Source organism: Garra rufa, chromosome 5, assembly GCF_049309525.1.
Source record: "Garra rufa chromosome 5, GarRuf1.0, whole genome shotgun sequence".
In the NCBI taxonomy this organism is placed as follows: domain Eukaryota; kingdom Metazoa; phylum Chordata; class Actinopteri; order Cypriniformes; family Cyprinidae; genus Garra; species Garra rufa.
This window is the reverse complement of record NC_133365.1, coordinates 48,724,087-48,868,265: the sequence shown is the minus strand read 5'-3', so window position 1 is coordinate 48,868,265 and position 144,179 is coordinate 48,724,087. Positions and strand designations below refer to the sequence as shown.

At 37.1% G+C, this 144,179-nt stretch overlaps 1 protein-coding gene across 1 annotated transcript; it reads right to left on the bottom strand.

Moving 5' to 3' along the window:
• Nucleotides 1-24,054: 24,054 nt before the first annotated feature.
• Nucleotides 24,055-72,870, bottom strand: cabp7a (calcium binding protein 7a). Its single transcript, XM_073841295.1, has 5 exons — nucleotides 72,038-72,870; nucleotides 36,701-36,844; nucleotides 33,406-33,518; nucleotides 31,389-31,539; nucleotides 24,055-30,016 (listed from the first exon to the last, which is right to left on the bottom strand). Exons 1-5 carry the CDS (start codon nucleotides 72,144-72,146, stop codon nucleotides 29,886-29,888), a joined length of 648 nt encoding a protein of 215 aa, XP_073697396.1. The 5' UTR covers nucleotides 72,147-72,870; the 3' UTR covers nucleotides 24,055-29,885.
• Between the last annotated feature and the right edge of the window lie 71,309 nt (nucleotides 72,871-144,179).

Below are 144,179 nucleotides of genomic sequence, written 5' to 3'. Positions count from 1 at the left end.
GCACCTCGCGCTGAGCGCTCGACCCCCGGGGCAGACCGCCGGAGGGGTGTGCACCGGGGAAAGATCGAGACGCGACAGCGGGTGCCCTTCAGGCAGATGGCTGCAACCCAGCCCTGGAGACGGAAACATACTTGTATGTGCGTCGTCGTGAGCATGTGTGCCGACAGCCTAAGAAGGGATCGGAACAGAGCTCCATCCAGGGCGGATGTTAACCCACCACTCTAACTGGACACGTGAAGTCAGGACTCTTATCAAACCCCGACCTCGTCCCGGCCGGAGAGACAGGCTGGATCGCGTCCTTCGCCAGTAGGAACGCGACCTCCGCAGGCAGAACAGAGGCACGCCTGTTTCCGAATAAAGAATGTAAGGGGTACCTGTGAGTCTGGGCGGACGCCTGGAGCCGGGCCGTACCGTCCGTATCAACCAGTGTAGTGGTATCAAGGGAACGTTGACCGGCGTGACCGTGGTGGGGCAGCCTGGGGAAAGACAGGGAAGGAGACAAAACCCAGAAGGATAAACGTCCTGGAGAAGTGTCTAACTGCGCTAAGCAGTGCTTACCTACTTCCCTGGTTCCCGCGCTGGCGACATCCGGTCCCGAGTCTGGCTCCGAGGAGTGGAAGTGCTGCTCAGGAAGGAAACTCGGGGCCGGGGCCCCAGAGGTGAGAAAGCTGGGTCTTTCTGTGATTTCAAATGACCGGCTAAGTCCCGCTTCCAGCGGGAGTGCCGACAGAGTAGCTCTCTCCACCTCCGGGGGTGCTCGCATCAGGGACGCTTCGAAGCTCGCCTGCGAGGGTCTTCCGTCGCAGGACCCTGAGAGGCGAGCGGCGTCCCTCTCCCACGGGCGGCTCGACGTCGGCTGCGAGCCTGGATCGTGTGGCTCAGCAGGGGACGGAGCTGCGGGGGGACGCCCTCGGCGACGGGCAGGCGGAGGCGGGGGCCCAGGCGGCGGAATGGTAACTTCGCGGCGGGGCAGGATATGTTGGACGGCCTCCGTCTGCCTCTGGACCGTTGGAGCGCCAGAGGAGACGCCCAGCCCGAACGACGGGGAGGCGTACTGCTCTGGCAACTCGACGGGGTATGCTGATGGGCGGAGGATCGCAGGCTTTTGGGGGCCGGCGATACGTTCGACGCCGCTGAGCAAAAACCCTTCACGGTGTCGCCGAATAGGCCGCTCTGGGGAATGGGAGAGTCGAGAAAGCGAACTTTGTCGGCCTCTGCCATCCGGGCCAGAGTCAGCCATAGGTGGCGTTCCTGGACCACGCAGGTGGACATCACCTGACCAAGGGGACACGCCGCGACCTAGTGGCCCGAAGGGCGAAGTCAGTGGCGGCGCGGAGTTCTTCAAGTACCCCCTGGTCAGGACCACTCTCGTGCAGGCCTTAAGGTGCCTGCACCTGGCACTTTTGCAGTGTTGCAATGGCCTGCAGGGCGGGGCAGCGTGTCGGGGGGCGCAGAAAAGGCCCAGCCGATGAGGGCGGAAGAAATTTCACATGCCCTAAAAGGGAGACGCGGAGGGCCCCACCAGGCGGCCGCGCCCGCGGGCAAAGGTGCACCGCGATGGCGCGCCCGACCTGGGGGACCGCCACGTACCCCTTGGCTGCCCCGCCATGGAGAGTGGCGAGGGGAGAGGAGCTGGAGTGCGCTTCAAATTAATAGGGCGCCATCGATTTTGTCAGCTCCTCATGCACATCCGGTCAGAACGGGACCGGGGGGAGCGCGGCGCTGCCGCCGGTGCCCCCCCCAGGAACCAGTCGTCCAGCCTAGAAGGATCGGCCGGAGGCCCCTGAGGAACCCTCAAACCGATCCCCCCCGGCTGCCCGGAAAAGCATAGCCGACAGTTCGACATCAACCTCCGGGGGGGCAGCGACCACGGGTGGGCGCCGCGCCGCGGGAAGAGATGTGTCACCGTCTGACTCTCCCTCTGATGCTGTGACAGACATCTCATCCTCTGCAGGAGCACCGAAGGAGACGCTCAGCCCGCCAGGCGGGGAAGCGTCTGCTGCGGAAACTCAACGGGACCGCGCTGAGATAGAGAGGTCCGCAGGGCTTTTTGAGCCGGCGGAACGCTGTCTATCGTAAATTGAATGTCCCCCCCCGCGCCCCACCGCGGTGGCCGAAGAGCATAGGCGGCTCAACGGCTGACCACGGGAGGGAGGCGGGGGGAGCCAGCTCGCGAACGAGCGGCAGGACTTCAGCGTGGTCATGGTCATGCTTTCACCGCATGGACCATTCATGAGCACCACCCCAGCGTGCTCAAAGCCTAAACACGTGAGGCAGCGCTCATGTCCGTTTGCTGAGGAGAGGAAACTACCACATCCAGAAACGCACGGCCGAAAAGACATCCTGAAAAGGACGTCTAAAACGGCCGCTAGAAATTGCTCTTTTGTGATCCCGGTTTGCCCAGGGAGGGGCCGCGGGGCAATGCACTCGCCGGGGCTGCTCGCTGGAATGCAAAAAGGCTTTATATGGCCGTGAAAACGGCCGCCCGCGGGACCGCGCTGACGGCTGCCAAACAATGCTCTTTCTGTGAAACACTCTTTTAGTTATGGCAGCGCAGCAGCAGGAGGGAGCATGAACTCTGAAGAACTCTTCTCAGCTGTTTAGAGGCTCGACACATCGGCTCTGAAAGCAAAAGTCTGACTGAGTGGTGCGCGCAGCCATCTTATATACCCGTATGTACGGGGGCGTGGCCAGCGCGCACGTCCACTCGCCAATTTTCAATTGGCCTTTTTAATAAGGCTCAGAGGTGATCGGTCTCTCAAGCGAGATCCCAATGTAACGTCGAAGTGATTCGACTGAAGGGGTAACCAGTCATAACTGTCAATTTTCAAAATTGGGATGTATACATCATCCGTATGCTGAATAAATAAGTTATTGATGTATGGTTTGTTAGGATAGGACAATATTTGGTTAAAATACAACTATTTGAATATCTGGAATCTAAGGGTGCAAAATCTAGATACTGAGAAAATTACCTTTAAAGTTGTCCTTATAGCCATGCATGTTACTAATCAAAAATTAGGTTTTTATATATTTATTTACGGTAGGAAATTTACAAAATATCTTCATGGAACATGATCTTTACTTAATATCATAAAGATTTTTGGCATAAAAGAAAAATCAATAATTTTGACCATTGCTACAAATATACCAGTGCTACTTAAGACTGGTTTTGTGGTCCAGGGCCATATCACAAATATGATACAGTAGGGTTTATAGGGTTAAAATATGAGATTTTCAGTGCACCATTTGTGCATTATAATTAAAAAGTCCTCTAAAGTCAGTCATAAGACAGCTTTGTGTTAGAAACAGACACAAATTTGTTATCCACAGATAATCTTCCCCTCTAGTGAGCTGTCAGCTTGAGAACTGGATCACTGAGTCAATTAGAATTAAAGATCTGATTCTTTTCCATGAACAGTATGATCTGGTTCTCCATTCCAACGCAATGATCCAGTCACAATGGATATGTTATTAACAGCTCACTGAAGGGGAGAATTATTAATGAATAAATCACTTATACATCTGTCTGTTCCTCATCCAAATATGATAAGCCATCATTTCGAAAAGGCATAAAGGTGATTCATTTACAGAACTTTAATTGCTGGGTTAACTATTCCTTTAACATGTGGAACATTTGTCCTTCATTGCACACATTTCTTCTTAAAGGGGTCATGAACTGAGAAACCAAAATTCCCCTGATCTTTTGACATATGAGAGGTTGTTGTACTATAAAAAAAATCATGTAAGTTTCAAAACTAACAAATGTTGTCTTTAGTCTAAAAACAGCTTATATGAAGGTAGTCTGCCAAAACGACTCTATTCGACTACTCTATGATGTAATAGGTAGATTAAGCACCTCCTCCTCCGAAGATGATTGACAAGGCTTTTAGACCCACCCACCAATTTACGCATAATATTTACCAGAGAAGTGAACGTGCAGGTCTATGCAGAAACCAAACGATAAAGATGGCTTTGAAAACAACAGGACACTCTGCAGTGCCAATTTGTGGAAAAACAGTCTTTGCATTCCCTTCCTTCTGATCCCAACGTTAGAAAGAGTGGATAAACTTTATTTTTAACCCTTAAAGACCTAGAACATTTTTGGGGCACCTGACGCACCTGTACTTTTCTTTGTTTTTTCTGATCTATCAAGTGCCATATATCATTATAAACAGGAGAACTTGAAGTTTATGTTTATGAACTTGAAGATTTAATGTCCCAATTGTCCTATTGTTTTCTCCAAATTTTGTGAATTTCCAGAATTTTTGGAAAAATGCAAGCAACAATTGGGTGTTTTTTATTGTGTACTCAAACAAAAACTCCTAAAGTTTGGAGTTTTTTTCTTTAGAAAAGTGTATTTAGGTTTTGTTTACATAACATTTCCCATGCAAGTTATAGCCATTTATCACAATATTATTATTAGGGATAATAAAAGTCAATATAAAAGTCAAAATAAAAGTCAACACTCATAAATGTTAGCATAGTAATTTTACTGTTGTTCTGTTAAATAAAATAAAAAAGTAACACAAAAATAATAACAATCATTACAACAGCTCTATTAATACTATAACATTCTGCATTTATTTGTACATTAAAAAACACATGCCTGATTCAAGAAGGGGGTCTTAAAAATGGCCAAAGAGTATTATTTTACTAACTTATTCATTTTAAGTTAAATTGTGCTTTGTTGGTAAGCTATAATGTCTACTAGAATGTTAAAAATGTTCAATGTTAAGTCACACAGTAAAAAAGGTTTTTTTTTTCAGAAAAACATATTTTTAATCTAAGCATGAACAATAAACAGTGTAGCAAGTAGTGAAAACAATTGCACAAATTGTCTTGTGCAACAAAAATATAATACACAATAATATATACACACACACAACATCAGAGAGAAATATACTAAAAAAGTGCAAATGATCTTAACAAACTATATAAGAATTAGTTACATAATATAACAACCAAATAGATCAATCCGCTGGCTGCAGTCTGCGTCGGAATCGATTTTATCGGGATCATCGCCTTTCGACGCGAAGACCTAAATTTGTACTGCTGTTTCATCCTTGTTTTTGGTTTGTGTTATGTCAAAGGGCTCTGTTGTGTGTACTTCTGCGCTTTTTTAAAGAGTGCTGTCATGCAAATGTGTTATTTTGTGTTTGGTTTCATGCACACACAACGCACTTTACTTTCACTTTCAGGTTTGTTCAAATTTCCAAAGAAACATGCTAATTGGTGGTTCAAAAGACCAAAACCTATGTTAATTGGTTGATGGATAACAGTTTGAACCAATCGCAACACTCGTCTCTTTATCTTAAGGAACCAAGGTTACATCAGGAGCCGGAGCGACACAATTTGACGCTGGACTTTTAAAAAGACTGAAACTAGAAGACGATGCTGTGCCGCCTATATTGCATCTGACAGTGATGTCACAACAAAAAGAGTGAGCAACTATTTTCATTACTTTGTCTCTTTTTATAGATAGTTTGATATGTACTGAGTTCTTGATGCATTTTAAACATATAAATCACAGCGGCATCCCTCTATGAGGAATGAATGTACACTAGGGTTGGGTATCGTTTGAATTTTATCGATTCCGATTCTTTTCGATTCCCAGTTTCGATTCCAATTTAGTAAAAAACAACAACAACAACAACAACAAAAGTCAAACATTAATATATCAAACATGTTTATTTTCAGTGCTTGCTTGCAACATATTATTTTATTACAGGGGTTCTCAACCTTTTCTTATACCGGGGCCCCCCTCCTTCTCGGGTAAATTTTCATTGGCCCCCCTATGCCTGACAAGGTGTTTATTTTTTTTTACCTTTTTTATTAACCAAAACATTTGTTTGGCCTTTTTGTTTTTCTACTTCATGTTATAAAAAAATTCAAACAAACTTTAAATTGAAGCTATACTTTTGAATTTAAAAGGAAACCATTTGCTCTAACATTTTAACATGTATATACATATACAGATTTAAAGCTCCTGAATTATTTAATGCAGATATTTTTTACAACTTCAGAGTACTCTTTCTTAAGTAAGTGAACCTGCCAAACAACAGGGAGATGCCAAAATACCACTCACTAAACCTGTCCTTTTGAACTGGACTGACTGAATATCTACTGTTTGTATTTATTATAAAATAAACATATAAATGAAAAATACAGTAAATACATTCTAAATCTGTTGATGCTGGTGCTCATATGTGCATAAACACCACTGACCCTTACAATATCCACCTCTATGGATGAGCATTCATTATAAAACACTTAAGTTACAGGACATTGATTTTGACAACTATGCAAATATTTTGAAATTTCACGCAAAAATACTATGGATCAGAGCCCTGAAATCATGAATAGTTTGTGAATCAACAGCAGACTTTTATGCGTGCCTAATGTATTACTCTGGTCATCTTTGCCTTTACATTAACGGGAGGGTTTGTTTCATGCAGCCAAGAGATGAAGTAGATACCTGTCTTCCCGCGGGGGTATAAGTTACTTTATGTGGGCTTTTGCGGGCGAGAGTGGGACGAAATAACATACATTTCTGCTGGAGCGTGCGGGCGCGGGAATAAAAAAAATCCGTCCCTTGCAGGTCTCTAAGATAAAGTTTGCGTGCAGCAGTAGCTATGTCTACGGTTTTTACAAAGTGTAGCCACACTTACGAGCGCTTCCCCAGAGCCATAGAGAAAGAGAGTTGCGACACGCTTTGATCTCGCCGCCGCGCGGTCACGTGGTTCATGGAGCTCTCAATAGTTCCAAACAACTCCGCGCTGTCAATGTGTTTGAATGGGTTTAAGTAGGATAGGCAGCCGTTTTACTATTTTTGCAGCAATTTCGAGTAATTATTAACACATAATGTGCATTGATTGTGTATTGATAACTTCTCTGAATACGCTTTACAATCGCATTTTATTCTGGGGAGCGATAAAGAGACATAATTAATATTTTCTCATACTTTTTGGCAGTCAAATGTGACCAAACACCTTAAGTGTAACTTTTATTCAATTAAATAATTGTAATATATAGTTCAGTTCTGTTTAGTTGATATTTTGAGGAGTTTTTTTTTTTTTGTACTAAATGTGCAATAATGATCCTGACCATTTAAAAGATTTTCTAATATAGTATTTATATTATAGTTAGTGTAATATTTAAGGTAAAATACATTTGAATGTGTATTTGGACATGATCAAACACTCTCTTTTTTTATATGTTTCGATTTACCGATTTAATGTTAAATAAAAAAAAGTAATTTACTGGTGTTATTTTATGATATTCAAATATACAACATAACAGAATCTTATAAAAGGCAAGCAAAAATGGCATTTAACATAATAGAAAAGATGAAAATAGTGTTTAAAAAAACACAAGGCAACCAATTGCATTCAGCATACATTTTTATCGTATTTCTTGAATGCAGTCTTTACTGAAACTCATTCAACCTCCTACAGTGAGAGAAAGATTGCAGAAAGACTAAATACGTAAAAATATGACATCTAGTATTTGGTTATGGTCGCTATTACGGTGTTTCTCACGTTATCTAACTGCAATTACAGTATAACTGTTTATTTTTTAACGATAAACATTAACTATAACACGCTTCATAAAATACCACAACTGGCCAGTTGTCCGAGAGGTCAACTGATGCGTTAAAATGTAAATAAATGCAGTAATTTCTTCAATTTACCAGCGACTGTGCTTGAGAAGCGCTGAAATGAATGGGCTTCAATGCTGGAACTATTGGTTGTTTGGAACTATTGGCCGCTCCATGACACGCTTTACGTCCGCATTCCTCAGTTCCTATGGAAGCCTATGGGAGTGTCGCAACTCTGTTTCTCTATGGCTCTGCGCTTCCCTCGAACCATCTTGTAGACTGATGTTTACATTACCACGTAAGGTCCTGGCAGATTGCTAGATGAAAAAAAAATGCACCCAGGAATCGATACAAGGAATCGAAATTTTAATTTTATAAGTATCCGATTCTTTATCTTAAGTATCCAATTCCAGAATCGGAATCGATTTTAGATTCCCAACCCTATTGTACACTGTTAGCCAATCACAGCAGTGGGCGTTAACTTCCGAGTCTGCAATCTGCCACGCCTATTCATAACAAAGAGTTCTGCTGATGGGGGGTTAAAGCAGGACAGAAAATAGCCTATTACTTCTAAATTATGATGTTTTTGATGTTGGCAACATTATAAATGGACCTCAGAGAACAGTACAAAAAAAAGTACCCTTTTAACCCAAATGAGAGAAAGAGAGAGCTAGTATAGACTAAAAAAGACTCCATAGTTGAACTACAGTGAATTATCATATATTAATCTTACTTTCCCATTTCCGTCACAAATGTTATCTACATTCATATCAGGTGAACTCTGTTGAAGACTGTTCAACTGCAAATGATAATTTCTTCATAATTTTACTGCATGCTTGTGATGAGGTGCTGATTGCTGCTTTTTCGCAGACAATGTCACAATGTCCCCTGTTTTATTCCTATAATTAAAAGCCAGTGAAGTGGGTTTGGCAAGGGGGGAAAAGTCAGTATTGGAGAACGGACACAATTCGAGAAGGAGTCAGGACCTCAGTTAATCGAACTGCCATTATAAAGATCAAACTCAAATCCATCACTGATACCGTAGAAACATTTAACACAGGGTGACAGTATGTTTATACAGCATGATCATTGGAACTAATTGAGATTGCCAGTAGTGAGAGTGCACTGACATAATGTTATAATAAATATTAACAATGCATTGTTATAACTCCATAGCTCAATTCATACATTTACCAAAATGTAATTATGAAGATGTCAGATACGAGCCTTTCAGCTGACACCATTTATACCTGCAGTGAATGAACAAAGAGTTCAGGGCTAATTAAAACACTGACAACCATAGCATTATGTTACTAATTCTCAGACTAAACGCAAGTGTCGTTTATTAGGGAACGCTCTCATTTTTCTTAATCTAAAGGCATATCATAAAAAAGGAGGATTTTCCTTGCTCTTTAAAAAAAAAAGTAGAAGTTTAATCAACTATACATAATGCATTTCAACCTACAGCAATGCCTATTCAATATTCAACACTTTGCGGGTGTTGTTGCTCATTTTTTATAGATGCACTGAAAATACTAATTTTCATGTTATGATCAATATTCAAAATTCAACACTATTTTGTTTAAATAAATTCAAATTAAAACACTTTAAACTAAAATCATTCCTTTTAATTGCTGCAAGTGAATTTAGGCATCACAATATAATCGAAATTATCGTTCAAAAGTTAAGGGCTGGTAAGAACTTTTACTATTTTAGAAAGAAGTCTCTTATGCTTACCAAGTCTGCATTATTTGATACATACAGTAAAAACACTAATATTGTGAAATATTATTACAATTTAAAATAACTGTTTTCTATTTTAATATAATTTCAAGTGTAATATATTCCTGTGATGCAAAGCTGAATTGTCAGCATCATTACTCCAGTCTTCAATATGATCTTTCAGAAATCATTTTAATATTTTGTGCAGCTTAATATTTTTGTGTATACATCATACTTTTCCCCCCTGAAAGAACAAGCATTTATTAGAAATGGGAATATTTTTAAAAATTTTTGTCTTAATCTAAATACAATTATTATTTCTTAAAAAAAAAAAAACTGTTCACGAAACATTTATTATTATTATTATCATCATCATCAATATTTAAAACAATTGCAAAAAAAAATGTGATTCTGATGAATATATATTTATTTATTTTATTTATTTTTTTCCCGTTGGGAAATAAATTATAGAAATTAATACTTTTAGTTAGCAAGGATGCTTTAAAATGCAGCAAATCAGAATATTAAAATGATTTCTGAAGGATCATGTGACTGGAGTAATGATCACAGGAATATGTGATGTAATTGTGGTAATGTAATTGTGGTAATGTGGTAATGTAATTGTAAGGGCAAATATGTTAACCAATAAAGAACCGATATATTGTGCATCTCTACATAATCCAATGAATTAAACTCACAAACAAGGTAATTGACATAACACTTTAAAGGTAGAGTAGTAAAAACATTTTTTATATAAAGGAGGCAATGACTATCAATTCACATAAATCCAGGCCATCTAATTTACGACTCTGAAAGCACCAACTCTTGTTGAAAACAAATTAGTTTTTTTTTCCTGAAAATTCTCATTTAGAGCCAAAAAAAGAAGAAAAATGACACTTTTTTTGCGCAAGACATTACATGGAATTTGAGGAGAAATATCACCTTTGACAGAGCAAACCAGCAGAGAATTACAATAGGGAAGAATAAAACACAACATGATTTATCAGCATCCTAAAAGCAGTACGCACAGATAAAATATGATTTGTTTTTCCACCACTGCAATACTGAGAAACTGCAAGTCTCAGATGTCTACATGCTCCTCACACAGCGGTACACCAGAATAAAAGAGCCGTATCCTACTGCAAAGCTCATACGGGATCAGGTGTTAACCCCCAGACGGTCTTACTTCACACATGTTAGCTCAACGGCAGACTAGAGCAAATAACCATTTACAGACCCGTACAGGGAGACCAGTGAGCCTGTTGAGTCCTGAGCATCAGACTCTCAAAATGTGCAGACAAGAACAGCTCAGGTTCTTGTCGACAGGAGTACCATGACAGAACAACCCTAAAGTCAAGCATCAGGGACTGCAGACACTGAGCATCCAGGAGATGGCAAAATTATCCATGAAGGGCTTTACATTCAGGTTCATCTCTCACAATTTAAAGGCAACGTGAGCCTTCGTATGAAGGGGAATACACAAGCATGCTCGACGTTGAAGTGCCTTTACAGTGCCAGGTCAAGAATCCTGATGAAAAATGACATGAGGTACAGTCGACAATTTCCTTTGAACTTTGCTCTTATGCATATGAACAGCATTTACGTCTATGCACAGTATCTTCCCTAATAATTCCCTCTGAGGCCTATTAGTTCTTTGATGAACATATGCCATTGAATAATCCCACAGTTTTCTATATTCCTTGCATACAGTGTATTACTAAGAGCATTGAATATCTAAGAAAGAGATTCAATGGTAAACCAGATCTTTCATCACATTTTGTAAGACACTATGAGCTATTTTAGCAACTTCTTGTTAGTGGATTCATAAAGCACAGCCAGAAAATGTCATAATAGTAAGACGTATCCAGAAGGCTCACTTTTGTCATTGATAGTCAATTGTGTGCCGATTATGCTAATAAATTAACATTTTTTCACATGTACTTAATTAGATTTTTCTTGGGCCACATACCAAGTAGGCCTTCAGGTCCAGATGGAATCTGCAGACATTTTACCCTCATTGATTTGCAAAAATTTGCAAATTTATTTAAATAGGGTTCTTCTCACAAATTACAAGTTTTTCAACTGCATTTTTTACACATTCAATAAATGAATACCTGATAGTAAGTAACAGATGTATAAATTCAAAAAGCAATATATGATGTTGTACATTAACAGAGTGTTTTCATCAATCAGCCATATTTGCGGCACTGAACGTAAACAATGCCACTGAACTGAACTAAATTTGCATTATTTGCTGATTATTGCTGCTGAAAATGGTCAATTATTGTCATGTTTTGGGCTGTACTAATCGGTCAGACTGGGAAAAACATTTGGAGTATTATAGACTAACAAAAGTTATAAAAAATCAAGAAGAAGAGTGCAAGTCTGAGGAACAAAAGGTGTTTGTGGTTGGCCAGACTGAACCAGGATTTTCAGGGCAAGAAATAAGACAACATTCGTGTTCGCAAAATTCGCTAATATCTTAATTAATGCATGTGAAAACTAATACTACAAGATCTACTATACTTGAGCAGTTTATTTAATCTCAAGTCTCAATAAAATACTGACATTTTCACCAAATTTTTCTATCATGATACAGAGCTATCTTCACAACTACACTACACTACAACTACAGGGTATTAAAGCTGCTTTTGAATGCGCGTGCGCGTTTTACTTTTGGTTTCGTTTCTATAGCGCGAAACTCTCTGCAGCGTAGAGCGTGCATTCTAAAATGCAAGAGATTACTTAACAAAACCATTTGGGTGGACACCAACGGGATTTTGAAAAGCGTGTAGAGTACAGTTTGAGAAACTGATTATCTACATTTTAAAGATGCTCATCTGAGAGGAATGTCATTAACTGACATGAAAATAATGCCACAATGCAAAAACATTTAACTCTAAAATATAATTTCATACTAATTTCTGTTGGTTTGCAAGTCAAATTTGACCTGGACATTGGCTTGGCAGATTTTAGGAAGAATTTGTGCTCCAGTGAAGTAGGGAATATAGTACTTACATTTATTTCAGTTAATCATAAAATGGCCCTGACATGTCACTAGACATTAAGAAATCATGTTCATTTCAAATACTTATATCACTGACAACAGTGGTCCGGCCAGGATATTGTCATATAAAAGTGAAAGTTGCAGCCCAGGGGCCTCATTTATAAAACTTTCTTACGCACTGATTTGATCTTAGAGTGTTCGTACGATCAAATCCACGTCAAAGTACAGATTTATAAAAACCGTCTTTGACGTGGAAAAGTACTTATCTCCACGTCAGATTCCAGCTTGGCGTACGACCGTTTCCTTGTGGTAATGCCTGGTATTGCAGATAGTTCAGCCTCACTATAATTTGATTTCTTGCGCTCCTTTTTACTTGCCATTGTCACAGAGTTTTTGCTTTAGGAATAAGCTCATTTTATATGTTAATTAATTAAGCAGGGGCGTTTCGACGGCGGAACATTCAGCTGCACACAATTCCACGATCATTTGTGATTTGTAACCGAATGACTGGCGTACGCATGGATTTCGTGGTACGTTCGTTTCTCTGAATCGCTCTTACGATCAAATCAGAAAAGTTCTTAGATAAAATCTAGGATGGTTTCTACGCAAGTCTTTATAAATGAGGCCCCAGGACTGATGTTATTGTTGTCATTTTGTGTTTTGGTCTGAGGCTCCACCCTCCAGCTATCTACTAATCACGAAGTCAGTAGAGTTTCATCCTCCGGGTTGCCAGCTCTGTTACAGCTGCAGTTATGAATGTGTCGGATAAAACATGTATAACGTTACGAAACCTAAAAGACCTTGTTATGAATCCGAAATACGTCGTGACAAAGTCCAAAATAAAACAAGGATTTGTATAGGAGATGCCTTTGAAAGATGGAGACGGCTGAAAACAGAGAAGAATTTGAAGACAGACGCCAGCGTTGCTAATTTTCTCCTGGACAGGTAAGATTCATCTATGTTTGGCTAACTTTGCTTCCATACACAGTGGATTTTCCACGGTCGGCCGTGCTAAATGCGCTCATAAAAAGCTTTATATCGCACCACTAGCAGGGTATGAAAACAATCTATGTTCCAGCTGAAATGTGGTATTACAGTACATCTTTACAAAATATTTGGCTAATCGCCATTAGTAAATTTTTGCGATACATAATTACTTCGCAAAACATCTCTCGTGAAGCATAAACATAATTAACAGAAGAAAAAAAATTACTGTGTAGGACACGTCACTTGCCATTGGAAGCTCCTTGTAGCAGCCTACGTTCCTGCTGGATCCTGCAGCTTAGCTGGCAACCTCGAGTCAGGGGGGAGGGGGAGGGGATACACGTTCTACAGTATTTTGAAAGTGATTGCAGTACCAGTTTTGGCCACAATTCTACATACAGTTCCTTTAAAATGTAATCTTGTGTCTACCATTTGTCATTGATATGTGTTTGTTGGTGTTAAAACTCTTTGTAATCATTACCTTTGAGCTTTCGTCTTTTCCCCTTTCCTATTTATGGCCCGTTCTCTAATCCATCCATTACAGGTCTCATTTTGTCTCCGTTTCTTCCTTTGCCAAGCGTTCCTCTCGAGAGCTCGGATTTGCTGCTCGGTTTTTCATTCCCACCAGCTTCTGCACATGGGCCCTACCAAATGGATTTGAAGTATTCCCACTTCTCTACACCTGACCTTGAGTTTGTTGTTTACTGCCACGTTTTTGAAGTGGTGGGAAGAGTTCTCCCTCTTGAACAATAGCCTGGAAGAATGGAAAATGATCTAGTTCCTCCAATTTTCTATTAGTGCTTCTGCACGTGTCGCTCTGACCTGGCCTCTTGCAGGGAATGTTATTAACGTTGGTGAGTTTTCCTTTTTAGAAAAAAATTATTTTCAAGTATCTTCCAGCTCATTTCCAATGCATGCAGCTTACTTAGGCAAAAGCTTCCCACCTGTATTTCACAGATATGTCATATATAAATGATTGTATTTTCTGTCTTTCTCGCTTTTCTGTTCTATATGTGGCTGGATCTCTTATTGATTGATGAAGTAAATTCTTAATATAAACGATAAGCTTTTGTCAGATTTGTTCCTCTGTACTACCAACACTGCAGAGACCTGTGCGAAGCTCATTTTTATTCTTCACACTTAGTCTGCTAGCATTTTATTTATTTCCTTTTGAATGATTTCATTTCAAATTATGATTTTTTGATTGCTTTGTTTTTTTGTCTTGCAATCCCTGGCCTAAGAGTGGAGAATATAAACAACCTGCATATTGGTATCTCAACGTTTCCAAAACCATAAATTATTCTAACATTTTCTGACTGAGAGTGCTAAGGAATGTTACCTTTAGAAATGCTTTTAAGCACTGTGTGATAGTGAATTCTAAAAGTTAAGACTTTAAACAGCACATACAACTATTCATCCAGAAAGATCAAGGAACATGCATTTTTATAATATGGCCTTAACAACGTATATATAAAGCCTGGACCTTTATAATGTTTATAGTTAATATAATATTTCAAACACTTTTTAGGCACTAAAACTCTCCTGACTTCTAAATTCTATTTGATACTCAGATGAAACCTGTGTGCTACAAAAAAACCTTTGAATTATGTAAACAAACCCCATATGAGAAAGTACTTTATCTCCCAGATTCCTCCTGCTCTCTGATTTGATTTCTCAGGATGCTTTTGTTTCTGACATTCTGGAGAAATAAAGTGGCAGCTCAGGTGCTTTGTTGAAGAAACACCTGACACTGAGAGAAAACAAACAGACACACTCAAACGGAAATGTTCCAATCAGATATATAACAAGAGACAAATTAGTCAAACACACTATGATATAATATGAGTAGCTTTCACCTACTCTGTTTCCCCATGTTATTCTACTAGGTTTCACTTTGCTGTGCTTTTGAATGTATATAACATTCAAAATATTCATAGAATGAATAAAAAAATAATACAAATTAGCATATTTGTTTGACTTCTAAAGACCGGTAGCCTGGAAAAATCCAGACCCTAATCTATAAGATTAAGGGTCTGGCATCGAGCAATGAAAAGGACCTAACTTGAGGGGCGGCACCAAGCGTGCATTTGAAACTCTCACTGCACGCAATTGGATAACGCCACGACCAATCACAACAATACACGGTGTGAGCGACGGTGAACATATAAGAGTGGATTTCAATGTTATAACATAAACAATCTGACAAGATTAATAACTATTAATTACGACAGCCGAATCAACCTCATAAAACAATTAGGTCCGATCAAACTATTCATTAACTAATATGTGGATGGACGCTAGCGTTTCATTCAGCAGCGAGACATATCATCCTGTTCAAGTTAGGCTACTGTATTACTATTGAAAGTTCCGTTTTTCGTTACAGTAAGTTTACCAAGTGCCTCTTACCATTTGTAAATGAGATGGACCTCATCCACCACAATCCCGCAGGTTGTCCCGGTAGACCTTGTTCGATAACATTTATCGCCACTTCTTTTTTAACAGCCAGGACTCGGGACTGCCGAATGCTATCTGGCATTGCCCGCTTCGGATCTGTTCCTCTTCGTGGTCGCCCCATACGCTTAACTACCAGCGGAGCTAACTGATAGATTAAACTCTTGCCGTATCCAGTCGGCAAAACAGCAAAAACGTCCTTCTTGCAAAGGAAGGATTCGAGCGCGGTTTTCTGTTCCTCTTTTATATGAAAAGCCCAGTTTAACTCGTTCATTGTAGTGGCCAAAGCCGTTTCAAACAACTGGTGTTTATCTGTAGATCTCTTTCAATGTTTACTAAATGATTCCGGACGTCGCAGTGCTGTCGTCATCAGCTTAGCTCGCCTCTGGCCCGCCTACATCAGATACACCGTTTTGATTGGTTCCCAGAACTGCTTACGTATTGCAGTAACATGCATCATTGATGCTAAAATTCAGCTTTGCATCACAGAAATAAATCACATTTTAAAATATATTAAGATACAACAGTTATTTTAAATTGTAATAATATTTCACAATATTTCTGTTTTTACTATATTTTTGATTAAATAAATGCAGCATTGGTGACCATAACATAATTATTTAAAAAGAAAATTTACTGATTACATATTTTTTTTGAAAATGTCATTTATGTTTCAGGGTCAGAAAACTGGCCCATAAATTTAAGACAAAGGGGCAAAAAATGTTCTTGTAATATTAAACAACATGACTAGCATGTTGCTAGCATGTTTACAGCATTATTAACATGTTACTAGCAAGTTGTTAGCAGGTTTTTAGCATAATTAGCATGTTACTAGCATGCTGCGTGTTACTAGCATATTGTTAGCATTATTTGCAAGTTAGTAGCATGTTGTAGCATGATTAGCATGTTACTAGCTTGTTGCTAACATGTTTCTAGCATGCTTAGCATGTTAATTGCATTTTGCTAACATTATTTTATCACGATTAGCATGTTATTAACATGTTGCTAGCATGTTTTTAGCATAATTTTCAAGTTGCGAGCATCAGCATGTTACTAACATGTTGCTAGGATGATTTTATCATGATAAGCATTTTGGTAGCATGTTTTTAACATAATAAGCATGTTGCTAACATGTTGCTAGCATGATTCTAACATAATTAGCATGTTTCTAACATTATTTGTAAGTTACTAGCATGTTGTTAACATGATTAACATAATACTAGCATGTTGTTAGTATGTTTCTAGCATGATGAGCATGATTAACAAATTACTAACATGTTGTTAGCACATTTCTAGCATAATTAGCATGTTACTAACATGCTGCATGTTACTAGCGTATTGTTAGCATCATTTGCAAGTTACTAATATGTTGTAGCATGATTACCATGTTACTAGCATGTTGCTAACATGATTTTTTCACAATTAACATGTTACTAGCATGTTGCTAGCATGTTTTTAACATCATTTGCAAGTTACTAGCATTTTTGTTAGCATGAATAGCATGTTACTAGCATGTTAGCATGTTGACATGTTTCTGGCACGATAAGCATGTTACTAGCATGTTGTTAGCATTGTTAGCAAATTACTAGCATGTTTCTAGCATTTTACTAGCATGGTTAGCAAGTTACTACCATGTTGTTAGCATGATTAGCAAATTACTAGCATGTTTCTAACATTATTAGCATGTTACTAGCATGTTGTTAACATGATTATCTTGTTTCTAACATTATTAGCATGTTACTAGCAATGTTGTTAACATGATTAGCATTTTACTAGCATGTTGTTAGTATGTTTCTAGCATGATGAGCAAGCTGCTAACATGATTCTAGCATGATTAGCATGATTAACAAATTACTAACATGTTGTTAGCACATTTCTAGCATAATTAGCATGGTACTAGCATGCTGCATGTTACTAGCGTATTGTTAACATCATTTGCAAGTTACTTACATGTTGTAGCATTATTACCATGTTACTAGCATGTTGCTAACATGATTTTTTCACGATTAGCATGTTACTAGCATGTTGCTAGCATTGTTAGCAAATTACTAGCATGGTTAGTAAGTTACTAGCATGTTACTAGCATGATAAGCATGTTACTAGCATGTTGTTAGCATGATTAGCATTTTACTAGCATGTTGTTAGTATGTTTCTAGCATGATGAGCAAGCTGCTAACATGATTCTAGCATGATTAGCATGACTAACAAATTACTAACATGTTGTTAGCACATTTCTAGCATAATTAGCTTGTTACTAGCATGTTGCATGTTACTAGCGCATTGTTAGCATTATTTGCAAGTTACTAACATGTTGTAGCATGATTACCATGTTACTAGCATGTTGCTAACATGATTTTTTCACAATTAGCATGTTACTAGCATGTTAGCATGTTTCGCAAGTTACTAGCATGTTGTTATCATGTTAATAGCATGATAAGCATGTTACTAGTATGTTTCTAGCATGATTGGCAAGTTACTTTGAATTGTTGAGTTTGATTGGATTAGAAATATAGTACATGGGAAGTTTGATTGAGTCTCAAGGGATTCTGGGAGTTTTGACAGTTGGAGTTTGAAAAGTCTTGGCTCATTTGAACATTCCGTCAATGTAAGTCTATGGGATTTTCCCCAGTTTTATTTGTCATTTTTAGGAAAACCGCAAGTCCGATCAGTTGGAAAAAATATAGCAACTGGAGTCAGATCAGTCTGAAGATCTGGGCTGAGTTTGGAGTTTGTAGAGTTAAAGCTCAACGTGGAGTATCAGTCACAAATTTTAGTCTCAGAAGAAGAAGAAGAATATTTAGAAGAAGAAGTTTAAATAGCATTTAAGTAAGTCAGCTTTCTCCAGCCAACTTAAATATTGATTGAAATTAAAGACAAGATAGTATGTTTTTTATATTAATAAGTTGATTATAAACAATTGCCCTGACAAATGTAAAAAAAAAAAAAAAAAAAAATGCAAATGGCCCTTAATGGAAAAGTTAATTTCTGACCCTACTATGTTTCAGTGGGATTCACATTACACTCACATTTGTTCATTTTTAAATATTTCTTTGTCTCTAATCGGTGTTGTTTTGCAGCTCAGATTGGAGCGTTTGGGCATTGCGTATGAGAAGACAGATTATGAGCATCATGGGGGCTTTTGATTACTATTTAGCCCCCAAACCATTCAAGATAACATTGATTTATGTGACCTGGGGGAAAATATGTGTGTTCTATGGCCCGTGGGAGAGAAACGAGAAGAGAAACAGGACCCCGTCGAGGATTAATAGGGAGCACTATCATTTGTACACAAGTTTGCCCCAGTCTCCAATCTGGAATCTAACCGTGTGTGGAAAAAGCACCAGAAATAGATGGATCCTCGCTGCCACTTAACAGCCTACAGTTATAATAGCAGGCACCCATGATATCAAATCCCATCGGGTTATTTATCTACAGTACGGTAGGTTCAATAGCTCATGGTTGAAGTCCTGATGGTTTACTTACTTACAGTATAAATGAACATGTATCTGCTTATTTTGTGCCATAGCAGCTGGAAACAAAAAAAATATAGGAATAGTTAATTTACGCAGGGTGTATTGTGGTCTGCAGAGAATATTTCATACAGTATTTTCCATACCAGTACAAGTTCATGAAATGTAGCATTGGGAAGACTGCATGATAAGCAATTTGTTTCAATGGCAATCTTGCACAGCGGTTAGTGCTGTTCCATTGATATTGATTTTTTTTAAACTTTCATATTTCTGAGCTCATGCTCTCTTTTCACAAGCTGAAATGAGAGACGCATTAAAATTCTGTCCATAATGAAGATAGCCCCCCAGTTCTTGTGGGCAGCACCGATCTATACCACCTTTTTTTTCCATTGGAGATCCATACTGAAGCTCTTGGTGACTATATGACGTCAAATAAATATATAATTCATAAATTTGATTTTTGCGTTTACTTTTTCATCTTTTTTTATGGTAAAGATCCTAACAAACATGCATCACAGTTATAAAATAAAATAAAATAAAAAATTAAATTAAATTAAATTAAATTAAATTAAATTAAATTAAATTAAATTAAATTAAATTAAGTTAAAAATAAATAAATAAAATAAAATGAAATGTATAGCACAACTGTTTTCACCATTGATAATAATAATAATAACAATTCAATTCATTTTTTTTATTTATTCATTTTTGTTTTGAGTACCAGATCAGCATATTAGATTGATTAGAAGACTTAAGTAATGATGCTGAAAACACAGGAATAAATTACATGTTAAAATATATTCACATAGAAAACAGTTAAAACAATATTTCACAATATTCATTTTTTTTCTGTATTTTTGATCAAATAAATGGATAACAGTTTTGTCAGGCATATTTACAACAAAATCAATGTATTACATATTAAAAGACAAATTACTTTCACCCCAAATACTAATTAGTTTTAATTCTAAATTTGTAAAATTTGCCACTATCCTAGGTTTTGCCCATTTGTCAGTAAGATTTTTTTTTACTCATTTAAAACACAATGAAATTTAATATGCTCCCTTATTCATTTATATATTTTAATGTGCACAAGTCAGAATAGGCATGTTGTTAGAATTTTGACATAAATATTGTTACACTGAATGACAATGTAACATTAATTCAACCAAATTGTGACGTTTTATTCTCCAAAAACTGAAGCCAGTAGACAATTCACTTACATTTAATTCTATGGACATAAAATCACTTTTGTAAATTTGAAAATTAGCAGTAATTAACCAGCCTATCAAAGTCCTAATAACCAGCATAGTAACAAGTCAGATACAACACAGCAATACCCTGGCAACCACCCACATTTTAGTATTGCGGCTGTGAAGTTTCTCAGAGTTTTAATGAATTTGTAATTAGGATGGAGCTGTTTATAAAGTTCTTGCCCTTGAAAATGAGAAAAATGCTGAAGAAAGAAAGAGAGGAAGAGAAAGATTGCAATTGAGCGGATTTATTTTTACTCTTTGAACTGAGTTTGACATTGAATCAGTGCTCTGCTTCGATTCGTCTCTTGTTTATCACAATGGACTCTATTATGAGATTGATCCAGCCGCTGCAATGGAGCACTAAAGATCTATTTAAAGAGAGTCAAGCTGTTTCTGCTTATTAAAGGAGGAAGCTCCACAGCTACGTAAACAACATATTTGTTGGATGTTAACCTTGTGCATTCATTGAGATTAAAGTCATTGCCTCTCAAAACTCTCATGTCTTCTGTTCTTCCTTTTGGGTTGTCTCTTTGTTCTCTAGTTTACCATCAGACACCCATTAAGTTGGATCCACTTTGTTGCTTTTTCTGGACATGAATTGACCAATTTGTAAAGGAATGAATCATAGTTTTTTTGCTTGATTGCAATGTTAAGGGGGGTTTAAGAAAAAAAAAATAGCCAGTCATATCTTTCCTCATAAGTTCAGACAGGTTTTAAAAGAATAAATCAGCCAAAAATGAAGATTGTCACATTATATTCACTCCCTATGTTGTTTTATAACCACTATGAACTGATATTTTTTCACTGAATCACAAAAGAAGAACTTGGAAGAGTATTTATGGCAAATCTGAGCCATCAAATATTCAGCATAATGACTTCTGTATATACGACTGTCAGTAAGTATTTATAAACAAAAAAAAAATATTACCATAAACTGCACACTGTAAAAAGTTTTAACCAGATTCAACTTAAAAACCTACGTTCAGCAGCTTAAAACTACAAGTCATTTTAACTTATTACAAAAAATGAGTTGATTTAACTTGTGAGTTGAAATTACTTAAGTTGATTTAACTTAAAATTTTAAGTCAGCTGTTAAACTTAAGTTTTTAAGTTGAAACTGGTGAAAACGTTTTAGTGTGTGGAAATTCATAATTGATGTATTAGTTAATTGTCTACAAAACTACTTTGTTACTACTAGTTTTAAAACTAGTTACACATTACTTGCTGTCTATTCTGATAACATGTTATTCTTCTTTCACCAGGCATTCACTCTCCGAATATCAAAACTTCTCTTTGGTGATAGGCTTACCCACCTGTGGCTAAAATTGATCAATCACTGTGCTCGGAAAAGAGAGGGAAATCGAAGAGCATAAAGGGAAAGGATATAGAATCTGCAACTCTTGCTTTGGATTGAAGGTATGACAGTGTATTAGAATAAGGAAACTGATAGCATCGTATATCTAGAACCTGTGATCAGTAAACAGGCAGGTTCTTTACAGAGATAAAGGGATTTTCAACAGGGTGGGAAAAATTTAATGTCAGATTTGCTTTGAGATCAGGATTAGTAATTGTCAGTGCAGTAGGATGTGGCGACATGCGACTGTGATTATGTCAAAGGATTACAACAAACAAATCTAATTCTATTAATGAACTGACAATTAGAATGTAAGTTCCTAATTAAATTTGGCACTTTCCCACAAGCAGGGTGCATTCAGAGCCCTGTGACTTTTTTTTAAAAGCATTGGGGCACAAATCCCATCTGTTTTTTTTTTTTTAGAGTTGAAAACTATTAGATATGTTTTTTTGTTTTTGTTTTCAAATAAATAAATCAGTACACAAACTCAAATCACAAAGGAAGAATTTGTAAGAATCTTTAAATGATAAATATTTAGTATTTACTTTTAATGTAGTCCAATAAAGTGCATAAATTGACATAAAAGGTGTTCAATAAGGCCTTCTAAAGTGAATTGAAGCATATGTGTAGGAAAAATATCTTTAAAGTTATAAGTTTTATATTTAAAACTTTGTAAACTGTAATCTCTCAATTTGCTTCAGAAGGTCTTTATTAACCCACCAGAGCTGTGTGGAGCACTTTAGATAGATGAACTTTATTGGACTTCAAAATCTCAACAGCCATTCACTGCCATTTTAAAGCTCGGAAGTGCCAGGACATTTTTTTTAATATAACTCCAATTCTATTTGTCTGAAAGAAGAAAGTCATATACACCTAGGATGGCTGGAGGGTGAGTAAATAATTGGGTAATTTTCATTTTTGGGTAAACTATCCCTTTAAGGCCTAAAAAAGGTCTTACATCACCTAAGTCAAGTCTTACAGTCATGTATATAACAGTCAAAATATAACATTTTTCTCCATATTTTGTTTTGTTGTTTTCCAATACAAATATCTAAACATCCTTAAATCAAGATACATTTACCTGATATAAAATGACAAAAAATGTAGTTTGTTTAAAACAACACTGTAAAAAATGTTACTGGAATTACTGGAACTTAAATATCCAACTTAAACTAAAGTTACCTACATTTGTTTTAAGATCTTAAGTCAAGCATGAACACTAACTTTTTAAAGTGAAACAACACATTATTGCTTATTACTAATGTGATCACAGCAATTTTTTTACAGTGAAGAAAAAATATTAGTCAATGAGGAATGAACACTTATTTTTTCTTTGAATTAAATAGATTTTTCTGTGTTCGTAACGACAGAGATTTGTTATTTAATCATAAATTCACTTCAGCTTGATCAATTTTTCATAAAACAAGACTTTTATGTCACTTTACATCTCAAAGAAATGGATATTGATTTAACAATCTTTAGAGGTTGCACTAGAAAATAAGACAGACGTACTAAAGAAAGAAGGTTTGCAGTGTTATCAGAAGATATAGTAAAAGTTATTTTCAAATACGAATAGTTTTTGTTGTTGTTGTTAATGGAGATGGGTTGTAAGTTTTGAAAGTGTTGCAAATAAAACTTATAGTATTGTTTGTTAAGATACTTTTTGAAAATCACGAACAGCACACAAGTTTTCAAAATTAAGTTCTTAGCAAAGGATACTACTAAACAAAAATTAAGTTTTGATATATTTGCAGTAGCAAATTTACAAAATATCTTCATGGAACGAGATCTTTACTTAATATCCTAATGATTTTTGGCAAAAAAGAAAAAAGTATAATTTTGACCCATACAATGTATTTCTAACTATTGTTACAAGTATACCTGTGCTACTTAAGATTTTTGGGGTTTTGTGGTTCAGGGTCACATTTTATTTGTTTACTTTCATAAAAAACTGCAGAAACCCAAATAAAATGAACAATAAATAAAACTGATTCTCCTTTCACTCGTTGAAAAAAGCAAAATAATTGAAAAATATTGTAAATATGTTAAAACTGCACATTAACACAGTGTACACTGTATAGGAGCAAGATGATGCAATAAAACTAGAGTTGATCGATCAAGTTTCTAGTTTGGAGCGCAAACGCTGTTTTAAACTATTTGTTTGTAGGAGAGTCTGTATGAAATACTAATTTTTAAGCTTCTTCTCCCAGTGTAGTTTGGTATTATCTTTATTCATTTGGAATACAGTACAATGTCACAGGTGGATACAAACATTTTGTGCACTCAGTAAACACACTTCACAAGGTGAAATGAATGAATAAGGTTACATCGACCCTCCTCGGAGAGCGTAAGTCGCACTAATAAACATATGCATGGCACATTGATTATCCACATTCAAAAATAGTTCATCCCATACAGAAGTATATTCAGACCTGATCGGAATATCATAGAAGTGTCATCACTGTAAACAATATTCTTTATGAGCATTAAAAAAAACAGCATAAGGCAAAGTAAGAAATGTCACAGGACAACATTCAACACGCTCGACGTCTCAAGTATGGAAATACTTGTTTACATAAATTAACGTGAGCTGAATTTTTGCGCATCTCTTTAGAAACACAGAAATGTGGCTCACGTCTCGGATAAAGCCATATATGTCATATATTGCCATCTCTTTAACAAAAATAATGAAGCTCTACATGTATCTTACAAACATAAACATCTTGAGAATTGATGTAATACAAAAAAAATCTGGCTATAATAAAAATGACTTCAATGTGAAATTACTAAAAATCCTGATACTAAAGTGCTCTACAGATAATAAACTACTGGTCTGATTAATGAGAAAATAGATCCATCCTCTTTTGTACAAACCAACATTCTCATTAAAACCCACAGTTATATGTACTGTATGTACTTAACATTTGTCATCCCACATTTCCTATTTGCTTTCATGTATTGCTTAAACATATCCTCCTCAGCAAAGATGACGCAAACCTCATAAAAAAATGTATGTTTTTTAGATACCCTTTTTCATGATGCCAAGTAAACATGAAATACTTATATAATATATGATTTAAATTAAATGTACATTCTAATGAAATATATATTTTGAATGTTTCATTTAAGTTCCAATTAAAATGGAACATAAGGTTCATATACAGGCATCCCCCAGTAACAAGCATAATAATGCTGAAGATAAAGAAGCTTTTAATTAAAATAGTCTTGGCATCAAACTAGGCAACATCAAGAAGGCATCAGTTTGCGTTTCATTAATCTTGGGTCATTTGCAAAGCGTATTCAAGAGATAAGTAAATAAGTCTCGCTTCATTAGGTAATCTGAAAATTTGCTTAATTAACTGGTATAATCCAAATAAAGTATAGAATTTAATTTAATAATAATAATAATAATAATAATAATAATAATAATAATAATAATAATAATAATATATACACTGTAAAAAGTGTTCACCAGTTTCAACTTAAAAACTTAAGTTTAGCAGCTGCCTTAAGATTTTAAGTTAAATCAACTTAAGTCTTTTCGACTCACAAGTTATATCAACTCATTTTTATTGTAATAAGTTAAAATGACTTGTAGTTTTAAGCTGATTTAACTTAAAAACTTCAGGCAGCTGCTGAACTTAGGTTTTAAGTTGAATCTGGTGAAAACCTTTTACATATACATAATTTTATTTATTTTTTAATTCATGGTCAAAAAACAGAATTTAATAATAAATTAAATCATTTTATATCTTACATTAAGTGGTATTCATTATCAAAATTGCAATTGAATTTAATAATACAATACACAATTTTAAACCTTTTTATTCATGGTCAAAATTTTAGTTTAATAATACATTAAATAATTGTAAACCTTAACTGTTTTTATTCATGGTTAAAATTTAAATTTAACAATACATCATAAGCCTTACATTAACAGTTTTTTTTTTTCATGGTCAAAAATTTAACCTAAATATTTTTATGTAAAAAAAAAAAAAAAGTGACTTCATTAAATTTTAGTAACACTTTCCAATAAGGTGGCATTTGTTAACATTAACTAATGTATTAACTATCATGAACGAACAATGAACAATACATGTATTACACTATTTATCTTTGCTAATATTAGTTCATAAAAAAATACAGTAGTTCGTTGTTTGGTAATGTTATTTCACAGTGCATTAACTAATATTAACAAACAAACTTAGTAAATGCCGAAATTAACATTAACTAAGATGAATAAATGTTTTAGAATTAGTTAATTCTTAGTGCATGTTAACTAATGAACCTTATTGTAAAGTGTTACCTAATTTCTAAATCATTTTTATTTTGCATTTTGTTGTTAAAGATAGATCTTATTATGAATGTTTATTCACACAAAAGTGTTTTAAGGGTTAGAGCAAGTAGAAATAGATCCTAAGCATTCAAAACTGCTCTGCTTTTCTTGTATTTCTTTTTTTTTTTTTTTCTTTTAATAAGCAGCTATTGTGAATAATTAATTCTGTTGGATCTGATTTACCAAGCGCAAATAAAACTCTGGGGCAGACGGGGTTACCAGCCAATCCGGTAATGATATAATGAGAAGTCCCTTATCAGGTTTTGCTATTCTGGATGAGTTTTGAATAATAGGCTATTCTCTGGTTCAAGATAATGTGCTATTTAAAGTGATAATATTTTGCTTGCGGCTCGGGAACATTATTAGCTTTCCATTTCTATTAATGAATAAGGAATTGTGCCTGTATAGTGGGGGAAACCTGTACATTGTTGTCCTGTGACTCCTTCTTGGGATCGTAGTGCTCGTGTGTGCGCTGAGACAGGTGTTTCCATCCATTGCATATTTCATTTATACCTGGACATCCAAATATAAGAGTTTCATGGTGCTGTAACTAACAGCTAAGTCAATTCAGGCCCTGGGCAGAGTTGAAAACTAATGTTATACCCTGGAAAATGCCCTTCAACAGACTGTCACAATAACAGCTGATACATATTCAAACCCTGACATTCATATTTGAAACATTATTCACACCTTAGATACTCCGTTTTGCTATCATCAAGTCGACCTCCACACAAACGACTGTGTTTCCCAGGAAAACACTGAACGATGTCACAAATGGCACATTCATATGGACATATGAACGATATATTTTTTGAAATAGAAGTGAAACACTGACATACCACAGTGTTTGCTCCCAGGTTATATTAATACACATAATTCTTACATTGCGAACGAATAAAAACATCATGATCATCCATTTAGGTTTGGCGATAAGCTTAAATGGGCATCGATTTGGTTCGAAAACAACCATTAAATCCTGATATGTCAGAAATCAGATACCCCTCTTATAATGTGTCTTTACGTAATCATTTGGTTTCATTTCACGCCAGTCATGTCTTTTCGATTCAAAAGCTGCTAATTATCAACTCTACGTGATAACTACAGTGCAAATGTTCGCAAAATGTAACAGTTACATTTGCACAGACAAGCGTTGTTTATCATTCAAAACAGTAAGCCTGAAAATGCATAGTATATTTCAGGTGAAAAGAAAATCATTTTGATTCACTTACTTTAAAACACTTAAAGGAATAGTTCACCCAAAATTGAAAATTGACTCAACCTTTGGTTGAGGAGTTTGTTTTTTCATCAGAGCAGTTTAGAAATTTAGCATTACATCACTTGGTCACCAATGGATCCTCTGCAGTGAATGGGTGCCGTCAAAATGAGAGTCCGAACAGCTGATTAAAACATCACAAAAATCCAAAAGTAATCCACATGACTCCAGTCCATCAATTAATGCCTTGTATAGTGAAAAAATGCATGTTTCTAAAACATTTTAACTTTAAAACTGTCACCTCATGGCAAAATATGAGTTCATAATCCATAATAAGGCTTTGCCCAGGGAAGAAGTCCATCCCCTATTGTCCTCTCTCATCAAAATGAACATTTTTGACTGTTTTCACTTATAAACGGTGCTTGATCTGTGCATATTTCTCTCCTGATTCAGACAGGGCAACTTTTTTACTAGAGAAAATAACATTACGGATTATGGAGTTATATATCAGCCAGGAACCAATGGTTTAAACCTACAGCTTTTCCGCTTCGCAAGACGTTAACTAATGAACTAGAGCTACGTGGATTTTTGTGGAATGTGATGTTTTTATCAGGACTCTCATTCTGACGACACCCCATCACTCCAGAGGATCCATTGGTGAGCAAGAGACACAATGGTTAATGAAAAAAATGTATTTGATCCCGATGATTTTGTACATTTGCCCAATGACAACGAAATGATCAGTCTATAATTTTAATGGTGTTTATTTAACAGTGAGAGACAGAATAGCAAAGAAATCCAGAAAAAGTTATAAATTGATTTGCATTTTAATGAGTGAAATAAGTATTTGATCCCTTATCAATCAGTAAGATTTCTGGCTCCCAGGTGTCTTTTATACAGGTAACAAGCTGAGATTAGGAGCACTCTCTTAAAGGGAGAGCTCCTAATCTTAGCTTGTTACCTGTATAAAAGACACCTGTCCACAGAAGCAATCAATCAATCAGATTCCAAACTCTCCACCATGACCAAGATCACAGAGCTGTTCAAGGATGTCAGGGACAAGACTGTAGACCTACATAAGACTGGAATGGTCTACAAGACCATCGCCAAGCAGCTTGGTGAGACGGTGACAACAGTTTGTGTGATTATTCGCAATTAAAAGAAACACAAAATAACTGTCAATCTCCTCTGGTCTGGAGCTCCATGCAAGATCTCACTTGAGGAGTTTCAATGATCATGAGAACGGTAAGGAATCAGATCAGAACTACACATGAGGACCTTGTCGATGATCTCAAGACAGCTGGAACCATAGTCACCAAGAAAACAATTGACTGTGAAAGTTTGAGTTGCCAAACATTAGCCTCAAAACCTTAATGACATGGAGAGGGTCTGCAAAGAGAAGTGGGACAAAATCCCTCCTGAGATGTGTGCAACCCTGATGGCCAACTACAAGAAACATCTGACCTCTGTGATTGCCCACAAGGGTTTTACCACCAAGTACTGTCATGATTTGCGAAGGGGTCACATACTTATTTCACTCATTAAAATGCTAATCAATTTATAACTTTTTTGAAAGTTGCTTTTCTGGATTTTTTTCTGGACTTATTGTTCAAATAAACCTACCAATAAAATTATAGACTGATCATTTCTTTGTCAGTGAGCAAACTTTACCACATTTTATTTTTGGGTGATCTGTTCCTTTAATACTGTACAGATCTGTCACTAGTGGTATAGAATCACTTTTGGGTTGTTTCACGCCCCCTTTGGCCACATGGAATACTACTACAATCATCTCAGGCATGTGCAACAGGTAAAAACCAACAATAGTTACTGGACAAACACAAGACGAACATTGCATGACATGAGCATGCCTTAAACAGCCCTTATTCTCATGCAAGGGATCAGTATACTGGATGTAAAAGATGTCAGAAACGGCTTCCGCTGCATATCCAACTCTTCAAACGTGTAAGACGGGTCTTTCTTCTGAAATTTTGATTTGGGATCTAATATATAGATGAATGGATGCACAGCTGAGCTCTACTTGTACATCCAAGCTATTGTAAATCCATGCATCGTCATGCATTGAAGAGTAGGATCCTCGGTTTGGTGATGTCCATGCGGTTAAACTCACCCAAAACATACTGAAGAGGGAGAGAGAGCAATTGAAGGGGGAAACTTTTTAGAGTCCATTACAGAATAAACTTCTTTCTCTCTTTTCATGTATTTTTTTTTTTAATCAGACCTTTTTGGGTTAGTCACAGTATGTGTGCGTTTATATATCTGTGTGCATTACGTTTGCTGTCAAATATGAAAAATTCAGTCCAGTGGAAGCTGTAGCTTGTCTCAAAAATATTTAAGTCATAACATTTGGATTTCACATAAATAAAATAAACGTTTCAGCTGCTCCAGTTTATGTGTGCATGTTTTTTTTTTTTAATGCCGTTTTTGTCACTGTTACATGTTGAATTGAATCTACGCCGTGATCCATTCGGTTACTTCATGCCACTGCGAAGCACCTGATTGGCTGCGATAAGCATGACACTGATGATGAAAGCGATTGCGAAGGCGCAGATCAGACTCTTCCGTACGCATGTTTGCTTCACCTGCTGGGTTGGACTCTCCGCTGAAGAAGCAGAGAGAAATGAATCAGAAGATCAGGAGATATAAAGTGGTTAGACAAGGAGGTGGAGTTCGAAGGTGATTAATTGAAATGGAAAAAAAAAGTGGGATGTTGTGACCAAAAGGTGTTTGAAAGATAGTGTACATCACTGGATACTTTGCAAAAAAGGTTTACAAATATGTAGGACTGCAAAAAGCCACATCTTCTTGTCAAAACCTAGTGAGATGCATGCTTAGCCTATCTTTATAAGTAAATTCCTATTGTGTTATGCTGCCTTAAATATCTAAAATATCTTGTTTTGGACTAAATTAAAGCTGGCACCACAAATATCCTTCACAGATAACAATGTCGTAGAATGTGTTGCAACCAACTTCATGAAAGCCCATGAAAGTTAATTTTGATTAGTAAAATGCATTGCTAAGAACTTAATTTAGACAACTTTAAAGGCAATTTTCTCAGTAATTAGATTTTCCAAATAATATCCTATCCTAACAAACCATACATCAATGGCAAGCTTATTTATTCAGATGATGTATAAATCTAAAAAAAAAAAAAAAAATTACCATTATGATTGTTTTTGTGGTCTAGGGTCACAAATGTACTGAAAAGTAATGTTAAAAATGCTTTTAACTATATGCTCGTCTTCTTTGTGCTCTTTTGTGCATTTCACCAAGAAGGAGTGCTATTTGATGTAATGTTACATACACTGTTGTTCAAAAGTTTGGATTTGTACAATTTTTAAAATGTTTTTTTTTTTTTAAATCACACAAAATTACGCTAACCAAAGCTACATTTATTTGATCAAAACAGATAAAACTGCAACACTTTGAAATATTATTACAATTTAAAATAACTATTTGAATATATTTTAAAATGTAACTTATTCCTGTGATGCAAAGCTGAATTTTCAGCATCATTACTCTAGTCTTCAGTGTCACATGATCCTTCATAAATCATTCTAATATGCTGATTTGCTGTTTAGGAAAGATTTCTTGTTATTTTGAAAAACTTGTGCAGCTTAATATTTTGTTACTTTTTTCAAGATTTTCATAAATAGAAAGTTTAAAAGAACAACATTTATTTATAATAAAATGTTTTAACTGTTTATTTGGATTTATTGCATCCTTGCTGAATAAATATATATGTATTTTTTTAAATCATACTGACTCCAAACATTTGAACAGTAGTGTATGCATAGATCAAGATATTAAGATTTGTAAGGGTCATCATCCACCAAAACCCTAATTTAGCCCTTCTATACACCTTACAAAATTAAACATGATGATGAAATGATCATTTTGAGAGGAAAGTAATAATAATTCAACTTGTATTTCAGCCAGAGCTGTGCATTGAGAAAGAAAAAAAACATTCTTACTGTCAATGTCAACCTGGCAATCCTCAGGATTTTCAATGTGATTTTCCTCTGTCATGATGATATTCTCAATGTCCTTCATAGTCAGGTGGTCACAGAAGGTGTCATATAAGAGTCTCTTCAGCTCTTCCACAGTCAGCTTCTGCATATCACACTAAAAACAGAGACCAAACTGTATTATTTCACTCTGAAATTTATTATAAAATTTATTTTATCATTCTGAAAATGCCTATTTTGAGTGTAAGCAGAAACACATTGTTTTCATGTATGTCTCTTTAAATGCAAATGAGCTGCTGCTCGGACCCCCTTTTCCAGAATAGGGTTGTACCTTTACAGCTCATACCTAGTACTCGTATACTATCTCGTATCTATTTGGTTTTGATTATCATGTCTGTCGCATTGAAATCATGCGTTTTAAACCATATTAGTTTGAACTTCTGATATGATTTTCTGAGCGCACACAGCTGAAGCACGCACACAGAAAGCGGCTGTCACACGACATGTAAGTACTAAACTAAGTTCTCTTTTATGTCTTATTGCACTTAAACTGTCAAATACACACAAGTTTATGTGAAAAAACCCACAGGAGTTACAAACACAGTTGGTTTTCTCTGTAAAACAGGTAAACAGCTGAGAAAGAAACAGAATGTTTATATTAGATCTGTGTGGCAGCAGTGTAATATACAGTAAATAAATCAATAAATCCACTACTCTCATCTCCTCTGAGGCTGGGACTCTTAATAGTGTTCTGTGCTAGTCTATGCAGCCAACGACAGAACAGTTAGCATGCTTTGCTTCAACTTTTGCCATGGCGTTAGAACTGGTACACTGTTGTCGCTTGCAAAAACAAAATGGCGGCGCAGTGGGTAAAACGTGCAGATTAAGGGGCGGTAATATTATAATAAGATCTCTTTTCTACACTCTTAAAAATAAAGGTGCTTGAAAAGGTTCTTCAAGGGATGCCATAGAAGAACCAATTTTGGCTCCACAAAGAACCATTTAGTCAAAGGTTCCTTTTAAAGAACCATTTCTTGCTTACCTTTTTATAATCTGAAGAACCTTATTTGCCACAAAGAATCTTTTTGTGAAACAGAAAGGTTCTTCAGATGTTAAAGGTTCTTTATGCAACCATTTAGACAAAAAGGTTCTTCTATGACATCGTGAAGCACCTCAAGTTTTAAGAGTGTATGTCACTGGGGGAGCAAAATCTGGGTGGCTCGTTTTTTCACATGCTTGCAAAGTAAAGTTTACCAAAACGAAGTTACTGGGTTTGTCCTTTTTCATGTTTTCTAGGTTGGTAGATACACCAGAGACCCGATTCTATCACTTAAGCAAGTCAGATTTTCATGATACATGCGCTTTAAAAGTGGACTGAAGGACAGATGGGAAGTTATCTTTCCAGAAAGTTGTTTTGTTTTGCACACATTTTGAATACAAAGACATGTCTTTTCTTTGAAACAACATGCATGATGAATTTCTGATTAGGAATGTTTTGTAAAAAAGTAGGAGGGGTTGATTTAGATTTCAGCACACATATATTCATAGCTCTGAACTCATAATTACACAAAGAGACGTTTAAGAGGGAGACCCCCATAGCTATTTGGGGTCAAATGCGCTGCTAAAAAACGTACCAGCAGCGAGCTGTGATTAGAGAAGCAAACCCTTTGGGGGAATCACCATATGGCCCGTACAAATGATATTCTGCTCTTCTTACCCGAAGACATGCAGCGGAAGAGACTTATGAAATCTATTAATGAACCTTGCTTAAAGTCATCATGTCACATCGCAATATATCCGCATTCAAATGGGTTCAGATATGTAAATCTGGCTCATGTTTAAAAGATATGAGGCCCTTTATATGAATCAATTCCCATAAGGTGATTCATGTCTGCTTGTTGGATTTCACAGAAGGCATTGAAAGTGTATCTAATCTGGTTTCTGTGTGTGACAGGGGCAGACAGAAGCAGCAGACTTTGTGCCTGTTGTCACATGGAATAAGAGGGAAGTGGCTAATAATCACCTTCCAGAACACGGAGTCAAAATTGGTTCCGTTGAACTTGTCAGGCATCCCGGCAGCCGAGAGTTTGGGCCCCAGGAGGGTAACGAATTCCTCAAAATCCACCTGGCCATCTCCTAAAAAACAGACCGTGAAGTATTAGATGCATTCTAGCACCACATCAAGTTCCAGTTGTTTCCTGTCAAGATTGTGTGCTGGTAACAATTGAATAGAGAATCCCTGCATCTGAATCGAATTTGCATTGAGGTATTGATGTATTGTAGAAGTGCTATTTAAATGTAATAAAGAATCAAAACGGGATGAAAAAAAAAATCATATTGCTGTAAGGTCTTTTAACAATACATTTAATTTGTAAGTATGAATTACCCATAAAAATGTAATCAAAAAATACGAAAATATCAATATTTAAAAATAAAATAAAGCACTTACTAAAAATGTTAAATGTTTTATTGTTATATTTATTTTACCTGCATGTCATAGCTTAACCAGCATCAGAGAAAATTAATATAGAGAAAATACTAATTTAAAATTTCAGGAGGTAAAAATTAAGTAAACACTGTATTTTGGAGATGTATGTCTAATCAGTTACGAAAAAAATATTTCACGTATGTGAACATGGATCATAAAATCAGCCTTAAATAGCACAGGTATATTTGTAGCAATAGCCCAAAAAAATATTGCATGGGTCAAAATTATTGATTTTTATTTTATGTATATTTTATGTTCCATGAAGATATTTTGTATATTTCCTACAGTAAATATATAAAAACTTAATTTTAGATTAGTAATGTGCATTGCTAAGAACTTCATTTGGACAACTTTAAAGGCGATTTTCTCAATATTTAGATTTTTTGCAGCCTCAGATTCCAGATTTTCAAATAATTGTATCTCCGCCAAATACTGTCCTATCCTAAGCTTATTTATTAAGCTTTCAGATGTTATATAAATCACAATTTTAAAAACAATTGATCCTTATGACTGGTTTTGTGGTCCAGGGTCACATCTCTGGGAGTAAATAGTTGTAATTAAGCAAAATAAATGCTTATTAATGATTTAATAATTAAAATCATTATTTACTTGTTTAATTTTGTTTAATATTTCTGAACTGGAATTCAACAAATTCCTTTTCCTGGCACTATAGTTTGACTTTCTGGACAATTTGTGTTGAAACTCATTAATTAAAATGAAGCAAATTCTAACATTTGCCTGGGTTTCCATGCATGGAATGGTTGGCTAACTAGTCCTTTGTAGTTATTAGTTTATCTATTTTTTTTCCCCTCTCTCTTTTTTGTTAGCTTCAATATTTTTAGTGCCAGATTGGGTGTAATTTTATGGAATGGTTTTATCGAGCTGACATTCTTTAAAGCACTGCTGCTACAGCCATCAAAGCACCGCTTTCGCCTTCAATTAATTTCAAGACAATTACTGTCAAACTTCAAAACGCCTACTGTGAACAGTGTTCTCATTATTAGCCCATGCATAATCCCTATGTCTCCATGCATTGTGAGGAATATGATAGTTTGGAGCAATAAAAGGTTCCAGTTATTTAGCGTCTTTGTTTGTTGAATGTCTGTCAATTGCGCTCGGCATCCCTACAAAGCAGAGAAATGCATCTGATTGGTGTCTGGTGGGCTTCCTTAAAGGATTAGTTCACTTCCAGAATAAAAATTTACACATAATTTACTCACCTCCTTGTCATCTATGTTCATGTCTTTCTTTCTTCAGTCAAAGAGAAATAAGTTTTTTAAAGAAAACATTATAGAAATTTTCTCCATATAGTGGACTTCTAAAATGCAGTTTAAATTCAGCTTTAAAGGGCTCTAAACGATCCTAGCCGAGTATAAAGGGCCTTGTCTAGCAAAACGATCGGTTATTTTCTTAAAAATATATATATACAATGAGATGGGAGTTTTTTTTGACAGACCATAACTGTATTGATTTGTGGTTAAAAAGTGTAGTTTAGAGCCTTTGCAGCTGTGTTTAAACTGCATTTTAGAAGTTCCAACTCGCGGGCACCACAGAAGTCCACTATATGGAGAAAATTCCTAAAATGCTTTCCTCAAGAAACATAATTTCTTGACGTCTGAATCTTTAGATCCCTCCACAGATTCTCAATTGGATTTAAGTCAGGACTCTGTCTGTGCCACTGCAAAATGTTAATGTTTTTGTCTGCTAATTTTGTTTGCCTTGGTGGTGATCCTTGATCCTTGGTGGTGATTCTTTTTTACCTCTCTCACTATCCTCCTGGCCAGCACAGGTGTCACTTTTGGCTTCCGACCACGTCCTCTGAGATTTTTCACAGTGCGGAACGTCTTGTATTTTTACAATACTTTGCACTGTAGCCACTGGAACTTCAAAACAATTAGATATGGTCATATAGCCCTTTCCTGACTTGTGAGCAGCCACAATGCGCAGCTGCAGGTCCTCAGTGAGCTCCTTTGTCTTAGCTATGACTGTCCACAAACCAACAGCAGAGAGCTTCTGTTTTTCACCTGTTGAGTTGATTAAAACAGCTATTCCCAATTAATCAGGGTAATTAGGATGCTTTAGCACAGCTTGGACTATTTGGAATGGTATAGAACTTTGGATTTTCCCATAGACTGTGACAGTTTGCAAAGGGTATGAATAATTTTGGACATGCCACTTTTTGTTCAAATGTAAATAAAAGCTGAGAAATATTTTTTCCACAATGATGCCTCTTGTACATCGTCTTATTATCTTTTTGGAGAAGCCTGTGTCATTTCCGGTCCAAAAAAAAAAAAAACTTGCTGGTTAAATAAAACTAACTTTAAGTCAGAATTTGCCAGGAGTATGAATAATTTCGGGCTTGACTGTATATATATATATTTTTTTTTAGAAAATGACAAATTGTTCGATAAATAAGACCCTTCAACCCACTGATCACCACTGAAGTCCACTATATGGAGAAAAATCCTAGAATGTTTTCCTCAAAATCCTTACTTTTTTTCGACTGAAGAAAGAAAGACATGAACATCTTGGATGACATGGTGGTGAGTAAATGATCAGAAAATTTTTATCCTGGAAGTGATCTAATCCCTTAATGAAATATACATATTTTTACTCAAATTTTAAATTCAATCCATAAAACTTGTAATGTTGCTACTGTATTTGTTCTGGTAACGTTCTGGCAACCACAGCTGCTGTTTTTTTTTTTTTTTACTGTTAATTTCACAGATCTTTTTTCCAGCACATCAGCTCCCATGTCGAGGGCGACTATCTATTCTTGTTTTTTCCAGCATGGCACTCCATTCACAGCATTGTGTATGTGTTTCCTCACCATCCATGTCGAGTCTTTGAATGATGACCTCCAGCTCGACCTCATTGGGCATGTACCCTAGAGAACGCATGGCCATGCCAAGCTCCTGCTTTGAGATGAAGCCATTCCCATCTCGATCAAACACCTTAAACGCCTCCCGGATTTCTGAGGAAGAGAGCAACACAGATCTGTAAGATGGTGCTTTATACATCCAATATTAAAACTATTACTCTGCAACATTGTTCTAAGAGACAGATATTAAAATCATCACACTGAAGTGACTCAAACAAAAAGCGATGATTGCGGTATATTGATTTTTTACACAATAATTCACTTCAGCAGAGCGCAGTCCTTCTTGACTTGATTGATTTAAAGCAAAGGAACGGGATGATTTCCGTTGCATCCGAACAGGCTTGTTAAAATACGTTAAAATGCTGCAATAGATACGGTTGGTTGAGCCAAGTTGTTTCGCTGTATATGCATTATACATCATCATTAAGTCATTTGCAATTTTCCACTTGTCACGCCATGATGCCACATTCATAATTATGAAATATGAGCCACTCTGGCTGCAAGATATTACTATAAATCCAAATAATATATACAATACGGAGCGTGAAAAGAAGTATTCGCTATTTGCTTTGCTGTAGGTTTGATGAATAGCTATTTGGACATGGGGTCCAAACAAAAACAGCGCATAAAATCTATCGCTCCCCTGAGTGAAGGAAATTAGGAAGGAAATATGAGAAAAATACAAGAAATGATGGTACTGCGGTCCAAATATGCCAACAGCAACAGATGGTGAAAGCAACTTTACTCTGCATTATGGTGGAAGTAAGCAGATTTCAAACGGAAGTTAAGTGTGGGCTCTAATTTGCTCATTTCAAAGCAAAACAATTTAGCTGCAAGCAACACATTTGGAGGCCGGAAAAAAGAAATGTTTTAAAGAAAAATAAGACGGTTCTAGTTTGCCCTATCAACCATGAGAGAAAGCACAAACAGGATATTCAGAGTCATTTACATGCTCATTATTCAAGACGCTAAACAATTATTAGCGTACAAAACACATTAACAACAAGAATTAAAAATGACATATCATAAAAATCTGACTTTCTCTGTGTTTAACTGCTATTATCGGGTCCCCAGTGCATCTTCCAACTCAGAAAATGTGAAAAAGGACAACCCAGTAAAGTTGGTAAGTCTTTTCCTGCAAGCATTCGCTCTCCCCGTGATGTAGGAAGAGAATCTTATTATAAACCATTGTGTTTTCCGACAACGGTGTACCCGTACTAATGCCATGGCAAAAGTTCGAGCAAAGCATGCTAACTGTTCTGTCGTTGACTGCACAGACGAGCACAGAACACTATTTAGAGTCCCAGCCTCAGAAAGACATAAGAACAGTGGATTTATTGATTTATTTACGGTATACTACACTGTTGCCACACAGATCTAATCTAAACGTGTGATTTCTTTCCCAGCTGTTTACCTTCACAGACATAACCGACTGTTTTTATAACTCGTGTGTGTTTTCAACATAAAAACATAACATTTGACAGTTTAAGCGCAATAAGACATGAAAGATAATTTAGTACTCACATGCCATGTGACAGCAGCTTTCTGTGTACATGCTACGAATGTGTGTTGTTGACCCAACTATACTGTGTCTGATTAACTAAAAACAACCAGTTGAGAAGAGTTGTTCATTCAGACTACACTCATTGTTTGTTGTTTTTCCCCTTGATTTGCACAAAAAAAACAGATTTATGATGGTAGAAGTGAGGCTTTTTGACATTTTTGTAGACAAGGATGTCTACTGGTTAAATCTACATAAGCACAACAAAATCTGACATATTCTCAAAGAACTACTGCAAGTGTTCTCTTGTGTATAGTAGTCTATAATATCATTCAAATCCAAAATAAATTATCTATATAACATATGAGACTCTGGACCACAAACCCAGTCATAATGCTAAATTTTTTGAAATTGAGATTTACACATCATCTGAAAGTTCTGAATCTGAGGGTGCAAAATACTGAAAAAAAATGTAAAGGTAAAGTTGTTCTTAATCAAAAAGTAAGTGTTGATATATTTATGGTAGGAAATGTGTCTTCATGGAATATGATCTTTAGCTTATATCCTAAATATTTTTGACATAAAAATAGGGCCATCCAAGATGTAAATAAGTTTGTCTCTTCATCAGAACAGATTTGGAGAAATTTAACTTTACTTGCATAATTTGCTCACCAATGGATCCTCTGGAGTGAATGGGTGCCGTCAGAATGAGTCACATCACAATAATCCACAAGTAATCCACACAACTCCAGTCCATCAATTATCTTCACTTGTAAACGGTGCTTGATATGTGCATATTTCTGACAAAGCCACTTTTTCACTGGAGAGAGCAGTTTTCCGAATTATGGAATTTAGTCAGAAACCAATCGTTTGAAGTTTTAACGACTTAAAAAAAATTATAGATTGATTTATTACAAACAGGTATCTTTTCACTTCACAAGACGTTAATTGATGGACTGGAGGGGTGTGGATTGCTTGTGGATTATTGTGATGTTTTTATCAGCTGTTTGGACTCTCATTCTGACGGCACCCATTCACTGCAGAGGCTCCAGCATTTAAAGTAAAAAGTATTTTTACAACAACCAAATTAATTAATGTAATGTTCTGCATTTTGAAAAGAAATGTGTACACTTTTACATGCATTAACTCTTAGCAAGTTCATTATTATTGTGATTGTTTTAATAGACTGACAGCCATACTTGTGAATAACTGAACTGTGACTAAGAAAAAAATAATACAACAAAACACTAAAGATTTAATATTTCAATGCTTATAAAAGTTAAGACAAGATTTTGTGTAGTAGTGTATTAAAACATTGTAAAACACAATTAATAGAAATTACAAGCTGAAATAATGTGCCTCAAATGTCTGAGCACACAACAAAAATGATAATTATTATGAAGAACACTAAAAATAAAGATTGAAGTCTTCAAACTAATAAATAATAATGGCTAATAATAACTTCTAGAGTATAGAAGTAGTCAACAGGCCTCTTGTCTAAATATATTCTGATTGACAGACAGGTAATTAGTATATGCAAAGGTGATAATTTGAGACTTTTTAAAGGACCTCCATCATACAGTGACTCAACCCACATGTGACTGCAAATATACATGACAAACAGAAAACTAACCTGACATTCACACGACTTACCAAATTTTTAGAGAAGTACTTGCTTTTAACCTTTAGCCTTCAATTTAATTTGAGAAATGAGATGAGCATCCTTGGAATGTCCTTGCGTAATGAATGCATGACGTTATGTAGGAGTTGTTTGGAATAGAGAATGAGGTCTCTGTCACAAACACCTCTCAACTCAGTTTCTAAAAACACCATAACGATGTGGGGAAATTTGGGAAACTACCGAGGCTCTATAGTGGACTCAACAATGTTCATTGTGCAACAAAGCTTTTGGGAAACCCACCTCTGTCTGTTGCTAGGCAACTGCACAACTGTTCCAACCCACTATTGAAAGGGTTGTGATTAGACCAGCCCTTCCAGCATGATAGCGCACGCTTGTCACAGTATATCAAAAAGTTGTACCCACTCATAAAAATAGCACTTCCTATAAAAAATAATAATGATATCTATGAAAGTCAAGCATGCACCTAAAAATGATCCAGTGTGGAATGTGTTTTCAACAATGCTATTCAAAAATGTGGTTTTTCAGAATATTTAAAGGAATAGTTCACCCAAAAAGTAAAAATGGATGAAAATGTACTCACCCTCAGGCCATCCAAGATGTAAATGGGATTCTTCATCCGAACAGATTTGGAAAAAATTTGCATTAAATCAGTTGCTCACCGATGGGGTGAATGGGTGCCGTCTGAATAAGAGTCCAAACAACTGATAAAAACATCACAATAATCCACACGTAATCCACACCACTCCAGTCCATCGGTTAATGCGTTGTAAAACAAAAAGATGCATGTTTGTAAGAAACAAATCCTACGAAAGCAGTATTATGGATTATGTTATGTCGGATGCAATAGTTTAAAGTTAAAAATATTTTAATAATGGATTCATTTATTACAAAACCGGTATCTTTTCAGTTCACCAGACGTTAATTCATAGACTAGAGGGGATCATTATGATGTTTTTATTAGTTGTTTGGACTTTCATTCTGACGGCACCCATTCACACAGAGGATCCATTGATGAACAAGTGATGTAAGCTACATTTCTCGAATTCTGTTCTGTTGAAGAAACAAACTCATCTACATTTTGGATGGCCTGAGGGTGAGTAAATTTTGAGCAAATTTAGATTTTTTGCTACATTTTTCCAAATGTCTTTAGTTGAAGAAACAAACTCCACATCTTGGATCACCTGAGGGTGAGTAATTTTCTTTTTTTTTTTTTTTTGGTGGTGGTGGAAATTACATTTCTGTCATCATTTACTCACCCTCATGGTTTTCCAAATTCTTACAACTTTCTTTTTAGCTGGAAAGACGAAAAATGGATTATTGTGTGTTCTATCAGCTGTTTGGACTCAAAGTCTGACTGCACCCATTTACACAGAGGATCCATTGGTGAGCAAGTGATGTAAAGCAAATTTTTTTCTAAATCTCTTCTGTTTAAGAAACAAACTCCACATCTTGGATCACCTGGGTGAGTAATTTTCTTTTTTGGTGGAAATTACATTTCAGTCATCATTTACTCACCCTGATGTTTTCTTACAACTTTCTTTTTAGCTGGAAACATCAAAAGATTTCAAAGAATTTTGAAACTCATTATTGAGAAAGATTATCATCAAAAAAATTCAGCTATCATATTACTTCAAAAGACTTGCAATATAGAGCCCAAATCATAAACTATTATGTTTTTATGCTGCTTTTCATCCTTTTTGGAAAAGGAAAAAGAGTTTTTGATTGTTTTTTTGCAGAAGAAACAAAATCATACAGGTTTGGAACAACATGAGGGTGAGTAAATGAATGAAAAACTGATCATTTCTGTGCACATTGCAAAGCTGCATCATTGACTCTGTTTTCAAATGACTAGGTTTCGGAATATTCATCATTCAACTCCATCAACCAGGTAGATTCGAAAATCTAATGTTTTATTTACTGTTTTGCTCAAAATCAACCAAGAAGCAACGTGCCTTGACCCACACCTGCTGTATAATTTACATAATTACACCTTTCAGCCCATTGCACATGCAATGCTCATAAATAAAATTTCACTTTTTGTCTTTGAAATAACACAGAAGGTGTTTTTCTGCAAATTTAGTGGCACGAGGCAACAACATCAATACAAATCCTCGAGTGAACTCAAATCTCTTATGAGGAACAGATAGCAGTCCGATTAAGGGATTGCCACAGGTTTCCTTGGAGTGAAAAACATTTCGATTGGGGAAGTCCAGGCCAGAGCACAACATGTTGCCAGATGCCGTGCTGCTGGCAATGATTAGATTTGTTGGGAAACCTTAGTTCTTTGCCAATTAAATTCTGACCCACCATATGCATTTGTTTGTAAATGTTTTGGGAATTTTGTTAGTTTGGCTCCTGGAGAAAACTACATTTCTAGAACTCAAGGAATGTTTTTAGTTTAATAAAAGTGAGCTCTATAATTTCACTTTAAGAAGCAATATGTTTCCCACAATTGTAAAAAGCTTTAAAATACTTTAAAATAACTGTAAATCAAACATTTGAGTGTTATTTTAGTATTAGTATTATTATTTAGTATTATTTCGTATTTAGCATTAGTATTTAGTATAGTGTTATTTGTATCTTCATTCTGTTCAAAAGTTTACACCCCTGGCTCTTAATGCATCAGTGAGCATTTGAACCTTCTTTAAAAGTTGCACATGAGTCCCTCAGTTGTCCTCAGTGTCAAAAGATGGTTCTCAAATCATACAGTCATTGTTGGAAAGGGCGCAAATACACCAAAATGTTGAAAAACCAAAGAATTTGTGGAATCTGAAAGATGGATCCCTCTTATTTTGGTAAAATAATTAACATTTAGCAGATTCTGCAAGGTGTATGTAAACTTTCAACCTGAACTGTATTTCAGTTTGTTGCCATTTTTAATATACTTTTTTTTTTTTAGTGGAGCTTTATTTCAGTTACCAAAATTGATTCCCTTCCGGGAACTCTACACTGCGTCCTGAAACGCTGTGGGGAACGCCATTGGCGGGCCGCACTCTGAGTCATGTCCAACGTCCAATGAGAAACGGGAGTGATGTCACAGGCGCGGTGACGTCATCGACCAGGAAGTATAAAAGCACGTGCGTTTGAAGCTGGCGTCAGCTTTTGTCATTCAGCGAGAGCGCTCTGTGTTATTGTCTGTCTGATTCGCATTCTGCTGTTTTTCAGTGCCAATTGCACTACTTTTATTTGAGCAGAAATGCCAGGGGGAAAACGTTCTTTTAAGAACGAACGTTCTTTTAAGAATGAGCGATCTATGGCGGTTCAGCAGCCACATAGACGGTGTGTCCCTCCCTGCCAACGCTTCATTGTTGGTGGGGATACACACGATCTATGTGTAGCCTGCTTGGGAGCGGAGCACGCTAGGTCAGCCCTTGAGGGGGCTGGCTGCCCGCAGTGCGAGCGGATGCCGCTGCGGTTGCTCCGTTCCCGGAAAGCCCTCTTTGAGGAGGGGGCTTTCGCTAGCGTTCCCCGCGGGTCTGGCCCCGCTTCCGTCGAGGCGGAGCGGCAGCTGCACTCGTGGGGTTCGCAGCTAGATCTGCTGGAGGGAGTTGAGACGGGTGATCCCCTATCTCTCTCCTCACCCAGCGGATCGTATGACCTCCTCTTGGATGAGGAAGCCCGCACTGCGGTTCCTTCCCTCCGAGAGGAGGAGTCAACGCTTCTCCTGTCTTCCTCCGAGGAGGTTGACATCGAGAGCGTTGACCTCCCACAACCGCCCCCCCGTTCACCCCAGTATGAGGAGCTGGTGGAGGTGCTGACGAGCACGGTGGCCAAGCTCAACATCAGCTGGTCACCCGCTCCAGATCCAGAGCCCCAGGCGAGCAGGCTTGATGAGCGCTTCCTGCGGGCTAAATCAGCACCTCCCAAACGGAGCCTTCCCTTTTTCCCCGACCTCCATAAAGAAATCGCGAGGTCGTGGGATAAGCCGTATTCCTCTCGTCTCTACTCCCCTGCCTCAGATTACTACGGTAATGTGGGGGGGATGGAGGGATACGGCTACAGGGCGATGCCTCAGGTCGAGCAGACACTAGCGAGCTATCTGTCTCCCGGCCTGGCATCGTCCCTGAAGGCTCCGTCCTTGCCCACCAAGCCGTTAAAAGTAACATCAGGCTTGATGGGCAAGGCTTATGCGGCAGCAGGTCAGGCTGGTGCATGTTTACACACCATGTCTGTGCTCCAGGCGTACCAAGCCGACCTGCTGAAGGAGCTTAGTGATGGCGAGGAGGTGAGCGTGTCAGAGATGCGTAGGACCGCTGATCTGGCGCTTCGGGCCACCAAGGAGACCGCTCGCGCTGTTGGGCGGTCTATGGCAGCCTTGGTGGCCGCGGAGAGGCATCTCTGGCTGACCCTGTCCGACATGAAAGAGAAGGACAGGGTCACGCTCCTGGACGCCCCCCTGCACCCCGCTGGCCTCTTCGGTGACTCTGTTGACACAGTTGTCAACAGGCACCAGGAGGCCCGTAGGCAGGCAGCGGCGTTCCAGCGCTACCTCCCTCGCCGCACTTTCTCCTCTGGGGCTGCCGGACGGGAGCAGCCCCAGCCGCACTCCAGCTCCTCACACAGGGAGACCCAGAAAAGGAGCGTTGCTACCCGTGCCCCTCCGGCGCGGCCTAGAGGGCGGGCTCAGCAACGCTCCAAGCCGGGGTCCTCGAAGACTAGGCCCGACCTGAGGGTCGTCCTACAGTCTAAGAGGGCCGCGGCTAAACGGCCCTGATGGTCGTGGCCCAGGGCCAATGAGGGCAGCCCCTCTCGAAGATTCAGGTGCCTCACCGCCTCTGAGGAGTACGGTGACCACCTCTCTTCGGGGCCCTCAGGAGATTCGTCAGCTAACCCTGCCGGTGTTACAGGGCGCGGCAGTCTCCCGCGAACTTCATTCTCTGGTCCTTCCGCCCGGAAACGTAGCGGAACCAGAGTGTTCGCCACCCCCACGGGGGTCTCGAGAGCGCTCACTTCAGGTGCATCCTGCCAGTTCGCTGCTACAGGTCACAAGTTAGCTCCTCTAATAAATCCAGAGACCAGTCTCGAGAGGCTGGTTCCCTTAGTAGAATTTCTGGCAGCGTGGAAACTACTGCCAAATATTTCTATGTGGGTCCTGCGTACTGTAGAGAAAGGTTATTCCATTCAATTCGGCGCCAGGCCGCCACCTTTCAGCGGGGTATTTCCTACTCTGGTAGGCCCCGAGCAGGCTCTGGTATTGGAACAGGAAGTGAATACTCTCCTGAGGAAGGAGGCCATCGAGGTGGTCCCTCCTCAATGCAGAGAAGCCGGGTTCTACAGCCGGTACTTCATTGTTCCCAAGAAGGATGGGGGCCTGCGGCCCATTTTAGATCTCAGACAGCTAAACCTCTCAGTAAGAAAACTGAAGTTCAAAATGTTGACTGTCAAACAGGTCGTGTCCCAAATCAGGTCCGAGGACTGGTTTGTCACGATAGATCTGAAAGACGCATACTTTCACGTCTCCATCCTTCCTCAACACCGGAAGTTTCTCAGGTTCGCTTTCAGGGGCAAAGCTTACCAATACAGAGTTCTTCCGTTCGGCCTAGCGCTCTCTCCCCGAACTTTTACGAAGTGTGTGGATGCTGCTCTGGCTCCATTGCGACTCCAGGGCATCCGCATACTCAACTACATAGACGACTGGCTCATTCTAACCAGTTCAGAACAGTTAGCGGCTCAACATCGAGATGTTGTTCTTGCTCACATGAAAAAGCTGGGGTTGAGACTCAACGCCAAGAAAAGTGTGCTATCTCCATTACAGAGAACCACTTATCTAGGTGTAATCTGGGATTCGACCACGATGCAGGCACGATTGTCACCTGCTCGGATAGACTCGATCCTTACTGCAGTAAATGCGGTCAAGCTAGGCCTGCTACTCACTGTCAAACAGTTCCAAGTACTGTTAGGTCTTATGGCAGCTGCATCCAACGTGATACCTCTTGGACTGCTGTACATGAGACCACTGCAGTGGTGGCTCAAAACCAAAGGGTTTTCCCCGAGGGGGAACCCATTCCGCAAGATCAAGGTCACGCGGCGCTGCCTACGTGCCTTAGTCATGTGGAAGAAGCCCTGGTTCCTACTACAAGGTCCAGTGCTGGGAGCTCCTTGCCGCCGCGTCACGCTAGCGACAGATGCATCCCTCACCGGGTGGGGAGCGGTCATGAGTGGCCGCTCCGCCCAAGGCCTATGGAACGACCAGCATCACTCCTGGCACATAAATTGCCTAGAGATGTTGGCAGTGTTCCTGGCTCTGAAGCATTTCCTTCCAGACCTGAGAAACCGTCACGTGCTGGTCCGCACGGACAACACGGCGGTGGTCTACTATATAAACCACCAGGGAGGTCTGCGTTCACGCCCCTTATACAAGCTGGCGTACCAGATCATCCTGTGGTCACAAGGGAAGCTTCTCTCATTGAGAGCAGTTCACATTCCTGGACGTCTCAATGTGGGAGCAGACGTCCTGTCGAGGCAGGGGCTGAGGCCCGGGGAATGGATGCTTCACCCTCAGGTGGTGAAGCAGATATGGAGAGTCTTTGGTCAAGCCCAAGTGGACCTCTTTGCGACTCAGGAGACATCGCAATGTCCCCTTTGGTACTCTCTAGTTCCTCCAGCTCCTCTCGGACTGGATGCCATGGTACAGACGTGGCCGAGGCTTCGTCTGTATGCTTTTCCCCCGATCGCTCTGCTCCCGGGAGTTCTGGAAAGAGTGCGCCGGTACGGAGTACGGCTGCTGCTAGTAGCCCCGTACTGGCCGGCCCGAGTATGGTTCTCGGATATAATCGCTCTCCTCGACGGCTCTCCATGGGAGATTCCTGTCAGGAGCGACCTTCTTTCTCAGGCTGGGGGCGCAATACGCCACCCCCACCCAGAGAAATGGAAGTTATGGGTGTGGCCCCTGAGGGGGCACAACTCATAGAAGCTGGTCTCTCAACCGAGGTTGCTGAGACCATCCTTCAATCCAGAGCTCCCTCTACGAGGAAACTTTATGGCCTAAAGTGGAACCTGTTTGCGTCATGGTGTCACGAACGCCACTCAAACCCAGTCCACTGCCCGATCGGTACAGTGCTGGAGTTCCTGCAAACTCGTTTGTCCGCTGGGTTAGCTCACTCCACCCTGAAGGTGTACGTGGCGGCTATATCGGCTTACCACGCCCCTCAGGGCGGCCTTTCAGTGGGCAGAAACCCCCTGGTCTCACGTTTCCTCCGCGGTGCACTCAGGCTGAGGCCTCGTGCAAGACCGAGAGTCCCTACATGGGACCTGGCTGTGGTATTAGAAGCGCTGTGTAAGCCTCCCTTCGAGCCTCTGGAGGAGGCCTCCGATCGGATGCTTACCCTAAAAACAGCACTGCTGTTGGCGCTAACATCTCTTAAGAGAGTCGGTGACCTACAGGCCCTTTCAGTGGCCCCTTCTTATATTGACTTTGCCCCAGGGTTGGCCAAAGCATTCCTCTACCCAAGAGCTGGGTACACACCCAAGGTCCCCTCAGTAACACCACAGCCAATAACGCTGCTAGCGTTTTATCCTCCTCCATTCGTGGAGCATGACCAGAGGAAGTATAACTTAATGTGTCCAGTAAGAGCACTAGACACTTATGTCCACAGAGCTGCCCTGTGGCGTAAATCAGAGCAATTGTTTGTCTGTTACGGCCCCCCTAAGAGGGGGTGCCCGGCTTCCAAGCCTACTATCAGTAAATGGATCGTTGATGCCATCTCTACTGCATACGAGTCCTCTGGTCTCCCATCCCCGATGGGAGTCAAGGCTCACTCAACTCGAGGCGTCGCAGCCTCCAAAGCTCTGATGGCAGGTGTCCCAATCAAGGACATCTGCAGTGCGGCGGGTTGGTCCTCACCTCTTACGTTCGTCAGATTCTACGAACTAGACCTCAGAGCCACTCCGGGCTCAGTCATCTTTCAGCCCTAGCATTAAGGCTAGGCTCAAGAGGTCAAAAAGGCGCTTTCCTTCGAGTAAGGAAAAGAGTTTTTACCCCTTTTTGTTCTGGCAAAATTCCCCAGACAAAGGCGTATGACTCTCTACATTCCTTCCAGCCTCGTGTGCCTGAGGGCCGAGGCCTGTATTCCTCGTGTCTGGTGGTTGATCACAGACAGAGATGAGTTCCAGTGTCCTGGCAGGATCACCAGGCACTTCCTATGTCCCTCTTGTACTGGCTGTACGCAGACAATGGACTGCCATTTCTCCTCGTGTGCCTGAGGGCCGAGGAGCTTTTTCTCCCTCTGCACTGGTCGTGTGACAGGCAGCGGTTGAGAACCCTAGCCTCGTGTGCTTGAGGGCCGAGGCCTATTCTATCCCTCTTGTCTGGTGGCTGATCACAGACAGAGATGAGTTCCAGTGCCCTGGCAAGGTCACCAGGCACTTCTTGCGTCCCTCTTGTACTGGCTGTAATGCAGACAATGGACCACTATCTTTCCTCGCGTGCCCAAGGGCCGAGGAACCCCTTTCTTCTCCCCCTGCGCTGGTCTGTTGACAGGCAGCGGTTGAGAACCCTAGCCTCGTGTGCTTGAGGGCCGAGGCCTATTCTATCCCTCTTGTCTGGTGGCTGATCACAGACAGAGATGAGTTCCAGTGCCCTGGCAAGGTCACCAGGCACTTCTTGCGTCCCTCTTGTACTGGCTGTAACGCAGACAATGGATCGCCACTTCTCCTCGAGTGCCCGAGGGCCGAGGAGCATTTCTCCCCCTGCTCTGGTCGTGTGACAGGCAGCGGTCGAGAACCCTATCCTCGTGTGCCTGAGGGCCGAGGTCTCTTATCCCTCTTGTCTGGTGGTGGATCACAGACAGAGATGAATTCCAGTGCCCTGGCAAGGTCACCAGGCACTTCTCGTGTCCCTCTTGTACTGGCTGTAATGCAGACAAAGGACCACCATCTCTCCTCGTGCGCCCGAGGGCCGAGGAGCTTTTTTCTCCCCCTGCACTGGTCTGATGACAGGCAGCGGTTGAGAACCCTAGCCTCGCGTGCCTAAGGCCGAGGCCTACTCTATCCCTCTTGTCTGGTGGCTGATTACAGACAGAGATGAATTCCAGTGCCCTGGCAAGATCACCAGGCACTTCTCGTGTCCCTCTTGTACTGGCTGTAACGCAGACAAAGGACCACATCTCTCCTCGTGTGCCTGAGGGCCGAGGCTCATTATCCCTCTTGTCTGGTGATGGATCACAGACAGAGGTGGATTACCACTCGCGTCCTGGCAAGATCACCAGGCGGAGTTACTACAGTGTCTCATCAGGTAAGTATTGCTAGACACTGTCCCTTCTCGGTCTTGCGAGACCAGACGAAGGATGTCATGACCTCGTGGGCTCGAGGGCCGAGGTCTCTTTCCCTCTGATCTGGTGGGCTACACAGTCAGAGATGTATTACCGCCCATGTCCTGGCAGGATCCCCAGGCTGAGGTTTGTAATGTACTAACGCTGTCTTTTTCCCCCCTTGTTCTAGCAGACACTAGGCAGGGTGCGGAAATTATGGGGACGTTGATACCTCGTTCCCCACAGCGTTTCAGGACGCAGTGTAGAGTTCCCGGAAGGGAACGTCTCAGTTTACGTATGTAACCCTGGTTCCCTGAGGGAACGAGACACTGCGTCTCGGACCATAATTCCCGCATCCCTGCTGCGCTCGCTTCATGCCTATGAGCTGACGCCAGCTTCAAACGCACGTGCTTTTATACTTCCTGGTCGATGACGTCACCGCGCCTGTGACATCACTCCCGTTTCTCATTGGACGTTGGACATGACTCAGAGTGCGGCCCGCCAATGGCGTTCCCCACAGCGTTTCAGGACGCAGTGTCTCGTTCCCTCAGGGAACCAGGGTTACATACGTAACCTGAGACGTTTTATTAGTTTAAGTTTCACAACAGCACTAATTAACACTTACATTATTTATATTTCTCTGTTACTTCAACCACTCACTTCTCATCTCAAACCACATAAATTCATTGAAGACATCCTAAGGGACCTCCAAAAAAGCTTTTGCTAGCTCTAAATGTGTCCTTCTCTCAAGTTGTTTACTTCTGAGCATGTGCACTGACTTTATTGCCAAATATTAAATAAATAAAACAGTTGATGTTTGCCTGATATTATATAACTGACATCCAATCCTTACACAGAACTAGTCAAAACAGGTTTCTGCACATGAGAATACAGATGGATATTAAGTCCTTGGACAAAGTGTAACTATAGAAGAGAGATGAATAAAGTTTTCTTCAAAGAGAGCTAATTAATCACTTCCGAGTGCTAACTTTCTTATAGAGGGATTAAACTGACATGACAGCCAGTCCAAATCGCTGCTCAGAAAGAGAGAGATAACATATCCATACTTCTCTTTCTGTCCTACAGTGAGATAACGGATTTACAGAGAAGAGCTGAATCCCAACTCCCTCTCACGTGGCAATCATATCTGATAACCATATGCTCAGGGGTTTGCGAATGCATTATGACAGTCAGAAATGAATTCTATACAATTATGGTGTTTAATTTTACAGATTTAATTTTAAAAAATCAAATATTCACCCTTATAATGTCTGCTGCTTATTTAAATGTCTGTTCATTAATGGTCTGTCATTTACTTATTTTGACACTTCTCATTTCCATATAGTTTCAATAAATGTGAACATCATATGTACCAAATTTGTATAGCTTTATCATGAAAATTAAATGTTCATGCTGTTCTAAGTCAATGACTGTATAATAAAATCCTGACATCATGCTACCAACAAATCACAAAGTGTTCAGATCATGTTCTACCATCGTCTTCAAATGCCCTTTGCTGTCCCTTTGTTGTTGTGGGATTTTTTTTACTGATATTGAACCTCTGTGTTTAATCCCTGTGCACCTTCCCTTTAAAAGTCCCGGGAGCTTGAAAGGGCTCGCAGGATCTCTATCATCTGAAGGCAGGGTGCTTCTAATACACGCTGAAGCCCTGTTTGATGTATGAAGGTGCAGTTGCACTTCAAAGCTGTAATGTGTTCTCACAGTTCTCATATAGAGATGCTATTGAAAGAGAAAGACATGAAAGTGCATGTGTGGGGTTAAAGGACTATCGAGCCTTCAACACAAACCGCTTTCGTTCTCTCAAACACACTTGCAAACAAATTATGCAAGGAAGGCTTGAATATAATCCATTATGTATGCAATCGCTCACTCATTAGTTTTTCATTTAAAGTTATTCATCTATTATGAATAGACAGACAGACAGACAGAAAGACAGATAGAATGACAGAACAATAGATACAATGATAGAATGATAGAACAATAGATAGATAGATAAATAGATAGAAATATAGCTGCAAGCAGCGATTAGCACGGTTCAAGAGCATTAAGGCATTTAAGCACATATAAAAAAAGACATTACAGATTATTGAGCAAGCCTGTAACCACCTAAATCGAGGATTTAAAAAAAAAAACATTTTTGGCAATTACAGGTAATTTACTATAGAAATGTTATGTTTTTTTACATTTATGACTGTTATGACTATCAATAGCTGTGGTCCTATCTCCCTGAAACTTTGCGTGCTTGTTTAGAATCACCTGTCGCATGTGCTTACCAGGTTTTGTGAAGTTTTGAGTTTTTGTTTAGGTTTTATAGGCTTTTGGGTATATTTGGACAGACCCCTTTTCTAAACGACTTGCCAAAAGGTAAAATTTCAACATTTTTTGATAATCATTGCCCTAGAGAGTCCAGAGAATTGCACTGCAGTGTTTTTTTGTTGTTGTTTGTTTGTTTGTTTGTTTTTGAACAAAAAAACCTAGGACTAATTTGAATGTGAAAAGTGAAAGTCATGATGTATTGTCAAGTATGGTGACCCATACTCGAAATTGGTGCTCTGCATTTAACCCATCCAAGTGCACATACACAGCAGTGAGAAGTGAACAACACACACTCTGTAAACACACACCCGGAGCAGTGGGCAGCCATTGGGAACAATTTGGGGTTGTTCATTCACAATCCCCACGTTCAATTGCTCCTGGTGCGGGAATCGAACCTGTGAATGAAGAGGTATATCGTGTGATATAAATATTGTGCATACGTGTGAAAAACTGCGTAATATACAATCGTTTACATACTTGAAAAATACGATATAACCCCTCAGTGGCCGATTTCTTCCAAATTTCTCACAAACCTTTAGGTCCACCTCTGTTAACCTGGTCTAATAGGTGCTCAAAGTTCATTGGCCTATGGTGGCCATGTTTTTTGAGATACGCAAATGTCCTTAAAGCCACTTGTGGCACATTGGACCAAGACTGTGTACCTATTTTCATGTCAATAGGACAAACGGGTGTGTAGTTATTGCCGTTTTTTTCTTATAGCGCCACCAAGTAGCCAAGCTCAGTGACTCTTTTATGTGACCTTAGATTCAGCATTTACATATGCATTGCGAGTTTGCCAAAGATATCTGATTCCGTTCAAAAGTTATAGCCGTTTTAGTAAAAGCAGCCCTGCCCCTTGTGAATGTTTTGGCGTCCCTTTGTGACGAAGAGTTGAAAGTTAAACTTTTTTTGATAATTATTGATATTCACTGTCCGGAAAATCTTCCCGCACTGGTTTGGTTCCGATCAGGTGAAAAAACTAGGACTAGTTCGCAAAAGTAGGTTTTTCAAAAAATGCAAAATACCCAAAAATTCTGTTCCTTGCGTGAGCCAAGGATTCCTACAACATAAGATACTTTAGCCTGCAACAAACGGTTTAGGAGTTATGAGCAATTACATACTTTTGATTGCTATACCGCCTCTGTCAGCCCAATTGGGGTGAGCTTTGGTGCGGTTGTAGACGGTGTGAGTACTACCATCCCTCCAAGTTTCAAGTCTTTACGACTTACGGTTTGGTATGCCTGATCAGTTTTATAAGGAGATTGCAGATCTTTGGCTACTGTAACAGTTACAGTAGGTTTTCAGTGCACCTGTGCATGTGCTTGAACGCCTAATAATAGAACGATAGCTAGAACGATAGATAGAACGATAGAACGATAGATACATTGACTTCATAAGAAAAGCATATAAATGCATTCATTCATTCCAGCTATACTTTTAATGACTCCACTCCCACACTTGGCAATTCCCGTCAGCTATATTCCATAATCTCTCATTTCCCCAGTGGAGATCTATCAGCGGCATCCGTCCCCCTTCCACAACAGGCTTCCCTCAAATGAGCTCTTTATGTAAAACTCTTAAAAATCAATTTCTTCAGAGACAATCTTGAACTTTGTGGGTTGACAATGAGAGCGTGTCTTTATACTAGCGTGTCTATGAGCGTCTAGCGTCTGTGTGTTCATGTCCTCCGGACTATTTTTAAACATCTGTGGCAGGCTTAATCCATCTTGTGTGGTGAGAGGGCCCAGCAGATCTGAATATTACAGTAACCATATTTTAACAAGACTCTGGAGTATTCACATAAGCATTAAATACAGCGTCGGGCCGCCTTGTTGGAGGGGGTTACTCTCGTTTTGCATTCTGATCCTGTAAACCTCCAGAGGAGACTAAATCACACATGGTTTCGGGGTTGTGGGAAAGCAGTTGCATTTGCCTCCCGGTCACCTGAATAAAGGCATCTAAAAATGGGAGTTAAACAGTGAAATTCATTCTTATTCTTATCATATTTCACTCTTATGCTTCATCTTTCGAAAACATAAGGTCAGTGATGATAAAACACTATCTAATCAAAGCAATTTTCCAGATTCCACTGTAAAATACAGATAAAAAGATTAAGGGCTGAATTGACTGAGGATGAATTGCGTCTGCTGATGGCTCTGTTTATTTGCAAGCACTGTCTGCATTGTTTTATTGTCCGATTCACTAAAGGAATTATGCAAATCAAGTAACGGCATAACGTGGCACAAAATCCGTGCCAAGCGCAATTTGCATGGCACAATTTCTACATGAAATGGTCCACAGTCAGAGCCAGAGTCCAGAGGTTAACATACATGCTCATGAACATCACAGTCTCTCCAGATTTTCCTGTCACTCTCCAATATATATTTTGAATAAAAAATAGGCAAAATTACAAGTAACACAAGTTACATAATCAGATTACTTTTACCATATTACTTCTTAATGTACAAAAAAAAAAGTTTTTTTTTTTAAATGACAATTACTTTTTGGCAGTTACTTACGTTGTGTCCTGAGGCTTGGTGTGAAAGTGCTTTTACATTAGCCAAAAATAGTACTTTTCTATTAAAAACAATCAATTAAGCCCATCCCATCCTAATTAATGAAAAAGTAACGTAACACATTACTTTCCATAAAAAGTAACTAGTAATGAAGTTAGTTACTTTTTTAGGGACTAAGGCAATATTGTAATGGATTTTTAAACATATCTTTCCCCAACACTGCTAGCATCATAAATCATAAAAAAAAAAAAACTGTACAATATAAATAAAATACAGACTTGAAATGACATAAGAATGAGTAAATAGTTTTCCTATTTGTGCACTTGTAAAAAATGCATGGGTTAAAGGATAACTATTGCCAAAATGCAACCTGAGAACATTGTTTGTGTACACAGAGTTTACTAAAAAGAAAGTTTTTGAACAACTCACTTTCACTGTTTGAGTTTCTGCTCGCGGCCGTCTTGCCAGTCAAGAGGTGTCGATCTCCGAATGCGAGGAGAGTAAAGATGGATAGCTCCTAAAGCATATTTCCATATAAATGCACGGCTAATTTGTTGTCTTGTCGCAAGTGAAAAACAATATTAACCTTCTAGTTGTAAAAAGAGCCTCATATAAGCCTAATATTTCGTCCTATGGAGTCCATTCATTCGCATTCAGAGATCGACACTTCTTGACTGGCAAGACGGCCGTGAGCGGAAACCCAAACAGTGAAAGTGAGTTGTTCAAAACCTTTCTTTTTAGTAAACTCTGTGTACACAAACAATGTTCTCAATGCTCGAGTTCATGTGTAGAGAAACAGGCGATACTTCGAGCAAAGTTTCATGGTGTGTCGAGCCTTCTTAGTGATGTAAAAATATCGATTTTGATGCGCTCAAAGTTATGCCCCTAGTACTCCCATTCACCGGGCATTGACCACAAAACGAAATCACGGTCAACCTCAAAAACAGCTCGTTTGTCGTAATTATGCTTTTAGATTTAAGTTTGTCTCGTTTACAGTAAAAAAAAACAGCCCAGGCTGCATTTTGGCAATAGTTATCCTTTAAAATCAACTTGGGTTATTTGGCAACCCAGCGCTGAGTAAATATTGGACAGAACACATGCTGGGTTATTTTGAGCCAGCTGGTTGGGTTAAATGTTTTTACCCAACATGCTGGGTTGTTTTATTTAAGTCAGTTATTGTTTAAAAAGTATTATATTGCTGCCTTAAAATGGCCTGAAAATTAAACATTACACACAAAATTATAGAGGCAACAGCAATAATCAAAAGATTATTTTTTTAAGCAAGAACACCCATAGACAAAAATATAAGACAAATTTTATTAATTTTGGTGAATACAGCATACACATATATATACAGTATGTGTGTGTGTGTGTGTGTGTGTGTGTGTGTGTGTGTGTGTGTGTGTGTGTGTGTGTGTGTGTGTGTGTGTGTGTGTGTGTGTGTGTGTACCTGCTATTCATCACGTTATGGGGACCAAATGTCCCCACAAGGATAGGAATACCAGTAGATTTTGACCTTGTGGGGACATTTCTCAGGTCCCCATGAGGAAACAGGCTTATAAATCATGCACAATGAGTTTTTTTGAGGAAGTAAAAGTGTGCACAATCTCCTGTGAGGGCTAGGTTTAGGTGTAGGGTAGGTGTAGGGCATTTCATACTGTACGTTTTGTACAGTATGAAAACCATTACGCCTATGGAATGTCCCCATAAAACATGTAAACCCAACATGTGTGTGTGTGTGTGTGTGTGTGTGTGTGTGTGTGTGTGTGTGTGTGTGTGTGTGTGTGTGTGTGTGTGTGTGTGTGTGTGTGTGTGTGTGTGTGTGTGTGTGTGAATTCAGTCAATGAGTGTGCACAACTCTAAACACTGAACAAGCCAGGAGTTGATTCGGTGACAAATCAAAACGCCTCTAGTTGGATACTGCATTTATAAGCTCAACAAAAACATGTGTGATTAGTTATGCTCAGCAGTGCAGACCGCGCTAAAAAAGGATTTGATATGTATTAAGCAAATCTACTATAAATGAAATGCTGTGATCAACACTTTTCATTCATTTTACTTTACACATTTCAAGTGACTGTCGATTCTAGTCAGTTGGATAGAAAAATAACCCAGAATTAAAAATGACCCAGCAGCTTAGTTAAAGAAAAACTACCCCTCACCTGGGTAAAAATGTTAAAAACAACCCAGTAAAATGACCCAACAAGCTGCACCCATTTGGGTTAAATAAACAACCCAGCATTTTTTTGAGTTCCTTTAATTAAAGGTGTGTATATGATTTGGAGCAAATAATATAAAATAAAGTAAATTTTGAAATATAAAATATCTAATTTGCTTTTTTTTTTTTTTTAATTGTCCACTGCCTAGACCTGATGACTCGAGCCACATGGTTTCACAAGAGCATGTGAAATTTGACTTCAGTAAAATGAGATTCTCTTTTGTTGGTTCTTGCCCTGATAATTGCAGGATGACAGAGGTTTGACTCACGGCGGAAGGCAGATGTCTGCACTCATTGTCAAACATTCACAAAGGAACGCTGATCTGCTGTCTGAAAAACTGCTCCTAAAAATCTATCACGAGATTTGAAAAAGAAGAGAGGGAGAGAATGATAAAAGCCCATAGACATCTCATGTGTTACTTTCCCTACTTTGACATCTTCGGATTTGGTGTACTCTGAGCCCTCAGCCTGCTTACATTTTTAGAGCAGGCTCTATAAATCCTGAGCCAAAATTTATATCACAACTTTGTCTCTGCTCCTACTGTGATTTGAGAGCCGCATTTGACCTATATGAACTTACGCCCCCATAACGCCTACCCTCTGAGTGAGCCCTACATTACAAAAGCCAATGTGAATCACAAAGCTCATGCAGACAAACTGCTCCTCTGGATGAGCCCCTAAAGCACCGATCAGGCTGCCAGTCAGGATTTCGGCTGACATAGTAAAATTCTGCTGAAATACTTACAAACATAAAGATTCTTCATGTGTTATTCAGATCGTTGGCATTTCTCAAAGGCTTTTGCAGAATTTTAATCAAAATAGTGATTCAAAGATCAAATCTGGGTTCAATACAAATTAAGCTCAATATCACAGAAAAAAGAAAGAAATTAGAAATGTTTACAGTAATCCATTTACTTCCATTGAAAGTGAATTCACTTCTTGTCTTACAAGCTGAAAATTTTAAGGAATACATACCCAAAAATGAAAATTCCGTCATTAATTGCTCACCCTTGTGTTGTTCTAAAACCATAAGACCTTTGTTCACCTTCAGAACACAAATTAAGATATTTTTGATCAAATCCAAAAGCTTTCTGACCCTGCGTAGACAGCAATGCATCTACCATGTTCAAGGAATGGGTGTTTTTAAACAAACCTGTTAAGTAAATGATTCAGTGACTCACTTGAAGCCATTTACCTTGCTTAAATCTGAATCAGTCACTTGTCGCCATCTACTGGTGTAACAACATAAACTACAGGCAGTCTGGAAAGCAAAACACTAACGCTAATAAAATTCATTTTATCATTTCAAATAAACCAAATAAATAAACCATTTTTAAAGGGAGACACTGGAGGCAAAAACACTGTTTTTTCATGCACCTGTCAATTTTGAGATTTTGGGCTTTTCGGTTTTTCATAAAGTGTTTTTTTTTTTTCAGACTAGTGGAAAGAAAACATCCAAAAAACACTGTTAAGTGTTTCTTTTATAGCACTTTGTCTATTTGTGTCAATGCATTTCAATTACAATATATATATATTTTAAAGACTGTTTTCTCAAAATGAGTTTTTTTCTCCTACACTGAGCCATAAATCTCCACTTCAGTAACACTTACACACACCAAACTTTACATTTTTATTCCTGTCTATATTCTGAAGGTTTTTACCGAGGGATTTGTTCATATATAATTTGCTTGATTTTATACACAATTCTATCCCCCCAAAAATGGTACAAAAAAATTCTGTCTGTTGTAAGTTTTTCTGAATTATGAAGTGACAAAATGAGATACCCAAAATCCCCTAAAAAAACTAAACAAGTATTTTGAAACTGACTAGATTCCAGTGTTTAGATTTCTGTACTAGAAATATATGCAAATTAGCACACATTTCATTAATTAATGCCTCATTTGGATATTTAAACCTAATATTTTAGAAAACTTGTAAAACAAAAAATGTTTACAATTATCAATGTAATCAATTAACTGGGTAAGTAAGGTGATAACTATTAGTTCTTTTTTTACTCTATTCACCTGCAGTGTCTCGCCTTAAATATACTGAAAATAGTACTGGATGTTATCAAAAGCAAGACTGCAATGGTACAGTTCCGCTATTGTTTTTGTAAACAGCTCATTAGCAATTTTATTTTTGTGAGCACATAAACAGCTTCAATCTAAAATTAAAGCAGCAAGTTTGATCTTGACTACAGATGGCTCAAGTGCCTGAACATGTAGGCCCTATTTCACCCCTCCCAAAAGAGCTGAAACACAGCACAAATAAACAAAGCCCCCCATCTATCAACACCAGCCTATTGTCTCTCGAGTTGCTTTACCTTTAAATAACAATCCAAGTGTCCACAGCACAACTTGGTGCCCATCCCGAGGGCCATTTGTTGAAAGTGCAATACCTTCACTTAAATGTCAAGCGTCTTGTTTTGAGGTTGGGTATGATAGAGGATTAATGGTATAGGTCAGTGTCAGGTTTTGTATGCGATTGAACGAACATTCTGTTAAAAAAACTGCATTGCACGCAGATTCACACATGTGCAGTGAGAGTCTAGTCAGAAGATCTTGTGTATTGTAGTCTAAAAACACAATTTTCTTTCCCCACAAAACAAAATGGCATCCTACTTCAAAAAATTGGGATTTGGAGCACCATTTTGGAAAGCCGCTGAAGCAGAACTCTCTTCTAGTTCTCACCAGTGGATATATGCTGGTAATAGAAAATCAGACTGTGTGTAAATTGCCCCTCCTGTCCATGCACCACGAAACAAGCTGCCCTCACAGAGAAATGCATGAGCAGCTTTAAATGCACCACAGATGCTTTATAGACAGTTTTTTAGCAAATACATAATTGTTAAATACTTGTTTGGTTACTCTTATTATACTATTATATTATTGTTCCAAATTGTGGAAAATCATTATTTACATTATTATTTTACAAAACAAACACACACAGAAATGTCACATTTAGGTTACCTAAAACTAAGTCTAACAGTCAAATAAAAGCAGAAACAGTGATAATTGCATGGCTGTCTGGAATCTGTGGAAGGCCGTTTTCACCACTGAATTAAAAAATGATATTGTGACTTTATATCTCACAATTCAGATTTTTTTTTTTCAGAATTGTGTGATCCAAACACATAATTCAGACTTTTTGTCTCAGAAATCAGATATAAAGTCAGAATTGCGAGATATAAACTTGAAATTCTGAGAAATGAAGTCAAAATTGCGAGATATATGTATTGCGACTTTATATCTTACAATTCAGAATTTTTTCTCAGAATTGCATGATATAAACTCAGTTTTAAGTTATGAAGTCTAAATTGTGGAATATGAACAATTCTCAGAAAATTTCAGTCATTATTCCCCCTCACAATTGGACTTTTTTTTCTTGGAAATGTGGAGTTTATATCACACAATTCTGAGAATAAAGTCAGAATTGAGAGATGTGAACTCACATTTCCAAAAAAAAGGCAACAAAAGAATTGTTTTTCTCTCACAATTCTGACTTTATCACAATTGTGAGTTTATATTTTGCAATTATGAGAAAAAAAGTCAGAATTGCGAGTTTATATCACACAATTCTAAGAAGAAAAAGTCAAAATTGTGAGTTCATACCTTGCAAATCAGACTTAATTTCTTAAAATTACAAGTTTATATCTCACAATTCTGACTTTACATCTCTCTATTATCAGTTTATATCACGCAATTCTGAGAAACAATTCAGAATTGTGAGTTTATATCTCGCAATTCTGACTTACTTTTAAGTTTATATCATGCATTTCAGAGAAGAAAAGTCAAAATTGTGAGTTAATATCTCCCAAATCAGTCTTCATTTCTCAGAATTGCAAGTTTATATCTCACAATTCTGACTTTTTAACTCGCAATTGCTAAGTTATATCTCACAATTCTAAGAAAAAATTTCGAGTTATACCTCGCAAATCAGATGCAAATCAGGTTAATTTCTCCAAATTGCAAGTTTATACCTCACAATTCTGACTTTATAACTCTCTATTGTGAGTTTATATCATGCAAATCTGAGAAAAAAAGTCATAATTGTGAGTTTATATCTCACAATTCTGATTTTATAATTCTCTATTTTGAGGTTTTATCTCACAATTAAAAAACTAAAAATCTGAATTGAGAGTTTATAGCTGCTGAATCAGTCCTTATTTCTGAGAATTGCAAGTTTATATCTCGCAATTCTGACTTAACTCACAATTGCAAAGTTATATCTTACAATTCTAAGAAAAAGTCAGATTTGTGAGATAAAATGTCGCAACACACTCCAGTGACGTCATACACCCTTGATTTCCAATTTTATTTTGTAGAAAATATGAAAATACCAAAGATGCTTTAATATGTTATGCGTTTTATTAAACAGGTGACGCACACACAGAATAGACATATTATAGAAAAACTTTCAACACACTCAAATGTATCTAGTATGATAAAACAGTGCTGCTTTACCCCACATATGCATGACCGGAAAGAGCGGAAGCGGTCAACGGTGGCATAATAAAATCTGTGTGGCATATTCATGACACGCAATTATGTTCCAGTGACATTTTACAGTTTTACAGTGACACCATATTGGGTGTTATTATATATCAATAAAACATAAACACTCTCTCTATCTGTCTATATATATAGTACATGCTGTCATGATCGGGGCTGTGGGTCTCCCCTCAGCCTCCCGAGGTCGCTGTTCCTACACTGCACTTCCTGATTGCATTCACCTGTCTTTGTCATCAGCACTGATCACTCACATCTGTTCACAATCATCTGGTCTATAAGAACTCTCACCTTTCACTCCTGTTTCATGGCTGCATTGTCTTCTGTCTTGTGTGTATTTTGTGTTCCTGATTCTGGCTCTTGATCGTGTTCCTGTTCAGTTTATGTTTCAGTTTATGTTTAGTCTGCCGTGTTGGCTTTTTGGTTTTGTTTTGTTTGTTATTATTTTCATTAAATATATCTTCCATGCACCTGGACCCAGATCTCCTCCTTCTCAACGTGACAGATGCACTTAAGAATTATATATTTTGTGTAGCTTCACAACAAATCAAGCAAGCGTTCTATAAACTTAGCCAGAGGATTTAATTTGACTTTACCTCTCTGAATCCCTAATGCACCTTTATAGGAAAAACAAGGGCATTTTTTTTCCATTTCTAACATTTAAAGTATTTTCTGTGTCCTATTTTTTGTGTCCTCAAGCTATTGTTATTTTTAAAAAATGAAACATTTTTTCTTTCTCTGCAAACAAATCAGATCACAGAAAGGAGATGAAAAATGAAGTTACTCTGCATTTGCATCAAATGAAAGATTCAAAAGGAAGATACGCCATTGTCCGTCTGCTTCCTCTCATTTACCCTCCTCGAAACTGGCAGCGTGTGGAAAGAGAAAATACGATGGAGGGAAGAGGAACAGGAAGCAGACCTTGGCTGGTGGAGGGTTTGTTTGCTCTCCTGTTTGTCTGTCAGTGAGATACGTTCAAGTGAATCACTCTTCTGTTTGTGTGTCTATTTCTAAACTAGTCTACCTGCCAAACAGCCATTTGATCTTTCTTTACTTGTACTCTGACAGGAAACGGATTTGTCCCTTCTGCACTGTGTACTGAATTCACCCAAACCGTGATTTTACTCCTACGTTGGCCATTACATTTATAGAAAGAGAAAAGTATAACAGAATTAATGTTTTTTATTGCACTCAGAACATTTATCAATGTGGTCTAATGCAATCACAAAATGCTGGGCTTCCCGAACCATTAAGTAGGATGGCAGTAGCGCATAAGTATTACTTAATATCCAGGGCACGTTTCCAATTACGGATTACTGAGTTACCCAAGTAATACATACACGCATTCTTAAAATGACCACTTGTAAGTCCATTATCTGCAACTCAAAAGGATCTTTACATTTGCTTTCAAAGTTTAAGAGAGACAAATGGCACATTGTTTTTTCATCAGAACAGATTTGGAGAAATCTGCATCACATCACTTGCTCACCAATGGATCCTCTGCAGTGAATGGGTGCCGTCAGAATGAGAGTCTAAACAGCTGATAAAAACACAATAATCAACAAGTAATCCACACAACTCCAGTCAAAGAATAAAACAGTAGTTAAAAACATCTGAATGGTGGATTTGTTTCTTACAAACATGCAGATTTTCTCTCATGAGATGTTAATTGATGGACATGAGTGGTGTGAATTACTTGTGAATTATTGTTTTGTTTTTATCAGCTGTTTGGGCTCTCATTCTGACGGCACCCATTTACTAGAGAGGATCCATTTGTGAGCAAATGATGCAATGCTAAATTTCTCCAAATCTGTAAAAATTTAGTTAAAGATCAATAGCGCAGCTTTAAAATCTTTAAAAAGCTAATGCATCTTAAATGCATCGGAAATTTGGTTACAACTTTTATTTCAGTTCATTCAAGTTTATTAAAAAGGAAGTTAACTTCCATTTGCATTGGGACTGAATGTCACACTGGATTTATGTAAATCCAGACTGACTAAGACACTTCGGAAAATTATGAGTTATTTTTAACGTAAGCCTGACATAATTTGTTCAAAATCATTTAATTTAGCACTCTACTAAATTAAAATAAGCTAATTTCTTTATTTATGCCAGAAAGAAAAATCAATAACCAGTGTTTGGTAAAACGCCAAAACAAAAAAAAAAAAAGTATTCAGATGTCCTTGACATTTTGATTGCATCTAGGGGCATACCTAAATTAACACCAACAAGAACAAATCTGTTCTAAAAAAAAAAAAAAACGCTTAATTTAATTACATGGAAGTTTTCCTCATGTAATTAAATTAAGGTTAGGGTTATTGGACATTCTACATTTTGACTAAGTTCCTGGACACACAAAACAATTTAAATCAATCTAGAAACCATTTTAAAGCTATTGTGTTTAAATAGCTATATTTCTACACATAGCCGCATCCGTAACACTAACATGGTTTTCCTAGTATGCAGATTAATCCAAACTAGCATTAATCAAAGTATAAGTAGTTCTCATTAGTGAGAATGTTAGTTAACATTGTGAGCAATTTTTATGAGCAAAAACTAATTTCCTATACTGTTATGGTAGTAGATCACTGGAAAATTGATTAAATTTTCCCCAGTACGGAAACCATCTGTCGGATTATTCAGTTGGTTATGCTGCTGTCAGCCAAATCAGGCAGATGTGCATCCATCAGGCGACATCACATCAGTACAATCCATTTCCTCTACGATACATCACCCGAATTCAGCATGCATAATGTAGAAACTTCAAAGTTGACACCATTTCCAATGTCTTGATATAGAGTAGTGGCCAAAATGATTAGAACACTAGTATTTTCACCAGCTAAAAATGGTTTTAAGTCAGGTATTTCTATATTTTGCTGTAGTGAGTCAGTAGGCAATATCAGTATATATTTCCAAACATTCATTTTGCCATTAATTGTAATAATCCAGTCAGATTTTTGTTTGCACAAGTAGTCTGACAACAGCCAGAGCTCCACGCAGAGATCTGATCCTATCAACATCCAGTCTGTCTGGAATTACATGAAGAAACAGACGAAATGAGACAGACTAATTACAACTGTGGCAATGTTTCCAAGATGTTTCAAGAGACCTACCTGCAAAGCTACAGTGCTGTTAAGTTTTAGGCACTTGTGTAACAATGCTGTACAATAAGAATGCTGTCAGAATAATGTCATAAATAGATTTTCTTTATCAGCTGACTTCTTTTAACTAAATTAAATCAACATTTGGTGAGACCATCCTTTGCGCATAAAGTAGCTTTTGCCCTAGGTACACTTGTGCCTAGTTTTTCCGGTAGCTTTGCAGGTAGGTCTTTTGAAGCATCTTGGAGACGTTGCCATATTTCTTCTAGATTTAGTCTGTCTCAGTTTGTTGTGTTTCTTCATGTCATTCCAGAAAGACTGGATGAGGATGAAATCAGATCTCTGTGTGGAGCTCTGGTTGAATGTCAGACTCCTTGTGCAAACAAAAATCTCACTGGATTATTACAATTAATGGCAAAATTAATGTTTAGAAATGGAAACTGACTTTTCCTACTGACACACTACAACAAAAAAATAGAAATAAGTGACTTAAAACTACTATAGTGTACTGATAATTTTGACCACCACTGTAAGCAAAACAAAAAAAGAAAAACACTGAACATAGAAGAAAAATTTATTTATAAGTATTTACAGACAAAGTGTAAAAAAAATATATATACATATATATATATATATATATATATATATATATATATATATATACGATAATAAATATTTATTAATAACTACACTACAATTAAATCTTTTTTTGTAAAAAAATAAAAAATAAAATCAAAAATATAAAAACAGTCATATTTTATAGTATTATTACAATTTTAATTAAAATAACTAAACTTTTTAAAATATATTTATAAATTAAATTTATTTCTGTGATAAAAGCTGAATTTTCAGCAACATTACTGTTACTGTTACAATACCCTGATTTTGTGTTTAAGAAACATTTCTTATTATAATTGATGTTAAAAACAGTCAATGGTTACCAAATCTTTAAGAGTAATAAAACATACACAGACAAAACTAAATTAAACTCGGCGGCCTGTGACAATACATTGAGGTCTTAACACAAAAAACAATCAATCTGTGCAAGAAACTGAACAGTATTTATATCATTGTATATCAATGTTCAATTTGGTTTTGTCTGTGTCTGTCTTTTTACTCTCAAAGCTGTAGGTCCCATTAACTGCCATTATATGACTGACACAATGCAACGGTTTGAGTTAAAAGCCTTCGTTTGTGTTCTACTAAAGAAACAAAGTCACCTACATCTTGGATGCCCTGGGGGAAAGCAGATCAACATCAAATTTTCATTTTTGGGTGAACTATCCCCTTAACTATTTACTGTATTTGTTACTCACTAATAATCCTTCCCATCACAAATAGTGATCTTTGTTGTGATTGGTTAGCCCTCTGCATACCAGTGTTGTTCACACTGTCCATCACAGCAGTGTGTGAAGCTCCCGAATACTAAGTAGTTGTTGTGATGTCAAAGATACTGTGATGATTTCTGAAAAACATGTTTTTGCAACCTAGTTTCCATAAATGCTCTTGGTGGACTTAAGAAGGAGCATCATGTTCAAGTATAAGAAGAGCAAGGAAAATCCTGTTTTCTCTGATACGCCCCCTTTAGTTTCATAAATTTTTGACTGAGGAGCATCGGCTTTAACAGTTTTTTGGACCCAGAGGCTGAATTTGACTGTGTGTAAAAACATCAGTACAACAGTCCACCATGTGCTGTCAGTGTTTCCTTGATCAAGAGGGGCTGGCGTGCTCTCAGAGGCGGCAAATGGCACCCTTACCATCCCTGTGACAATGGGTTTTGAGATTGCTTTCTGAAATCCATCCACAGCACCAAATTTAATCACAGCTTTATTTGCTTCCATCACCGCTGCCAACCTCTTTTAATGAAATTCCAAACAAGCTTGATGTCTGATTGTCATGCATTGCCATAGAAAGTCCATGTGGCGCGTGACGTCGGATGCGGTTAACAGCTGGGTAATTCCTGCCGCACAGAGGACCCTGCACATTAACTGAATTTCACTCTCACAAAGCCGTGCGGCTGCCAGTTTGCACTGAACGTGCATTCAGTGAAAGCCATACCGGTAATGGATGTTTATTCAGTTTGTGTGAATCATATGGGTCACTGGTTCATAGTGAATAAAGTCCAACATAAAGCGGCTTTCTAGGTCTTGTGAATCATGATGGGTAAAAGAAGTGCTTATCTTTTATATAAAAACAAACTCTGAACACCAAATGTGAGTTTTAGAGACTTCCGCTACTTTTAAAATATTTGCATTATGAACAAACTGAAATCTAAGCTGTTATCCATTGAAGACCTTGCCATTCGTCCTATTAGGGAAGTAATGCTAAAATATTTGTGACCCTGGACCACAAAACCAGTCATAAGTAGCACAGGTATATTTGTAGCAATAGCCAACAATACATTGTATGAGTCAAAATTATCGATTTTTCCTTTATGCCAAAAATCATTAGGATATTAAGTAAAGATCCTGTTCCATGAAGATATTTAGATATAAATATGTGAAAACGTATTTTTTTATTAGTAATATGCATTGCTTAGAACTTCATTTGGACAACTTTAAAGGCGATTTTTCTTCTTTTTTTTTTTTTTTTTTTTTGCACCCTGAGATTCCAGATTTTCAAATAGTTGTATCTCAGCCAAATATTGTCCTATCCTAACAAACCATGCATCAATGGAAAACCGATTTATATATGAATCTCAATGTATAAATCTCGATTTCAAAAAAATTACCCTTATGACTGGTTTTGTGGTCCAGGGTAACATTTGTATATTTCTCCTCTGATTCAGAGAAGACAAATTAATAAAGAAAGCAATATTAGGGTTATAACTTGTTTTTTAGATGAACGCAAGTTTGAAGTTGATGGATTTGTCTTACAAACATGCAGCTTTTCACTTCACAAGACATTAACTGATGGACTGGAGTGGTGTGGATTACTTACTAGATTATTGTGATGCTTTTATCAGCTGTTTGGACTCTCGTTCTAACGGCACCCATTCACAAGTGACATAGTGCTACATTTCTCCACATTAGTTCTGATGAAGAAATGAACTTAAAGGGATAGTTCACCCAAAAATTTAAATTTGATGTTTATCTGCTTACCCCCAGGGCATCCAAGATGTAGCTGACTTTGTTTCTTCAGAAGAACACAAATGAAGATTTTTAACGAAAACCGGTGCAGTCTGTCAGCCAAATAATGGAAGTGGATGGGCACCAGACCTTTAAAAATAAACAAAAAGAAACTGAACAGTATTTATATCATTTTTTACCTTTGATACACAGCCACGTCCATCTGTCCTGAGCACGAGCTTGTCATCCGGCTCGTTACATGTGAACGTGCTCTGCCGTAGTATACACAAACGCCGTAAGGGGAAATCGGTGAAGTCCCGGATGAGTTTGCACAAGCAAACATAATCTTTTATCTTTAAATTGGTTTGAACAATCAAGATAAGTGCAAATAATTGCCATTTTGAATAGCCGCTATACCCACAATCTATGTGCACTGTGTAAACAATGAGTGTTATATACATGCGACAGATCGCTTCCGGCGTTTGCGTATACTACGCCAGAGCACGTACACATGTACCGTGCCTGATGCTAAACTCGTGCTCATGACAGATGGACGTGGCTGTGTATCAATGGTAAAAAATTATATAAATACTGTTCAGATTCTCGCAAAAAACGATCGTTTCATGTCTTAGGACATCAATTTATCATCACGAGTCGTAGGGTGTAATTTGGATTTGTCTGTGCATGTTTTAGTTTACTTTTAAAGGTCTGGTGCTCATCCGCTTCCATTATTTGGCTGACAGACTGCACCGGTTTGAGTTAAGAATCTTCGTTTGTGTTCTGCTGAGGAAACAAAGTCACCTACATCTTGGATGCCCTGGGGGTAAGCAGATGAACATCAAATTTTCATTTTTGGGTGAACTATCCCTTTAAACATCTTGGATAGCCTAAGGTTAAGTAAATGTTTAGCAAATGAATCATTTAAACCAGTTCACTAAACCAGTCTAAACGATTCATTCACTAATCTGACTCATTTGATTGTTGTTTTCAACTCACTTGATTCAGTCTCAATGGTTAGCAGTCCACTCCAACTGAGGATTATCAGCGAATAATGACATTCATTGCTGTTTGTTCTTCACACAAAGCTTTTGTATGGCCTCGGAAGACTTGGAGTATAGCACATGATTCATCTGAATGAAGTGGAAAGCTTAAAAGCTCCATTCTCAATTCATCTTAGCTCTTCACTGAAGAACAAAATGGTTTGGAATGAGTAAATGATGTCAGAATTTTCATTCTTGTCTGAACTAATCTTTTAAAGGACGTTATCAGTGGGTTAAGATGTCCAGTGTGTGTGAGCATACAGTCAGGAGATAATGTCTTTTAGATGAACCAGACTTTAAGCAATCGTCAGCTGAGAATAATAATGAATTCTTCGAGCTTTAGCTGAGGCTCTTATCCTCATTCTTCATTTTGAATGAGGACGGGTTTATGATGAAATATTGCTAACTAAAATAAAGATGCACGGATCTAGCTCACAAATTACATCTCGGTTTCTGCCCCCAGCGTGTCATACAAGTTCAAAGCAAAATATAAAAATCTGGCTCAAACTTAATATTCACAAATAAACAACTATATATCCTAAGGACGAGAATGAACATGGCCTACTTCATTAGTGTGAGGCAAATGCACCAACAATTTGGTCCATAAGCCACATTTATATTTTCTTGAGTTTAAAAATCTGTGTAAAAGCAAAACTGGAGATGAGTCTCTTCATATACACAAATTACAATATACAGTCAAGCCCGAAATTATTCATACCCCTGGCAAATTCTGACTTAAAGTTACTTTTATTCAACCAGCAAGTTTGTTTTTATTAGAAATGACACAGACCTCTCTCAGAAGATAATTTTTTTTTACTCATCTTTTATTTACATTTGAACAAAAAGTGGCATGTCCAAAATTATGGATAAATTATGGACCCTTCTCAATAATCAATAGAAAAGCCTTTATTGGCTATTACAGCAATCAAACGCTTCCTATAATTGCTGACCAGCTTTTTGCATGTCTCCACTGGTATTTTTGCCCATTCATCTTTAGCGATGAGCTCCAACTCTTTCAGGTTGGAGGGTCTCCTTGCCATCACCCTGATCTTTAGCTCCCTCCACAGATTCTCAATTGGATTTAAGTAAGAACTCTGGCTGGGCCACTGTGAAATGTTAATGTTTTTGTCTGCTAACCATTTCTTTACCACTTTTGCTGTGTGTTTTGGGTCGTTGTCGTGCTGAAATGTCCACTGGTGCCCAAGGCCAAGTTTCTCTGCAGACTGCCTGATGTTGTTGTTGAGAATTTTGATGTATTGCTCCTTTTTCATGATGCTGTTTACTTTGATTACATTTGTAAAGGCCAAGCAGGCTTTTAGTGATGTCCTCCTTGGTCTGCGTCTGTGGAACCCAGCAGTGTGCAGTGTCCGTTGGACTGTCTGCCTTGAGATGTTGCCACCAGCAGAGCCCAGATTCATCAGGATGCCCTTTGTGGTGATCCTTGGATTCTTTTGTACCTCTCTCACTATCCTCCTGGCCAGCACAGGTGTCACTTTCGGCTTCTGGCCACGTCCTCTGAGATTTTTCACAGTGCAGAACATTTTGTATTTTTTAATAATACTTTGCACTGTAGCCACTGGAACTTCAAAACATTTAGATATGGTCTTATAGCCCTTTCCTGACTTGTGAGCAGCCACAATACGCAGCCGCAGGTCCTCAGTGAGCTCCTTTGTCTTAGCCATGACTGTCCACAAACCAATAGCAGAGAGCTGCTGTTTTTCACCTGTTGAGTTGATTAAAACAGCTGTTCGCAATGAATCAGGTTAATTAGGATGTTTTAGAACAGCTTGGACTATTTGGAATGGTATAGAACTTTGGATTTTCCCATAGACTGTGACAGTTTGCAAAGGGTATGAATAATTTCGGACATGCCACTTTTTGTTCAAATGGAAATAAAAGCTGAGAAATATTTTTTTTCCACAATGACGCCTCTTGTACATCATCTTATTATCTTTTAGGAGAAGCCTGTGTCATTTCCGGTCAAAAAAAAAAAAAAACTTGCTGGTTGAATAAAAGTAACTTTAAGTCAGAATTTGCCAGGGGTATGAATAATTTCGGGCTTGACTGTATGTTCTAGGATGACCACATGTAGGCACATTTGCACATAGATTGACTGTTTCATTTACACATGGATATCTGTACAGAACACACACAATCATGTACTTCAGGGAATATCCGTATATGACCTCTCATCTTTTGCATTTGTCTCTTTGTCGCCATTTTAGCTTGTGTTAGTTCAGACCAGCATGTTTTCGAAGGGTTAAGAGCATGAGAAATTAGCCTGGAGATTTTAGGTTATAGCATTTTTATTTAACTAGATGTGCTGATCAAAAACATCCCTTGATGAATGGAATTGCAATGAGGTGCTGGGATACTTAATTAAACCTTAATCACAAAAGATTGATCTGGAAAGGCACTCTGAACTGAGCTGACAATCACACCAGTCAGACATCAATATACAAGGTTTAATGGAAAAACTAATCTTAGTGGATGCATTTGATGGCACAGTTTGACATTACAAACGTTTATATTTTTGCAATAAAATAATACATTTATTTCATTTTGCAACATGCATAGAAGTTAAATGTAAAAGCATGGGGTTTTGATGCAATGTGATGATGCTGAACTGATTATAGTTTGCATTTCACATGTAACACCTGTAAATAAAGCATTGCATGGTGATGAACAAAAGAGTATTTTCTTTTATTTTCTAAATAAAAATACATTTATTTGCTGCTATTGAACATGGTGTGTCTACTTCAAATTACATTTTAATGATTTTATTTAATTGGATACTTATCAAGGTAAACTAGTGGGTTTCCTTGGTCCACAGCACTGCTCATTTTGGATGTCTATCTGATGCACCAGTTCTGGTCTTGGTGCCATTATTAATGAGCTGATGATATAAACCAAGTGTGTTAATTAAGGGAGCTATCCAAAATGTGCAATTTAGAGATATTTAATGATCAGGATTGGAAAACACTGGGGTAAACTGAATAAATAAGCTTTTCATTGGTGAGATTCAACTATTTGAAAATCAGGAATCTGAGGATGCAAAAAATCTAAATACTGACAAAATTGCCTTTAAAGTTGTCCAAATGAAGTTCTTAGCAACGCATGTTACTAAACAAAAATTAAGTTTTGAGGTAAGAACTTCACAAAATATCTTCATGATCTTTACTTAATAACCTAGTGACATAAAAAGAAAAATCGATCATTTTGACCCATACAATGTATTTTGCCTACTGCTATTAAACCTGTGCTACTTATGACTGGTTTTGTGGTCCAGGGTCACATATAGTATAGTGCAATATGATTCAGATTCTAAAAATTAAAGCTGGTTTTATAACATGGTATCAGAAACTAAATTAGAGGTCCACATTAGTGCTGCGTACCACGAACAGGTCTGTTTGCTGGTTTACGAGACACCTACTCTCCAAAAACCATACAAAACATCATTTTACTCAGAAAAGCTAATTATATTGCAGATACTCAGGTATTTTTGTACTATTATATAGTTGGATAGTCATTGGGGTAAAAAAGAAACTGGAAATACTCTGTCAAATTTAATATGCATTTAGAATGTCATGTCAAAGACTTTATATTTACATTCACTTCTGATTTACTTACTCACACAGGCTGAAAAACTGTACATTTCAAACCAAAGACTGCAGCATACCACTCACAGTTCTTTCTGATGGATTGTGATAGACCTACTTTCCATAAATCACACCATCAGATTTATCCACCTTATAGAGAAACACAGGCACAGGTAACGGGATTTTCACGCGTTTTAAGTGAGCTGTGCTGTGCGTGGCGCTGAATCCTTCCAAACTGTTCTACAAAACAGAAAAATCTGTATGTCTCTTCACTTTTCACTTACAACATTTTAAATCGAAATTGGGTCAGTAAGATATGAGAGGAAAAAAATAAAACGCCGAACAGGTGCGCAAAACACTGACCTTCTGTCTAGAAAACAGATTAAAATAGACTAAAGCAATGCAAAAAAAATAAAAAAAATAATAATAATAATTTAGAACGTAGTAGTTTGTATATATAATACAACAGAACATGCGTTTCAAACACTATTAGGACTCTCACACTCACCTTCCACTTCATCCTCAGGCAGGTTGACCGGTGCCCGGTACGATAGGATATCAGGGATGGTGCAGATCCCCCGGTACATCAAAGTGGAAGTCACCGGATGCATAGGCATTTTTGCGCTTTATGTTGACCAGCACGTGTGTATTGATCCTCATATATGTGATTTAATGTGCAGAGGGCAACTTTTTACCCCACATCAGATCGGACCGAAACCCTCACTGGAGATCAAGCGTGGAGTTGATTCCATGGAAAGGTCCTGTAGTACTCTCGCAGCGTGCGCAATTGCGCAGCCCTCTCCAAGAAACCAGGTGTAGGGATTTGCAAGTCTTTACAGGTCACTGGTGGTCTAGATGTAAGGCTTTGGAGTTTGAATCTTCACAATATAAGCAAACCGCCCGCTCTTTAGTTTGATGTTAAAATGACCAAGACAACGAATTACGGCGGCTCCATCGGCGGGGAAACTAGCAGATCCACATAATCCACCAGCTCACACGACGCGCGTCAAACAAACGCGCATTTTTAATCGGTGCGACAAAGTATGTCCGTGTTTGGCGAGGTTGCTCGATTCGATCTCCAGGTCGTTAGGCACTGATCTCCATATGACTGTTTTCTCCTCAATCGCAGTTGAGCTTCGAGCACGCACTTGTTGGACAGCGTGTGCGCACCGACAAGAACAATGAGTTAAAAATGCGCTTTACGCGTGTGTAGCTGTTAAGGTTAAGATCTTTTTCTCTAAAGAAATCCAGTTTTTTTTCCCCTGTGGGAAAAACAGAAAAAGATCTCACCGATATAATCAAACTTTCCAGCTAATCACAACATGCAGATAAACGAGCTGTGCGAGGGGAGGCGGGTGTCCGGGTTCCCTCGCGATGGATCTATATTTAGTGTAAGCCGTTGCTCCACAAGGTATTTCCCGCCGCAGGTGTTTGGGAGGCGTTTACACAGGACGCGTTCTTGCGTTCAACAGCTAGACGGCGCGTATCGGATTGGAACACTCTTGACGCGTTTTGAAAAGTTGATCTGCTTTTTTAACTTTGGAGGTTGTCTAAAAAAAGAGGACGCGATGTTTCCGCGTGTGTATAGACTAACTTTAATTGAACATGAATATCCCTGTCAAAACGTTCATTTAATTTATTAAAATAAATTTAAACCCTTACGAAAATTAACCATGGTTTTATTACAGTGAAAGTGTAGTAACCATGGTTTCTTTGGCGTATTGATTACAGTTTTGTAATCACAAATTGACAGTTTACTAAACTATAAATGTAAGTAGTACGAATAAAATTCGGACGTGCTTCATCCGCCATGTTGTCACTGTCACATGACCTATCAGAATCTCTTTTGTCGCTTAACTTGTATTCACAAATCCCCTCCAATAGTAGTGTCCATCAAGTGCACACTTAAAGGGGTCATCCGATGCCCATTTTCCACAAGTTAATATGATGATTTAGGGTAGAAATGAAAAGTTTGTAATATACTTTGATTAAAAATTCTCTATGGTAGTGTAAAAAAACACTAATTTTACCTGGCAAAAAATGCCTCTGTTCTCAGCAAGCGATATCAGTACCTGGCCCTTTAAATGATATGAACCTCTGCTCACCCGAGAAGCCCCTGTCTGCAGCCTGCAGATCGAGGCGGGGCTGAATCTGGGGCGGGGCTGCACGTGTCGCCCCGCCCACATGCCTTCTCATTGGTTGTAGGTAAATTAATAATGTCGAGATAACGTAACTCCCACAACTCATCTCATTGGTGGCAAAGTAATGACGTTGAATACATTATGAAGTTAAGGGACATGAAATAGCAGATAAAATAGCAAAGGTAGTTACTAAAAATAATCAAATTGATTTTACAGTTATTATTAGAGGAACAAAAATTATTATTAAAAATAAATTAAAGAAACAATGGCAACAACAATGGGAAGAAAATAGGAAAGGACGATGGTTTCATAAGATTCAAAGGAGAGTGGGAGAAATAAGGTGTACAGAGAGGAATAGGCGAGAAGAGACAATAATATCAAGGCTTCGGTTTGGACACACAGGATTAAATGAAACATTACTGAAAATAGGTAAACATAGCACAGGGAAATGTGAATATAGCCGGCATGAAGAAACAGTGGAACACGTCATATTAGAGTGCAGGAAATATGAAACTGAAAGAAGACAATTGACCTTATACACTGAGCATAATATGGAACTACCCAATATAACCAAAAGATGGCAGCACAGGATTATTTATTATGCAGCTGCCTTTTAAACTTCCTACATTTTTCAAGACGTCTTGCTTTTCGATTTATTATAAAATTAATACATTTTAGTACTTTTACCGTCCTTAAGTATATAGTATAGGAAGTGCAGAAAATCCTTAAGCTCACACACAAACAGCCTATAAGGGTAAATTATTTAAATACTAATATATAGTTCACTACAAATACATTAAATAATTATGGTATAATAATTAAATAATGCAGTCAATGTGAATAGATAGGAATATTAAATATTTTATAAAGTTTAATACCATCTTTTAAGTTTTATCTTGAACTCTAAAATCCATTGATCTATTAACCATACTTGTTCCCGCTGTAGTTTTGTTACTCTAAATTTAGTCTGAATCATTTAAGCTCTTTTTTGCCATCAGCTTGTCAGATGTTTGGTCCAGTTATTCCTGTCAATCATAGCAATGAATCGCGCATATTTAGCCGAATTACTCTATTTTTTTAAACTGCCATTTGTCACTCTTGAAACGGTATACATGGACGTTTGATCCTCTTAGACAAACAACACTTTTCTTCGATTGTGAATGGATTATGTAGAGAAAACGAACAAAGTACGCTCATATTACGGCACAGTACAGTTGACCAGAAATGCCTTAGCTGGCTTGACTAAACAAGGAAGTAATCCGATATGGTAAATTAATAGCGAAATTAGAAGAAATTAAAATATGTTTAAATTTAGTAGATATACTTCGGGAAGGGTCAATAGGGTGTTATTTCAATTTCTTAGAGAAATTAATGTATTTGAGCACAGAGGACCCAGACAGCTGTTTCGCGTGTCAAGATCGGGAGTGAGAATCAGAAATAACTGTGAACATTATTATCTGAAATAAATAACAGTGAAATTAATTTATGTGTCGTCAATTCATTCATGTGTCATAAATGTTCGTATTTATAAACAACTCTGATGTTTAACAACACTTTTCTATTAATTAATTTAATAACATAAGGATAGTGGACACTCTTGCTGATAATTTTCCACATTTATGTATCTTAACAATTAAGACAATAATAAAAAAAAAAAGCTGTAAATAAACACCACTGGTTAACATTGCATAACATGCTTGTAAATGTATGTAACCTTGGACCACAAACCAGTCATAAGTGTACGTTTTAATTGAGATTTGTACACATCTGAAAGCTGAATAAATAAGCAAAGGATTCAGCGTTTATATAAAACGTATAATACATAAGTATAGTTTCCAACTGCATTTGGCGTCAATCCATTTCACTAACCAATGAGATGAGTTGTGGGAGGGATGTTGCGTCGACGTCATTAATTTACCTACTACCAATGAGAAGGCATGTGGGCGGGGCGACACGTGCAGCCCCGCCCCAGATTCAGCCCCGCCTCGATCTGCAGGCTGCAGACAGGTGCACTTGGCTCACCCCGCCCTTCAGTTCTGTGGGGCGTGTCATTACATAGCACATGGGGTGTTGCCTAGACAACAGTTGGGGGTATAGTTGTATAGTTTGGGGCAAAATGGCTTTGAAGACACTGTACAACCCTATCCATTGAAAATTGAATTTAAAACCGGAGTTGGAACCGAAACAAGATGACACCCGCAAAGAAGTTCGGCAATTACGGCTTATACTGGACGTGTCTGAATGGTTAGTAAACGCGATGTGTTTACTGTGCTTACTGTGGTAAAGAGACGAGCGCGGTGTGTTTACTGAGGTATAGCTGATTGAACAAGAGCAAAAAAGTGATCGGTTAACATAACCTACCCCGTCCTTATATTGAAATACATAAATGTGAGTGTTGTAGTCTTTACTCATGTGCAGTTGTGGGTTGTAAACACTTTTGCAGGTGTTGCGTTAAGGTTACATCTTAATCATTAACAGACACCGCTTTAAACCATCCAGCCTTACAAAGCTTTATACTGACCCTCGTTTATAAAGTGGTATGGTGAGAAATGATTCATGTAAACATGAACCCATTTAGGTAGATCGGCGCTCACATTCCCTCAGTGCTGTCAGTTTACACTCGGGGCGGGTCTATGCTAAAACACTGCTGTCTATCAACTATCGCAGGAGCGGCCTCTGTCGGTGTTACGCCACAACGACAGGCATCTGAGAACGGCTCGATATAAGAAGAGGCAAATTATTTTACTAAATTAAAAGAAAACTACTAGGTGGATCTTTGTCATTCTAGGGTGGTTGTGTACACACACTCCCAACACACATTTCAGTTCAAACAGCTTGTAAAAGTGCATGTGGCACCGGATGACCCCTTTAAGAATATCACAGAAGTAATACTGTGAATTCATAAATACATACAGTTTTTGGCCTTCTATTGTATATGCACCTTTTTGTTTAATAAGTAAGCCTATGGGTGAGATTTCCTGTTAATTTCCACTATAGGGAAATAAAGAGAAGAATAACAACGTGCAGTAAATGGTAAAACTGTTTACAGTAGCACTACAAACCACTGTGCTCATAATTAAGATAATACATTAAAATAATATGGCAAGACACTTCTTACAAGAAGAAAAAGGTGGATAGTATGCAAGTAGGCATACAGACACGGTGTTATTGCTGATTTAATCAGTTCTTGAAAAGAATCGGTTAAACTAAAGACTCAGTGACTCAGAGACCATCACAATATTTTGTTTCTGAATGAATTATTGTTTTTTGCCCCCTACAGATATGCACAATTCTGTGGAATTTCCAACATTTATGACCCTCACATAGCCTAAACATACAATTAAAAAACATGCAGAAGGAAAACAGGAACACATCCTAAGTGAAAAATAGCACTAAGCGAACACGTCCTCCATATGAACGCCCCCTTACACAGCGCTCTATGCGCAACATCACTATCAAGCACATAACACTCCTCTCATTCATTCTCATTCATTTCTGCGCATGTATTTCTCCACAGCCAACCATGACAGACGTGATTCTCAGACCCCCTCAAACAAGAGGAGATGTAACTAATGTTTTCACAGGGCTGGGATTGTTCCCATCCCCTTTGGCATTTCTTTAATGAAAACTCATCTGTAAAAATTCACATTCAGCTTGACGAGCAGTGAGTTACTGCTGTTCTTAAACTCAAAAGCTGTGTCAGATCTGTCCAAACAAGAGATTGAAAGCATCCCAAACTCTAGCGCAAAACAGCATGCCAGCATCTCAGGAAAAAGATGCTTATTATTTTGCATGTGCAAGAGCATAGTACTTTGCAATGCAAACATATTAATCAAAAGGTGCTTGGCATGGTGTAAGTCATCCACCGCACACTAATCTGTCTCAGTGTGGGTGGGTTATCTTTGCTCTTCTGCCCAGATTTCTGACACATTTGCAAGCAGGTGTTCGAGTCCCTACCAGGGATTTTCCGCAGGCGTTCTTCGTCAAATGCACTTAGTAAAAAACATATGCATTCTTATTAGGGGTTATCTTGGGCTGTGATGGATTTGGGTGGTGTAATGACACCATTGTCTCCTCCAGATGTGGACCGGAGCTCTCGCTACAGGACCCAGGTGCACATATCAGGACCTGATGGCCTATTATGACCGGCGGCCTCTCAAACTCTAACACCCAGATTTTGAGGCATTTTCTAGCCCTCCACATAGTGACAGGTGTCCTGTGTTTTGCACACACACATACTCAACACATCTCGGTGGGAGAGCGTAAACTTTTCACAGTGTCACCCACGTCTAACACTGAGTGACAAGAAGAGAAAGGGGCTTCTTTCCGTCTCTCTTCAGTGCTCCTGAAGCTCTCCTGGGTGCATCACCTGCTTTGACAGAGAAACGCTTCTCCAAGAGATTTTCATTTCTAGATCCGGCCCATTGGCGAGAAGCATCAGCTGTGAGCTGAATGTCAGAGGTTAAGTGGTACCCATAATGCATTGCTCATTTCTAGTGTGATTAAGGCTGATATGCCTGGTGTAAATTATGTATTATGTTATCTTGACAACATAAACCCCCGGTTTGAAAACCTAATAACATATTGAACACTCCAACGCACGCTGTCTTTCCTTTCTCATAAATAAACAAACACTAAAACACCCGACTGGGTTCACAAAGGAGTTCCTTAGAAGATGAATCTCATCAAAACATACTGCCATAAACATTACTGTTGTACAATCTTTTAATTTAATTGAACGAATAGTCAATTTAAAACTGAAAATGTCATTATAGCCTCATGTCTTTCCAAACTTTTTCCTTCCTTGGAACACGAAATGAGCAAGTACACTTGATACTTATTACTGTGTTGTTACCTGAATGATCCACAGCTGTGTGTTTTTTTTATTTTTTATTTTTCTAGTTGATAGTTGTTCATGAGTCCCTTGTTTGCAGTTAAACTGCCCACTGTTCATCAGAAAAATCCTTTTGGTCCCACAAATTCTTTGGTTTTTCAGCATTTTTGTGTATTTGAACCCTTTCCAACAATAACTGTATGATTTTGAAATCCATCTTTTCACACTGAGGACAACTGAGGGACTCATTACAGCTATTACAGAAGGTTCAAACACTCACTGATGCTTCAGAAGGAAAAACGATGCATTAAGAGCCAGGGGTGAAAACTTTTGAACAGAATGAAGATGTGTACATTTTTCTTATTTTGCCTAAGTATCATTGTTTCAATTAGTACTGATCATTAGAAGCTACAGAAGATACTTGTTTCCCAGATGACAAAATCTGTTAAATTTACCCTGATCTCCAAATTCAAAATTTTTGACGCCCACGTAAATGTATTTTATGTGAAATATCTTATTCAGGTCAGTACTAAATTAAAAAAAAATTACATGCTTTTTGTATGATCTCTCTTATTTTAGTAAAAAAGGCTGCAAAAATGTCATGAACGCGATTCATATGAATCATGCATTGAAGTCATACAATAGCTTTGCAGATCAAACTGACATTTAACTGAATATTCACTGCTAATCTTCTGTTTCAGTTCAAGCGGAACCAGTGAATTGAACTCCGGAACCAAATCGGTCTAATCATAAATGAATCACTCAGAATCAAATCAACTGATTTATTTAAAAGAATTATGCATTCTTAATTTGGACATCTCTCACTAACTCATGGAGTTGTATTGGCACTTTTATGATACTTTTATGGTGCTTTTGCATTCTTTTTGAGGTTTGAAATCCCCATTTAATGTAAATATTACTAATATAGTTGTTACATAAAGGAAACAAAGCTATGCATGTTTAAAACATCATGAGGGTGTGTAAATAATATGTTTTCCCTTCAATTTATTATTGTATGTAAAGCTGAAAAAAAAAGAATGTATATACTAGTACTTGAATTAAATTATTAATAATTTCTATTAAAAATAATGTCAAAAATTTGTAATAGCCTAAAAGAGACTTTGTTTCATTAAGCAGAAGTATAACAATATTTTTTCTTTCATTTATTTATTTAGCTTAAGGCTGTTAAGCATACATTACTAAAATATATAAAGTATATAAAGTATAATAAAGTAAATAAAGTATAAATACTTGTCATTTTTAATAATATTTTTTATATATAATCATTGTATCATTTAATAAATTATTGTTATTATTAAAAATAAAAATAACAATAGTAATATTATTTAATTATTATTACTACTCCTTTATGTTTTGTTGTTTAGCATCAAATATAACCCAGACATGTTTGGCTTCCACGAAATTCACCCCATTAAACCATTGTTGCATAAGCCTATAATGAACTTTGTCCAAGTAAACACACAATGCCTTCAGGAGAGCCGGACGAGCCCCTGCATGGGTTTCCTTTCACTCTGGTCTGTATTGATCCCTGTATTGGCAGTGCCCACTAAATACAAAAAGCAAACGGAACCTCTTAGTAAACTCTATTCAGACATCTGCACAAAACCTCCACAGCACGGGGCAGCATCCAAAAGGTCACTCAATAGATTCCACTGGACTTTATTAGGACACACACTGAAGGGTCTATTGTTCATAGAGCATGTTTCATTCATGTATAGCGCACAGAATCGAATGGCCCTCCCGAGGGTCTGTCTGGAAGGCTTTACAGCGCATCACTGCTCTTAGTTTATGTGTCGGTCTCTAGAGGGCAATGTGGAGAGCCTGTGGCTCCTGTCTGCTGGTGGGCTCCTGCAGTGGCAGACATTGGATTTTGGCTTCCGAATATTTCTGTGGACACATTAGACAAATTAGAAAAACAGCATGACGTGCCTGTTCACATATTTTATTCATCACCTCAAGTTTGCAAAAAAATTAAGTAGTTAAAGACTGCATTTAGTGGATGGTTTTCATCTGAAGCCAGTTAGAGTGACACGGTCAATCCCTCCGAGGCAATCTCAAAGCTAATGCTTTCTTAGACATTTCAAAGTAATAAAGATTGTGACCTCTGTGTTTTTCTAGTTCATGAATAGAAGATTCTTCCCCATTATTCTGTTCTATTTTATTCTTAGGCTGTGCTTTGAGTATGTAATTGTTTAATTTTATTAATAATAATTTTGAAAAAATATAATATTTAACTTTGTTTGTATATTATTATTTAATTATTATAATATTATCCATATTTATTATGAATAATATAATTCGTAATTTTTAAAGCACTAATCTATGTTTTAAACTACTTACCCTAAGTATGAACTTCAACTCATTACTTATATTACTCAGTATTTCTTCCTTTCTTATAAAATTTTCATGTGGCAGATGAAAGATGTTGAAAGCCTTTTCAAACTATTTAGACAGAAATATTAGATTTATATCTTTGAGTTGCATTTCAAATTTCCTTCCATTTGTATTTCCTTCTGCAGTTTTAACGATAAACAACTTATAAACTTAAAGTGATGCATATTTGTCATACAGTTTCTGGATTTCAGGTAAGATTATTGGCTATTTTCATCCACTGATTTTATTTAAATAATCAGATTGCTTAGAAGCATCATAAATTTGTTCATTATGAACACAGTTATATTTATTCTGTTAAAATTAAGAAATGATACACTACCAGTCAAAAGTATTTGAACAGTAAGGTTTTTAATATTTTTTTAAAGAAGTCTATTCTGCTCACCATGACTTCATTTATTTGATCCAAAGTACAGCAATAAATAAATAAAAATCAAAAAATATTTTTACTATTTACAATAAATAGTTTTCTTTTTAATATATTTTATAATGCAATTTATTCCTGTGATTTCAAAGCTGAATTTTTATCATCATTACTCCAGTCACATGATCCTTCAGAAACCATTCTAATGTTCTGATTTGCTGTTCAAAAAAACATTTAATATTATTATTATGTTGAAAACAGCTGAATAGATTTTTTTTCAGGTTTCTTCGATGAGTAAAAATTTCAGAAGAACAGCATTCATCTAAAATGGCTATCTTTTATAACATTATAGATGTCCTTATCATCACTTTTAAAGCATTTTGAAGGGATAGTTCACCCAAAAATTTGAATTTGATGTTTATCTGTTGAGTTAAAAATCTTCGGTTGTGTTCTACTGAAGAAACAAAGTCACCTACATCTTGGATGCCCTGGGAGTAAGCAGATAAACATCAAACTTTTCATTTTTGGGTGAACTATCCCTTTAAAGATCAATTGCTACACTGTAAAAAAAAAAGCCGTAAAATTTACAGGAAAACCCTGGCAGCTGTGGTTACCAGAGTTTTACTGTAAACAATACGGTAGCAATGTTTTACATTTTACGGTTTTCACTTACATATACAGGTAAATACCGTAATTTCTGATTTTTTTTAATTGATATAATGGTCATGTACCAACCTTTTGAAGTACTGAAATCTGTTTTGTACCTTTGCAATACACTGATAACCACCAAAAGCAGGTGGTGATGACAACATCACATGATCAACCAAAGCCCATTACAAGGGGATTTTAAATAATGATATATATATAGAAGGTGCACAGTATCATTCACACAAACACTAAACACCATCACGGTAACACACATAAAACTGATTTAAGGCAAAAAACATTAATTTAACAGCATTATATGTAACATATAACCCTAATGTACAAACTGGCAAGAAAAATCTAAGAAGAAAAAGTTATTTCCACAAAAAACATCGAACAAAAAAAAATGAAACACAGGGAATTCTGGGAATGTCAGTTTACGGTTATTCACTGTAAATTTTACCTTCTTTTTCACTTCAAAAAACGGTATACTGCCGTAAAATTACATGCAATGTCCAACACAGTTTTTTACCGTATATAGAAGGGGAACTTACCGTTAACCATATCACAGGTTTTTACCGTAGCATTTTTACAGTTTTTTACCGTTAAATTCACGGTCATTTTTTACAGTGTAAATAAAAGTATTAATTTCTATAATTTCTTTCCCAGTGAAAAAAAAAAGCTTTTGAATGGTATAATGTATAATGTTACGAAAGATAAATGATGATCTTTGAATCTTTCTGTCAAAGAATCCTGAAAATAAAATGTACTCAACTGTTTTAAATATTGATAATACTAATATAATAATGTTTCTTAAACAGCAAATCAGCATATTAGAATGATTTGTAGAATTTATAGAAAACTGTTTTTTTTAAATAGTAAAAACATTTTAAAATTTTACTGTTTTTGCTGTACTTTGGATCAAATAAATGCAGGCTTGGTGAGCAGAAGTAACTTCTTTAAAAAATTTTACAAATCTTACTGTTCAAAAACCTTTGACTAGTAGAGTATATCTATATGTATGTATGCATGTATGCATAAATAAACAATATTATTTTCCAATTTAAATATTTACAATTAAAGCAAGTAACTCCCCAGAATACCATAGCAATCATCTAGGAATGCCCTAGCAACCACGTAGAAACGAGCTAAAAACACTCTGAACATCTCAGTGATCTACTCACAGTACAGGCAAGCAGCACTCCTATTTTCTTCAAAAATGTAAGAAGCTTGTTTGAAGTGCTGTGTGCGGATGGATGGTGTGATGCTCTGGGCTGTTTCTGCCTACAGGCTGCATGCGGGGATCCAGGGAATGTTCAAAGTCAATAATATCACTGATGTCTCTGTAGGGGGAAAGAAAACCTCTCGCCTGCATTTGCCGGCCACTCTTGTAATAGACTGGATAAATGAGAATGAATTAAATGGCAAAGCTGCCATCTTGTTTACATGCATCCTGCCATTGTAGACATCACCAATTAATTGGGAGAAAGAGAGCAGCATTTTGAGCGTAAAGCCGGTAACAGATATTTTTCTACATGCTATATATAGTATATGTGCACACAGGTCTTTACCTCAGCAGATGATGACAGAATATTCTTTGAGGGAAGGGAGAAGATAATCCAAAAAAATTAAAATAAAACAACCAATAGTTCGAACCCTTTCCAACAATGACTGTATGATTTTGAGATCCATCTATTCACACTGAGGACAACTGAGGGACTCATATGCAGCTATTACAGAAGGTTCATGCAATGCAATGCATTAAGAGCCAGGGGTGAAAACTGTTGGAATGTGAAGATCAGGGGAAATTTATCTTATTTTGTTTCTGGGAAACATCTTCTGTAGCTTCTGAAGGGCAGTATTAAATGTTCTGTTCAGAAGTTTACACCCCTGGTTCTTAATGCATCATTTTTCCTTCTGGAGCATCAGTGAGCGTTTGAACCTTCTGTAATAGTTGCATATGAGTCCCTCAGTTGTCCTCAGTGTGAAAAGATGGATCTCAAAATCATACAGTCATTGTTGGAAAGGGTTCAAATGCACAAAAACGCTGAAAAAACAAAAATATTTGTGAGACCTGAAGGATTTTTTTTTTTTAAGGAACAGTGAGCAGTTACTGTTCAGGACAAACGAGGGACTCATGAACAACTATCACTAAACAAACAAAAAAAAGAAAAAAAAAAACAGCTGTGGATCATTCAGGTAACAACACAGTATTAAGAATCAAGTGTATGTAAACTTTTGAACAGGGTCATTTTTATAAATTCAACTATTATTTTCTCTTGTGAACTATATGTAAACATCTTTTATGTGAAATATCTTATTCAGGTCAGTACTAAATAAAAAAATAACATGCATTTTATATGTTCCCTCTTATTTTGATAAAATAATTAACATTTTGCAGACTCTGCAAGGTGTATGTAAACTTTTGACCTCAACTGTAAGTTGCACATTGTTACTTTTGAGTAATGTAACAGTATTCAGCAGCATGAAACAGTTTTTTTGCGTAAATTAAAAATTTTATAAAAACACCTGAATGGAAACACTGCAAATTTATAGGTGTACAAACCTAAATGCGACTTAGCAGCTGTCCTGAGACTGTTGCTGACAGATATGTACAGAAACGCCCTCTCATAAACATCTGGCTGAATCAGACCGCTGTCTGTCTTTCTGACCATAACTCTTGGCATATTCTGTTAGTATAATATAACATAAACATGTTTTAATACATGCTGCAAGACAGAAAGTCACCACATTAGCAGCGGGACAAAAGAAACACTTGTCACTGTAGCGGGACAAAAGTAACAGGAGCTCCTGACAATTAAACCCAATTTACTTTTATACTGAAAAACTCTGAAAAGGCAAACTTCAGGATGTGTTATAGCACTAAATAACCAGTAGATCGATCATTACTGTGAACATGAGAAAAGAGAAACAACTTGTAATTAGAAAAAAGGTACAACTTCATTTACCTACAGTACTCAAAATCTGCTTTCCCAACCTATCCACGGGAAACAACGACAAAATCACATGATATTTGGCAGCTCCAGTGGGAGGAGCCAGGGAGGAAACAGGAGGGACCAGGAGCAGGAGGAACAGAGCGAGACCCAGACCGCAGCCATGATGACGGCCCACGGAGGAGCCGACGGAGGGAGGAGCCATGGTGGAGAACGGGCTGACGACTCCATGGGGCTGACCAACAGAGGTGGAGCAGCTGGCAGGGGAGGAGCCCGAGGTGCAGACGGAGAGCCGAAAATTCAGGGTAACGCCAAGGATCCGGAGGGCCAAGGTGGAACAGGAGGCTCTGGCGGCCGAGGCAGAGGCGGAGATCCGGAGGTCTGCGGCGGAGCCGGAGCGACAGAGGATGGAGGCTGTGCCTGAGAGAGGGAGGAGTCCGAAGGAGCCGGTGGGACGGCGCAACGAGGCACAGCCGGAGGAGCAGAGTCCTGAGGGGACGGAGGTACGACGACTGACCAGGGCGGAGCCGGAGAGACAATGGAGCCCGGTGGAGCTGGTGGACCGACGGGTGACGATGAAGGTGAGGGCGCTGAGAGCCGTGGTGGAACCGCAGGGTCGGAGGGCCGAGGCGGAGTCCTGGACTCGGAGGCTGATGGCGGAGCAGAGGGATCCTCCAGCCGAGACGCCGATGGAAGCTGGCAGCCCTACGGCGAGCCCACTGCACAGGTGTTGGGCTGAGGGTGAGCTGAGGGGCTGTCAGGGGACAGCGGCGGCCAGGCAGACATGGATGTGGATGACAGAGGGTGGGTGGGTGGGAATTCCAGGCAGACAGGAAGATCAGGACAGAAGGATATTTCCGTGACGAAATCAATAAGATCCCCAGAATCTTGCTCAAGCTCACCCCAGTGGTGGTGCAGTGGGCAGGGCTCTCTATCACCCTCTCTTGCTCCACGTCGTAATCCACCTTCACGGATGTTGTAGTCGGCTCTCGCACCTGGTCAGATGGGTCAGGCTCTGGCTCTGTCGCTCTCGGCTCTGGCTCTCCATCTGCGGTGGGCTCGGGCTCAAACTCCGCTTGTCGGGGTGATGGTTGGCTGGGTTCTGGGTCGGGAGTGGGGCTGACGTCCTCCTCAACGATGTTGATAGCACTCGATGTACTCCGGCAGGCTCTCTTGAGGAGCCTCCCCGGATAGCAGCGCCTTGGTGGTGGTATTCAGTCCGATGAAGTAGAACTTGCTGAGGCTGCTATCCGGGAAGTGGGAATGTTCTGCCAGGAAGAGGAACTCACGTGCATGGTCCTGCCCCTGCCTCAGGAGGATGAGGAGAACAGTAGGGTCCATGATACAAAATCAAAAAAACAAAACACTGAGGAAAAGACAGAAAAATAAACGCAGGGAAGGTGCCGGGTAAAACTGTTGTCGGTCAGTCTTTTCTGTTATGGTATGACGTGCGGGACGGATGAGACGAGACGAGAAACGAGATAAACAATAAACACTATATTTAATATATTCTTCAAGAAACAGACAGGAACAGGCAGGAACGGGCAGGAACATCCACACACGTAACGAATAACATCAAATAAAGACCGACAGTAAACTCAAGAAACAGACAGACTTATAAAGGGGAACTAATCATTAAACACAGGTGACGGGGATCAGGACAAACGAGGGCAAAACCAAAGCGGACAGATCGACGGTGAGAGACAAAGGGAGAAACCAAGTACATAAACTGACAGAACTGTGACAATATGCATAAACTATACAAATTAATATTTATTCAAGCTACAAAAGTTAATCAGCGACTAGAGCAGTCGAGTGAAGATTTCTCTTTTTCTTTTGTTCTTTGATTTCCATCAAACGACAGACTTCAGCAGGTTTTTCTTTAAAAGCAACGCGGTCTCTTTTAAATCTGATGCACATGACGCGGATCTTACACATATGCAATTTTCTCGAAACTGTTTATGTTCATTTAAGACTTTATAACTAATTTAAGACTACGTTTACGAGGTAACTCGCCAAAACCACGCATTTTGACATAACTGTGTGTGTTTTCATCTATTGAAGTACTAAGTTACTGGTGTGCTGTCTGAAGCGGCTCAGCATATGCGTAACGTTACAGCCAAACGCACACCTTTCAAACTTTACTTCACGGTTCCGTTTATGCAGCGTAACCCCAGGTATGTATTGTCACATTCTTGGGTTATAAAGAATAAAGAAGGGAAAAGGTAATCTTCCGAAAGCAGCAATATCTTCTCAGGTAAAAGTTTTAGAACCGTGTCTAGGGACAAGCTGGCCATCACACTGGTCTGAACTTATCAGCCCATTTGTATCCTATTATTTAAAGGGGTCATCATCGGGTGCAAAACTAACTTTTACATGTTGTTTGAACATTAATGTGTGTTGGCAGTTTGTGTACACAACCACCCTACAATGATAAAAATCCACCCAGTGGTTTTTATTTAATCATTAAAAGTAATATCCCCTTTTTAAAATCAGGTCATTCTCAGCTTCTTGTCGGTGTGACGGCACACAGACAGAAGCCGCTCCCACAATAGTTGATTGACATGAGCGCCTGACCTGCCCTCACCGAGCTGAAACAGTCCAACTCCGATCGCCATTGTGTGACTCAGGTGCAGGAGAAGACAAGAATGTCTCAGATTGGGCGATTGAGGTGTTCTGTTGGATGTAATAATGAACATAGCAGTCGTCATTTACTCCCGACATCTGAGCCGCTAAGACGATAACGTTACTTACGTTTTTAAAAGGAAAACGCCAATCCCGATCTACATATGAGTCTAGTTTGTGCGAATCGTTCCTGATGCAGCTTCACCCACAGCAGAAGTGAATATAAGCTTTTTTTTATGCATCTTTGCAAATGGCTTTTCTTAATAATGTGCTTGTTGGCAAGTTTCACGGCTAAATGCAGTTAAACACGGCTAAAGTAAACATCACATCTCATCATCTCACGGCAGAGTGGGGCGGGGTGAGCAGAGCTCATTTGCATTTAAAGGGACCGTGCAATAAAATGAGTTGGTATTTTGCAGAGCTGATTTTGACAAGGTAAAAGGGTGTTTTTTTACACTACTATTTAAAATTTTCAACCAAAGTATATTTTAGACTTTTCACTAAGACCCTAAAGAATCATATGAAAATGGGCATCCGATGACCCCTTTAATTCGCTCTTGTCGCTTATGACAGAATAGCTAATTACGATGACCTTGTCCTCCGAAAAGATTCTTTATTTGCTTACGTCAAAAAACACTGAATCTCTTTAAAAATTGGCTGTTGTTTTCACTACATTGCACTGTTATATTTCGGAAAAGTTTTACCTGCCAACTGGCGACTGACACTGTTACATGTACTCGCCAACGCTGATTTTTTTAATTGCATTTGGCGCTTGACGAGTGTTAATTTTAGGCCCTGGTTCCAGGTATCCCTAAGAACAGAAATTAGACACTAAAACATTTTCATACAATAAACAGCCACTCAAAAGTGAACAAAGTCCTTAAAAAAGAACAAGAATGACTTGTATTATCACTTAAAAAAACTGTTAGAACAACAAAAAAGGGCATCATTTACAAAAACCCATTTTAAAAATAGGTCCAAAAGCAGTGACCTGCTCAACAAGATTTAGATTACGCCGCCAAACCTCTTAGATGTATGATGTTTACAGAGGGAGAAGTACCCTTGGTGTGTTAAAAAAGACTTTTTATTTTCTGAGATCAATAACCAGTAGAACAAGGCAGGTCCAGGGGCGAGGTTGTGTCCTTGAGGCTTTCTTTACAAACTTTCTAAGCTTGTTTGTAAGCATCTCTGCTTCCTACATTCTGGCCTCGCCACCAGCTGAGATGGCCATGCGCTCAGGAGGACACGGGGAGATAAAACACATGAAAGCACGGCCTACAGAAGATGCTTGGAGCTGCCAAACAGTGCCAGACTGGGCTGAGAGCCTGCACAATCCACTGGCATCCACGCATCTCCTCCCAAACACTTCCAAACTTCCGTTTTTTTTTTTTTTAATCTTAACGTGGTCCTCCTGTCCCAGAGAGAATGAGTGTGCTGTTGGCTGGTGTTAAGCTCTTTTTGAAGTGCTGCTCGGCTGTTATGGGACCTCCGCAGAAAGAGGAAGCAAGTAAGAGACGGTAGGAAGGGACCAGCGAGATAAAGACAGAAGGTTGTGCAAACGAGAGAGATCTGGTGCGGAAGGAGAATGGCCTCTTTTCAGGATGTACGGCGAACAGAAACGGCAATGATCAAAAGGAAATTCCCTTATGAAGAAGACTTCAGCTGCTCTTCTAAGATAAAGCTACCTTTGAGATATTTATGCTTAGCAAATAGGAACCTGTGTGCCAGTTTTGTCATTCATCATGGCTTAGTCATTTAAAGTAAGACTTCAAAATCTGTTCTGATGAAGAACAGCTCTAGCATTTATATTGTTTAATGCCCACTGTATAATTAAAGGAGCTCAGTAATGTTTAGCTCATTTAAAAAAAAAAGTACTTTTAATAGTAAGATGTGTTTAAAATAATGTCAGCTCGCATGAGACGTGACTCAAGTCATATCAATGGCCTAGAAAACGCTGTTTTATGCTACATGGTGTAGGTGGGCTCATGAGGACCGACCGAGGAGATCTATAATACCTGGAGAAAGCATTAGCATTCATATTCATCTCACTGGCAGTTGCTTGGCAGGCGCAGGACCTTTGTTAATGGGAGCAGAATGTTTTGAGCCGATCATCAGCTATAAATGCCATCTTGAAAAAAGTTAACCTTAAGAAGGGATTTGTGCAGTATAACTTCTACTATGATACTGCAAAAAAGATTCTTTGGAACATTTTGTTGAAATAAACTGTTATTTTATGCATTTTTTATTAAAAGGAAAGATCTGTTAAATGCACAAAAGCAATCAATGGCAATTTTCCAGGGTTCTCCCTTCTATCAGGACTCCTTTGCATTGAATTTGTGTCTCAAGACTGGTTAAAAAACTTAATTACTGACCACCAGGGGTGCCAGGTCTAAGAAACAAAACCCAAACCTGCCCAAAACTAGTTAAATAGTTTTTTCCATGATTGTCCCTTTGGGGTCCTTTGCATTGAATTTGCATTTCAAGATCGGTTAGTAAAAAATACTGACCATCAGGGTTGCCAAGTCTAAGAAACAAAAAACAACCCCAAAACTAGTTGCAAGAAAACCAGGGATTTGGTAACACTGCTGACCCCAGCCTTTAGAGTGCTAGTATATGTCAAATTAAGCTGATAATTCAGCTTTGCATCATAGGAATGCATTCTATACTGCTATATATTCAAATGGAAAACAGTTATTTTAAATTATAATAATATATGATATGTAAAAAAATATATGTAATAATATTTCACAATACTAATGTTAAAACAAAAATACTGACCACCAGGGTTGCAAGCTCTAAGAAACAAGAGAAACATAATTAAAACTTGCCCAAAACTAGTTCAATAGCATTTTTTCCATGGTTCTGCCCTCCATCAGAAAAACATTACTGACCACCAGGGTTGCCAGGTCTAAGAAACAAAACCAGCCCAATTGCTAATTAAAACTTGTCCAAAACTACTTTAGTAGCAACTTTTCCATGGTTCTGCTCTCCATCAGGGGTCCTTTGCATTGAATTTGCATTTCGGTTTAAAAAAATTTCAAAATACTGACCACCAGGGTTACCAGGTCTAAAAAAACAAAATCAGCTCAATTGCTAATTAAAACTTGCCCAAAACTAGTTAAATAGTATTTTTTTCCATAGTTCTCCCCTCCATTAGGGGTTCTTTGTATTGAATTTGTGTCTCAAGATCGGTTTAACCTGTTAACTAAAAAATAACCTGCGGGAACAATTTAAAAGTAGACCTAGTCCTTGAGAAAACTAGGGATTTGCTGACCTCAACCTTTAGAATGCTAGTATATGTAAAACGAAGCTGATAATTCAGCTTTGCATCACAGAATTTAATTAAACTTTATTTTATATTCAAATGGAAAACACTTAGTTGAATTTATAATAATATATGATAGGTAAAAATACAAGTAATAATATTTCACAATAATGAAGTTTTGTAAAAAAAAAAAAAAAAAAAAAAAAAAATTCTGACCACCAGGGTTGCCAGCTCTAAGAAATAAAACCAGCCCAATTGCTAATTAAAACTTGCCCAAAAATAGCCCAATGGCTTTTTTCAGTGGTGCAGATTTTTAAATTTTTTTTTTTTTTTTTTTTTGTCTATGGGTTAAACTGATCTCCCCTCTCCGGAGCATGATTTTGATGAAGGAAAACCTGAAAGTAGTGGAAGGGGACACCTTCAGGAGTCCTTTGCATTGAAATTGTGTTGCCAGGTCTGCAAAAAAACCAATCATGTTTTTTTCCCATACAGTTTTCCACTACTTTCAGGTTTTCCTTCATCGAAATCATGCTCCGGAGAGGGGAGATCAGTTTAACCCATAGACAAAAAAAAAAAAAAAAAATTTTAAAATCTGCACCACCAGTGTAAAAGTAGCATATTTTAACTGGTGATTTGGCAACACTGCTACCCAGAAAAATTTGAATGCTAGTATTATGTAGCATTATTTTAAATAAATTAAATAGATGTGATACTAGCTTTACTGTGATAAAGATCCAACTAAACATAGTGCTGCATTCTCAGCATCGCCACAAGGGGCACTATAGCGGGCAGTAATGTGAACTGTTTTTTTATACCACTGCTTTCTCCTTCAGGTCAACTACTGTCACCACTAATGATGAATGATCACAAAACTTTACTTTCTAAAGATGTGATTATCCATATCAGTTAAACTTTTAACATAATTGTTTGTTGACGGCAAATAAAGGCCAATTTAAAGTCTAAATAATAACTTTTACTACTCTGTAAAGTGGTTCTAAAACTTGCAGCAAAATAATCAGGGCGAATATGATGCTTTGCAGAGTTCTCATTAGCAACAACTGGCTACGAATCCGAGTTTTATCCTCATCATAAATCTGCGCACAGTCCATCAAGCCATAAACCTGTCACTGAGCCAATGACCAATAATTGAGAGCGAACTCAAGGCTTTGCAGCTCTAATGGGATTCTGATACTAGAGATCAATCTCTCTCTCTCTCTTCCCACAGCTCATTAATGCTCATCTCCCCACATTTGGAATGCAGTAAGTGTTTGCTCTCCGCTCTCCTCTCACCTGCAGGCCATTTCCAGCCCTGCCTCCGCATCTATCAGCCCACCGTCGAGATACTACGTGCAGCACGTTTGCTGCGCTCTCGCTGCGTAATGATGTAGACAAGCTGTGCGCTTTTAAAAATATATTAACCATCTGCCCTGGGGATCTCACCCCTCCGGCAGGGAATGGCAGAATGACCGTTATGCACGGCAGCTGGTTCACGAGGCTCGGATGCAGTGCCAGGCTGCGGTAATAGGATGGCAGCGATACGATGCCGTTTAGATACAACAGGGGTAGAGAGAGATCAAGAAAGCGTCAAACATAGAGCAATCTGTGTGTTTGTAAATATAACCTGTGTATCTGCACTCCTGGGCATCGGCAGCAGAACGCTGCACTTGTTCCAGAATATTAATCGAGCAAGAAAAAAAAGGCCTCCTTCACATCAAAGTGGGAGAAAAAAGGACAAGACAGGATGGCTGTGTCATGCACTCATACACCCTCACTCTCTCTCCATCTCCCTGCATCTCTGCTTTCATCCATCCACCCGCTTCAGTCTGTTTTTGGATGTTTTTATTGCAAGCGCTTATGACACATCGAAATTGGAAACTGATTTTTTTTCTCATTTTTTCTTATCCAGAAAATGAAAATCAAGTGGTGCACTGAAATAAAAATAAAAATCTTTACATTTATTCATTTAGTAAATCTTTATTTAAAAATGGAAACTACATACAGCAGGGTTCAAAAACTGAGACTGTCAGTCCAAATGCTTCTGTTTTGCATTCTTTATTTAGTATTTATCATCCGAGAGAAATTTTGTAATATAAAATTTATTATAAGAATTATAGAATGTATTTATTAAAAAAAATGGAAACTACATACAGTAAGGTTTAGAAATTAACAAAAATCGAAATAATTATTCTGCAATATTTCTAGTTTCTAATCGAACACATTAGACGATAATCAAGTGATTATTGCAATCAAAACGTTCTCAAATTATGCAAAATTTATAATATGTTACCCTGGAACACAAAACCAGTCATAAAGGGTCAATTTTGTGATATTGTGATTTATGCATAACCTGAAAGCTGGATAAATAAGCTTTTCATCGCATGGTATGCATGTTAGGATAGGACAATATTTGGCCGAGATACAACTATTTAAAAATATGGAATCTGAGGGTGCAAAAAAATCTAAATACTGTGAAAATTGCCCTTAAAAGTCGTCCAAATGAAGTTCTTAGCAACGCATATGACTAATCAAAAATTACGTTTTAAAATATTCACGGTAAGAAATTTACAAATTCATAACTTCATGGAAGATCTTTACTTAATATCCTAATGATTTTTGGCATAAAAGAAAAAACAATAATTTTGACCCATACAATGTATTTTTGTCTTTCTGTACTGTTACAAAGAAAAAAGCATTTGCACTCATACCTTTGTACTCCAGCTGTGTATATAACTACACTGTAAAAAAGTGTAAATGTGCAGTTGTTATAATTTTAAGAGCTAAGTGTACATGATATCACTCTTAAAATGACTTTCCTTTCTGTATTCTAACATAAAATCAATGGGCAAGCTTTCAAAACTGGGTTTCTCAGGAACAAATTGTGGCTTCCATGAAAATACCAATACAATACAGATTTGATTTGTTTTCTAAGGACAAAACTCTACAAAACAGTTTTCTCATTTTATCACTTGAGCTTTATAAGGCAGCTTTGAGCAAGCCATTGATTTAAATCTGTTTTCTTCACGTGTTCAGAGCATGAATAGACTTTCTTTTAATCTATGTGAAGGAAAAAGTTAATGTGCTCCAGACAAACATCTTGTAGGATTTCAGCGCGAATCAGACAATTTAAGAGAGTCGATTAGAAGTTAGAACACTTCTACAGACGTACATTCCACAAGAGGCCCGTCATAAATCTGACGTTTGATAGCCTGGCGCCAGAACGCCAGCCTGAAGCAGACCTAACTAACCAAGAACTTGCAACATTAACACAAAAGGACACTTTCCAAGGAAGGAGATTGTCAAATTTGGAGCAAGTAACCAAGATTAATTGTCAAAGAGATGCACATCTTGAACATCACATGATTAAAGTCATTAGCGATATGGTTGGTTTTCCCCCACACACAGGACACAACGGAAATTCCTTCCCTAACCTTTTGACTCCCAGCCAGAGAACAGACCCTCACAGAACACACCCTTACGTCCACAGAAGGGCACAGAAAACTGTCTATTGATGTACATATGCGCCTAAAATGTGCTAAAGAACTAAGGAGCAACTCCTCATTTCTATGTATAACTTCCTATCATATATGTAACCCACACATTTGTCTATTATGTTTTAATCACTCATTGTGTATGTCCCTTTTGATAACTATTGAATAGTTTAATGGTTTATATTGATGTTTGATATGTCTGAGTTGGAAATCGCATTCTCAAAATGTTCCTGTAATTCAATTCTTTGCGAAATGTATTATAGTCTTGTTATAGAAATCATGTCCAAATTTATCTCTGCAAAGAGCGGGAATTTGGGATCACGGGACTAATAAGATAACATTGTGATTTATGGTTTGGAAGGTGGAACCAGCAGCCCACCGGAGTTCAGCCAATGTTCTAATTGGTCAAGACATCATTTTGGGAGGTGTCCAAAAGCTGAGTTTAAATACCCAGGACACCCTAAAATCTCTCTCTTATCTCTTGCAACTCTTCTTACTCCTTACAACGCTCTTCACGTGTTTCGCGCCGCCGCGTCTCGACGCCGCCTGGCCTGCATGCCAGCCTCCTCATCTAAAGGAAACATGAGGAGATCATTCCACTTCTGTTTTTTTTCTTTAATCCTTTTTATTTCTTTCCGTTGAGAGTTTCGTTTCTAGTTAAGTTTGTGCAAGCCGCGACCGACCTAAACGTCTTCGCTGACCTCAACTTCAACAGCACGCAACTCTCATATCCAGCCAACGCCCAAGCACACAAAGGACCACAGAACCAACCAATCAGCAACCTCGGGAAAGCCCCTTTCTGAAACGACGCTACCAAAGGAATTCCCAAAGGAAACGCGCAAGTAACCTCCAGAATCTTACTGAACTGGTGCATTTTGATATAAAGTTTAATAACCTCTTTGAGAGACTCAATACGAGGGTTAATTAAGTGATTGATGGTTGTTCAGGTCTAAGCAATTGCACATATTGCTATAACTTGGGACTTCATATTTTCATTCCTTTAAACTAATTCTTTCCTCACTTTCTCTTTCTGCAACCTGTGTGAATGCGTGTGTTTATGTTAGTTTAGTTTGTATGTGTTAGGTTTATCCAATAAATTCATATTTTTATTAAGTATCTTGTGTTTTGTGCTTACAAGTTAATGTCTTAAACTGCTGATTTTGCTACTGTGCTTATATATATATAGTGTTTTCACTATATTCTGGATAGTAATATCCATTGCAGAGTTTCTGTTAGACGACTTGTGAATGAATCGCGCGTCGACTCTGAAACAGCCGTAAAACAGCGATTCTGTTCAAATTCCCTATTGAATCATATTCGATTCCCTTTGAGCTAAATTATAAATTATTATGTAATTAATCCCTTTTACAATCTTACAATCTGTAACAATAGTACCCAATCATTTAAAAAGGAAATATGATGTTATGTGAAGTATTATGAATGAAGGACAGAAAGCTACAGCAATTCGAAATACACATCATTCTCCCACTGCACTCTTAAAAATAAAGGTACTTCACAATGCCATAGAAGAACCATTTTTGTCTAAATAGTTCCATAAAGAACCTTTAACAAAAGGTTCTTTGATTAAGTGATATAATGCTAAATTTCTTTAAATATGTTCTGATTAAGAAACAAACTCATTCAATTGCATTAACACTTCTAAAATTAGCCAGTTAAGATTTTATTCTTTGCTGCTTTAAAACAGTGATTCACAACCAGGTGATCTCTGAAAAACTTTTACTTTGTTAAAACTGTAAGTCTTTGTATCTTAATTTTGTAACTGCTCATTAAAATCAGTAGTGATTCCTTCGTGGCATATTTCATTGTTGAGTTTGCTTGCTGTGTATATGAATAAAAATGACTTTTGTTAACTGAAGCCTCACCTGGATTTCATTTTTAAATAAATTCACCATTAGGCCTTCCTCAGAGAAAGTTGCTCTATGATTGCAGCCAGAACTGTCAAGATGTGTGACAGACAAACAAGCTCAGGTGTCTCATTAAAATGAGAAGAAGACATGTCAGTGTTTTGCAGTAACAATAGTTTTTTTTTTAACAGCTGCTCTAATAATATTAATGATATTGCTAAATTAGTCAAAAACGGGGGGAGGGTAGCTTCAGCTGTGTGGACTCTCATTCTGACAGCACCCATCCACTACAAAGGATGCATTGGTGAGTAAGCGATGTAATGCTAAATTTCTCCAAATCTGTTCTGATAAAGAAACCAACTTGGATGGCTTGACGATGAGTAAATTTTCAGCAAACTATTTCTGGGTAAACTGTTTCTTTAAAACAGCTTATAGATGGCATCCATCCATACACATTTCTATAGCACTATGCTGGTCAGACGGACTCAGGTTTAGTAGCCACAAGGGTTTTTAGGATATAGCTAGACCATTCAATCAACCAGGACACAATGCCATCTAATATCACATCACTCTGCCAATGACTGAGTGTGATAGACTTCTATTGTGCCACATCCGGACACTCACATCTGAAGAATGTCTGTTCAGGCAGGAATTTGAGCTTGTGCTCTCAATAGTGAGTAATAAGGACGAGATGTACTACAGGAGCTAGCATTGGGGAAACACATAATAGTATCTTCAGGTCAAGATCCATCTGGTTTTTGACGCATTTGGCACCTACAGGGAACAAGCAAAGCTCTAAGCGAGAAATATCAGTGAAAGAAATGCTCTGCGACTGGAGGTCTGGAATTGGATCTCTGTTCTGTGACAAGGATGTTTTGGCTCGGTAGGGTTTGGTTTGGTTCGAATGGAGCTCATCAGCAGCAATTACGTAAACCGTAATAAGCTAAATTTAAAAAATATCCTTTCCCAAATTAATTAGCTGTCATCAAGTTCTCCTAATGTGGTCTTCTGAGAAAGTGGTCGGAATCAGGTCAGGCTCTGAATATTATTTTCACAAGACAATTCAACAGGTTCACTAGAGGAACTAGGTAACTTAAAACACAACCACAACTACAACAGAGGTCAAAACCCTGATTTCTAAACCTATAAAAAGTATTACGCCACTTGTGCTGGGTCGGTTTGACCAAAAATCTGTATCACTTTTGTTTTTTAGGATTGGTTTAAATCATGATTTATCCATGTAGCATGAGCAGTTTTTAATGTAAATTAGATTGTATCATTTAAAATTTTGAAGCAAAAATAGAATAGTCTGACCTTAGCTTTGTGAAATTATAATACAAAATATCTGCACAAAACTGAAATAGCAGACAGGCTGAATGAGACGCAAAATCCCTCACTGACGGCAGGTGGCGCTTAAGGAACAGCAGCAGTACAGCGTTTCCTTGGCTGTAAACACAAAAGAAGCTGCACTTTTGAAGATCCACTGAAGTGCTTTCAAACACACAGCATTATTCTATGTGTTGACGTAATTTCAACTGAAACAGGAAGACAGGGTGGGACATTTTAAGCAGTTCAACCCCCTTTCTTTTTAAATAGCTAATAGCGTTTAGTTTATATCAGCTTGGGCCAGAGCCATTAAGCTGCATTTGACACCATTTGGCAGCCACAAATGCATCCTTTAGCATTTATTTATAGTGTAGGGGCAGGACACTTCGGATTCTAGAGAGCATTTGATTGCACAGAAACTTTGGTGAGAATCTGAAGTGCAGGGTGATGTCATCAAAATTGTTGATCCATATTGGCGGAAGTTACAGACTGTGAAATTTTTTAGGCAAGATGAATAGAAAATACCATCTAAACTTTTCTGAAGACAGTCAGTTCCCCCTCAGAGGTTCATAATAAACTCCCACCCCAGTTCAGTTTTTAAGATTTTCTTCCAATATATTGCACATTGTAACATTAAAAAAAAAATCATACCGTGTGTGTAATTCAAATTCAGCACAATCAAAAAAAAGTCTGAGTTAAGTAAGATTTTGTAATGTATTTGACAGAAGTATCTTCTGCTCAACATTTATAGAATTAAAAATATTAAAACAGTAGGGATGGGATTTATCATCGCATCCCTAAAAAACAGTAATATTGTGAAATATTATTACAATTTAAAGTAACTGTTTCTATTTGAATATATTTTTAAATGTTAATTATTCCTGTGATGGAAGAGCTGGATTTGCAGTTTTAAGTAACTTTTATGTAGCCTACTATGTTGCTACCTGATCTCATGATGAAAATGTACCTGTGGGAACTTCTTCCTAAAATACGTACTAATACGTACATATCACTGCACTTTTCAACAGAAGTTAACACTTGCAATTGCGTTTTTATGTCACATTCTCTTTTGTTCCTATTATCGGTTAGGTTTAGGTGTAGTGCAGATAATACGTTATTTTAAAACATCACAGAGCATTAGAGTTATACGCCACTCAAAGGAAAGTTCAAGACAGAATTTGTAGGTGCAGTGACACCTACAAAACCAACGTCACATAAAACGTACCATATGTACGTTCATCTGTTCCGGAGAAAAAACAAACTCTCAGCACCACGATGTGCACATTTCACATCGAAAATGTCACAAAATGTGCATGGCGCTAAATATTTCACATCTTGCAAAAAATTGTCACAGGTAGGTGTTTGTCATGAGATAAGGTTGCTATTTTACCATTGAAAAGTCAAGAGTAAAACGTCAAGAGTGAATTTAAAAAGCAATTATTATGACATGGCAAACTGTACCAAAAGAATAACAATTTGAAATCTGTTGTTTTAATAGAAATCAAGCCCAGGAACCAAACAGTGCAAACATTGGAAAACAGCACACACTGGAGCTTGAGTACATGTGTATAATTAGCCATCATACTGGTGTTCAGTGGATGTGATGGGACTTGCTGGAGTTTTTCTAATCAATGTTCTGTTTATGTTTGCATATAAAGCCCTTCGGGCCCTGACCTCAGCCAATGATCTGTAATGGAGCCAGCTGGAGAGAAACCGCGCTTCATTATCCAATCATTCCTGTACGCATGAATCCAGTAAAAGTATGTTTTAGAAACTTTTTACCATGTTTTAATCATTTACTCATAACTTTTTTGTAAAGATTTTTATTAAATCTTCCTCTTCCTTAGTTGACTTTCAATATTAGGACTTTGCATTCAAAATTATAACCTAAAGATTGTATATAACCATTTCAGTATGTTTTATAAGAAACTGATGCTAATTATATTATATTATATTATATTATATTATATTATATTATATTATATTATATTATATTATATTATATTATATTATATTATATTATATTATATTATATTATATTTGACACTGGACCTCAAAACCAGTTATAAGGGTTGAGAAAAGTGAAATAAATAAGCTTTCCATTGATGTATGGTTTGCTATGATAGGACAATATTTGGCTGAGATACAACTATTTGAAAATCTGGAATCTGAGGGTGCAAAAAAATCTAAATACAGAGAAAATCGCCTCTAAAGTTGTCCAAATGAAGTTCTTAGCAATGCCTATTACTAACCAAAAGTTACATTTTGGTATATTTATGGTAGGGAATTTACAAAATATCTTCATGAAACATTTATATCCTAATGATTTTGCGCATAAAAGAAAAATCTATAATTTTGACTCATACAATGTATTTTTGGCTATTGCTACAAAATATACCTGTGTTAGTTAAGACTGCTTTTTGTGGTCCAGGGTCACATATTACATTATATTAGATTATATTGATTAGATTAATCCATTTTTCAAACCGTTTGTCATTTGATTATATATATATTTTTATCATTTATTTGATATGTAAAAAGGTGTAGAGGATATATATATATATATATATATATATATATATATATATATATATATATATATATATATATATATATATATGTAAAGGCTGTGTATATATACACATAACTATCCATCATATAGGTGTAGAGGCTGTGTCTATATACATCATTTTATAAATGTTGTATTTTGTTCTTGCTGAACATCTCTCCTCTACACCTTCACCTTTCCAGCAGTGCAGTGGGATGTTTTCAGAAAATGATGCATGTATATACACCACTCAGTTTGCTCTTCAATCAGTTGCCCATCACACTGGAACACCCTCGAAAGGATGTGGCTGTGCTTTTGGGTGCAGTTAGGCTTGAATTAAGCTCAGCGAAGCATGAAAAGAGAGGAAAGACGTGCATCGCTGAAAGAGAGAGAGAGACCCACAGTTGTTATGCCTTAGCCTGTGGCTGCATGGAAATAGATCTAAACACACCCTGTTCTCTGCTGGTTGTGGGTATGTGTAACAATACATCTGTCTTTACACACACAAACACACACACACATAAACACAATTTTGCATATGCTTTTACACGCACACCCACTTTTGAATTACTTTGAGTTGAAGACTTCCATTTTAAATTTGCCTGAAGTGTAGAAGCACTTAAGTGGAAAACTAATCATAAAATCATTGTCTGTGCAGATTGACATCATTATAAAGAGTTCTCAAACTCAAGCGTGAATTATAATGTTTCGTTTTCTCGTGAGAAAGAGCAAACTGAAGAATATTAAACATATGATTTATGCCGGCCCAGACTATATGCGCAAATGAGAATTACTTGTCAGTATAAACATTAAAACACAATTGCAAGTGCATTAAAGGAATCATATTCTATGCCGTAGCAGTTTATTATTTTCTCCTGAACTCTATCAAAACAGGACAATTCTCTCAATCTGTTTTTGCAACCAAACCTTTAAGAGTTCTACATAAAATGACCATCATCCATAAAATGAAAATATATGGACACAAAGGATAGGAAATAGGAACCAGATGTACGATCCATAAAAATAGCCTGCCACAGCTTACTACATGTTATTGTTGCATCCTTCTACTGTATTCAAACTCACATTGACTAGACATCAATTGCTGTGATCAAATCAAACACTGCCAGAATTTAGATGGACTGATGTAATGTACCATCATTCTGGGTATATAAATAATGAACAAAACAAAAAGTGCAAAAAAACTGCACTGAGACAACATTAAATATGGTTGAGTCTTACTGCAACAAGGATAAACATGGTTTGGGCCAACCACAATGTTATTTTTTATTTCATTTGCTTAATTTAAGGAAATAATTTATTTAATATTTAAATTTTTTATGATGGATACCCTAAAACTGAAAGTCAATATTACAGTAAATAAATAAATAAATACAGTAAAAGGCATTTGAAAAGCAGCAAAAAAAAAAAAAAAAAAATGGTGCTAAATTAGTGCCGAGGTTTATATTATTTTAATTATTTAATATTTAATTAATTATTCATTTTAAGTTTTAAAACGAGAATAATAATACACAACTACAAATAATTATTAAATAATATTAAGTTTCAGTGATAATTTAAGGACATCATTTCATTCATATTTTAACACTGAAAATCAATATTACAAGTAAAACTCTAAAATCAATGTTTAAAAGGCATTTGAAACGCAGGAAAATAACAGTGTTTGACTGCTGAGATTGATATTACTTTAATGATCTTATTATTATAAATTTTGAGTCTCAGTATTTATCATAATTTAATACAAATAACTATCATTATTATTAAATGTATCAATAATATTATAATTCATTTTAATATATATTTCATAATTATATAATACATTTAATTTGCTAAACTGAATGAAAATATTTATTAATATTTATTATGAATTGTTTTATTAAAAATATATTAATAATAATTTCATTAAAACAACTATCACAATGATTAATAATGAAATAATATGAATACATTTCAGTAATCAATTGAAGGAAATGTTTTCATAATTTTTTTTTTGATGGGTTTCTATATTTTAACATTAAAAGTCAGTATTACAAGAGTAAAACATTAAAATCAATGCATACAAGAGCATTGAAAAACAGCAAAAAATAACTTATTAAAGCATGGTAAAAATGGCCACAAAGTTTGTTTTAATGTAATGATTTAATTATTATAAATGTAATTATTTGATTTAATATAATAATAATAATTTAATAAAAATAACACAATGATTATTAATAAAAAATATGAATATAATTTGGTTATAAATTTAAGGAAATGCTGTAATTCATATTTTTATGATTGATTTTGTGATGGATTAAGAATGAAAACAAAATTTACAAGAGTTAAACATTAAAATCAATACATAAATGGCTTTTGCAATGCAGAAACATTTTTTGATACAAAGATTTTCTATTTTATTAAAAAAATGTATTCATATTATTCATTTAATCACAATTGTTCAGAACTAAATAATATGAGTATATTTTAGTGTTCAATTTAAGCATATTTTAAAGAGTAACTGTTGCAAATCACAACATCATCTACCCACACACACATCAGTAAACTCATAACTACATTAAACTCACACACTGCACAGGTGGCTGTCAACACCGCTTTCAATACACCCAACTGATGGAGGAGAGAGCCACATCTGCAGCAAAAGAGTGCTGTGAATGGTGCTAATCTATCAGGCGCTGAGATATGGTTGTGGGATGGAGATGTACATTAAATGAAGGTAAAACGCAGTCAGTGCAGCCAAGCAGTTGTGGATATGATTTATAGTTATTCACCAGCAGACGGTGTGGGAGATGATGATGATCTATGAATGAAAGATTTATGGTAAGTAGAAAGAAACACATCCAAGATTACTTTCCCCTCCTCAAACTAATGCTGCATTCCCGTCGTGTCAGAATGATGGTATTTGGGAGATGAATGCACAACAGTGCCAAAATTACCAGCCAAAAGCAAGGCGGTTTTATTGAGCCCAGACTTTCTGAATCGGGGGCTTGTCAATTAAAGAAAAACCATTGCAGAAGTTAATCGTTATTAGTCATAATTGAGTTGTAACTGTGAATGTTGACGGCATGATTTGCATTCTAACTACTGTTCGGAAAGAATAGCAATAAAGCTTGGCAGAAAATAGGTGAAAACAAAAAATATCTGTGAAGTAAAAATGTAATTAAAACAGCTAATGTGCTTAATTTGTTCTTCGTTGTATTGCTGTCTTAGTCAGCAGGTGAAAAGACAAATGGAAATACATCTTATTCACAACCAAAATGACTTGACTGCATATCATCTTAATTATGAATTAAGCAGAAACTTCCCAGGAGTAATTGAAATCAGCAACAATCTGTCACTCATGTCAAGATGGATAATGATGCATTCCATCCAAAGCTGTATGAGGAATATGTGAAAGCTTATATGTGGATAAAAGAAATGTTTTACTGTGTCAGACTTGAACGGCTTAGATGCACTTACAATCGAGTTCAAAAGTTTACACCCCCCTTTTAGAATCATTAAAAATGGTAATTATTTATCCAAATTAAGAGGGATCATACCAAATGCATGTTATTGTTTATTTAGTATTAACCGGAAAAATATATTTCACATAAAAGATGTTTACATATAGTCCACAAGAGAAAATAACAGTATACATAAAAGTTTACATACACTTGATGTATGTAACATTTTTTGACAGCCTTCACCTTTTGTTTGCCATTATATTATAATTAGAAGCAATCTGTTGCCTATTTATTTGTTTATTTATTCTTATTACTGTGTTCTTACCTGAATGATGCACAGCTGTGTTTTTTTATTGAACTCTTTCCAACAATGACTGTTGACTGATGATTTTGAGATCCATCTTTTCACAACTGACAACTGAGAGACTCATATGCAACTATTACAGAAGATTCAAACACTCAGTGATACTCCAGATGTAAAAACCAGGCATTAAGAGGCGGGGGCAAAAACTTTTGAACAAAATGGAGATGTGTACTTTTTTCTTATTTTGCTTAAATATCATATTTTTTAATTTAGTACTGCCCTTCAGAGGCTACAGACGATACAGTAGTTACACGTTTCCCAGAAGACAAAATAAATTAAATTTACCCTGATTTTTAAATTCAAAAAGATTTTACCCCCTGGCTCTTAATGCACTGAGCTACCTTCTGGAGCATCAGTGAGCGTTTGAACCTGTTCAGCGTTTAACCGTTGCATATGAGTCCTCAGTGTGAAAAGATGGATCTCAAAGTATACAGCATTGTTGGAAAGGGTTCAGGACAAACAAGGAACTCATGAACTACTATCACTAAATAAAAAAAACACAGCTGTGGATCATTCAGGTAAGAATCAAAGGGATGTAAACTTTTGAACCGGGTCATTTTTATACATTAATCTATTATTTTCTCTTGTGGACTGTATGTGAACATCTTTTATGTGAAATATCTTACTCAGGTGAGTACTAAATAAACAAAAACAGGCATTTCGTATGATCCATCTTATTTTGGTAAAACAATTAACATTTTTTTAATGATTCTGAAGGGGGTGTAAACTTTTGACCTCAACTATTTTTGTTTTGTTACTTTATTTGAACTAGCCTATTTATTGTTACCTCATTGCTATTATGTATATATTTCAAGTCATTTTAAAGGCTATAGAATACTTGACAGATTACTTAATCACCAAAATAATTATAAGTGACAGCCCTAGTCCTTACTAATTTTGGATTAACAAAATAATTTTCATTTTTGGGTGAACTCTTCCTTTAAACTACAACACTTAACACTTAAACATTACGAATGGGATTCATTTACAATGCTAAATGCAACGCTGATTCATGAAGTAAAGATTTTTTATGAAGATAAATGTGACCGTGGACAACAAAACCAATCATAAGGGTCACATTTTTGAAATTGAGATTTATACAGAAAAAAATCTAAATCTTGAGAAAATCGCCTTAAAATTTGTCCAAATGAAGTTCTTAGCAATGCATAATACTAATCAAAAATTTTATTTTTAATATATTTAGAGTAGGAAATTTATGAAATAATTTCTACTGCTATTGCTATTGCTACAAATATACTTACGCTACTTAAGACTGGTTTTGAGGTCCAGGGTGACAAATGATAAGAAGGGTATCCTGGATGCACTGCGGCATGAACTTAAATCCACTGCAGGAGAAATTTACAGTGTGAAATTCACAAAAGGACAAAACTACTTTTACGACTGATGTTTGATAGAAGGAAAATGCATCCGTGTGTGTGTATTGAAGTAGTGGAGTAAGTGTGTGTGAAGGGTACCCAGGTGTCACAGGACTGCTGCAATCTGCAGATCCTGCCACAGATGGAGCGGACAGCATCGGCATCCTCCCCTCTCTTTTCCCTTTCCAGGTTCTCCATCCTCAGATAGTGGTATCTCATAAATTCATTGATTAATGAGAGCTGTGATCCCACTGGTTTTCTCTCTAATCTATTGAACTGACCTGCCTGCCGGCACTTTTTTTGACCCCGAAAAGTTTTTTAGAGACGGATCCGTCCTGAGCCTTCAGGGAGGACAGAGCCGGAAAAAACACAATGTTCCATCTTCAGGATCTTGGGTTTGATTTGATGCGATACCAGGATCAGGTCAAGCGTCCACAGAAATACAGCTGGCCATGTTTCAGGCTGGATGAGCAAATTGCAGGTAGCTTCCTACTGAGCCGATGGAGGTCCCAGGGGGGTTGCAGATAGTTTACAGGGGGAAATGCTTTCATGAGCATTACCAGACCTTGCTTATGTCTGTACAAAATACACATGGATAGACGAATACGGCTGATTTCAAAAGCTTTGGAGGTTGCGTGAGCATCTTTGACTTTGATTTGACCTTCGTATACTGCAGTGCTTGGGCATAAAACTTTTGAAGCTCAGATAAAAAAAAAAAAAAAAAAAGGTTAGGCTCAGACTGTCAAATTTCTACCATCCTAATATGGGATCAGAGCTGGAATACCATGGCAGATTTGTTGTTAGATGAATGTACAGTACATATTTGTCACAGAAATAACACACACCTGGGTTATGCAGTATTGAAGATGTATATTAAATTCCAATTTTTTAATTTGTTTTGAATTTGAATTAAGGTAGCTAACAGGGTGAATTATTATAATTCAAATATATAAAAAAAATATTAACTGTTGTAAAAAACTTGATACATTTGTAATAATATAAAATATTACATGAAAAAAAATGTTTGCCTCGTGAACTAACATAAATTAACATGTTTAAGCTGAAATACTAAAACTACTAAAACTAAAAAAGCTAAATAAAAATGTAAAAAAAAGACAAAAGCACATAAACTAAAATGAAAATGGACAAACTGAAAATACAAAAATAAAAGCAAATTCAAAATATGCCACTAATAAATAATAATATATAATAAATATCAAATATCACAGAAAGATAAGTTTGGATTAAAATAAAAACTAAATATTAAAAATATAAAAAAAAAAAAAAAAAAAAAAATATATATATATATATATATATATATATATATATATATAATTAAAACTATTAAAGCAAATATTAATATTTTGCTATTGTATGTATATATATATATATATATATATATATATAGTAATTAGTAATTGCTTCAATAGTACTGATATAAATAATAAATAAACTGATGGATGAATGCATTTGCTATCATTAAAACTATTTTATAAAAAATCTGTATTCTAAAAATAAAACTACATATAAATATTGGATGAAGAAAATGAAAAATGCTGTAATGACAACTAACTGAAATAATAAATAAGTACTAATATAATTAAAACTAAAACTGAAATGCAAATTAATTCAAACTAAATAGACAAAAAATAATAAAATTGACAAAAGCAAATAACAAACATACCAAAACTAAAATGAATGGAAAACGGAAAATACAATACAAAAAATACAAAATTTAGATTTCTTTATTTCATGACTTTTAATTAGAAAAGAAAAGCTTGACTAGACAAATTGTTAACTATTGTTTAAAAACTTAAAAAAAAAAGATAAATCTGAAATAATATAAAATGTTTGATTTTTGTCTTGTGAACTAACTTAAATATGTCTACGTTGAAGTACTAAAATTACTAAAACTAAAATTAAAAACTAAAAAAGCTAGACAGAAATGTAAAAAACAATAAAAATGACAAAGTACATAAACAAAGTTACTTAAACAAACAAAAAAAAACTCAAATGAAAATCTAATTTAAAATGTCCCACTAGTAAATGATAATAAATATACATAACACTGACAAATAGACAACCAGCTTTCTGTAACTGAAAAAAATGGAATAAAATAAAATCTAAATATTAAAAAACTATAACATAAAATGAAAGTGACCAAAACTTAAACTAAATTTAAATGGAAACTGAAAATACAAAAACAATAGCTAATTCGAAATATTAATAAATACTACAATAGTACTGAATATAGCTCTATATGTAAGGAATAATTGACTTCGGGCCGTAGAATTCTTAGAAAATAATGCACACCCGAGGTGGTGATGCAGTCACGACGCGAAGCGGAGTGGCCGTTCCACCTCGGGTGTGCATTATTTTCGCAGAATTCTACGGCCCGAAGTCAATTATTCCGCTTATACTACAGTTACCACACCTCAAGACATCGATCAGATGATATATTTCAAGACATTCGTCCGGTTTTTATCCTTAAAACGCTATTGTGAGTAGGATTAATTTCTTACGCAGCTCATCCAACCCTTCGTTGCTAGTTCCAAAACGTCATTTTAGACCTAGTAACGACACTTGGGCCGTTGATAGCAAACTAATGCAGTTAATAATGGAGTTTAGACAGACCGACAGACAAGCAGACGGACAGCAAGAGAGGGGGGAGAGAGTTTAAGATCGTAAATTACCTCTCTCAAGTCTGTGTCTCTCAAATGTGACTGGCAGCATCGTCTCTACTGACAGTTAAACTTTAAGTTCATTTTCTTCAAGACCACGCCGTTGTTACCTCGCGTGAGAACTGTCATGTCGTTTTTAAGTTGTTTATCGTCATCGTCAGAGATGTGCTAACAACATTAGCGTGAATGCTAACGTGAGTGCTAACTGTATGTGTGTGCGTCTCTGAGTGAGAGAGAGCGAGAGAAATAGAGTATGTGCTTTCCGTACATAATAAACGTAATATTGTGGAAAAAACATGGACATAATCTGTCGTTTTTATCCTGTTGTTTACCGTATGTATTAGTTTTGCCAGTGTCAGTGTAGCTTTTGGTTATTTTGCCGTTTTGCGCTGTAAGGACCTTTGAAATAACTGAAATCGTGTGAAGAAGTGATATAGACATGTACTGCGGTCAAAAGCTGCCTGGAACTACGTTCGCCGTGCGTTTCCCTGAAAATAATGCACACCTGTAGAACGTTCGTCAGCCAATCAGATTCAAGCATTCAACGGCCCTGTAGTATGTATATATATATATATATATATATATATATATATATATATATAACTCTTGATAGATATAGATAGATAGATACTCCTCATGTCTATATTATACCAGCTCTGTCTCCACAATGTCTATCAATGAAATGTTGCACAATACAGTCTGCTGCGGGATCAGTTCCAGATGTGCGTTTGAAGTGTATAGTGAATTATTCTGAAAGCACAGAAAATAAGTGCTGCTAAGAGTCTTGTCCATCCTTCCTTTAAATCTCCCTGTCTGGCTGATTTCAGTGCTCTCTGGTGTTTATCTGGTCTGTTGATCTCTGTGATGGATGGAAGCGCCGGCTGTCAGTCGGTCAGACGCTCAGAGTTGCTCAGTCTCAGATGGAGGAGCGGGGTTAAGTTGTCCTTGTAGTCCAAGCCTTATCTTTTTCCTGCTTTGCTTCAGCTCGGCAGATAAAAGGAAGACAGTCGCGCAGATAGAATCAAGGTTACTAAATGATGGACAGTTTCAGGCTCCTGTCTCAACAGGAAACTGATGAAGGTGTTAATGTGTTTGGGTCTGCTAATCTGGGAAATAATTGCTGCATCTTACAATGCTATCACTCCATTCCAGAGGGATTTCTGTAATGACAACTTATTCCCACTACCTATTTCATATAATGATTCAATTGCCATCGGTGATATGTATGATATTGTGAAAATGGCAATCAAGAGGCTAAATATATACACAGTTTAATTTTTATGTTTAGTTTTTTTTGGTCACTTCCCCTGTAATATTTTTCCCTCATCTGTTTTATGTGCTATTTACATTTTTAACAGAATATTTTACTCAGATTCGTCATTATTTACCTACCCTTATGTCATTCCAGTTCTAGTTCCATTTCCAGTCGTTCAATTCAATTTTAAGTGAATTTTGTCTTTTTTTCCACTAAAATAAAGAAATAATAATTGAAATAAAAGAAGAAAAAAAAAAATATTAGATATAAATCTAAACAAAAATAAGAAATGTTGGCAACTAACTAAAAGTAAGTTTCAGTTTAACTGGAAACAAATAAAAAAACTGAACTTCAAATAAAACTGAAATTTTAAATAATAAATTCGATCTAAATACTCTGTGGGTAAAATAATTTGTGAAAGAAATGTGAATGTGAAATTTTTAAGGAGCACCATAAAAATAAATATAGTAATAGTATTTTCTTCATACTCAATTAATGTTACGTTTACAACTTAATACAAAATAGTTCTTAACGTGTAATATTTAAAAATGTCTAAAAATGGAAAATACACAAAAAAACAACTAAATAGCATAGGTTTATATACTAAAAGTTTAGCTAATAATTAGGAATAAATTGGAAAAAAATATTTAGCAACATGACAACAGGCTGTCAAGCTGTAAAAAGAGCAAAAATGCAAAAACAGCAGCAAAAAAGTATAGTTGCCATTCAGTAGCTTTGAGTGATGATTTCTGTTTACCACATGAAAAATAACAGCAGAGGGATTCGGAAATGAGGGTAAATAATGGCAGACTTTTTTTTGTTTTGGGTGAACTACCCCTTCACAATGTGTATCATAAACATATACAGCAATAAAATAACCCATGGAAGAACTTAACCCTGAGGAACTTGCTGAAAGCTGAAAATGTGCTGCAGATTAGTGTCAAGTTGGTTGTTATATACTGTTTTTGTATTATGTTACATCTCCTTTTTGGCTTTTAAAAGTAAGTAACCCTAGGAATGGACAATGCAGTAAAATCCTGACAACTGACAGGCATCTCCTGTCTGACAAAAGTCACTGCCTCTGGCTGAGAGCCACAGATTCAAGAGCCGTGACGTCCTGAAGAGAAGTCGTATTCTCCCTAGTGCCCTTGGTAGTGAGCCAAACAGAGCAGCAATCCATCTCACTAACTTATTTACTGCTCAGAATTCCAGCTGACCTCATAAACGCTGCGTTAATCATCTCAGAAGTTCAAGGCAGACAGTGTATTGTGTTTATTGATGGTGAATGCTGAAGTGGTTTGAGGTTGTCCTATGAGCTTTAAATACTTAATGAACCGTGAAGGCAGGAATCACATTTTCACCATCCTGCTGGATTATAGTATTTGGGGAAATACTGTCATTTGTTGTTAATATCAAAACATGCAGAAACATCTTCATGCGTCCAGAAATCTCAGTAAAGCATGGATGCTCTTCACAGCGATTTGACGGGAAAACCATTCTTGTCAAATAAATCAAGTGTTCAAATAAATGTTTCTGGCTTACTTAATTAAAAAACTTCATCCAAAATATCTGCAACAGTCCATCTCAAGATTTTGTAGGTCAGTAAATATATATGAATGAAAATAAGAAGTTCAAATGATAGAGGACTCAAAAGCAAATGCATATAAATATACGTATATATTATATATATATATATATATATATATATATATATATATATATATATATATATATATATGTTTTTACATTAAATAAAATACACAATGAAATAAATTTAAAAAACTATTTTTTAAACAATTCTTTTCTTTTTTTCTAACAAATTCTATTCATGCTTGATTTTATTGTAACATTTAACTACATGCAGTGTCTACATCTGTAGAATTAACTGATTAAAAACTACAGTTGAAGTTTACATACACCTTGCAGAATCTGCAAAATGTAAATTATTTTAACAAAATAAGAGGGATCATACAAAATGCATGTTATTTTTTATTTAGTACTGACCTGAATAAGATTTTTCACATAAAAGACGTTTACATGTAGTCCACAAGAGAAAATAATAGTTGAATTTAAAACTATTCAAAAGTTAACTTAAATTTAATCTTAATACTGCATTACCTAAAAGCCGTTTTTTTTTTTCTCAGTGATAGTTGTTCGTGAGTCCCTTGTTTGTCCTGAACTGTTAAACTGCCCGCTGTTCTTCAGAAACATCCTTCAGGTCCCACAAATTCTTAGTTTTTTCAGCATTTTTGTGTATTTGAACCCTTTTCAATAATAACTATGATTTTGATATCCATCTTTTTTCCTCCTGAAACATCAGAGAGCGTTTTAACCTTCTGTAATAGCTGTAATGAGTCCCTCAGTTGTCCTCGGTGTGAAAAGATGGATCTCAAAACCATACAGTCATTGTTAAAAAGGGTTCAAATACACAAAAATGCTGAAAAACCAAAGAATCTGTGGGACCTGAAAAAAAAAACACAGATGTGGATCATTCAGGTAACAACACAGTATTAAAAATGAATAAATAAAAAAATAAGCGACAGATCGCTTCTCATTATAATACAATGGCAAGCAAATGGTGAAGGCTTTCTACTAGGGATTAAAAAAAAATCACATGGCAACAAATTTCTGAATACTGCATGAAAGCTATCAGAAAAGTTCCTCAACCAATTAGAGTTCAGCAACTGCACTCTGTCCTGTATAAGACATGCAGCATAGACTCCTGTCCTGATATTACACAACCTCTCAGTGGCATCAAAATACCAAGACCTCTTCAACCACATGCAACTAAAAGCTTTTCAGTCACTAAAAACTGCACTCTACCCAGTTTCACTAGGTACAGAAGTCACTAGTTATGAACCAGTATATTTCTCCACCTAAATCATAAGATCAGACATCAGGCAGAGGCTAGCAATGGGTCAGACAGTTGACTGTACATCCATCAGGTAAATTAGCAAGGCTGTCTGAGGCTGAAATTAGAGAGACTCAAAACAAATCTGCTTCTTGTATAGAGTGTTCTTATAATAAAACCAAAAACAACCACTTGGGACCAAAAAGTAGGTACTGTTCATTTATAAAACAGGGTGAGAGTAAGAATGTGCATGCAAGACACTGCAAACATACCGCAAGACCACTGGGAACACTGTTATGTGGGGTCTAAAGAGAATGGAGTGAAGATACAATAGTGTCTGAGTGGCTGCATCAATAACACCAGCACTTATTTACTCCATTGCACCAGATTGCATTCAAATAACAGGGTGCATTAAACAAGCTTGTTAACAAATGAGCTGTGTGAATTGTGATTAAATCCACATTTGTCATAATTTAATCTTTCCTTTAAATTGGCGACACAGGCTTTGTTTCCATTCACATTGATCACTGTGTTCTGTCGTTAATGGCAATTGATTGCCTCCATGACACACGTTCGGAGCCAACTCAAGGTAACCTTTTCTTGTCAGTGTCTAATGGATTTTACTGCTATCAACAAGAGAAACTCTTGTTTTGGGGTTTCTTTAAGAGTCTACTAAAATAGTAAAAATGCATTAAATAGATCAAAAGTGACAGTACTTTTATAATGTTGCAAATGATTTCTATTTCAAACAAACGCTGTTCTTTTGAACTTTCTATTCATCAAAGATTCATGAATCATGTATCACAGTGTTTCATAGTTCCTACAAAAATATTAAGAATCACAACTGTTTTCAACATTGATAATAAGAAATGTTTATTGAGCAGCAAACCAGCATGTAAGTATGATTTCTGAAGGATCATGCAACACTATAAGACTGGAGTAATGATGCTGAAAATTCAGATTTGCATCACAGAAATGAATTACATTTTAAAATATATTCAAAAAGAAAACAGTTAATTTAAATTGTAATAAAATTTCACAACATTACTGTTTTTACTGCATTTCTGATCAGCCTTGGTGAGCAGAAGAGACATTTTGAAAAACATTTTAAAAAATCTTACCTACCCAAAACTTTTGAATGATAGTATACCAGAACTTGTTAAATTGTAAAAGCAAAGTCTCATTTTTAGGCAACAGTGTCTTTAATTTAATCCTCTCAGCAGGATCATAAATATATAATTGTTACTATAAATGAATCTAAATGTTTAGGTTTATTGCCACGCACATTTGCTAATGAAACAATGCACATTTAAATGAAAAAAAAAAAACTGTCATCTTGCTTTCACTAATGTCTTAGCAATTTAACACCCACTGCATGATCCTATCAAAGGTAAATGGCTTTAGAGAGTTTGTCATTACACCCACAAAGAAATTCACTGGTACTCTAATCCTCATACATGGAGTGACTCGATTTGTAGATGTAATTCGTAATGGTGTCATATCTCCAGTACAAGTTGCCAATGAATAAACTTAACTCAACAACCTCAATCTGTTACATAACACTCCATGAAAGAGAATAATGCTAAACCCCTGGCTGGAACTGACAATTTAGACAAGAATTAGAAATTATTATTTGCCCCCCTTGGTTACTGTCACTAACTCAGACTCAAAAAAATTATTAAAAATTAAGTTGTAACAAAGATAACAAATATTATTGGAAGTTTACAAGAAAATACTATCTCAGTCGTTCTACTTAACAAATTGACATTTAATACAATTTGTTACCTAGGGAATCTGGTTTCCACAATTAAATAAATTAAAAAAAAAGTTAAAAAGGTAATTGTGACTTTTAATCTTGCAGTTCTGACTTTTTCACTCACAATTCTGATTTTATATCTCACAATAATTTTCTCTCTCTCGGAATTACCAGATTTAAACTTGCAATTGTGGAAAAAGCCAACATTTAAATCTTGACTTCTAACGCAAACAAAATGCGACATATAAAGTCAGAATTGGGAAGATAAAATGTCTAGGGCTGCCCCCTATTAGTCCACTAACCATTGGTCGATGAGAAGAGGCTTGGTTGACGCAGAAAAAAAATTCCACAGCAAGTGGTGGCGTCACGCAGTCTGTGACGGACAGATCGTTAACGGTAACATTCCTTAATAGTACATCGAGTGAGACATCAAAATGCTCACCTATCATTCATCGACCTCAAATATGGCTTTTTATCTGAAAGATGTATGTAGTAGCAAAGTGTGGAAGCTAAAACAATAGCGGGCTCACTGCATGGACAGATGCGGTGACTTGCTCTTAAATAACTCTGTCATTTTTGGTCATACAGATAAAGGAAATACATCTATCGAATCTATAAAGACTTCACGTTTATTAGTGTGTATTCAGAATAACAACAAAATGTTGTGCTTTTATAAAATATGCGCTTTCTGCTGTCTCGGTCTCTGTGAACCTGAGCACAAAACTTTGAAACTCTGTGTAGCCTATTCTTGACTTAGATACATGGAAAAAATATCTATAGAGAGTAAAAGGTCTACTTTTAAATGAACCAATTCAAATAGAAAACAAATATTCTCAGATCTGTATAAAACATGCACATAGATGCATCCACTACTGCAGAGATGACGAGTCAGTGTCAACGACTTTATCTCTCAAGCCGAAAACAAAGAAAGCACTAGTTTATCAATAAATGTTTAAATGCAGTCTACTTGCTATTTTTTCCTGACACATTCATAATTATTATATCTGCCAGTGTGCTGTGCCAAGTTTTTTTTTGTGCGCTTGAGCACTTATTAGGCTATAAAAGGCTCATTATGGTTTAAATAATGCTTAAAATGAATGACTACTAGTTGACCAGAAAAATCTTTAGTCGCAATTGCCATTTTTATTCTTTGTCCTATGGTGGAAATGGGCTTCTAGAGTTACATACGACTTACTTTTGGGCTCTGATGCTGGATCTCCCTCTGTTCTTATTCTCTTTCTGTTCTATTCGCTTTTGACATCGTAGATCAGAGGTGCCCAAACTCGGTCTTGGAGGGCCGGTGTCCTGCAGAGTTTAGCTCCAACTTGCCTCAACACACCTGCCTGGAACTTTCTAGCATGCCTAGTAAAAGCTTGATTAGCTGGTTCAGGTCTGTCTGATTGGGGTTGGAGCTCAACTCTGCAGGACACCGGCCCTCCAGGACAGAGTTTGTGAAACTCTGCCGTAGATCATACTCTTTTACTGAATTATTTTTGGTATTTCCAGCACCGTCTTAAATTGGTTTAGATCCTATTTGACCAAACACAGACAGTTTGTTGCTTTCAAGAAATACAGGTCTGATACTGGGTCAGTTTCTAATTGGTATCCCTCAGGGCTCAATTTTAGGCCCCCCTACTGTTTACCAAATTTGTGTATCAAGTATCATTTTTTTGCAGACGACACACAAACCTGTATTTCTTGTAAACATGGTCATACTAAGGCTCATAGCTCACTAAATGTATCTCTAAGATAAAATCATGGATGCTAATAATTTTCTGTGTTTAAAAGCTGATAAGACTGAGGCACACCTTATTGGTTCTCCTCATCAGCTCAGTAAGGCTGACCAAAGTCCGCTTATCATTGATGATTATGTACTTGAGTTTAGAGCAAATTATGGAATCTAGGATTCCTCATTGACATTTGACCCTCTTGTACAAAGTGTTGTTAAAGGATTTGTTCACTTTCAGGACAAAAATGTCCTGATAATTGACTCACCCACATGTCATCCAAGATGTTCATGCCTTTCTTCAGTCGTAAAGAAATTAAGATTTTTGAGGGAAAAAGGCTCTACACGATCCCAGCCAAGGAAAAAGGGTTGTATCTACTGAAACAATTGGTCATTTTCTAAAAAAAAAAGATACATTTATATTCTTTTTAACCACAAATGCTCAACTTCAAGCATTAGTCACTTTGGAAAGGTCACACATGGTTAGTTTTTCATCTGTGTACTTCAGTTCAAAAAGGTAGGGTAAGGCGAAAAGCTCCATCTCATTTTCTTCTCCAACTTCAAAATCATCCTACATTGTTGTTTGGCCTTCTTTTGTAAAAGGTTTTTGTCTTTCCATGCACATTCACTTTGTAAACACTGGGTTAGTATTTCCACCTACTTCACACATGACCTTAATCACATGATTATGTCATTCATGAAGTTGAGCTTGTGCAAGACGAGCATTTGTGGTTAAATAGTATACATTTTAATTTTTTTTTTAGAAAAATTACCAATCATTTCGCTAGATAAGACGTTATTGTTATTCCTCAGTTGGGATTGTGTAGAGCCCTTTGAAGCTGCATTGAAACTGCAGTTTGGACCTTTAACCTGTTGGCTCTTACTGAACTCCACTATATGGAGAAAAATCCTATGATGATTAAGACTGAAGAAAGAAAGATATGAAGATCTTGTATGACATAGGGGTGAGTAAATTATCAAGAAATTATTATTCTGAAAGTGAACTAATCCTTTGAGACCTCTTTTTTAATCTCAGAGATATTGCAAAATTGAGCCCCATGCTATCCCTTTCAGCTGCAAAAAAGTTAAATATATTTGTCTTCTCTCACATTGATTATTGTAATGCGCTTCTTATTGGAGTTTCTAAGCATACTTTGTCTGCAAAGTAGTTGCAGTACATTAGATTATGAAAAGGCTACTATCGACTCCATGACCTAAATAAATATGCAAAACAAAACAGCATGAAACAAACACAGATTACAAACTATATGAACAATAACTACAGAGCCTGTTTGGTTTCTGTCACCAAACGTAAATGTTTGACCCTGAGGTCAGAACATTCTGTATTTTGTATTCCACCATGGTGCTAAGAGACAGATAGTACGACAAACACTTCAACAGTTTCCTTATCTTAAAGTTTCTAGGAAGTCCTGAAACTTCTGGGTGTTATTTTTTCCCCTTGATTTCTGGGGAAAAAAGAATGGCAAGACTGCAAACACATCCATCTAACAGAACTAAGAGAGATAGAAGACAGAGCCAGAGACAGAACAAAAGTGCTCTGTTAATTTGTAAAGGTGCCATGACTGTGTGTTTAGAGAGAACTGTAAAAGGAGAAAAGCGCAAAAAAAAAAAAAACAATCAAAGGAGAACCTTTGACGTACCATTTTCTCTCACAGACACATGAGTGTTTTTTCTCGCGTCCAAGTCCAGATAATTGAAAGCTAAATCTGCTGTCAGCAACAAAACATCCTGCAAAAATATAAAAATACTGTAATACAGACTGGGGCTAGTTGTCACAAAAGTACTTATTTTCTCTAGTGGTGTTTTTATGGTGGCTTCAGACAGCAAAGAGTGTTGTAATTAAGATTTTTATATATTTTTTATATAAAAAAACACTATGTTAGAGTGGAAGCATGTTATTTTGAAGCAAGTTTTGTAATATTTCTGCCCTCCCCAAATTTGTCTCTACTGAAACAGTAATATATAATTTAATTAGAAGAGTTAAATTGACCTATTAAGATTTTGCTTACATCTATATAGTAAATATATTTTTGGCTATTTTATTAAATATGTTTTGAGAGATAAATCAATAGCAATTACATTTTTTAGTAAAAGGCAAAAAGTTGATCATACTGATTTCAAAGTTAAGGATTCATTAACTTGAATATACATTGAATCAAAAACTGTCATAACATCTTGGTTGATAATTCAGCATACTTTATTTTTGACAAAACAAAATTTCAATATATAATAGGGATCTTAGTGAACAAATACGATTTGAATATTAAAATGCTTTTTAATTTTTTTTTAATTTTTTTTTGGGTTGTGGGACAGCAGTTTGGACCAATTCTGTAGAATGTCCCATATACACTCCTACAATTGGTTCTGAAATTGTCTCTTGAGCTCACCAAGGCTTTTTGATCAAAAATCCAGTAAAAAAGTAATATTGTACGATTGTATGATTTTTTGTTTTTCAGAATTCTGTGATGAATTAAAAGTTCAAAAGAACAGCATTTTTTTATGTAAATGTTTTTACTCCACTTTTAAAATCAATTTCAATGCATTCTTGTTGAAAAACATATTTATTTCTTTAAAAAACTGACTGTAAACGTTACTGTGTATATAAGGCTTATTCAAACAACGCAGGTCTATCTCATACAATTGCTCTACATCAAAAGCTGATTTTTGTTCCTCTGAAGATTTCAGCACATTCTTATGAAATCTCATCATCTGTTTGAATGCTCCAGTATATCCAAATATCTTCGAGTGTGTTTGACTAACAGCAGGTGAAGGAATCCAATTGGATCTGAAGTCAATTTGAAAAGAATTCTCCTCATCAAACAGCATGTTTGTGATGATATTTAATATTATCTATGTGATCTTGCATTCTCTTTCTTTAAAACTGAGAATATAATGTGATTAATCAGTGAAGGATGAAACAGATCTTAATGAGTGGGTGTTTCAGTGTATTCATAGAGCTGTGTAAGTCGCTGGATGCATTGGCACGTGCAGTTGCTGTTCTTTACGGTGCACGTGAGAAAACCTGAGAATGTGGGGAAGACTCCAGAGACTCGTGGAAGCTGCTAAAACCAGGACACGGATGTTCAAAGAACAGCGTGTCTCATCAAGAGGTGACAAAGGCGTTTGTTAGATAAAGTGGCATTTTAAACACTTAAGTACAACTGAAATGTATCAGTGTCACCACATTAGATAACAAAATATCAAGTGGTATCACATTTTTTTGAAAGAATTTAATACCTCTATTCAGAAAGGGTCCATTAAACAGAGCAAAAGTGACAGTAAATGCATTTAAAATAATACACGTTTCAAATAAATGCTGTTCTTTTGAAGTTTCCACAAGCAGCACAATTTTTTTAACAAATGATTTTTTTTTGTGAGCAGCATATCAGCATATTAATGATTTCTGATGGATCATGTGACACCAAAGACTGGGGTAATGATCACAGAAATTAATTACATTTTAAATTTAAATAGAAAACAATTCTTTTAAATTGTATTAATATTTCACAATATTATTTTTTTTATGCTGGGTTATTGTTTTAACCCAAATGCTGGGTTCAGCTAGTCGAGTCATTTTATTGGGTTGTTTTTAATATTTTTATCCAGGTGGTGGGAAGTTTTTTTGCACTCTAAAGCTTGAGTTCAGCTTGTTGGGTCATTTTTGTGGGTTTATATTTTATATTTGTTGGGTTATTTTTTTTAATCAACTTTTGGGGTGAGCCTGTCTTCGACGAAACATCCCAGCTGCTGAGTTACAGTCAGAGCGCGGGCTTTTTGAGTCCTTTACAGATGAGAGTGGCTCTCAGCGCCGCCGATTTGGTCCACTACTCCAGCTAAATAAAGGTTTGTATACATTTTATTTCATTTCTAAAACATTTACTGTGCTGTAAATTATATTATTTTACGCAATGCAACATACAAAAAATAATTACTGTAAAAAATGACCGTGACTTTAACGGTAAAAAACTGTAAAATGGTTAACGGTAAGTTCCCCTACTATATACGGTGAAAAACTTTATTGGACGTTGTCTGTCATTTTACGGTAGTATACCGTTTTTGGACTTGAAAAAGAACGTAAAATTACAGTGAATAAACATAAACTTACATTTCCAGAATTTCCTGCATTACTTTTTTTAAATGTATGTTTTTTTTGTTGAAATAACTTATCTTCCTATCTCTTATCAGTTTTGTACATTAGGGTTGTATGTTACATCTAATGTTGTTGAATTAATGTTTATTGCATTATTTAGTTTCATGTGTGTTAACATGATGGTGTTAAGTGTTTTTGTAAATGACACTGTGCACCTTCTCTTTGTTAGTATTTAAAAGCTGTTTGTGATAAGCTTTGGTTCATCATGTGACTTTCTCATCACCACCTGCTTTTGGTCGTTGTCAGTGTATTACAAATGTACAAAACAGATTTCAGTACTTCAATAGGTTGGTACTTTAACATTATATCAGTTGATGAAATTACAGTATTTAAATGTATATTCAAGTTTAAACCGTAAAACTTAAAACATTGCTAGCATATTTTTCATGGTAAAATTCCAGCAACTACAGCTGTTGTTTTTTTTACCGTAAATTTGTACAGAATTTTTGTACAGTTTACAGTGAATGTCAGGGATGATATGCAGCAGCGGTCTGTCACGTATCTGGTCTATCCTGTCATCATGAACTCTTGCACCACACTTCATGGACTTCATTTCCCACAAGCCACTGCACTAATCACTGCATTCACCTGCTCTCACTTTACTGATTACTGCTCACAGCTGCACCTCATCACACTGTCTGCATTTAAGCCACTCACACACACAGCCAGCTGGCGAAGTCTTATTGTTCCTATGGTCGTAATTCTAAGCGTTTATCTCTGTGTTGGATTCTCTGTGTATGACTCTGGACTGTGTACCCCGTTGACGATTCCTGCTACCTGCCATTGCGACCATTGCCTGAGTATCGAACTGTTTACTGGATTTCCTACGTTGTTCCTGTTTTCCGGTGATTACTCTTGATTGTTGACGATTCTCAATAAATGCTGCGAATGGATCCGCACGTCTCTGACCCTCCTTGTGACAGAAGACTTCGCCACTACAAGGATCCAGCAGCTATTGTGGAGTTATCCGGTTCCAGCATGAATCTAACGGTGCAGATCATGCTTCTCAAGCAGGGTGAGCGGACTATTGAGGATTATGTCATGGCCTTCATCGAATTGGCAAATCTGTCTTCCATGGATGATCAATGCCTGATGATTTTCTTCCGTGGAGGACTCTTAGAGCCATTGGCTTCCCTCATGCCAATGTTTGAACCGGGCTGGACTCTGCAATCTTATATGGATCTTGCTCTTTCGTTGTGTGGCTCTCCTTTTACTGTGGGAATTGTGGAGGAGGACCATCTTCCCACAGTAAGTTCCAGCTCAGAGCCACAGCCTAAGATATCTGCTAGTCCAGAGCCTGTTCGCAAAATGGCTGCCCCTCCAGAGTCTGCAAGCAAGATGGCTGCCACGCCAGAGTCTGCAAGCAAGATGGCTGCCACGCCAGAGTCTGCAAGCAAGATGGCTGCCACACCTGAGTCCCCGGCCAAGATGGCCGCCAAACCTGAGTCTGCACCTAAGATGGCTACCGTCAAATCAGAGTCTCCGCCGCCAGAGCGCCCTCCAGTGACCGCTCGCCCAGAGCCTGCTCTTCCAGAGTCTCCGCTGGAGACGCCCAGCCCTCCAGAGTCTCCGCTGGGGTCGTCCAGTTCTCCAGAGCCCGCTCCTCAAGAGCGCCGTCCAGAGCCCTCTCCTCAAGAGAGTCTTCCAGAGCCTCCGCTGGTTAAGCCCAGTCTTCCAGAGCCTCCGCTTGTTCAGCCCAGCCTTCCGGAGCCTCCGCTGGTTCAGCCCAGCCTTCCGGAGCCTCCGCTGGTCCCGCCCGGCCTTCCAGAGTCTCCGCTGGTCCCGCCCGGCCTTCCAGAGTCTCCGCTGGTCCCGCCCGGCCTTCCAGAGTCTCCGCTGGTCCCGCTCGGCCTTCCAGAGCCTCCGCTGGTTCCATCCAGTCGTCCTGAGATTCCTGTCTGCCCGGTTCTGGTCACGGAGCTCATGCATGGACTGTTCCCACCCACCCTCCCTGCTGCTCCAGTCCCGCCACCTCTGTCTCCTGACAGTCCCTCTGCTCACCCACATCCCACCTTCGGTGCAGAGGACTTGCCGTGGGACTGCCAGTCTCCATCGGTGTCCAGACTGAAGGATCCCTCACCATCACCTCCAGTCTCAGAGTCCTGGACTCCACCTCGGCCCTCCGACCCTGCGGCTCCACCCCGGCTCTGTGCTCCCTCGTCTCCGTTGTCGGCCGTCGGCCCACCAGCTCCTCCGGGCTCCGTCGTCTCTCCGGCTACGCCCCGGTCAGTCGTCGCCCCACCTTCGCCTCTGGACTCTACTCCTCCGGCTGCGCCTCGTCACTCCGTCCTGCCGGCTCTGTGGACCTCCTCCCTCCCGTGGGCACAGCCTCGATCCTCTGTCACTCCGGCTCCGCTGCGTACCTCCGGACCTCCATCTCCGCCGGGGTCGCCAGAGCCTTGGGTTCCGCCTTGGTCCTCCGGATCCTCTGTGTCGCCCAGGACCATCGACTCTCCAGTTTCGCCTCGGGCTCCACCGGCTCCACCTCCGTCGGTCGGCCCCAGGCAGGAGCCAACCCTTCCTCCACCATGGCTTCTCCCTCCGTCGGCTCCGCCTCAGTTCGTGGTTCCAGTACCCCTACATGGACCTGGCCCTCCATCCCTCCCCCTGTTCCGCCTCCGCTCCACCACCCTCCAGGTTGTATTAGGTGGTTAGAGCGTCTGGAAGCCGCTCCTTGGGGAGGGGCTCTGTCACGTATCTGGTCTATCCTGTCATCATGAACTCTTGCACCACACTTCATGGACTTCATTTCCCACAAGCCACTGCACTAATCACTGCATTCACCTGCTCTCACTTTACTGATTACTGCTCACAGCTGCACCTCATCACACTGTCTGCATTTAAGCCACTCACACACACAGCCAGCTGGCGAAGTCTTATTGTTCCTATGGTCGTAATTCTAAGCGTTTATCTCTGTGTTGGATTCTCTGTGTATGACTCTGGACTGTGTACCCCGTTGACGATTCCTGCTACCTGCCATTGCGACCATTGCCTGAGTATCGAACTGTTTACTGGATTTCCTACGTTGTTCCTGTTTTCCGGTGATTACTCTTGATTGTTGACGATTCTCAATAAATGCTGCGAATGGATCCGCACGTCTCTGACCCTCCTTGTGACAGAAGACTTCGCCACTACAAGGATCCAGCAGCTATTGTGGAGTTATCCGGTTCCAGCATGAATCTAACGGTGCAGATCATGCTTCTCAAGCAGGGTGAGCGGACTATTGAGGATTATGTCATGGCCTTCATCGAATTGGCAAATCTGTCTTCCATGGATGATCAACGAACGATGATTCCATGAACGATTCTCAATAAATGCTGCGAATGGATCCGCACGTCTCTGACCCTCCTTGTGACACGGTCGTTTCGCAAGATAGAAACGTCTTTTGCCTTACATAAAATACAGTAAAATAATTTTATTTGTTACAGTACTGAATTGAATTTAATTTGATGTTAAAATATATTCTCTAATCTCAGTATCATTTGTTTATTGGCAGAGTTAGTCACAACATCTTTCAGCTATGAGAGAAACACGAAGCGGTGGTCTGAGGTTTGTAGTTGGTTGAATACACTTAAAATAAATGCTACTTTAAAATGTTACATTATTTATTTTTTAAATGCTTGTTAAACAAGTTTAAATGTATATAATATTGTAAACTATGCTGTATTCACCAAAATAAATTCATTTTGTCTCATATTTTTGTCAGTGGGTGTTCTTGCTTAATAATAAATGTTTATATTTTGATTATTGCTGATGCCTCTGTATTTCTGTGTGTGATTTTTCATTTCCAGCCTATTTTAAACCAGAAATTAAATGTTAAATGTTAATTTTTAAACACTTGAATAAAACAACTCAGCATGTTGGGTAAAAACATTTAACCCAACCAGCTAGGTCAAAATAACTCCAGTAATAACTGTCCAGTATTTACCAAGCTCCAAATAACTCAAGCTGGGTTGTTTTTAACCCAGCATTTTTTAAAGTGCACTTTAAACACATTAGGCTTACATAATAAAATAATGCTCAACATTTTTTGGGGAATTAAAAAAAAAAATGTTTTTGCAACAAAACAAGAGAGAAATTACTATGTCTTAAGCATCCAAAAATATCTAGAGCCACTATGGTTCATGAACTACAGGACAAAAGACACAAGCTTCATATTTTCTCTGAAGTGAATGTGAACTTGTTTTCACCGCAGTGCAAAATGTCCTTCATAACCTTCACTTTCCATCTGAAATCAATAGCTTATAGACACAGAACAACTCATCTGTAGTTAATTTGGGAACTGTACCTGTGGGTCCCACATTTGATCGTCTATCTATAGAACACAGCTCAATATTGCCACGCTATTTCATAATCCTATAGTGCTGTAATGAGAAGATATCAAATATAGACTGTGCGATTCTCAGCTTCGCTCTCTAGCGTGACCGGTAATCAGCTCCGCCTTTTTTCTTCTTCTTTATCCTGAAGTATCAACCTGGATCCCTCATTAAAAGAGTGCCTTTATCCCATCCGGAACACAGCTGGAATATAAAGAGACTTCAGAAAGAAATGAACACTTCATTTAATCTTAAACCGCCTGCTAAACCCTTCACATTGATCTGTTGAGCATGGAGAGGCTAGATAGACTTATCAAACAGGTTGCCGTAAAGGCCGTATGGGGCTGTCACGAAATCCCACCTGTCCAGGTGTAGTCAGATGTGTTATCTTCAAGATGCCTGATACAAAGCTAAGCCCATCAAAGCCCCTAACTGTATTTATAACCTGATGGCAACAGACGCTGCAAAGCAAGAGGTACGGTGCCAACGAGGGCATTCGATCGGGCATCGCCAGGTGAGATGGGTTGAATGACAGACGGCATTTTGACCCACCGCTAATGAGACACTTCACAGGCCGGCTGCAGTGTCACTCCTGATGAGAGCCGTGTCGGGGTGATGTGGCAACGCCCCCAACAGGTGCTGCGCGTGCTCATTAACAGCTGTTCACATGCTCCATGTGCCGCTGATGCCCAGTGACTTTGAGAAAAAGAGTTTGAAGAGGAGGATGAAGAGATAAGCGTAAGATAGAGAGGCATAATTAAGATACTGTATGGACACTGGACACTGAAGCCAAGCTGCTTTTAAAAGGTCATACAATAGAAAAACTTATTGCACTTGCTGTTTTAAAAAAAAAAAGTCCATCCAGACTAATTATGGAAATTAAACTAGGAAAATTGGTAATAAAAAACAATTGCACATGCTTAAAAATAAGTTTTTGTTTTTGTTTTTGTTTTGGGTGTACCCAGAATGTATTTGTGAAGTTTCAGCTCAAAATACCCACAGATCATATATTATATTATTTTGAAAATGCCTATTTTGAGTGGAAGCAGAAACATAGTTTTCGTGAATGCCTCTTTAAATGCAAATGAGCTGCTGCTCCCCCCAACCCTTTTCCAGAATAGGGCTGTGCCTTTACAGCTCATATCTCAGATACTCTGCCAAAAAACATCTGTTTGGTTCTGATTTAAAAATTCTGAGTATTGGTTTTGAAAAAGCATCTGTTTGGTTTTGATTGACCCAAATTCTGAGTATGGATCACCATACTTGGCCACACGTCACATCCCTTTCATTATCATGTCTATCGCGCTAAAGTCGAACGATTTAAAGCCATATTAGTTTAAAGGTGCCATAGAATGCATTGAGAGAATATTTTAAATTGTTCTCTGATATCTACATAGAAGCTGTATGGCATAGGAAAGGGCAAAAAATCTCCAGAAACGGTTTTACAGGTCCATTTACAACCCTAGGATGCTAGAAGCTTCATGAATATTAATGAGCTCTGATTGGCTGTTTCACAGAGCTGTTCATCTCTATAGCTGGCACATTGATAAAAATATATATTTAATTAGGAGCTCTAGCCGCTTTTAATATGTGGTTTGTTAAATCTGCCGTTTTGAATCGCCGACATTTTAGTCTCATTACTGTGTTCGTATGTGCTCTGTGTAAAGTTATAATGCAGAGGGAGTGCTTACTTACCACACAAGTTCAGCTGCTTGACAGTGATAACCGGCATCTGTAAATCATTCGCCATCATCAGCAATTTGGCGATGCAGATTGGGCGATGCAAATGTTGGGGGCGTAACTATTAACGATCCCGGGGATGTTGCGTAACAGTCGGTGTTATGTTGGAATTGATCTATTTTTCGGTGGTCTTTTGCAAACACTAGATTTATATAAGAAGGAGGAAACGATGGTGTTTGAGACTCATGGTATGTCATGTCCATGTACTGAACTGTTACTATTTAACTATGCCAAGGTATACACAGTTTTCCATTCTACGGCACCTTTGAACTTCTGACTTTGGGTTTTCTGAGCGCATGAAGCACGTGCACAGAAAGCGGTTGTAACATGGCATGTGAGTGCTAAACTAAGTCTTTCATGTCTTATTGCGCTTAAACTGTCAAATACACGCAAGTTTATGGTAAATTAATTTATTATTGCACTTAAATAGTCAGATTTTCAGGATATGTCTCTTTTAAGAGTGTGTGATGCCATAACCATGAGCAAGGAGTCTTTAAAAGTGGCATAAAAGCAATTTGATAATTGGCCTTAAAGGGACAGTGTTCTGACATCATTTACTCACCCTCATTTCGTTCCAAAACTGTGTGTACTTACTTTTAATCTGTGGAACAGAATTTTTTTATTTCAAAATATCAAAATTTCTTTTTTTGTGTTCCAAGAAAACCATACAGGTTTGGAATGACATTAACTGTGAGTAAATGATGACCGTTCAATTTTGGAAACAATTCAAAATAATATTTCATCCATTTATTCATTTTTATAAAATGTGATAACAAAACCAGTCATAAGGGTCAGTTTTTTTTAAATTGAGATTTATACATCATCTGAAAGCTGAATAAATTTTGTTAGGATAGGACAATATTTGTCAATACAAACAAGTTGAAAATCTGGAATCTAAGAGTGCAAAAAAATCTAAATATTAAGAAAATTGCTTTTTAGGTTGTCCAGATGAAGTTCTTAGCAATGCATATTACTAATCAAAAATTATTTTTTTATATATTTACAGTAGAAAATTTACAAAATATCTTCATGGAACATGATCTTTACTTAATATCCTAATGACTTTTGGCATTAAAGAAAAATCAATCATTTTTAACTTAGTTCTTCATCTGTGTACTTTGGTTCAAAAAAGGTAAGGTAGGGCAAAGGGTCTTCACAATAAAAGGGACTTTCTTTGCATGTTCGCTTTGTAAACACTGGGTTGGTGCTTCTGACTACGTCAAGTGTGTGATTACATATGTGAGGCCGAGCTAATGCAAAACAAGCATTTGTGGTTAAAAAGTATATAAATGTATGTTTTTTTTTTTTTTTTGTTTTGTTTTTTTTAGAAAATGACATATTGTTTCACTAGATAAGACCCTTATTCTTTGGATGGGGGAGTTGCTTGACCTAAAGTTCTACTGGGGCACAGGCCCCCATTACTCGTTAATTCAGTTGTTACATGTAGTTTAATGTCTTTATTTTGGGATTATCAATGTAAATTATAACTCAAATTTGAGATTTTACTGGGGCACAGCATATTTTTACCCCAGTAAAAAGGGTCTAGCAACGCCCCTGTGTGGAGCCCTTTGAAGCTGCATTGAAACTACAAATTGGACCTTCAACCCATTGATCCCTCTTGAAATCCACTAAATCGAGAAAAATCCTTGAATGTTTTCCTCAAAAACCTTAATCTCTTTTCGACTGAAGAAAGACAGACATGTTGGATGACATGGGGGTGAGTAAATTATAAGAAAGTTTTTATTCTGGAAGTGAACTAATCCTTAACAAATAAACAGCTGGTTTATTAAAAAAATTAAATAGTCATGCAATTTTAAAATAACAAGAAACTGACCATGAACTTAAGTGTTGGAAAGAATCCTAAAAGTGTCATTAAATGAAGGCACAAAGGGACCCAGACTACACAATACAAATAAAAGAGTAAAAATCATGATGCATCAGTGCGGCAAAGAGATTCAAACCCAAATCTAGATGGAAATGAGCTAGAGATACAGAGAGAGAGAAAGAGAGAGAGAGAGTACAATAAGGGCTGCAATTTAAAAATTGTCACTGCAGAAATTGCGCCTGTCATTGGCTTTAAAGTCAAAGCGTTCCCTATGTTTCACTAAAGCAATTTACCGCCAAGATCACGACACACGCACACACACACCAATGCATGCACAGTTTCTTTTGAAGACCACAACCTTGATTTGAATGTCTCATATGCAGTCTCCTTCTAAAAGCTTCTAATCACACAAGGAATCACTTTCATAAAAGTTCTGAATTCAATTCAATTTAACGCACAAGTCACAGCCACATTCCAATGGGGACTCCAGGAAAATGTGATTTGAATAGTAATATTTTTGAAGTCAACCCTGCAAAATCCACCCACCGAATCGCTCTGACAGTCTGCACTGCTGTAGCACCGAGACAATTTAGCCACCGTCACGTTTAATGTGGTCCAGGGCTTTCTGAGCACATTGTTTGGGATAGTCAGAACCGTGCACTTTGAGAAGTTGAGAAGAATCGCTATAGATCTCACTGAAGAGTCTTATGACTTACTGAAGAACTGCACCCATGGCATCTCTCAAGGGCGTATGGACCATTTGGGCAGAATTTGCAAAACATGAGAGAGACCTCCATTAACCTTCAGAATGTCTTGTAAAATATTAAAGTCTCTGAGGAAATCAGTCCTATACTATCATTTCTCGCCAGACGTTCCACCTGTCATAATTTATTCATCATTCACTGTTATTTTTTTATTGAGAACATTACCAAATGTGAAACAGACAAAATAGTGAAGCACTTCATATTGATGCCATCTGATGCCAGCCTATTATCTTGTGATGATAATAGGCACTCTGCATTGCTAAGAATCAGATTACTTATGTTTAAACAATTACTGTTGTAGAATGTAGAAACCTGGCATGCAACATACATTAAAAGTTTGGGGTTTCTAAGAATTGTGTGTGTGTGTGTGTGTGTGTGTGTGTGTGTGTGTGTGTGTGTGTGTGTGTGTGTGTGTGTGTGTGTGTGTGTGTGTGTGTGTGTGTGTGTACACAAGGCTGCTTGTATATAAAAAAAATATAGTAAAGTTGCAAAATATTATTGTCATTGAAATGTTTTTTTTTTTTATTGCAGTATATATTCTAAATTGTAATTATTCCTGTAATGCAAAGCTGAATTTTTAGTATCATTATTCCAGTCTTCAGTGTCACATGATCTTTAATGAATCATTTAATATGCTTATTTTATGCACAAGAGACATTTCTTTTTATAATCAATGTGGAAAAGAAAACAAAGTTTTTACGCTTCTTATTTAGTGGACATTTACAAAAGGAAAAACGCTTTAAAGGAGAAGTTCACTTCCAAATCAGAAATTACCTTGTCATACAAGATGTTCATGTCTTTCTTCCTTCAGTCATATAAAGAAATTATGTTTTTTGAAGAAAACATTTCAGGATTGTTCTCCATATAGTGGACTTCTATGGTGCCCGCAAGTTTGATCTTTCAAAATGCAGTTTAAATGCAGCTTCAAACGATCCCAAATGCGACTCTAAATGATTCCAGCTGAGGAAGAAGGGTCTTATCTAGCGAAACAATCGGTTATTTAAAAAAAAATACAACTTGTCTTGTCTTGCTCTGCTTGAACTCAGGTTCAAGACAGTTAGGGTACGTCGAAAAACTCCCAACTCATTTTCTCCCTCAACTTCAAAATTGTTCTACATTACTGTTTTAACTTTTGTGTTTTATCTTCTTTGCATGTTCACTTTCCAAACACTGGGTCGGTACTTCTGCAGCAATGTAGGTTAATTTTTTTTTTTGAAGTTGAGTTGTTTTTCGACCTACCCTAACAGTTTTGAAAAGTTCATACACATCGGGATTGGGACAGTTTACACTGGGATCATATGAAGCTGCACTTAAACTGCATTTTGGAAGTTCAAACTCAGGGCACCATAGAAGTCCACACTCTTAAAAATAAAGGTGCTTTAAAAGGTTCTTCACAGCGATGCCATAGAAGAACCATTTTTGGGTCCACAAAGAACCAAACAGTCAAAGGTTCTTTAAAGCCTTTAAACCAAGTTCTTTAAACCATACCTTCATTTGCCACAAAGAACCTTTTGTGAAACAAAGGTTCTTCAGATGTTTGAAAGTTCTTTATGGAACCATTTAGACATAAAAGTTTCTTCTATGGCATCGTGAAGCATGTTTATTTTTAGGGAGTGTATATGGAGAAAAATCCTAAAATGTTTTCCTCAAAAAACATTGTTTCTTTGCGACTGAAGAAAGAAAGACATGAACATCTTGGATGGTAAACTTTTGTTCTAGAAGTGATCTTTTCCTTTAACTACACTCTTAAAAATAAAGGTGCTTCAAAAGGTTCTTCATGCGATGCCATAGAAGAACTATTTTTGGTTCCACAAAGAACCATTCAGTCAGATGTTGAAGGTTCTTTATGGAACTATTTAGTTAAAACGGTTCTTCTATGGCATCGTCAAGCACCTTTATTTTTAAGAGTGTAGTTGTTGTTTTTTTCTTTTAAATGTGACATATTTCTTCCTTGAATGCCAATTGAAGAAAAAGAAAACTAAAATGGATTTGAGACTTGACTTGGATTCATGGCAGAAGGTTTAAGCTGTGGTCACACATGGCTTTGAGCATGCAAAATTACTTGAGACCACACAACACTGCAAAGCATGCAGCCTTCCGTTTCTCTGTGTCAACATGATGAGTGAGAATGAGTGTGAAGTGTGACCAAGGCTTAAGACTTGGCCTCTCAGCCTCCACTGCAGAAACCTGTCATGCATCAGTCACTCCAATCATATTTACGGCCAAAGTCTTAACAGGTTGCCATTGGGTTTCAAGAAACCCTTCCAATTAACATCCATATTAAAAACGTGACATCCCAAACTAAGTGTGTTCATTTGCATATAACATTTATGAACACAAGCAGTTCAGCAAAACCGCATCAGAGAAGCCCACTGCTTACGTGATACGCCAGCAGATCTTGCGCTGTCCTCTGATTAGGATTCAGTGAGTGTTCCTTTAGCAGTGCTACTGCAGATTTCATCTTTAACCTGGTGTTTAATTGCCAGAAACAGCCAGGGCCTGATGTTTATTTAGCTGTCCATACAACTGTGCCGCAGTGTCTGTCACTTCTCAGGTTTATCATATTCATTTTTATCTGCCCCATTCAAATATTTTGACATGACGTGAATGCATGTTTTGTTTGTTTATTTATTCACCCATCATGTATTAAGTTCACCCCAGAATGAAAATTTGCTGTTACTTTACTTACCCTCAAGCCATCCAACATTATTTTATTTCTTTAGAAGAACATTAAAGAAGATTTTAACTGAAAGCATGGTCCTTGGTTAATCATAAAATGCAAGTCAATGGCTACCAGCACTTGGAAATAAAATAAAAAAAGCAGGCAAGACCAAATTAATATCTGTGGCTCCTGACGATATATTGAGGTGTTAAGAAGTGAAACCATCAGTCTGTGCAAGAAACTGAACATTATTTACAACATTATTACCTGTAATCCACAGCCTCAGGCAATGGGGAAATCTGATTCTTTTTTACAAAATTATTCTTTTGGACAGTTTGTTTCAATGACTGATTTAAATAACCAGTTCACCAGTTTGTTTACATAATCACACAATGATGTAACGCATAAGAAAGTGCATTATTAAAGTACCAAACAATGATGTGAAACACGGATGATTCATTCAAGTGCTTGGTTCGCAAATGCTCATTAGTTTTTATTGTCCAAGAACTATTTCCTCAGTTTAGTGACTGTTGGAGGAACTGAAGCAGTAAATAAATTGGCAAAAACCAGCATCATATGTGACCCAGGACCACAAAACCAGTCATAAGGGTACAATCATCTGAAATATGACTAAATAAGCTATCAATTGAGGCATGGTTTGTTGGGATAGGACAATATGTGGCCGAGATACAACTGTTTGAAAATATGGAATCTAAAAAAAGATCTAAATATTGAGAAAATCACCTTTAAAGTTGTCCAAATGAAGTTCTTACCAATGCATATTAGGAACATGATCAATAAACATGATCTTTACTTAATATCCTAATGATTTTTGGCATAAAAGAAATATCTATCATTTTGACCCATACAATGTATTTTTGGCTATTGCTACAAACCTGTGCTACTTAAGACTGGTTTTGTGGTCCAGGGTCACATACATGCTGGCACTTTGGCTCATTTCAAATTGGAGTGACTGCATGTCTGAAAATCTACCTGATCTAATGACGAAAACGTACCTGTGGGAACTTTATCGCAAGACACGAAATACATACCAACAAGTAGTTTCCAACAGAATAACAGCGAGCACTTGTAATAGTTTTCGTACACAGATATGATTACAGCTCCATATGTTTTACTTTCCAAACATAAGCTTGCTCGCTAGTTCAGCTTGCATGGAACTGGACTTAGGAGGTGAAATCCTTGGGTATGAATCCAGTAAAAAACACGACTCACGATGAAAAAACTGAAAGATGACAGATTGAAAAACAAACTACAATGGCATGGCTGCGATTGCGTTTTCATGTCACATTTGCTTTTGTTCATACTATCGGGTAGGTTTAGGTGTAGTGCAGATATGTTATTTTGATAACGTCATGGAGCATTAGAGTTATAGCAACACTCAACAGACATTTCAAGTCAAAACTGCAGTGACACGTACAAAATCAACGTCACATAAAACATACCATATGTCTGTTCATCTGTTTAACAGCGTGAAAAAAACGAACACCTTTTTAGCGCCACTCAGTGGTCATTTCACATCGAATATGTCACAAAACGTGAAAAAATTCCCACATGTACATTTTCGTCATGAGATCAGGTTGCTGAAAATGAGTTTTGGTGGAGTAACTTGTAGTTCTGTGCTGCTCAAGCTACAAACGATTTTAGATAGTTCAGTTAAATTTGGTGAACCAGTTCAACTAGTTCATTAAAAATCAAAATGAGCCAATTATTTACCCAGCCTTAAGACATCCTAGGTGTATATGACTTTCTTCTTTCAGACGAATCCAATCTAGTTATATTAAAATTTGTCCTGGCTCTTCCCAGCTTTATAATGGCAGTGGGCAGGTGTTTATGTTCAACAGTCCAAAAGAAGTCCAATAAAGCACATCCATCCACAATAAAAGGTGTCTAAATAAAATATACATATTTAAAAAGTAATAATCACTTTTCTCTAGCTTGTGCTAACTGTCACATGTGCGAGCCGTTTCAGGTGGATGACGTAGGACGTATGCATAGTGTCATTAAGAAGAGATGAACACAAAAGCTCAGAGGTGAAAGCAAAACAAAACAATGGTTACGAATTCTAAGTACAAAAAACAAGAATTTGTAAAGAAAAATGACTAAGGATTTCAATATAAGCCAAGAGGAGAACGGTTTTCCTTTGCTAAAATAGGAAAACTTTGCTTTCTTTGCTCCTGTAAAAAAATGTTTTTTGCCAGATCAGCAGTACATGTACAATGTCAACTTCCTCCGTCATCCACCCGGAACAGCTTGCATGTATAACAGTTAGCGCAAGCTAGAGAAAAGTGATTATGATGTTTGAAATATGGATATCTTTCATACAAAAATGCATTGATTCGATAGAAGGCCTGAAGGAAGGCCTTTATTCACCCCCGAGCCATGTAAGGCACTTTTTATTATAGATGAATGCGCTTTATTGGACTTCTTTTGGACTGTTAAACAGAAACACCCGACCACTGCCATTATAAATCTTGGAAGAGCCAGAATTTTATATATATATATATATATATATAACTCAGATTGAATTTGTCTGAAAGAAAAGGTCATAATACACTTAGGATGCCTTGAGGGTGAGTAAATCATGGGCTAATTTTCATTTTTGGGTCAACTAACCCTTTAACAAGAACTAGTTTAAAAGAATGACTTGACATCAGGTCTATCCTTTTGCATTTTAAGACCTCAATATATCACCAAGAGACACTCATATTAATTTAGTCTTGTCTGTATAAACTTTTTTCACTCTCAAGTGACGGTAGCCGTTGACTTCTATTTTATGAATCACCAAGGTCACAGTTTCATCTAAAAAATCTTCTTTACCATTCTACTGAAGAAAAAGCTCACCTACATCTTGGATGGTCTGAGGGTGTTCAATGACAGCGCAAAAATTTAAATATTAATATTTTTCTTACAAAAATGCATTGATTCGCTAAAGAAGGCCTTTATTCACCCTCCGAGCCATGTGAGGCATTTTTTTTTTATTATAGATGAATGTGCTTTATTGGACTTCTTTTGGACTGGACAGAAACACCCATCCACTGCCATTATAAAGCTTGGAAGAGCCAGAACAATTTTTAATATAACTCCGACTGGATTTGACAGAATAGAATAAAGACATATACACATAGGATGCCTTGAGGGTGAGTAAATCATGGGCTTATTTCATTTTTGGGTGAACTAACGCTTTAAAAAGAACTGGTTCAAAAGAATGATTCGTACATGATTGATCAATTTGCATCTTAAGACCTCAATATATCGTCAAAGCCATAGGTATTAATTTAGTCTTGTCTAAACATTTTCACTCTCAAATGATGGTAGCCGTTGACTTCTATTTTATAAATCACCAAGGTCCACAGTTTCATCTAAAAAATCCTCTTTACTGTTCTACTTTAGAAAAAACTCACCTATGTCTTGGATGTCCTGAGGGTGAGCAGATAAACAGCATTTTTTTTTTTTTTTTTTTGGGAGAACTCTCTCTTTAACCACCAATCCATTTGCAAACATAAATACAGTGGCGTACCGTACAATGAATATTTCATCACTTACAATGCCTGTCATTTCATGGCGTGAAAGGCCTTTGAATGACAAATGTAATTCAATCTGTAAATAAATCCCCCTTCTGGCTTTATGTACTACACAATATCCCTGTCAATCAACGACTTGAAAATCAACGTTCAAACTTGTTTATTCACCTCAAAGGCGTTTAATCCGAACCACTATCTCCTCCTGAGCGAGCATATATTTGTGCGTTTTGTATTCATTCACATGCCTCCACTGTTTAGCCACGAATGTATTCGTGTCTCTCCGCAAGCCGTTTACGAGGAGCTCCCTTGGTTGTAATTTGAGTGCGATTTCTGCGGGTGTGTTTGTTTGTTTGTTTGTTTGTGTGTTAGCTCTCCTGTCAGGCGGCTCTCTCAGGGGTTGAGTGGAAAATCCCTGCAACGGAGCTGCTCTTCCATTAACATTCTCCACCACAGGCAGCCTAAGCCTTCACACACTGCCGCAGCAGAAGCATTTCTTTATCGCAATCGCTCTGCCTTTCTCTCGCCACGTCTTTCTCTATCGCATTGTCCACCTTCTTACGTCTTTTCCCCCTCGCTCCATCTCCGTGACCCTCTCCTCCTGTCTCGCTTTCTCAATCTTTGTTCATTGTCCTGTAGATTTACCTCAGAGAGGAGGCTGAAACCTGCAGTGCAGCGGCAGGCGCATTAAACAGTCCTCACCGTTTGACCGTTCTGCCAGGGGCAAGATTAAATCACCTCAATCTGACATCAAGAAATGAGGTGTGATCCCTGCACCGCTACACATATGCACTAATAAAGTGGCTTAAAAAGGTCATATTAAACAAGTTCTTACTTTTTAAAGGGATAGTTCGCCTAAAAAAGACAATTTGACAAACCTCTTTCTTCTGTGGAACACAGAAGGGTATATTTAAGGGGAACTTTTAATGGAAAAATATACATTTAGTCATTAAAAAAACATGAGTGCTATGGAATTTGGCGTTAAAATGCCATTTTTGTAGACCATTTTTGACCTTGAATGAAAGGTCACTGGTTCTTGTGTATCTTGATTGATTACAACAGCAGATTTGAAACACAATACAGTCTTTATTCTTTCATTAAATTTAATCAAAAACTGTAACCAAGGCTAGTAACAGTGTTATTTTAATATTACTTATATACTTTACTATTTATATGTTATACTATATAATATTGTAGGTCTAGTTTTTGATTGATTTTTTTTTTTTTTTTTCAAATTTAATTTTAATGTTAGATTAATTTTTATATGTTTTTGTCATTTGTATTTTTTTATTTATCTTTTATATTTATTTTTATTTCAGTTTTAGCTTTAGTAATTTTAATACTTCAACTTACTTATTTTTAGTTGGTTGCCAACACTTTGGAAAATGTTGCTGCAATTAGTTATGTATAACTGTATCATTTTAAATCAAGCACAAACACTTAATTTGTTAAGTTGAACACATTACTTATTACTAAATTTTAAGGTGTCATAACTTAACATAGTTCATCTAATATTTATATTTTATGTCAACTTTCAATAGTTTTAGTTTAAATAATTTTAGTTAACAATATCCACACTGGTGGGGAATAATAATGTCACTGACAGTGAAGAATGAAATAATTGCTTGACATTGATGAATAAAATAAATGTCCACTCAACATTTTTTCCAGCTGATTATTGCATTTCACTAGAAAATATCACATTGCATTTGCAAAGTACCAGTTGGTTTCAACATAGTCAGCAGTACTGCAGTAAAAATGTCTTATGAATAATATCCATCAATTATAAAAACCCACTCTAACTCTTTAAACACATTAAACTGCATCTTAAAGGAGTCTGCTTTGATCATTCCTCCATTGGGAAACACACTTCGACCTGCCACAGACTAAGCTCAAGCGAAGCGAGGCCAAAGCAAACTATTTACCACAGGAGCCTATCTAACAATTTCTTCTGATGGTAATTTTGATATATGTGGCTCTAGAGGATATATGTGCTCTATCTGAAGAATCAGTAACTGAATCTGAAGTTCACCAAAGCGTCAAAAACTCCTCGTGTGTGATACTCAGCTATTAAACCACAGGCAAAAGCTTGCTAAACAAAATGTTTCAGGCTAGTTTTCTTTAACATCCTTGAAAACATTCATACTACAAAACTGACATAAATCTGCTTCTATTTTTTTTTTGTATCCGTACTACATACATATAAATGGTGCTGGGTTACCAAAATAAGAGGGATCATACAACATTTTTTTTTTTAGTACTGACCTGAATAAAATATTTCACATAAAAGATGTTTACATATAGTCCACAAGAGAAAATAATAGTTGAATTTCATAAAAATGACCCTGTTCAAAAGTTTTCACACACTTGATTCTTAATACTGTGTTGTTACCTGAATGATCCACAGCTGTTTTTTTTTTTTTTTCTCTTTTTTTCCTTTGTTTTTTTGTTAAGTGATGGTTGTTTATGAGTTCCTTGTTTGTCCTGAACAGTTAAAGTGCCTGCTCACTGATGCTCCAGAAGAAAAAAAAATGCATTAATAGAATGGGGTGAAAACTTTTGGAATTTGAAGATTAGGGAAAATTTAACTTATTTTGTCTTCTGGTGAACATGAAAGTATCTTCTGTTGCTTTTGAAGGGCAATACTGAATGGACAAATATTATATTTAGGCAAAATAAGAAAAATTTACATATCCTCATTATCATATCACCCCCGGCTCTCAATGCATTGTGTTTTTGTTTTTTTTCTGAAGCAACAGTGAGTGTTTGAACCTTCTGCAATAGTTGCATGAGTCCCTCAGTTGTCCTCAGTGTGAAAAGATGGATCTAAAAATCATACAGTCATTGTTGGAAAGTGTTCAAATACACAAAAATGCAGATAAAGCAAATAGTTTGTGGGAAAACATGAACAACTATCACTAAAACAAACAAACAAACAAACAAACCCAACAGCTGTGGATCATTCAGGTAACAACACAGAGAAGAATCAAGGGTATGTAAACTTTTGAACAGGGTCATTTTTACATTTTACACAAACAATTATTTTCTCTTGTGGACTATATGTAAACGTCTTTTATGTGAAATATCTTATTCAGGTGAATACTAAATAAAAAGTAACATGCATTTTGTATGATCCCTCTTTTTTGCTGATTTTGCAGATTCTGACTGTATACTGTATATTTTTTTCACTTTCCACTAAACATACAAAAACCAAACCTTTCAGTTTCTAAAATGCTACAAAATAACATTTTGTGTATTACTACTGTACTTAAATTACTATGGTTTCAATTATGTTTACTTCTTGATTTATGATTCAAAACATGAACAACACAACCAGTGTCTACTTTTTTAAAGCAACTTTATCAAAACATGCCTCTCAAAGAAATTTAGTTTTCTACTAACAAACCAAAACATGTAAATGAGGAAAACACTATTAACCAATAAGCCTAGTCACCTGTAGCGTCTAACTAATTAATATGCACCGTCCACCAGACAATAAGTGTCTTGTTTGTGAAAGAAAAATATTTTCTAATTTAAAAACCTACTATTTTCTTGAGATGCATACTATAAGCATCAAATTATAAAAAAAAATCAATTATTAAAAACAACAGAAATCCATTTTCTGATGATATTGTCATAGTCAAATCCATAAAGAGCTATGAAAAAAACAGGATTCCATCTAAATTAATAAATAAGAAATGCAATTAAATGAATAAATGAAAATATATGTCATCTACACAAAAATATGTTGAAGAATAATTTATATTCAAAGAAGATCCACCCATTTGTCACATTTTGATCATTTAAATAATAAGTAAACATAAAAAACAGATTTTGTTGTACAAAATGCGCTGAAACTCTCATTCTGTTGGATTTCCCACAAAGAGGGGGAGATACACACAGAAAGAGAGAGACGTATTGTTTTTCTTGTTTGTTTCATTCCCATTATGTTTCTCTAGGAAAAAGCGGTTTGATTTTACACGGCTGACCTTTATAGAGATGACACAGTTTCCTGCATTGTGCACTGCAATTTATTTATGTTTATACAGCCGTAGGAGGAAGCCAAAGGGAATGTTACACAAAGAGAGAGAGGAATGACATGCAATTCCTAAACACTGACTGATGCACAGAGAACAGTAATGCATCAATGTGACCCGAACGCCAGACAGGGATTTCCTCATGATGTGCTTCGCATCCACATCTCAGTCAATAACATCCTCTGACAAAACCCATCACAACAGCCCCACTACCTTGCCACTGCAAGTTAAACAGACAAGATGACATTTTAGATGTCATAACTCACCATTCACACCTGTTTACAGGCTCTGTCCTCAATTCCTTGACCCTGAATAACATCGATCAGAATCACTTCCTGACCGTGCCTCAAAAAATGCTCATTACCTGCATTCGGGTTACAACAACGGCAGCATGACATCACACATGAGAGGTCATCAGCTTTAAGAGCGCTCGAGAAGAGCCGGATGATAAATAAAGCACTCGGATGTGCCGCTCACATGGACTTCATTACATTCCCGCTCGTGTGGGATGCATCGGGTCTCTTGCTGATGGATCAGTGAGAGGTTAATGCAGTTCAGGGCCACTGTGTTCGAGAGGCAAGCAGGTAGAGATCGGCTTGGATGTTGGGGCTTTAGATCACCCACGTTACATTATGCAGATAGACAGCATTTGTTATTAAGTGGCAATTAACCCCTCTTTGCACATTCTGAACTACTACAAACACAGGTTTGAGTAAGTGTCTGATCCAGTTTACATTATATACCATTAAAGCCCACTTGGTTTTGTGGCTTCAGCAATGAAGGTAATTATATACTTGATAATCTGCATAACAGCAGTTATCTCTTTGATTGCAGTTGCAGAATTAATTGGCCTTCCTGTTCAGGTGGATTAAAGTTTCACTTTCAGCAATTTATGGCAATTGCTAAAACATTACTGCATTACACAATTAACTATAAGTATACATTGAGTTTGATTTCAAGATTTTTAGATTTATATTTGGTATTTGGATTTACACGACCTACTGATCTGTCACAAAAAGGCCAGTAATCACAGCAAGCCGATATACAGTCGTATCGCACGGCTACGAGTGTGATATTGCTTTTATACAACCGTTTTGACGACACGAGTGTGTAAATACATAAGAAACAACAACAGGGTGTCTTTAAAAACCCTATTTTGTGCAAACTATTTTCTTCCTCCATGGATTCAAATCTCAGTTTGACAGTTTAACAGCTGAGCCCAAGCCTCCATTATTAATTTGAAAACATCATTTTAAAACTAGTAACCAAAGAACGCTGAGTTGCTTCATTAAAAAGCTTATTGTATTACTGTATTTAAAGCTCACTGTATTATGTAGAGTATAATGAGAGAGTGACGGACTGACCGAGGGTGATTGCCTGCATCTGATACAGCATTCTTTCTTCAGCTCAAACCCATATTGAGCATAAAATATTAGTTTGAATGTCCACTGAGGAAAGCAATATCTTTGTTGTACTATCCTTTCATCTGTTAAGGGTGATTTTTGATGACAGCACTGCTTAGGGCATTTGCTGGCTGTATCTTTCAAGTTGTTGAAAGTAAACATAAGTGGCACATTTTACAACCGAGTTTCAGTCTCTTTCTATATAAAAGTCTTTATTGCTGACTCATTCATAAAAACAGTCTCTTGTGCCATTTAATGGATGGAATAATGCAACTAAAATCACTATCAATAAACACCAGTTCCCAATAATAAATACTATTCTTGAATTATATTTATTATTTATATAAAATACTATTTGTTGAATAATAATATTTAATAAACAACAGCAAGAGCCAACATAGAAGTTGCTAGGCAATTTAGTCAAAAATACAAAGGCAGCACTCTGATATACAGCATTGATGAGGTGCCCTCAGCCAAAACTATTTGCTCTGGAACAAATAATACATTAATGAGACCAAAGATTGCCATTAGATTTACCCAAAACAAATTATACCTTTATATGTTTAATCACTATAAAAACATCAGAGCCAGTGGCAAATTACAGAAGAATCAATGTTATCTTTATTAACAAACCGTATGTTTGAAATCTAAACAAGTACATTTTGTGACACAAAAACAGTATTATTATTAAACTGATATTGGATTTGAGTGTCCGCCATTACACTCGCTGTGAGAAATACCGCAAACAGAGTGATGCAGTAAAACAGTTGTTGGAGTTCTCTAAAATTATCACTCTAATATCGCATTCAGCCAATCCGATTTGAGAACTAGAAAGAACTGCTGTATAATATTTATTTAACAGCAGCAACAGCCAACATTGAGGCTGCCAAGCAATTCAGTCAAAAGTACAAAGGCAGCACTCTGATAAACAGCATTAAATATTCAATAATTATAGTGTGAAGAGATTTTGCCCTCAGCCAAAACTATTTGCTCTGAAACAAATAATAGGATAATGAGACCAAAGACTGCCTGTTAGATTTACCCTAAATGACTTGTATCTTATGTTTAACCACTATAGAGACATCAGAGCCAGTGGCAAATTCCAGAAGATCTGGCCTAGGTAAGGCTGCTCTCGGCGGGTTCATGAGAGCTGAACAGCTGCTTACGCCCTGGAGCTCAAATCTAGACATTATATGTATTAAGAAACCACTATGTGACCCTGGACCACAAAACCAGTCATCATTTTTTGTAAGCTGGATAAATATGCTTTCCATTGATGTATGGTTTGCTAGGATAGGACAATATTTGGCTGAGATATAACTATTTGAAAATCTGGAATGAGGGTGCAAAAAAAGCACAACTTTGGAAAAAAATTGTCTTTGTTGTTCAATTGAAATTCTCAGCAATGCATATTAATAAACTAAAATTAAGTTTTGATATATTTACAGTAGGAAATGTACAAAATATCTTCATGAAACATGATCTTTACTTAATATGCTAATGATTTTTGGCATAAAAGATAAATAGATCATTTTGACCCATACAATGTATTTTTGGCTATTGCTACCTGTGCTACTTCAGACTGGTTTTGTGGTCCAGGGTCACATATTTGAAGTCTAAACAAGTATATTCTCACCTAAAAACTCTTAAAACTACATTCCGTGACACAAAAACAGCATTATTTATAAAATTATAGTGGATTTGGATGTCCATTACACTCGGAATGATACAAATGGTGAAACGATTGAAGTTCACATATCACTAGAATATCGCACACCTCTCAGCCAATCAGATTCGAGGACCAGAAAGAACTGTTGTATATCTACACACACAGCATATAATCCATTTAAAGGTATATATATTTGGTAGTGCAAGAATATATATATACTATATATACAATACTGGATAAGTCTTCAAAGATAAAAAGCTGAAATCACAAGGTCTTCATCACTAATTTAATAGAGAAGGAAGCAATATTACTTGCTTCTAGATGTGTTTCAGGCCTCTATTGGAATGAAAATGAAAAAGTGAATCAAGAAATGGAGTAAGTTTTAGTGAACTAGCAGAAAAAACCCTGAGTCCAGTTACGGTCCTTGAAATGGCAGGGGAGGACCTCTCCACAAGCTCCCTAGAAACATTACAAGTAATATATTCCAATTAGTATGGGAGGATGTTCAACTAGGCTACATTTGCATTTGATTTCGTGCCTACATTTGTGGATAAGAGTATGTGTGTGGGTAAAGAGAGAGCTCATTTAATTCTTCTTCAAACAAGAAAAGAAAGTAACTGAAACTGTGGATATAAGAACATAAATTAGAGTTCAGCGCTTTGAATTACTCTTAAAATGCTTCATTGAAGAGAATTTGATAAGACACAACACATTAAAACATGAATGGTGTTTTTCTGAAACAAATATTAGATTTGGACAGCTGAATATCCAAGTCGGAATGAATCCAAAAGCAAAAAAAAAAATCTGAAAGGAAAGGACAGTCCACTCGGCAAACCATGAATATCTTTTCCATTTTTGAGAAGCAGTCATATGATATCAGTGTCAAAGCACGAGCTATCACTCGCTTGCTTTGACACTGCAGAAAGCTGCAAGTGTCTCAAATGCAATATTTCTCAGTTCCCAGTTACATTATTTGATCTACTACATAGGGTAAAATTCAAAAACAGGCTTTTCATACTCTGTCAGAGGCTACTGTGTTCAGAGGACAAGCTCTAATAATTTAAGAGAGCTGTAGCAGTGCTATGCGACGTAATTCACAATCACAGCGGTTTGATTGCAGGTTTAGAGCACAAACTCTATTGCTACATTCTGCAGCGGGTGATTAAGTGACAATTGAATTACAGCTGTAATTGCAAACCACACTGAAGTTTTACCTGGCAGGCTAGAAGCTAGAGAGCATGAAATGTGTTTTCCCAGAGCCCACGTCGAACTTCTTTCTCAAAGTTTAACAAAAAACTTTTCTTTCATTGGAAAAGCACTGAATGTAATTTCAATGGTCAAACAGAATAAATCAGCAGGGGTCTTTAATCTAATTCAAGCTGGTGCTTTGTTTGAAATGTACTTTATATTGTATTTTAGTCTAACACATTTTGATAGTATGCAATATCTTAAACTAATATGTTCGACCTCCTGTTGAGGACCCTTCACTACAATTTTCATGTTACTGTTTATTAAAATGAATTTGTACCTTAGTCAAAAATCAGATTTAATTTGATATTGAAAATGATGAGAGGCATACAGTATGTTGAATGAGTTATACAGTTGTTTACTTTGCTGCTGATCATTTAATAAAATAAATATTTAAAATATTACCCTATATTTTCCATTTATTAAAAAATATTTCCAAGAAACTACAGAAAACATGGATTGTAAAAATTAGACATGACCGATATATTGTACTTCTATCTATAACAGACTTGGTTTCGTGTCACCAATTTAGGAATTTATTCTTCATAGATAAAAAGGATGGACAGATGGAAGTTTTGAAGTGTAGAATGATAGATGAGTTGAAGGGTAGACAAATGGATGAAAAGACATAATGGATTGATGGACAGGAGGGAAAATATAATGATCAATACACAGAACAACAATGACAGAGAACAGATAGAGAATGTTAGAAATTATGATATAATGAAAGATAAAACAATAAATAGAACAGTAGTACGATAGAACGATTTGTACAATAGAGGGACAGACAGAATGACAGATAAAAAAACAATACACAGAATGATAGTAGAGTTATAGAACAATAGATAAAACAAACGCAACAATAGTATGACTGATGACAGACAGAACGATAGATAAAACACTAAACAGAACGATAGAATGACAAAGTGTTAGAATGATAGAACAAATGATAGAATGAACGATAGATATCTAGAACACTAGAAATTATGATGTAACAATAGATAAAACGATAAACAGAACAGTAGTATGATAGAATGATGGTACAATGGAACACTGATAGGTAGGTAGACAGACAGACAGACAGACAGACAAAATGACAGAGTATGACAGAACAAGTGATAGAATGAACGTTCTATTTATAAATAAAAGAATGCTAGAAACAATGATTGTATGATAGAATGATGAAACAGATAAAGATGATAGAATGATAAACTAGATAGATAGATAGATAGATAGATAGATAGATAGATAGATAGATAGATAGATAGATAGATAGATAGATAGATAGATAGATAGATAGATGATAGCTGATAGAATACAACAATAAATTGAAAGATAGACA

Coding starts and splice junctions, on each gene's coding strand:
- cabp7a (XM_073841295.1), bottom strand. CDS start 72,146: ATGCCTATGCATCCGGTGACTTCCACTTTGATGTACCGGGGGATCTGC. Junction 31,540..33,405: donor TTGACTCCGTGTTCTGGAAG/GTGATTATTAGC, acceptor CTCTGTTTTTAG/TGTGATATGCAGAAGCTGAC. Junction 30,017..31,388: donor TTGCCAGGTTGACATTGACA/GTAAGAATGTTT, acceptor CTGCTTCTTCAG/CGGAGAGTCCAACCCAGCAG.